The 126,440-nt window shown below is 45.2% G+C and overlaps 32 protein-coding genes, 2 non-coding genes and 1 pseudogene across 39 annotated transcripts; 22 read left to right on the top strand and 13 right to left on the bottom strand.

The window, feature by feature from the left end:
- Positions 1–11,304: 11,304 nt before the first annotated feature.
- Positions 11,305–15,262, bottom strand: LOC9654911 (squamosa promoter-binding-like protein 15). Of its 2 annotated transcripts, none has more exons than XM_002983246.2 (10): positions 14,281–15,262; positions 14,039–14,229; positions 13,379–13,986; positions 13,255–13,329; positions 13,100–13,207; positions 12,925–13,042; positions 12,740–12,872; positions 12,556–12,688; positions 11,876–12,502; positions 11,305–11,824 (listed from the first exon to the last, which is right to left on the bottom strand). In XM_002983246.2, exons 1-10 carry the CDS (start codon positions 14,937–14,939, stop codon positions 11,369–11,371), a joined length of 3,108 nt encoding a protein of 1,035 aa, XP_002983292.2. In that variant the 5' UTR covers positions 14,940–15,262; the 3' UTR covers positions 11,305–11,368. The 2 variants fall into 2 exon arrangements, with proteins under 2 accessions (XP_002983292.2, XP_024544081.1); XM_024688313.1 differs by having other exon boundaries at positions 13,379–13,983.
- A 110-nt stretch (positions 15,263–15,372) lies between these two features.
- LOC9654628 (DNA-directed RNA polymerases II, IV and V subunit 3) lies at positions 15,373–16,811 on the top strand. The gene is made up of 4 exons (XM_002983378.2): positions 15,373–15,706; positions 15,791–15,949; positions 16,012–16,249; positions 16,309–16,811. The coding sequence occupies exons 1-4, from the start codon at positions 15,417–15,419 to the stop codon at positions 16,582–16,584; spliced, it is 963 nt and encodes a 320-aa protein (XP_002983424.1). The 5' UTR covers positions 15,373–15,416; the 3' UTR covers positions 16,585–16,811.
- Positions 16,812–21,962: 5,151 nt separating this feature from the next.
- Positions 21,963–24,206, top strand: LOC9654909 (heptahelical transmembrane protein 4). The gene is made up of 2 exons (XM_002983377.2): positions 21,963–22,316; positions 22,409–24,206. The coding sequence occupies exons 1-2, from the start codon at positions 22,096–22,098 to the stop codon at positions 23,112–23,114; spliced, it is 927 nt and encodes a 308-aa protein (XP_002983423.2). The 5' UTR covers positions 21,963–22,095; the 3' UTR covers positions 23,115–24,206.
- Positions 24,207–24,254: 48 nt separating this feature from the next.
- On the top strand, positions 24,255–25,458 carry LOC9654908 (protein arv1 homolog). The gene is made up of 7 exons (XM_024688197.1): positions 24,255–24,369; positions 24,447–24,494; positions 24,561–24,641; positions 24,701–24,802; positions 24,859–25,020; positions 25,087–25,162; positions 25,227–25,458. Exons 1-7 carry the CDS (start codon positions 24,289–24,291, stop codon positions 25,346–25,348), a joined length of 672 nt encoding a protein of 223 aa, XP_024543965.1. The 5' UTR covers positions 24,255–24,288; the 3' UTR covers positions 25,349–25,458.
- LOC9654907 (2-C-methyl-D-erythritol 4-phosphate cytidylyltransferase, chloroplastic) lies at positions 25,279–27,197 on the top strand. The gene is made up of 12 exons (XM_002983375.2): positions 25,279–25,525; positions 25,582–25,652; positions 25,716–25,778; positions 25,841–25,896; positions 25,952–26,031; positions 26,084–26,166; positions 26,227–26,304; positions 26,361–26,429; positions 26,477–26,545; positions 26,593–26,639; positions 26,698–26,788; positions 26,846–27,197. The coding sequence occupies exons 1-12, from the start codon at positions 25,378–25,380 to the stop codon at positions 26,900–26,902; spliced, it is 912 nt and encodes a 303-aa protein (XP_002983421.2). The 5' UTR covers positions 25,279–25,377; the 3' UTR covers positions 26,903–27,197.
- On the bottom strand, positions 26,783–27,532 carry LOC112351060. Its single transcript, XM_024688198.1, has 2 exons — positions 27,237–27,532; positions 26,783–27,183 (listed from the first exon to the last, which is right to left on the bottom strand). The coding sequence occupies exons 1-2, from the start codon at positions 27,525–27,527 to the stop codon at positions 26,929–26,931; spliced, it is 546 nt and encodes a 181-aa protein (XP_024543966.1). The 5' UTR covers positions 27,528–27,532; the 3' UTR covers positions 26,783–26,928.
- LOC9654906 (18S rRNA (guanine-N(7))-methyltransferase RID2) lies at positions 27,520–29,042 on the top strand. Of its 2 annotated transcripts, XM_024688196.1 has the most exons (9): positions 27,520–27,677; positions 27,732–27,804; positions 27,858–27,941; positions 28,006–28,061; positions 28,109–28,165; positions 28,243–28,292; positions 28,340–28,492; positions 28,549–28,687; positions 28,738–29,042. In XM_024688196.1, exons 1-9 carry the CDS (start codon positions 27,582–27,584, stop codon positions 28,903–28,905), a joined length of 876 nt encoding a protein of 291 aa, XP_024543964.1. In that variant the 5' UTR covers positions 27,520–27,581; the 3' UTR covers positions 28,906–29,042. The 2 variants fall into 2 exon arrangements, with proteins under 2 accessions (XP_024543964.1, XP_024543963.1); XM_024688195.1 differs by having other exon boundaries at positions 27,520–27,804.
- An 81-nt stretch (positions 29,043–29,123) lies between these two features.
- On the top strand, positions 29,124–32,005 carry LOC9654905 (dynamin-related protein 1E). Its single transcript, XM_024688194.1, has 16 exons — positions 29,124–29,390; positions 29,449–29,512; positions 29,568–29,672; positions 29,737–29,838; positions 29,897–29,947; positions 30,004–30,065; positions 30,121–30,211; positions 30,266–30,330; positions 30,389–30,583; positions 30,631–30,750; positions 30,810–30,880; positions 30,936–31,161; positions 31,219–31,269; positions 31,322–31,547; positions 31,599–31,738; positions 31,806–32,005. Exons 1-16 carry the CDS (start codon positions 29,262–29,264, stop codon positions 31,932–31,934), a joined length of 1,827 nt encoding a protein of 608 aa, XP_024543962.1. The 5' UTR covers positions 29,124–29,261; the 3' UTR covers positions 31,935–32,005.
- A 6-nt stretch (positions 32,006–32,011) lies between these two features.
- LOC9654904 (poly [ADP-ribose] polymerase 3) lies at positions 32,012–35,731 on the top strand. 2 transcript variants are annotated; one of them, XM_024688193.1, is made up of 18 exons: positions 32,012–32,057; positions 32,117–32,580; positions 32,649–32,844; positions 32,895–33,020; positions 33,071–33,131; positions 33,184–33,253; positions 33,304–33,496; positions 33,553–33,686; positions 33,741–33,978; positions 34,022–34,149; positions 34,206–34,282; positions 34,332–34,489; positions 34,537–34,728; positions 34,807–34,909; positions 34,968–35,050; positions 35,106–35,249; positions 35,302–35,484; positions 35,539–35,731. In XM_024688193.1, exons 2-18 carry the CDS (start codon positions 32,339–32,341, stop codon positions 35,581–35,583), a joined length of 2,373 nt encoding a protein of 790 aa, XP_024543961.1. In that variant the 5' UTR covers positions 32,012–32,057; positions 32,117–32,338; the 3' UTR covers positions 35,584–35,731. The 2 variants fall into 2 exon arrangements, with proteins under 2 accessions (XP_024543961.1, XP_002983418.1); XM_002983372.2 differs by having other exon boundaries at positions 34,537–34,746.
- On the bottom strand, positions 35,728–35,799 carry TRNAW-CCA. Its single transcript has one exon. It is a non-coding gene; the product is annotated as a tRNA-Trp (tRNA).
- A 247-nt stretch (positions 35,800–36,046) lies between these two features.
- On the top strand, positions 36,047–37,153 carry LOC112351084 (beta-1,4-mannosyl-glycoprotein 4-beta-N-acetylglucosaminyltransferase-like). The gene has a single exon (XM_024688263.1). The coding sequence runs from the start codon at positions 36,047–36,049 to the stop codon at positions 37,151–37,153; it is 1,107 nt and encodes a 368-aa protein (XP_024544031.1).
- A 378-nt stretch (positions 37,154–37,531) lies between these two features.
- On the top strand, positions 37,532–39,596 carry LOC9654627 (triose phosphate/phosphate translocator TPT, chloroplastic). Its single transcript, XM_002983371.2, has 11 exons — positions 37,532–37,894; positions 37,995–38,078; positions 38,156–38,221; positions 38,279–38,357; positions 38,417–38,537; positions 38,599–38,694; positions 38,747–38,859; positions 38,912–38,989; positions 39,056–39,172; positions 39,224–39,323; positions 39,388–39,596. Exons 1-11 carry the CDS (start codon positions 37,641–37,643, stop codon positions 39,510–39,512), a joined length of 1,233 nt encoding a protein of 410 aa, XP_002983417.1. The 5' UTR covers positions 37,532–37,640; the 3' UTR covers positions 39,513–39,596.
- On the bottom strand, positions 39,593–40,476 carry LOC112351083. The gene is made up of 5 exons (XM_024688262.1): positions 40,346–40,476; positions 40,231–40,291; positions 39,975–40,183; positions 39,750–39,861; positions 39,593–39,658 (listed from the first exon to the last, which is right to left on the bottom strand). Exons 1-5 carry the CDS (start codon positions 40,474–40,476, stop codon positions 39,593–39,595), a joined length of 579 nt encoding a protein of 192 aa, XP_024544030.1.
- A 1,673-nt stretch (positions 40,477–42,149) lies between these two features.
- Positions 42,150–45,623, bottom strand: LOC9654903 (annotated as a pseudogene).
- A 122-nt stretch (positions 45,624–45,745) lies between these two features.
- On the top strand, positions 45,746–47,857 carry LOC9654626. Its single transcript, XM_024688261.1, has 7 exons — positions 45,746–45,774; positions 45,975–46,129; positions 46,177–46,782; positions 46,835–47,196; positions 47,262–47,344; positions 47,397–47,460; positions 47,522–47,857. Exons 1-7 carry the CDS (start codon positions 45,746–45,748, stop codon positions 47,855–47,857), a joined length of 1,635 nt encoding a protein of 544 aa, XP_024544029.1.
- A 3,088-nt stretch (positions 47,858–50,945) lies between these two features.
- On the bottom strand, positions 50,946–54,249 carry LOC9654902 (aldehyde dehydrogenase family 2 member B7, mitochondrial). The gene is made up of 11 exons (XM_024688212.1): positions 53,473–54,249; positions 53,174–53,404; positions 52,972–53,114; positions 52,759–52,912; positions 52,481–52,710; positions 52,328–52,417; positions 52,097–52,270; positions 51,887–52,024; positions 51,689–51,826; positions 51,542–51,603; positions 50,946–51,471 (listed from the first exon to the last, which is right to left on the bottom strand). Exons 2-11 carry the CDS (start codon positions 53,274–53,276, stop codon positions 51,201–51,203), a joined length of 1,503 nt encoding a protein of 500 aa, XP_024543980.1. The 5' UTR covers positions 53,277–53,404; positions 53,473–54,249; the 3' UTR covers positions 50,946–51,200.
- On the bottom strand, positions 53,993–54,079 carry LOC112351120. The gene has a single exon (XR_002994002.1). It is a non-coding gene; the product is annotated as a small nucleolar RNA SNOR75 (small nucleolar RNA).
- A 251-nt stretch (positions 54,250–54,500) lies between the features above and the next one.
- Positions 54,501–54,824, top strand: LOC112351082. Its single transcript, XM_024688260.1, has one exon. The coding sequence runs from the start codon at positions 54,501–54,503 to the stop codon at positions 54,822–54,824; it is 324 nt and encodes a 107-aa protein (XP_024544028.1).
- A 127-nt stretch (positions 54,825–54,951) lies between these two features.
- LOC9654901 (isoleucine--tRNA ligase, chloroplastic/mitochondrial) lies at positions 54,952–59,301 on the top strand. Its single transcript, XM_024688211.1, has 21 exons — positions 54,952–55,081; positions 55,133–55,284; positions 55,341–55,442; positions 55,498–55,567; positions 55,624–55,736; positions 55,800–55,868; positions 55,921–56,028; positions 56,077–56,227; positions 56,282–56,522; positions 56,571–56,857; positions 56,903–57,039; positions 57,093–57,240; positions 57,298–57,429; positions 57,490–57,609; positions 57,670–57,797; positions 57,847–58,011; positions 58,067–58,192; positions 58,249–58,322; positions 58,378–58,627; positions 58,685–58,876; positions 58,963–59,301. Exons 1-21 carry the CDS (start codon positions 55,024–55,026, stop codon positions 59,191–59,193), a joined length of 3,054 nt encoding a protein of 1,017 aa, XP_024543979.1. The 5' UTR covers positions 54,952–55,023; the 3' UTR covers positions 59,194–59,301.
- Positions 59,302–59,391: 90 nt separating this feature from the next.
- On the top strand, positions 59,392–61,899 carry LOC9654624. The gene has a single exon (XM_002983368.2). It carries the CDS (start codon positions 59,661–59,663, stop codon positions 61,146–61,148), a length of 1,488 nt encoding a protein of 495 aa, XP_002983414.1. The 5' UTR covers positions 59,392–59,660; the 3' UTR covers positions 61,149–61,899.
- A 309-nt stretch (positions 61,900–62,208) lies between these two features.
- LOC9654623 (cytochrome P450 716B1) lies at positions 62,209–63,720 on the bottom strand. Its single transcript, XM_024688259.1, has 3 exons — positions 63,031–63,720; positions 62,709–62,810; positions 62,209–62,652 (listed from the first exon to the last, which is right to left on the bottom strand). Exons 1-3 carry the CDS (start codon positions 63,514–63,516, stop codon positions 62,209–62,211), a joined length of 1,032 nt encoding a protein of 343 aa, XP_024544027.1. The 5' UTR covers positions 63,517–63,720.
- Positions 63,721–64,978: 1,258 nt separating this feature from the next.
- Positions 64,979–65,863, bottom strand: LOC112351113 (cytochrome P450 716B2-like). Its single transcript, XM_024688425.1, has 2 exons — positions 65,266–65,863; positions 64,979–65,208 (listed from the first exon to the last, which is right to left on the bottom strand). The coding sequence occupies exons 1-2, from the start codon at positions 65,771–65,773 to the stop codon at positions 65,018–65,020; spliced, it is 699 nt and encodes a 232-aa protein (XP_024544193.1). The 5' UTR covers positions 65,774–65,863; the 3' UTR covers positions 64,979–65,017.
- A 448-nt stretch (positions 65,864–66,311) lies between these two features.
- On the bottom strand, positions 66,312–67,953 carry LOC9654622 (cytochrome P450 716B1). The gene is made up of 3 exons (XM_002983240.2): positions 66,994–67,953; positions 66,753–66,940; positions 66,312–66,690 (listed from the first exon to the last, which is right to left on the bottom strand). The coding sequence occupies exons 1-3, from the start codon at positions 67,937–67,939 to the stop codon at positions 66,388–66,390; spliced, it is 1,437 nt and encodes a 478-aa protein (XP_002983286.2). The 5' UTR covers positions 67,940–67,953; the 3' UTR covers positions 66,312–66,387.
- Positions 67,954–72,160: 4,207 nt separating this feature from the next.
- On the bottom strand, positions 72,161–73,735 carry LOC9654621 (cytochrome P450 716B2). The gene is made up of 3 exons (XM_002983239.2): positions 72,799–73,735; positions 72,558–72,745; positions 72,161–72,463 (listed from the first exon to the last, which is right to left on the bottom strand). Exons 1-3 carry the CDS (start codon positions 73,733–73,735, stop codon positions 72,161–72,163), a joined length of 1,428 nt encoding a protein of 475 aa, XP_002983285.2.
- Positions 73,736–75,326: 1,591 nt separating this feature from the next.
- Positions 75,327–77,833, bottom strand: LOC9654900 (pentatricopeptide repeat-containing protein At4g02750). Its single transcript, XM_024688314.1, has one exon. The coding sequence runs from the start codon at positions 77,816–77,818 to the stop codon at positions 75,431–75,433; it is 2,388 nt and encodes a 795-aa protein (XP_024544082.1). The 5' UTR covers positions 77,819–77,833; the 3' UTR covers positions 75,327–75,430.
- Positions 77,834–77,852: 19 nt separating this feature from the next.
- Positions 77,853–80,112, top strand: LOC9654899. Of its 2 annotated transcripts, XM_002983367.2 has the most exons (9): positions 77,853–78,888; positions 78,945–79,000; positions 79,053–79,135; positions 79,191–79,269; positions 79,328–79,438; positions 79,496–79,605; positions 79,649–79,732; positions 79,788–79,825; positions 79,883–80,112. In XM_002983367.2, exons 1-9 carry the CDS (start codon positions 77,865–77,867, stop codon positions 80,059–80,061), a joined length of 1,764 nt encoding a protein of 587 aa, XP_002983413.2. In that variant the 5' UTR covers positions 77,853–77,864; the 3' UTR covers positions 80,062–80,112. The 2 variants fall into 2 exon arrangements, with proteins under 2 accessions (XP_002983413.2, XP_024544084.1); XM_024688316.1 differs by having other exon boundaries at positions 79,328–79,605.
- A 166-nt stretch (positions 80,113–80,278) lies between these two features.
- LOC9654898 (phosphoinositide phospholipase C 2) lies at positions 80,279–82,832 on the top strand. The gene is made up of 9 exons (XM_024688315.1): positions 80,279–80,307; positions 80,370–80,720; positions 80,778–80,977; positions 81,060–81,195; positions 81,248–81,478; positions 81,532–81,764; positions 81,818–81,935; positions 81,996–82,235; positions 82,292–82,832. The coding sequence occupies exons 1-9, from the start codon at positions 80,281–80,283 to the stop codon at positions 82,595–82,597; spliced, it is 1,842 nt and encodes a 613-aa protein (XP_024544083.1). The 5' UTR covers positions 80,279–80,280; the 3' UTR covers positions 82,598–82,832.
- A 591-nt stretch (positions 82,833–83,423) lies between these two features.
- LOC9654897 (4-diphosphocytidyl-2-C-methyl-D-erythritol kinase, chloroplastic/chromoplastic) lies at positions 83,424–85,479 on the top strand. The gene is made up of 11 exons (XM_024688210.1): positions 83,424–83,681; positions 83,740–83,838; positions 83,898–83,966; positions 84,023–84,127; positions 84,192–84,248; positions 84,302–84,502; positions 84,570–84,662; positions 84,720–84,819; positions 84,879–84,978; positions 85,040–85,125; positions 85,187–85,479. The coding sequence occupies exons 1-11, from the start codon at positions 83,547–83,549 to the stop codon at positions 85,312–85,314; spliced, it is 1,173 nt and encodes a 390-aa protein (XP_024543978.1). The 5' UTR covers positions 83,424–83,546; the 3' UTR covers positions 85,315–85,479.
- Positions 85,480–85,507: 28 nt separating this feature from the next.
- Positions 85,508–86,432, top strand: LOC9654896 (INO80 complex subunit C). The gene is made up of 3 exons (XM_002983364.2): positions 85,508–85,759; positions 85,812–85,879; positions 85,947–86,432. Exons 1-3 carry the CDS (start codon positions 85,531–85,533, stop codon positions 86,076–86,078), a joined length of 429 nt encoding a protein of 142 aa, XP_002983410.1. The 5' UTR covers positions 85,508–85,530; the 3' UTR covers positions 86,079–86,432.
- A 152-nt stretch (positions 86,433–86,584) lies between these two features.
- On the top strand, positions 86,585–89,041 carry LOC9654895. Of its 2 annotated transcripts, none has more exons than XM_024688209.1 (7): positions 86,585–86,637; positions 86,691–86,903; positions 86,965–87,167; positions 87,227–88,266; positions 88,316–88,468; positions 88,520–88,762; positions 88,825–89,041. In XM_024688209.1, the coding sequence occupies exons 4-7, from the start codon at positions 87,436–87,438 to the stop codon at positions 88,840–88,842; spliced, it is 1,245 nt and encodes a 414-aa protein (XP_024543977.1). In that variant the 5' UTR covers positions 86,585–86,637; positions 86,691–86,903; positions 86,965–87,167; positions 87,227–87,435; the 3' UTR covers positions 88,843–89,041. The 2 variants fall into 2 exon arrangements, with proteins under 2 accessions (XP_024543977.1, XP_024543976.1); XM_024688208.1 differs by having other exon boundaries at positions 87,220–88,266.
- Positions 89,042–106,707: 17,666 nt separating this feature from the next.
- LOC9654893 lies at positions 106,708–109,588 on the top strand. The gene is made up of 8 exons (XM_024688207.1): positions 106,708–106,913; positions 106,972–107,039; positions 107,131–107,382; positions 107,444–107,663; positions 107,716–108,762; positions 108,819–108,971; positions 109,024–109,266; positions 109,319–109,588. Exons 5-8 carry the CDS (start codon positions 107,941–107,943, stop codon positions 109,445–109,447), a joined length of 1,347 nt encoding a protein of 448 aa, XP_024543975.1. The 5' UTR covers positions 106,708–106,913; positions 106,972–107,039; positions 107,131–107,382; positions 107,444–107,663; positions 107,716–107,940; the 3' UTR covers positions 109,448–109,588.
- A 3,623-nt stretch (positions 109,589–113,211) lies between these two features.
- On the top strand, positions 113,212–114,987 carry LOC9654892. Its single transcript, XM_002983360.2, has 4 exons — positions 113,212–114,225; positions 114,282–114,434; positions 114,489–114,731; positions 114,784–114,987. Exons 1-4 carry the CDS (start codon positions 113,395–113,397, stop codon positions 114,913–114,915), a joined length of 1,359 nt encoding a protein of 452 aa, XP_002983406.1. The 5' UTR covers positions 113,212–113,394; the 3' UTR covers positions 114,916–114,987.
- A 1,379-nt stretch (positions 114,988–116,366) lies between these two features.
- LOC9654891 (putative transferase At4g12130, mitochondrial) lies at positions 116,367–117,840 on the top strand. Its single transcript, XM_002983359.2, has 5 exons — positions 116,367–116,881; positions 116,946–117,184; positions 117,245–117,343; positions 117,401–117,559; positions 117,616–117,840. Exons 1-5 carry the CDS (start codon positions 116,367–116,369, stop codon positions 117,822–117,824), a joined length of 1,221 nt encoding a protein of 406 aa, XP_002983405.1. The 3' UTR covers positions 117,825–117,840.
- An 88-nt stretch (positions 117,841–117,928) lies between these two features.
- Positions 117,929–119,595, top strand: LOC9654620. Its single transcript, XM_002983358.2, has 4 exons — positions 117,929–118,801; positions 118,859–119,011; positions 119,074–119,316; positions 119,383–119,595. Exons 1-4 carry the CDS (start codon positions 117,962–117,964, stop codon positions 119,509–119,511), a joined length of 1,365 nt encoding a protein of 454 aa, XP_002983404.2. The 5' UTR covers positions 117,929–117,961; the 3' UTR covers positions 119,512–119,595.
- Positions 119,596–119,801: 206 nt separating this feature from the next.
- On the bottom strand, positions 119,802–120,878 carry LOC9654890 (1,2-dihydroxy-3-keto-5-methylthiopentene dioxygenase 3). Its single transcript, XM_002983237.2, has 7 exons — positions 120,799–120,878; positions 120,679–120,748; positions 120,532–120,626; positions 120,361–120,475; positions 120,170–120,294; positions 120,046–120,116; positions 119,802–119,994 (listed from the first exon to the last, which is right to left on the bottom strand). Exons 1-7 carry the CDS (start codon positions 120,811–120,813, stop codon positions 119,940–119,942), a joined length of 546 nt encoding a protein of 181 aa, XP_002983283.1. The 5' UTR covers positions 120,814–120,878; the 3' UTR covers positions 119,802–119,939.
- Between the last annotated feature and the right edge of the window lie 5,562 nt (positions 120,879–126,440).

The raw sequence follows: 126,440 nt of genomic DNA, 5'->3' as shown, positions 1-126,440 counted from the left end.
TAGAGTATGATTTAGTCGAATTGGAAGGGATTATGTGATGTTTAATGCAAATGATACATTCTCTAAGTGTGAAAGTGAGCAAGATGGTGCTAAACAATTGAGAAGAAGGTTAATAATATTATCACTTATTTTGCATGAAAAACTAAAAACTAAACTATGCTTTGTGGTGGCAATGATGATGAGTTGGAAACATTGTTAAGGGATACTAGATATTGGATTTGCATTCACACTATATCCCAAAAAACTATTGTCCCTCAAATCTAGGATGCTCCAAAAGCAATCCCTTTGGACTCAAGAGACACAAGCAGTAGTTTGCAAAGAGGAGCTCTCCCGCCTTCTCCTGAGATGTAAGCATATTAGAGACAATAGTTTTTTAAGAGATCAATAATAGACTTTGAAAGGTGAAACAAGTAGCAGAAGAATAGAAGCTAAGGCACTAGCAATATTTTCAACTCTAGGTTCATTGCTTCTAGCTCAGGCTTAAACTTGCAATTCTCCAATAGCTCATGTAATTGCACAAGCTTCTTCACCAGCTCAAGTGACATCAAGTGACAAATTAGAGAAAAGTTGTAAATATCAATTTCAAGGCTATAGCAATAGTGTTGAAGAAACAAGTGTAAATTTATTCATCTCTTTTTTAATTTAGGCCTTTGAATTGTTAAAAATTCTAGGTTTCACTTTGTTTTCTAGCAAAGTGTTATAATAATAGAATGAAGTTGGTGTAATAACTTTTGTACTATAGCAATCATTGTTTGTTTATATTGTATAATATATATTCATGAACAGCTGATCAAACTTGCCTCTAGCAGGTTTTGGCTACCAAAAATTGCCAGTCTCAAAGTTAAGTATATATTATTAACGATAAAAATATTTCAGGTATTAAACAATATAAAAATTCCATTTACCCTTTGAAATTCGCCCTTAGCACACACCATGAAGAAAACTTGGTTGCATTTTACATTTCAAGTACAGAATTAATTGGCAACTAAGACATAATGAGGAGAAAATAACTATTCTTTGCCTAAAAAAGAAGAAAACCTAAGAAATATTTAAAATTCAAGTATAACATTTAGAATTTTGCAGTTGAACACACTCATCTTTGCTTCTAAAATCTCTCTAACAGCAATGCCATCACTACAATGTAGATCTCTCAAGAATTCCCTAAAACCCCAAGAAAATGAGACTAAAAAGTAAAGAACAAAGGGGAGGACTGCTTAGCAAGCAATCCTCCCAAAGGGAGTTGCCAAATGAGGGGAGCCTCTCAACATGGGGAGAATATATTGAAATCCATCATCACTCAAATCAAGCCCAATCTCTTCCATGAACTCTTTTAAATCCTAGCAATGGGGGAGAAGGGGGTCATCACTCATCAAAAGTGATGACTATACAGTCGAGATGCATTTGCTATAGCTTGAATTAACAAGGAAATAAAAAATATGTTGCTTAGTGAAGGTTATGGGCTTCGATGAGATAGAAAAATCTAAGACCAAACAAAAGGTACTAAAAATTAGGGAAAAACTTAAAGATGCATGGGAGTTGAACAGGCTTTTCTTTAGAGAAAAAATACATAGCTGGCTATAGAAAAATAGATCGTATCAGGTGTGTAAAAGTGGAAGCTAAGATGGCAAATACAATTACTATAACAAACTGAGGCTGGGCAAGGAACAAGATACCTAATCATCTTTCTGCTACCCTTGGCCATATGTTCAAGAGTTATAATTCCACTCTATGTTTTTTTTTTATGATAAATCACCATAGGGTAAAGGGTGAAAACTAACTACAGATTGTAATCATTTAGATAGAGAAAAGCACTCCTTAATCAAAATATATCCTAAGCTTCTTCTCAATCCCCCCATTTACTACTTCTCTATCTCCCCATTTGTTTGTGGCTTATGGCTAGAAACTCATGGCTACTTGGTGGTTCAGTGGTGAATCATTCTTTCTAGTGCATCACTTTCTACTAGTTTTTTTTTTTCCTTTTTTCCTTGAGCCTTTTTTCAATCTTGAGCCAATAACTCATGTCTTGCAATTACTTAATGCTAGAAAGATTGGTCAAGTAGTGAACTAATCTTTCCAGCACATCACTTTTTGGTATTTTTTTTGTTTTTATTTTTTGTTTGGTGCTAAAAAGATTGGTTTGGCAGCGAACCAATTTTTCCAGTGCATCACTGGTTTGGCAGCAAACTGATCTTTCCAACATATTACTTTCTACTCTTTTTTTTCATTTTCTTCTCTCTTTTTTCTCTTATATTGTTACTGGTGCTGGAAAGATTGATTCGTGGGTAAACCAATCTTTTATTTTTGGCTTCTTTAATGTTTTTTTCATTCTTCAACATTTTTTAAATATTTAGTCAAGAGTTCTTCTCTTTTTCATGTAGATACATATATCATGCCACAATAGAAGAAGCATGCCAATCAACCTTAATAGACCATTCTCTAGAAAAATAATTACATCGTTATGCTAAATTCCCTAGAGAGATTTCACAAGTTCAAGGAGTTGCTTCGGAGGACAACCATGGTGGGAGTAGTGGTATCTATATCTAGGCAATGCTTAATCTTGATCCAAGTGTAGGCACCCAAAAGCCAAATGTTCATATTAGCATTGAAGATCCATTTGCTAGCATTGGTTCTGGTGAGTGTGGAAATGAAGAATTTGTTTGTAGCATAAAAGAGCTAGTGATGAGGCATCTAGTGCTATAGGTAACAAAGAGGATGAGGAGGTAGGTCTTGATGGAGGAAATGATAGACATGCCATAAGTGCTAAAGGTAGTAGAAATGACATATGCTAAAGGCTAATATAATCTTGAATGAGTGAATACATAAGACTATTGTCCAAGTTTAAGAATGAACTATCAATAAGGTGTTAGGTAAAATGGCTTGGATCTTTAGATTCCACTTTGCTATCTTTGGGTGCACTTGGCCTATGACTTCAACATGGCTATTTATACCTTTTTCACAAGGTAAATTTAGACAGACCACTAGATAATTTATTATGGTATGATTTCTTGGAACCAATTGCATAGACATGGTTATTTGAGAGATCAAGCAGACTTGGGATCAAATATAACAAAGGAAATCTAAGGAGTTCAATACTTTGATGGCATGCCACAAGAAAACACAAGCCTTTATAGGTTGGATGTTTTGCATTATGGATGGAAACCACTAGTGACTAGTGTTTTGGAGATGTATCCAAGAAAAGTTTCAAGACAACAATGAACAACATATTTGTGTTCTAATGACATGTAAAATCAAAGGATTGAAACCAAGCTATGAGGCTCAACTTGGCATGTTACAAAATTAATATATAAGAATTCCTTACTAGTTGCTTTTGACCTCACTAACTATATTATAGGCTTAACCAATTTGCATTTCTAGCACATACCCTAGTCTATGATATCAAACATCTTCTATATGTTGACATGCTCTCTCTTGAGGAAATCTAGATGTGAGCTCCTCAACACTTGATATCATAATAATGATAAAAAGCTCGAGAACAAACTTGAGAATGTGATGAAGGAGAAGTTTTATATTGCATAGAGTATTGCAGCTGTTGAGGAGTTACTTTAAGCACAAGATATGTAATTCTTTACCAATGTATGCACTTTTGGAATACATTCAAGCTTCCCTTCAAGAGATTGGGGATGAATGACTTTCTAATGGCAACTTAAGCATTAAGAACCAACAAAGTTAACTATTTTTCTCACACCATATGGTGTATATGTATATTGTAAGGTTTTAACTTTTTAATTTAATCATAACTCCTTTATAGGTATTTAAATAATTGCTTAGGTGCTTTGGAGTACATAACAAGTGTTTTTCTCAAGCTCTTAACTGGTAAGAAGAAGCTTGGCATGTATAAACTAGAGTTCCATTGTCCCATTGTACAAGAGTGAGAGTTTATCCATGGTGTTTGGAGTTGTGGGGGAAAATGCCATTATCACCTTTTGAGCTAGATCTCTACCTCAAGTATCATCTAGGTTTGATAAGTGAAATTTTCTAACATTAATTATTTTTATTATCACCTATTGTGAATTGTCCTAAGAACACCTTGAAATGCACTCTCCTTCTCCAATGCAAAACCGCATAGCCAATCTCTTTAATTGCTAATACTATTGAATCAAAACCCTCTATAACATCAAGCACAATCCCTTAGAAGGATAAAACAATTGTAGGAGGATTTGCATGGCCTTTAGTAAATAGTGTTGATAGCCAAGGACTTTAGTGAAGGTCCTTATTAATGATATTTGGGATGATGTCTATCAAGCTATTATATCCCGGCATTGCTAAATTTGCACACTCATCAACTCATGTAATGCTATGATGGCAAGAGTAATGGTAAAGAATAAGTTCCATACTAAAACCTACAATGAAAACAAAGAAGTAATTAATTTAAGATATGAGAAATAAAGAAAAGTAATCCTTTTGGATTTAGCCACACTAGTCTCTAGAAAAGGGACACTAGAGGACCAACAGATAATACATGGAGAAGTCCAAAATGGACTTGAGATGGAGTCCGAGATGGACTGAGATGCACTTGAGATGGAGTCCAAGATGGAGTCCGAGATGGACCCGAGGTGGACCCAAGATGAAGTCTGAGATGGACCCAAGGTGGACCTAAGATGGAGTCCGAGATGGACTCGAGAAAGAGTTCGAGATGAAATCCAAGATGGAGTCCAAGATGGACCGAGATGAAGTCCGAGAGGGATCCAAGATGGAGTCCGAGATAAATCTAAGATGGACCTGAGATGGAGTTCGAGATGGATTTAAGATGGAATCCAAGACGAGACCAAGACTGAGACCGAGACCGAGACCGAGACCGAGACCGAGATCGAGACCGAGACCGAGACCGAGACCGAGTTCTAGTTTGAGACCAAGACTGAGATCGAGTCCTAGTTCGAGACTAAGACTGAGTTTGAGTTCGAGACTGAGTTTGAGTCCAAGTCCAAATCCAAGTCTGAGTCCGAGTCCAAATACTAATACAGACTGTTGGGTGAAAGCCCAAAGCGATCGTCCTTCGGGGGGGGGGTGTAGAGGGTTCCAAAAGTATAGTAGGGAGAGTGTGGGGATTGGACTCCAGTGGAACTAGTTTGGCTAGGAAATGCCAAGGTGGTGCAAGAAGGTTATACCCATGTATTGGGCGATGATATAACCACTAGGAAGTCTAAGGTTAGAGTGAATATAGATAGACAAGTAGGGTAGCTTGGTGAAGTGTTCAAGAGCCGGCTCTAGCTCCCCTAAGAGATCAAATGGTTAATGCTCCCAATCCAAGTATGGGTGGCACTACCTACTTGGATATCTAGCGTGGCTCATCAAAACCTCACTACAGCCATCCATCTAGCTAGGGCACCCAAAGACGGATGGTGGGGAGAGTACCCACAAGGCTCACTTAGGCCGTGGTGTTTCAAAATGTTGTTCTAGAGTCCCAGACTAAGGAAAGGAGGAGGAGTAGTCCTCTTGTGTGGGGACCAAAGATGCAGTCATGTGTCAAGGAAGTCCCAGAGGCTAGTGGGGCATAGTGGTTAGGCTTGTAGGCCTTGACCCAATGGCAATATTAATGAACACGGCCGTGGATGGAAAGGGATTTGGTGGGGACCAAAAAAAGGGACATTGGGGAAGGTTGTTCCCCATGTCTACGGGCATCTTGAGGATGCTAAGAAGTGGATTTAGGATGATCACTCATGGACGGATGGCTTGGTCTTTGACAAAAGTGAATAGGCATGGCCTTAGTGTAATAGGCTAATTTGTCAGTGGTACCTTTGGGTGTCAGTCATGAGATCAGACACATGGAGCATTTGGACCAAATGCAATGGTTGAGTGGTATGGATGCTATTCTTGGGGTTAATAAGTCCTCAAGTCCGGAATAAGACTTATGGAGGTTGTGAATGAGACTTCTCTAAGTGGTCAGAAGTGTGGTTAAGTGACTAAAGTAAAATGAAAAATTTAATTGCTTACACTAAAATGGAGTGTGTTATAGAGGTGGCAACCTATCAAATAAGTTTAAGAATATAAAGTCAATGTTAAAGGTAATGGTGAAGAACCTAATTCCTAACTTGCATCCATCTATGGAATATAAAAGACTTCTAACTTACATCATTGCAAAGCTAAAAGTAGTCCCCAATAACTATTTCCATATTGCCAACACTTGAGGGGATTAGTCACACAGCAGCGAGGAGAGGGCTTCCAGGAAGCAATAGCATCACCATTACCGAAGATTGCACATTCCTCCTCAATTCACTGCACTGTGGGATCTAGGACAGTACATTTCTAGGGGCTTTTTATATCTTTGGGAAACTGTAGGCACCATACAGATAGAGATCAAGCAAGGGCAATGTACCTCCATTGATCTCACGATCAACTCAAGTCCTTCATATTGGTAGATGCAATCATATGGGAGAGATCTAGGGACCATGGATAAGGCGCAAAGTTCACCACCGCTATGGATAGGGAGCATGTGTTTGTGGAGTGAGTGGCATGGATTTGGGCTGCACAAAACTGAAATCTAGTTCCTTGATCTGATCTACACAGAACCAAACTTTAGTTCCAGGGATCTCCCCTTCGTCACCACCCGCCCCATATGCTCTTTTCCGGCTTCGAGCATGTTGAAACTGAACCTCTATGGTTTTTAAGATGATAAATATGAAAAGCCCCATTAGACATTGCCAACACTTCCTATTGGCAAAAGAGGGCAAACTTGAAAACTGAAAAATATTTGATAATGCATGTTTCTTTTTTCATATCTATTTATGTGAAGTTGACAAAGACAGCTCTTGGAGTTCATCCTTTATAACAATGGGGAAGGATGGAAAGAATGCATTTATATATTAGTATATAGAGTGTTGGTTGGTTTCTCCAACTTCTACATTTGAATTACAATAAACAAGTTCATTGGAAATTAAGTTTTTACTCTCTTGGACACCCTCACTATAAAGTTGCCCTCGTACATTTTATGTAGTTAGGACTGGATAAGCAGCAATAATTGGATCCAGGCCAAGAGCAACTACAATAAGATAAGATGGGGCAAAGGGTTTTCAATTGGATTCTTAATTTATTTCTCTTCGATCTGCTCAATAGGACATTTGTAGCACATATGGTTTTCACCTTTTATCCTATGGTGATTTATCATAGGATAACCACAAAGCGGAACCTAAACCACTATGTGCCATATGTCATATGCCACATGCCACATGCCACATGCCATGTGTCCAAATTTTAGGGCCTTGGACCACTAAATGAAAGTATGAAGCCAAACTCCCAAACTTGCAGCCAAGGAGTGAAAGAACCAGAGCATGAAGTGACGCTTGAGCGTTTAACCTGAAGAGCAAAGGAATAGGAATATGAAGTGATGTAAGAATAGTCTTAAAGCATCTAATATCCGAATGCTAGGATTAGTATGTAAAATGGAGCCAAATAAAGTCTAGCGTTATTTCAACATACTAGTGGCCTACGCAAAGATATAGGTATTCCACCAGCTAGTATAGTATGGAATTTAGGATTAGACCAAGCCAGACGCAAAACAAGGATAGACACGCAAACAAAAGCTAGACTATGCCTCAAATTGGTTGGCTATGCCTAGCCTACCCACTATCCCTATTATATATTTGGAACCCCCCATATATTGTGTTCAAGAAAACCTTTACATTCCTTAGATATGCCAAATTAGCAAATCTGGACACTTTTCATAAATAATAATTAGGACTAAACAGAAATAACATAAAGGGTATGATAGCAAGGGTGTTTAGCAAACATAATAAGCTATCATCTAGCAAATATTGAAAGACCAATCTCAACATCCTAAAGGTTTTTATCAAGCTAGTGTAGGACAAAGCAAAAGAGAACTAATAAGTTAGGCCAAATATGTTTGGCTAAATAGACACTTAGGAATTCCTTCTTTATGCTTGTCTGGTTAAGTAGAGGTGTTAAGTCAAGTTTACTAACACTTGAACAAAAGGGACTAATAAAGGGTCTAACAATACCAACCTCCTACCGTCGTGGCAATAAGGAAAAAATATCTGAAAAGACTAACTGACAGATAACTTTCAATACTTATAGTCATATTTGCAACACACTTATTCAATATGAATCTCCTCCTTGTTTTAAGGCATCTATCCAAAAGTGCCTTTACAATAAAGGTAAAACATGTGTGTATATTAAGTGGATTGATGATATGCGCTATAACTTGCCATGCTATGTAGAAGCAATTGCACTCATATACAACAAGAGCCCACAGTGAGAGAGTATTATGTTATAAAAACTTTGTAAGTAATCAAAGAAAACGACATAAGAGATGATCTATGGGGTGGTTCAAATACAAAGGGAAAAAGCTTATGAACAAAAGTGCACCCTTTTCTCCAATCAATTGAGGGTTTTGGGATAGTTAGGGTTAAGTGTCCATAGGTTTAATAGTATTAAGCTAGGAAGTCTAAATTCAAGAGCTTACAAATTCCTCTTTATTTGGATGTGGATTATGAGGAAGATTAAATTTAGTTCTCTTTTCCTACTCAAATTTTATAGTGGTATTATACAATTTCTTCTTTGACTTATGATATTTAGTTTCTTATTGGATTTATATTATTTAATTTCTTCTTGGATTGAAGATATGTCTTAAATTTTGAATGGAACTGTTAGTTTATCCCAAACCAATCATTTGAACATCTAGTGAACTATAGTGACATCTATTATCTTGAGCTCAGCTTGTGAGCTAAGCTCAAAAAATACCCAGCCCCTCCAACAAACAACCATTGAAAGATCACCTACCCTTTGGTGCAGCTTGAACCCATGGCGTACAAGTTCGAAAAGAATGGCTAGATCTTGCATATAAATAATGGATGATGAAAATTGAGATGATAGAGAGAAATGGAAAATGGAAAGAGATATAAGAATGAAGTATAAAGTTTTAAAACATGCTGAAAAAACTAATAAGGGGAAAATTGTAGGGTTAAATCAAAATTTAGAACCAAGAAAATGAAGAACAAAAGAGATAAAAGAGTTAAAGAAAATAAGTATGCTAAGGAAGAGAGTCTTAAACCTAGATCCCAGCCTCAGAATTTGTATAATGGTAAATACTTTTATATCCCAAAATCAACTCAAAGTTCAAGTGGAAGAGAGGAGAGAAAGAGAGAATCTGTTGCTTGAGAATGTGAGTGGATGAATGGATGGTGGGAGAAAAACTATTATTTGGTCGATTGCTAGAACCTTTGAGGAGTCTCTAGAAATAGCCAACTACATATCTTGTATTGATGATAGAATTGGTCTAGCAACCCAAGTTTTGGTCATAACACACTTCAGAGGTGGTACAAAACTAAAACCAAAGACTGAAATCTATGCTAACACCATCACAAGTTATAGAACAACCAAGAGCTGATACCCCCTCTACCACAAGAAATGTGCCTCTAAGTAGTATGTAGAGCATATTGTCAACATATGTCCAGCCTACACTTCACTTGGTGAGTCTATGTATATTCCTGGATATATTCAGAGATTATTCCATATGTCTAGAGCAGATTAATTATTGAAATACACATTTTCCAATGTGTTTCCGATGGAATCTTGAATGTGCAACAAGGTTGCAAAATCCCTTACAATTGATCCAACCATGGTAGAATATCTCACTTTTCATGTGAGGCATTATATGGAGTATAGTACAAATCAAAAGATCCATGGTAATTTCAAGTTAAGTATTTCCTCTTTAATCTTTGATCTTGTATTTTTTAGATCTTTTTTTTTTTTTTAATTCCAACGATTATTAGATCAGGCTTTTTGGTTGCATGAATCCTAGATTTAATTAATTCTAGAACTTTTGACTATCTTTTACTTGTTTTTATGTGAGAGATGCAATTTAATCTTTTCTTATAATCCAGTTAAGAGTTGAGGCAAAGAAGTATAATGACTATTGACAACCTCTTATTTGCTTTAGATTTACCATCGAAATGATCATCTTTAACATATCAATGCCACCCTAACGTGCCACCATTTTTTACTCTGAGACCATTTTTCCACTCCAATCATCTTTCACAAAAAATTTCCATCTTAATGTATCCCATCCCATTCCCCTCTTACCACATTTATGTTTACCACCTTTTTCAATAATCCTTTTTCTAAGAACTCTTCAAATCACAATACTAGAAAATCCATTTTTTAAGGTTTTAGGTCTCAGTTGAAGCTAAGTATCATGGCAATCATCAACAATCTGACTGGACAAGGTTTTTGGAATACTCCTCCTATGTTGACTCAATTTTTCAAAACTTAGTGAAGGTCAACCAATCACAAGTTACAATTGAAATTCTATAAATGTTTGATGTCAAGGAGTTCATGTTTACTAGGCCAACCTTGTTTTCAATTCTTAGCAAAGACTTTTATATCAGGTTTGAGGAAGATTTTTAGCATCTAAATTGGCATATGGTGAGGTGGAAAAGTCTTTCTTTCAGCCAACTTTCTTTTAGAGGAGATGTATTCTCTTGTCTATTAACTTGTCATTTTCAGGAATCTTTTTCTTCTTTAGCATCAATAGTAATATTTTTGCCAATGGTTTTAGTACCAAACATTCATGGTGTCTTTTAGAAGACTCCTTTACACATTTTTCACCTACTAGCTAAGATATTAAATTGTAAGCGACCAACTTGAAAAACAAAACTTAATTTCCTATTGGGGTTTAAATATAAAGGAAAAAGACATATGAATAAAAGTGCACTCTTTTTCCAATTCATTAAGTATATTAAAATATTTGAGGTTAAGCATATCTAATCTTTGGCTACATGATTTTCATGGGAAGTCTAAATTCAAAATTTTACATTTGGTTTTAAAGAGATCTCAAGTCTGATTATTATGACACTATAGTTGGGTTAAACATTTTTTCAATATTCAATTTACTCATTTAGATGTTTCTTTAAAGTTTTAGCTAAAATTCATTATCATCTAGAAGTTATAGCTACAATTAAATTAGCACAATTAGTTTAGTAGCATCTAGTTGGCATCCAGGTCCTTTTTAAAGAGCTCTTAGCAAATAATAGCTTTTTGTGTTGATAATCTGCTGAATTTTATAATCTATCTACATTGCTTCATACACTACTTATCAACTTAAATGGTCTACAACAAGTATAAAATGGCTCACTGTGAATTTTGTTGCATCCTATTGAATTAAACTTCAGAACACCACAGTCATGCCTCTTACTTCCAGATACAATACAAATGGGACTTTAATTTATATTTATACTATAGATGGTACTAAGGACAAGAGTGAATGAGGTGAATCCCATGCTTCTTACAACAAACCTATATATCTCAAACTGCCCGGTTGGGTAAATTGTATAGGCTAAACTGTTGATTTATTTTAGATTGGATTTAGATGTTTATATTACAAACAACCACATTATTATTTGGGGCCAAACTGGACGGACTCCCATGTGAAAGGCGAGATGAAGCGCACTTCCACGGGGCTCTTGAGCAGCAGGCACACGCACACGCACACCGCCGCTATCGCCACCATGGACAGGATGAAGGGCCTGTACATGGGACCCCGAATGCCCGCAAAGTTTTGCCGGACAGGATGCTGCCCAGCTGCTGCTACGCATTCGCTCCCGCAAGAAGCTGGAAGCAGCATCTTGGATCCTCCTGGAGTTTGAGTCGACGACGACGGCCATGGCGGCAGCTCGATGCTCAACGCGTTTTGGATCCAGTTAGTGGCTTGAGATGGAATAGACTTGCCTCTGGACGCCGCGATCTTGCTCCATACCAGCTGAATGTACGTGAAGTTCCCGTGAGACAGTGCACAGTCGAATGGAGACTGGCCGTTAATGTCTCGAGCGGAGTTCCAAGCTTGCAAGCCAACCTAAGGAACGAAAAACACAAAGTCATGGAAAGAAAAAGAAGACCAAGTTACCTGTGAAGCGTCACTCGTCAAGGCGGAAACGACTCGATCCGCTCCTATCATGCACGCTGCGACGTGCAAAGCCGTCAGTCCCGCAGGCCCAGCCGTAGCGGCCGAGAATACGTAGCTCTCTTTTCTCTTAGCCACCGGGCTTTGATACGTCAAGAGGAACTCTACCATAGTGATGCTGTTCCGGCTTGTTGCCCTGTGGAGAAGGTTGACACTTTCTAATACGTCCGCAACGTCCTCCACCTTCCCGGTGCTCTTGAAGCTGTAGAGCGTGTCCAGGAGTGCCTTCACCACTGCACACCACTCGCGCTCCACCGCGAACATCAGCAGCCGCTTCATCGTTGAGCTGCGGAGATCGCAATGATCTTGTTTCTTCATCAACTGCCAGTGTTGCTTCTGGAACACCCATCCCAGTTCATGCAAGAACCTGGACGTCTCGTGTTCTACAGCCAGCTCCACCAGATCAACGAAAGCCACAGAGTACTCCTCTGGGAACGCACAACTGTCTGCCATGGCCGCTGCTCTTGACGAAGCAATCTCTATATCCTCTTCCAAGCTTCGCACTTCGTCACAAATTGCATTGTCTGCAACCAAAACGGGTGCAAAGCTGCTGCCGCCATTGCGCTCCACCTGGAAAGCCCATCATGTCAAACGATGGATTACCATTTGTCATACGTTTGTACCTCAATGAAGCACCGGCCGATAGACTCGCACGGAGTGTGTGTGAAACACAAACTGCCTTCAGCATCCTCTTCGTTTGCGTCAATTTCGCTCCATGATTGAAGATTATATTCATCATGGAACGCACAGTAAATTCTACAACAGAAAATACTCTGTTAACATCCCAAAAGACGTATGATCTTTTACCTCGTATCTGCACCAGCGAGGTCAACACCGTGCACCAAAAATCTTGTTTCCTCGTTTCTTACAGCTGCAAGAGGTCTAACAGCCAAAATTTCGGGAAAATCTCTTGATTTTAGGCTGACAGCTTGCACCTTCCCTACGTAAAATATAAAGAACAGGTTAAGAAGACACAAAAGCAGAACGCATACCATCGACTACATATGCAGATTGATCGCAAACTTGCACAAGTATCCGGCCTTTGTTCCAAAAGTCGGTAGGAGACGAATCAATTAGCCGCTTAAGATTCCCAAGTAGGTCATTGCAGAGCTGAGTTGAGCACAAAATGACAATAGAAATAAGATCCAAAAAACAAAGACAGCACACCTTTTGCCATGCAGAATTTGGCATAGATAAAAAGATAGCCAGTACAACGCAGCCAGGTCGAATGTAGCTTTCCATGTCGGAGGGAACATGTGAGAGCCATTCAAGAATCTAGCCAAAGCGAAAACTGGATTAGAATCAATAGCCTGTCTCCTTACCTGTGCTCGTAAGAGCTGCGGAAAATCACCAGGATTCCTGTCAAACAGCTTAAAAGATATCCTTCCCGTTCGCTCCTGTAAGAAGTCGCGTTAAAATCCTTCCAAGAAATAAACTCTTCGTTACCTGCCAATCAGCGTAGGAACTATCAGGCGATTGCTCGGAGCCCGATTGGGATTCACTTGACTGTTGAGAATGTCCAGCCTGAATAAACGATGTTGGAGGTACGGCAGGACTGGGAGGTCTATCGCGTGCTCCCAGAAGTCCAAGCAGTGATGGCCTGACTGCGTCTCTCGAGTCGGGAGCAACAGCAGCCTTATTGACAGCAGCAGCCACGGGCGATTGGAAAGGAAAAGGTTTATGTCCTGACGGACCATCGACCTCAATTACGGAATGTGCCGGCCTTGATGGTGGTGGCGGAGCATGACTTCCTCTTGGCAAGTAGTCGGTTCCGTTTTGCAGAGGTTGAGACACCACTGGCGCTGGTATTTCCTTTGCCTGAGCTTTCAAGTTGTTCTGGAGCAAGACGGAGAACGCATCCAGCAAAGGTACGCCCGGTAGGGCCGAGAGAACTTGAGCATCGTACGGTGACTTCACTTCAGGCTTTTGGCCGAAGCCATTGCCTTCCTTGCTACAGTCCCCCAGGGCAGTTGACACGGACACGGCTCTTCTGAGATACTCGAGGGCCAGATCACGCTCCTGGACAGCGTTTGCTTTTTCAAGAGCGCTAGCTGCTGCAGGCAACTAACAGATTAACATCAAGATTCCCATCAAAATCTTGTGTACCTTGTAGTTGTGATAGAACTTGCAGCAGCTTCAGCAGCCCGGCACTTTTGCCAGCTACATCGTCTTCTGACAGCAGGAAAGCTTGAGCTGCCGCGGTATCAGGTTGTGTCTTCCTCCTCCGCCTGTTGTGCCCGGCAAGTCTCCGTCGACAGCTCCTTTTCCCTTCATCAAACTCCTGAAGTGGATGGAATCTGAAAGGCAACACTTTCAATCCGAAAATCCATCAATAGAAACAAGTTTACCGGCTACATTGCTGGCAGAACCGCTGCATGTTTCGTGACACGAGAGCCTTCGCGGCCTTGGAATGCATCTCGCAGACTTTATGACGCCTGTGATAGTCCTTCGCATTGCTCAAGTCCGCCTTGCAATCGTCAACTTGACACATTGGATACTGCTGCTGCTGCGATTGTTGCTGTTGCTGCTGTGGCTGCTGGCAGCTAGAACCAGGAGACGTCGACCTCTGCCGTTTCCCATTCCTAGCGGACTCGTCCGTAGACGAGTACGTACGACCACCCAACTTGAGCGTCAGGCACTCGGCATCGTCCTCGTCAGTGGATGATGCATCCAATACGATTGTCTTGGTCGCATTCATTGGCGACGAGGCCAGCCATTCCTGATCGCGCTTTAAGCTGAGCCCAGTGGCAGGAGTAGCAGCATGGTGGTGGTGGTCAAGTTGCGTGTTGGAACCAGCTTTGTCCGCCGACGAGGGCTGTGCCAGGAAGAGCAGGCTGTCCCAATTCCAGGCCTTGACATCCCAGTCATTCCTCTCAGGCCCCCGAGTCTCCACATAGCGCCCCCATTTCACCTCGCCCGGGTCGGGCGAGAGGCTAAGATCCCCCCCTGGAAAGAACTGGTGCTGGTAGTAGCTCGTCCCCAAAGTCACGCCGGGCTCGCTCTCCATGGCCACGCCCAATTCGCCTCAATCCAAGCTCAAATTCTCGCCCCCAAGCTCATCGATCCCCCACCGACGACCGACAAGGACGGAAGAAACCCCAACTCCAAGCCTAGCGGGAGCTCGCCGCGGCAAAATTACGGGAGAATCCGCGGGCTATGGCAGTGCATTCTCGATCCCGGCCGCCGCGCCGGTGGAATCTGTCAAGAACACTACCTGTTGGCCGCGAGATCTGGCTGTAGCGCTTGGCGCCGCGCTCCGCCGCTCGTCGATCCAGCAAAGCAAGTGGAGGAATGGAGAGACCTAAACCTAGCGCGAAACAGCCATGGTGGTACGAGAGAGGCTGTCAAGTCTGCCAGAGGTAGCAGCAACAAAGCGGACTAACACGCTATTGGTGGGCCTCGTTGGTACTGCACGGTAAAAGAAAAAAAAAACGTTCTAACCTAAAACCCTGGAGACCATTTTTTAGGGTTCCTCCGGGCGCTGATGGAGGCTTCGTATCAGCGCTTCCCCACCGTCCGGATTCGCGACCTCAAGGATGATTTCCTCAAGTTCGAGCTGCGCGATACCGACGCCAGCATTGCTAATGCGCTGCGCCGTGTGATCATTGCCGAGGTTCCGACCCTGGCGATCGACCTGGTGGAGATTGAGGCGAACTCGTCGGTCCTCAATGACGAGTTCATCGCGCATCGTCTAGGTTTGATTCCTCTCACCAGCGACAAGGCCATGGAGATGCGCTACTCGCGGGACTGCGACGAATGCGACGGCGATGGAAGGTAATAAGAATGTAACTAAGTCTTTCTCTTCCTTTTTTTTTGCTAGCATCACACATGGCTCTAACCATTTTATTTTATTTGCAGGTGTGACTACTGCTCGATCGAGTTCACGCTGTCCGTGAAATGCACATCCGAGGAAACGCTGGATGTTACCAGCCATGATCTTCAAAGCTCGGATTCACAAGTTGTGCCAGTGGACTCGATTGGACACGACCCGGACATCGAAAACTTCAACCAGAAAAAGTTGGTTGCGATTCTCTTTCCTTTTCATGCTTTTTCACTGACTTTGCTGCTTTGCACCTCAGGGGCATTCTCATTGTAAAACTCCGGAAAGGACAGGAGCTCAAGCTTCGTGCCATTGCCAGGAAAGGCATTGCCAAAGATCATGCCAAATGGTCGCCAGCGGCAACCGTGACGTTTCAGTATGAGCCTGACATCCACATCAATGAGAATCTCATGGAGACGCTGAGCCTGGAGGAGAAAAGAGAATGGGTCGATAGCAGCCCAACCAAAGTCTTTGAGATCAATCCAGAGACACAGCAGGTCAGCCAGTCGAGCTTAGAGTTTGATAAGAAACTAAAGCTCAAAGCTTTGTTCCATAGGTGGAAGTGGTCGACCCAGAGGCATACACTTATGATGACGAAGTGATCAAGAAAGCGGAAGCCATGGGAAAGCCTGGCCTTGTGGAGATCTATGGCAAGGAGGACAGCTTCATCTTCACAGTGGAATCCACCGGAGCGATCAAGGCTGCTCAAATGTTCCTGAATGCCATTGAGATCCTCCGCAGCAAGCTCGATGCGGTCAAGCTCAACTTTGGAAGCGACGAGGCAGACGAGCAGTTTGGAGATCTTGGAGCACACATGCGTGGCGGCTTCTAAAGTTGAGCTCGATAGGTTTGTAAATTTTTTGAGGTAGAGATTTTCTAGTGGTTTACTGGTAGCTAGGAAGTATGGTCCTTTCCTCCAGCTGCTGAGAACGAGTCTGAAGCTTTTTCTCTAGTTCCGGAGCATGTTGCTCTAAGCTTTTTCTCCGAAGTCTCAGCACGAATCTTTTTCTCTAGATCATGTTGGTTGCTTAGCCGAGTAAGACATTACATTTGGTTTTAGACACTAGATTATCGCTACCTGCAACGACGTGGTGGGAGTGAGAATGAGAAAAAAAGAAGAAAAAAGAAGAGCGAAAGCGCTGTCGCTCGAGCTAGTTGTCACATTCACTTTTGCTGTCTGCTACTCGAGCTATACGTAGGAAGCACATTCGGCTGGCCAGTTTTTCCAAGAGTTCTGTTTTGCAGCGTTAATCCGTGCGTCAAGCAGCCTTTCTCCCTCCCACTCTGTAACCCCATTCACCAAAACGCACTCCATACCTCCCCTGTCAAATCCACGAACAAAGCGTCAGCTCTTAGAAGAGCAAATTGCTGCCGTTTTCGCCGCTCAAAGACCAGGAATGGTGTCTCTACTGATTCTCCACATCTCTACCTGGAATCTTGCCGTGGCAAGGACCTTCGATTGTGAGGAAATGCGGTACTTTCTGGTAGCCTTTCACAAGATGTACGATTGATTGAGATATTTTCCTTTAATTTCTTGCTGGAAGAGTCTTGCTTCAACTCAGACAAGATTGCATCCAGGGAGCCTGAGTTTACAGCAGGGAAGTCACGAGAAGTTGAAACTGACCACGCAAAGATCCACAAGCTCCTTTTGACGAGATCTGCCCGATTGTGATGATACTCTAATTATGGTGATGCTGAGGTTGCTGCAAAACTAGCTGCTTACCAAGTTCGCCACCTTGGAATGAAGAGAGAAGGAATTAGAGCAGGTCAATTCATTGAATTGATTTTTGATACAAAAATCTTGGATGCACAAGCAAAACAGAAATGCAATATGAGGGAGAGAGATCAAATATCAGTGGCAAGGCATAAATTTGAAAGGTATGGTAGTTTTCTAATCTATTACATTTGAAAGAGGCTAAATCTTTTTTTAGGCCATTCGATTTGAGTTTTTGGCCAAAAAATATATTGAAAGGTTAATTATATAAGTGTTTTTCTTTCTTTCTTTGCATTCTAAATCTGGAATGTTTTACATCAATCTATATTATCTTGATTTGGAGTATTTATGAATATCATCATCAACACCTTTAATATTTCCAAAATAAATTCACTTACTTATTTTCTCTCACATGGAATAGCATTAATTAGAATTGTTATTCAAACTTGCTATAGCCTCATAAGATTTGAGAATACAAAAGTTAACACTAAATTTAAACAATTTTATTTTTTACTAATAAGATCAACTATAACCAAATTATCATTAATATGAAAGTTATGCAAGAGCTAGATGATTTTACTAAAATACTAAAATCAGCTAAAGAAAAAACTTTGAATGATGTTTAGCATAGTTATAAAAATGAGAAGCTTTGGTGAAGTATATGTCTAGAAAAGTTATTCTAGTTGAAGTTAAATTTATTTTCTCCTCGCTATTAAATCATTTTAAATTGAACAAGGATGAAAAATCTTCAAACTATTGAAGAATGAGAAATTTTCAAAATGTCAATTAAGACTATTAACCACTTCCTAAATGTACTACTTTGCAATACTTTTGCAACCTTTAAGTGATCCTCTTCATATATCTAATATTATATTAAAATCCAAAACTCCAGCCTTACAAGGGATCTCTTTATAACTTAAAACATAAGAAATAATATATCTATTTACTTGGTACTCTAGCTTTCCAGATTTACCAGTAGATAGAGAATCAAATAATAATGTTCAATCTATCCAACAATTTGCCAAATACCCATTTAAAAAATTTTAGATTGTTAAATCTAAAAAACTGTTGATCACCAATAATGTCCTCTCATGTTAGAACATTAGATTGAATTTATTCAACTTTGTAAACACATTAGCTAGGAAATGAGTAAGAAACTATACCTATAATAAATATATAAAACAATTATAAAAAATAATTATAATTAAAAAAGGGTTACAAGTATATTTGAAAGATTCTCAAGGTGTCATACCACTCAGGTAATTTAGATTACCAAAGCTGAAGAATCACTAGCATAACTTCTACAAACTATTTGATAATTTACCCTTGTGATAACTTTTGCACCTTATGAATTTATAATAAACTTAATGACTTATGATTATAGCTTTCAAATAACTTCTTGAAATGTTGATGGTGATTTACACTCTTTTTTAGCTAAGAATATACTTTATTTGGGGTAGAGTCTTCATTCAATTTCAATCCATCCTTTGTTACTAATGTTTCTTTATGTATTATGCAATACACACTAATTAATCCTGGAATATTGTTTCTGAAATGCTAAACAACTCTTATAATAGACCTTTGTATAGTGTTACATTCGTCTATTGTCAAAGTGACAAGTTTGTTCAAGTCCAAATTTAAGCTCTCTACTACTTGAATTATGTCATTGTAGACTAATTTAGTTATACTATCTTCAAGAGGTAACAATTGAATAAACTTTGTGATTGGAACACCTTTTTCTTTGTCTCTGAGATAACTTATATAAAGAATTAGGTGTCGTTCAAATTGATTATTTGTACTCTTGGGCTAGTTCATGTGGTAATTAGTCTATATGACAGTTTATCAAGCTAAAAAAAAGATTTCTTTGCAGCTCTAAAAAAATTCCTCTTTAACAACATCTTTGATTGCAAGAACTTAAAACCTAAAGCTTTGATGTGATAGTGATCAAACTCCTTTGTTTGTCATTTTCAAGTCTTCATTTGTAATCTTTATCCTTCTTTATAGCTACATGATCACTAGAATTATCATGATCTTTCAAACATTCAAATGAATAATAGCAAATCCTACTCCAATAAAGACATTTGTTTTCCTAGCTTAGATACACTAAGCATAAAAAATTCTTAAACCCATTATGTACCCTTATATAAAAGAATTGAGAAAAGAAAAAGTTTAAATCTATTATACCTTTTTCATCAATTTTAGTAAAAGCCTAAGGATAATAAAAATTTCAATTAGTTGAGAATTTTCTAAGTGGTTGTTGCTTCTTTGATTTATGATCTTCTTCCCTTTGTGTTTCCTATATTAGAAGTTAAATGCATGGAAAGAAAAAAAATTGAATATATAATATGCATACCTTCTAGAATTAAATGATAACTCTTGTTGTCCTTCTATTTCTTCTTTGTAAAATTATACCTTAAACAAGACAACTATGGCATGCAATCTAAATTCCAGTCGATTGAGAGAAATATTATTAACACCCACTCATTTAATTTAAAATATTTATTGTTCATTATGACAGAAAAAGAATATTTTGTTCTATTGCTCTTGAAGAACAAGAGCTACCTTCTCATAAAATTTCTTTTGATAATTTCTACTTAGTATTTAAAGGGCATTTTGAAAAAACACCCATTTTTACAAGGTAAAATGGCTCAAAAAGGGCTAGAAGGGTGTCAAAGTTTTTGCCCTAATCAGTGGAGAGAAGAATTGTCAAATGGAAAAATATTATTTTTTTTGTTTTCATATCATTTTTCAATTTCAACTTTATTAGTTTTTAATTTAAAATAAAAATCCTAAATCTGAAAGGCTTCAGTTGCAAAATTGGCAAGTTTCATGACATGTGACCATTTGGGGCCTTAAAATGCATCTTGCAAACTATATGGTGCTTGTGATAGTCATTTGTATTGCTCAAGTCTGCCTTGCAATCGTCAACTTAGCACATTAGATATTGCTATTATTCATTAGCAACTAGAACCAATAAACAATGACATTTGCTACTTCTCATTTCTGGTGGAGTCCAGTGTATGTTTGCTCTAAATCTCTTGTCAATTGGCTTCAATATTTATACCAAGTTGATTGTATGTGGAGCACCCTTCACACTTCCCATACTCACTAAAATGCACTTACTTTTAATGCTTTTGATGTGAAAACGTGGTACTTTCTAGAAATGCCCCTTTTTTTAGAGCTCAAGCTAGAACAAAGACATTGTGTGCCAAAGTGATGAACTTTGGCATTCTTATCTGTGTGCGGCTTGATATGATTGAAAGCTTTTCCTCCAACTAATACCACATTCTAGGAAGTGCCATAGAATTTAGAGCATGTGCTGCTGATGATCATGATGACAAAATATTAAGTGACTACTCCAAAGAAGTACTAGTGAGGAAGAGGTTTCAATTTTGTAAAAGCTTAGCACAAAAAAGATTACCTTGTACTCCTTTTAGGTGGTTTTATTGTGTTTTGAGCACATTGCCACTTTCCATTTCATGACTGGTTCACTAAAATGCATTTTTATTCTTTTTATTTGAAATGTGTTCTTTCTTGAACATCCCTTTTTGTGAACAGTAAATGGATGGGATGGTAAATATATTTTCTGAGCATCTTAAGGACCTAGCAATTGACTCACACTTTTGCAGTTAATTTATTAAAAATAAAATTATATTTTTCACAATAAATAACCAGATGAAAAATTGACACTCAGATTAATAAATGTTTTTATATCAACAAAAGCAGCCTTCTATAAATTGTATCTCTAGAAAATTAATAAATTACTTAACTATTGCTATATTTTTTAAGTTCTACCCCATAATACATTAGTTCTTTTTTGCTTTCAATATTAAAGATAGGTAATCATATTATGTTTAAAATTAATAATTCCTAAAAAAATTCTAATATAGTTCTAAGTGAGTGTCTGCTTGCGGGAATTGAACCTGATTTTTTGTGTAGCTCTAATCCAAAATAAGCTACGCTTACAACATTTTGTTCTTGAAATTTAAAACGTTCCTGGAATTTAGAACGTTTTGTTCCTAAGGCTCGAGCTTGAGGACGAAGCCATTGCCTGCTTCTGCGCCAAAGGGACTAGCCTTCTTCTCTTGCGTGGAGAAGTCGCAGCGGCTTGGAGTTCCTGGGCTCGGTTCTTCATCCCTTCTGCCACAGGACTCTCCACAATCTCCCTCACAGCTCGTTCCACCTCTACCTCCCTTGGCACTATCGCTGGAGTTGCCAAAGACTCGGGATCAACATAAAAAATCTTGCCTCGCCTGTACCTGAATGGCGCGCTCGCCCAGTACTCCTTGACCTTCAACGGCGCGTTCTCCAAATTCTCGGCCACCTCCCAGGACGCCGTTTCCGCTGGCCAATCCCTCCAAAGCACCCTATACTCGCGCTTGTTGCAGGCATTGATCCTCGAGTCGATCACCTTGTCAACTTCCCATTCGGGGAGCCCATTCACGAGAACGCACGCCATTGCTCTACAAACCCTTACACCCTTTTTATAGTTTAGTTCGAATCAAAAGGCATATAAACCATTAAAGGACGCATATCCCCGTGCACATTCCTGGCATATGCCTAAAGGGGACTTCGCGTTTTAAAGAGGGGAAAGCGGTTCCCTTGGCAGTATAGGGTTTGGAAGGGACGATGTCCCCAATGGCTGCCAGTGATCGCGATGAATGCCCCGGGAGCCCATCCAAGGCGCGGCGATTGCTCCAGAAGGCCTACAGTCTGGTGGACTACCACGCGCTCCCCGATTATCTCCGCGACAACGAGTACATCCTCAAGCACTACAGGGTGAATTGGCCGCTCAAGCAGACGATCCTCAGCATGTTCTCCATCCACAACGAGACACTCAACTTCTGGACGTAAGTATCGCGATCCCTTTCCCCCTTTTTCCATCGCTCGATTCCATGATCTTTCGGCCCTTGGGACTGACGGCACCCTTTCCTTGCTCCAGGCACTGCGTGGGATTCCTCCTCTTCGTCTTCCTCACCATCAACGTGATCCTGACGGTGGAAATCCCCACCCTGGTGGCCGAGCTCCTCCACGCACCGACCGCGCGCTGGCCGATCTACACATTCCTGGGCGGTGCCATGTTTTGCCTCTTCTCCAGCAGCGTCGCCCATCTCCTGGGCTGCCACTCGGAGAGGGCCTCGTATTTGCTCCTCCGCCTCGACTACGCAGGGATCGCATCGCTCATCTCCACCTCCTTCTATCCGCCGGTCTACTACTCGTTCATGTGCTCGCCGCTGTGGAGAAACCTCTACCTGGCGGTGATAACGCTTTTGGGCGTTCTCGCCATACTGGTATCGCTGCTCCCGGTGTTCCAGACGGCCGCCTATCGCCCCGTTAGGGCGGCGCTGTTTGTGGCCATGGGCGTGTCGGGCGTGGCGCCGGTGGTCCACAAGATTTTCCTGCATGGCAACCAGCCGGTCATAGTGTTGACCACCGTCTATGAGCTTTTTATGGGGCTGTTCTACGGCATGGGCGCGCTCGTGTACGTGACTAGGGTTCCTGAGAGGTGGAAGCCCGGGAGGTTTGATATCGCCGGCCATAGCCACCAGCTTTTCCACGTGTTGGTGGTGGCCGGGGCGTACACTCACTACCGTGCGGGATTGCTCTATCTCCAGTGGAGGCATTCCAGTGGATGTGGGATGGTGTGATTGGTTGATCGCTCCCAATTCTTCTCTCAGCTCGAGAAGATTTTAGATCGATGGAAAGTTTAGAACAACCATGTTTTCTCATGCTGAGATGCTAGTTTTTAAAAACCATGTCTTCTGAGCATTGTAAGGGCATTTTTGCTAGTATCTAGCAACTTGGCTAGCTGCAAAATGTAGAGATGTTTTGATTATATGGAGAACATGAGCATTCTAAAAGTTGTAAGTACTGAGATGTTGTACTGTGATGAGAGGAAACATTGTTTTCCATGGTTCCAATTTGGACAAGCGAGCTGTGATAGCACGGACACGATTTCCAATATGCGACCCCTTTGACCTTTCCGTTTGATCATTTCCAGGGGGTCTCCTTGCAAATTGTCAAGGCGATCGTGGCCTCGCACGCCGTGCATGATCGTTCGTTACAAGTATGCCATGTTTTGTGGCCCCGGAAACCAGACGTCTCCGCGGGTGTGGTGTATATAAACTCCACACGCAATGCATCGAAACAGCAAAGGCTTTCTCGTTTCCTCGCAGGATCTACCAATTCTCTGGCAGGATCTATCGATTTTCTCGCAGGATCTATCAATCCGGAAGAAACAATGGCGGGATCGAGGCAAAGGCTGATGGGATTCCTCGCGATTCTCCTCCTCTCGTCCTTGATCTCGTCCTCTCTCGCCAGCACCACCACGTCTCCATCTCCGCCACCTAGCAAAGAGGAGGAATGGTCCCGTCCAAGCAAGGACGAGTGGTTCTGGGGTGGAAGACGTCCGGCGACTTGCGATAGGAAGCCCGCGATTTGCTTGGATGGGAGGTACAATCCCGCCGGGCCTACGTGTTGCAACAGGCAGTGCGTGGATATTCTCACCAATAGAAACTACTGTGGGAGCTGCTGGAATAGATGCCCCTGGGGATATTCCTGTTGCAGAGGTCGCTGCGTCAATCTCCTTCGCGACAGTCGCAACTGCGGCAAATGTGGCCGCGTGTGTAAGAACAAGCGCTGCGACTATGGCTTGTGTGGCTACTAGCGGGGAGAATTTACCGAGCTTCTTGGCAGCTAGTTTTACTATCTACTCGTGTTAATAGCAATTCTTTCTCTTACCCCGAGTCTCTGCAAATGCAATGGAAATAAATATTTTGTGCTCTTGTGCCGCGGGGTCTAGGGTTTTGATTCTCCGCGAGGATGCGCTGCGTGCACTGTGGATCGCCCGTGATCGGCACCTTTGTGCAGTACTCGCCGGGCAATCTGCGCCTCCGGAAATGCGTAAGTTCTTGATGATCTGCGGGAAATCGTTCTCGATCGCTTCGTGTTCTTTATCTTGTCTCTGTTTTGTTTTTCAGCCAAAATGTGGATGCGTCGCTGATGAATATGTGGAGTGCGAGCCGATTGTAAGCTTGTCATTCCGATCGATGATCTTCTACTTTCTGCGTTTGATGATGGATCGTGTTTTCCAGATTGTTTTCGTTGATATTGTCTTGCACAAGCCAGAGGCTTACCGGCACTTGTTCTTCAACAGCAACGCTCTAAGTTCGAAAGTAAGTGTTTCGCTCTTTCGATTCTCTCGAGGGGAGCTGATTTTGTCGTTTGAAAGCAGGTCGTAGTGATGGCAGTTCTTCTACTTGTTGTTTTGGAAGCATGTCTCTACGACTATTTTAGCACTGAGAGGGCCGCTGCCATCTCGTATCGATCGGCTAAGGTGATCTAGCAATTTGATCTAGAAGTTGTGCTTTACATTCCGTGACGATGATATAGATGTTGGCCAAAGCAGCAGTGACTTTCAGTAGCTATATCACAGGCATCTGGATCATGCACAGATTCTTCACAAAGAAACGTTCCAGCTCGACGAGTTTAATGGACATCCTTACCGCAATCACTTCTTCAAGCTACTTCAAGCTTTTCATTTTTGCGATGATGGTATGGTATCCTTCCTTTGCATTTGCACGACGAGTATGTCGATTATGTGTTCCTTGCTTCGTGCAGATATGGGACTTCTCCCCGCATATCGCGTTGGTGATTGAGGTGTTGGTACTGATCTCCAATGGAGTCGCTCTGCAAGGTAAGAAATGGAAGACGAAAACTTCTTGTTGGCTGTTGATGAAATGACTACGTTTGATTGTTAGTTGTTTTGAACACTAGCGCGAACATAAGTATGGTCTTAGTAGCAGCATCTGCAGCCCCGACATTTTTCTGGAAGTTGTTCTTATACTACAGTTTGTGGGCAAACCCTCAACCTCAACTTTGACCAATCGGGTTTTCATCACTGCTCTGGCTATGGCGGCTGTGGCTCCCGGAATCATAGTACCCCTTTCGAGCGGTGGGCAATCCAAGCTTCAATATCAGAGTGAATTCTCCTCTGCTGCTCCTTGTGGTGCTGCTGGTGCTTGTTCTCGGAAGCAAAGTGTGTTGCTGACACGCTCAGGTTCTCATGGAACATAAGTTTTGGATCAACCCCCAGTATTCTTGTCTTCCTTGCAGTTCCAAGATTGCTAGTAAAGGCCAATGCAGCAGCTCTATGTGCATCCAGCTTGGTGAAGGAAGACTCTGAGGTTGGTTTCTTGATTTCCAGCCCTTTAGAAGCTGATTTGTTTGATTCCTTGCAAATTCTTAAGGTGGTTCCGGAGCACTCGGTATCTGTGATCTTACTTGCTGGTGGCGTAGGGAAGCGGATGGGGGTATAGTCTGACTCTTTCTACCCTTTTGTGTGAGTTTCTAATCGCGATTGTTATTCTTGCAGGCTGATATGCCAAAACAATATTTGCCTCTTCTAGGACAGCCTATTGCGCTATACAGGTTAGTGCGGAATAACTTGGTCTTCGTTTTGTTGATGCTAGCGCGTTTGCCACAGTTTTTATACATTTGCTAACATGCCTGAAGTTAAGGAGGTTGTGGTGGTTTGTGACCCATCATTCAAGCATCTGTTTGAAGGTAACAAACATTATGCCAGTTTGATCATTTTTTCAAGACGTTTACTTCTCAGAAGCTAGCAAAAACATCAAGATAGTCGTAAAATTTGCTCTACCTGGCAGGGAGAGACAAGATTCTGTTTTCAGCGGGCTCCAGGTGAAATTTGCTTGGGTCTTATCATGTCTGATCGAACTAGTGTTGTCTCGGTTGTTTCAGGCTATCAGTGATGACTCGAAGCTAGCTTGTATCCATGATTCTGCGCGACCTCTTGTCCTTGGGCATGACATACAGAGGGTGTATGCGTTGCTTACTCGTCTTTCAAACACTCAAACTGTTCGCGTGGTTTTCAGGTTTTGAGAGATGCCTGGGTGCATGGAGCTGCCGTTCTTGGAGTACGTGTTAAAGCCACTATCAAAGAGGTACGCAGATCATACTCGTTCTGGATTGATAGTAAATTTGACCACAGGCAGGAAGCGATCACTTCGTCAAAAAGACATTGAACAGACAGAACTTGTGGGAAATGCAAACACCTCAGGTAAAACTCGATGAAACATTCCCTCACTTACTAGCTTTAACTTGCAGGCTATAGAACCATCACTACTTCGTCAGGGATTCGGACTTGTTGAGAGGTGAGCAAGAGCGTACAGTTCTTTTGTTGGCCGTGAAAAGAACTTGGTTTTGATGCAGGGATGGATTGGAGGTCACAGATGATGTTTCCATTGTGGAGTTTTTGAAGCGTCCAGTGTTCATCACAGAGGGCTCTTACTCCAACTTGAAAGTAAGTCACTCCTTTCTTCTCTTTGTGGTTCTTTCAGTAAATGTGATAGTTTTACAGGTAACTACACCAGACGACATGCTGGTCGCAGAGAGGATCCTCCAATCCGCCAACTAAGATGGATCAATCAGTCCATTCAGATTTTAGTTTTCTTCTCGCATCATCGTCACTGGCGTTTGAATCTTCGTGTCCAGCTCGGGCTCCTCGGTTTGTTGCTCCTGTTCTTGCTCTTGCTCGTCCTGCTGCTGCTCCTGCTCGATCTTGTCTTGAATTTGCGGACGTTTGCGTCTAAACTCGCTCCTGAGGTCCGGTCCTATGATCTCGATTCTACTGAGAATTGTGTTCTTGGCAGTCTCTTCGTCCATTCCACCCTCGACCAGCTTAATAAATTCTTCTCCCTGGAAGAAAGAAACTCTTGTCAGCACGATTTCTTCTCCTAGTTGATACTTACGTCCCGCAATGCTTCCATCCTGATTTGGCGCTGGAGTAGAAACGCTCCAAAGACCGCCATCGCTGCCATTCCAATCGGGAGGGCCACCGCCGCCGCGGCAATCGTCCGGAATTTCTCGTCCGAGACTGCGCCAATTTCTACCAATCTTCTCCTTCTCGAGGCCGCCGCTCGCTCCACTCGCGCTGCCGAGCAAGTAATGCCAGATGGAAATGCTGGTGATCGTGCGGAGGAGCGATGGTGTGGATTATAGAGAAGATACGAGAAAGAAGACGGCAATTGGAGTAGCCCCATCTTCATCCTGATATTTTAGGGTTCTTGGTTTGTGGACACTAAGAATTAGGGTTTATGGCGCGGCCAGAGCGCCAGGCGCCTCCGGAGCTCTTCTACAATGAATCCGAGTCGCGAAAATACACGACGTCGTCTCGGATCATCCATATCCAGGTAAATGCGTGGTATTGGGAGCATACACTTAAGCTATTCGTGAATTTTGTGAAGGCAAAGCTGACAGAGAGGGCTATGGAGCTTCTCGCTTTGCCTGATGACAAACCAAAGCTTCTTCTTGACATTGGTATTTTCTCTCCTTGCATTGTTTTCTTCGTATTGATTCTCTTCTTCGAGCAGGTTGTGGATCGGGCTTGAGTGGAGAAAGTTTGAGCGAGAAAGGTCATCACTGGATAGGAATGGACATTTCACAATCGATGCTAGGTGATCTAGGACAAAGAAGAAGGATTTCTTGGTTTTGACATTCTTTTCACTTTTTTTCTTCCAGAAGTTGCTCTAGAACGGGAAGCGGACGGTGATTTACTTCTAGGAGACATAGGACAGGTACTCTCATTTCTTACGATTCTTCTTGACTTTGCGAATGCTTGCAGGGATTAGGACTACGGCCAGGAGTGTTTGATGGAGCGATCAGCATTTCTGCTGTCCAGGTAGAGTCCTCTCTCTCTTTTTCCTTCTTTCTTTCTCTTTTATTCCATGTTGGACCTGATCTTCGCTAGGTGAGCAGTGGCTGTGCAACGCCGATAAGTCGTGCAATGATCCGCGGAAGAGGCTGAAGTAAGCGTTTCGTGTTTCAAACTTTCAAGTAATTCGCGTTGTTTTAGATGTTTCTTTACGGCGCTCTTCCATTGTCTAGCGAGAGGTGCCAGAGCAGTGCTCCAGATCTATCCCGAGAACACTGTGCAGCTTGAGTTGATCACATCCGCAGCTATGCGCTGTGGCTTCTCGGGCGGTCTTGTGGTGGATTATCCTCACAGGTAAGCTCTATAAGTTTCCTTTCAACTTTGAGAAACTTAACGTTCCATGCCTCCAGCTCTCGCGCGAAGAAGTATTTTCTCTGTCTGGTATCTGGGCCTCCCAGCGTACTTCCAAAACCCAAGGGCGAGGACGGAGGAAGCGAAAGTGAAGACAACGAGATTGACGAGGATGATGAAGAAGAAGATGCAAGAACGGTACGCGAAAATACCTTAGACACTAAACTTCAAGTTTCTGTGACACTCAGGTGAAATTCTCCGGGAGGGAAAGACCCGCAAAGAGAAGCAAGCTCGAGAAGAAGAACAAAAAAGGACGCGATTGGATTCTCCGCAAGAAAGAACAACGCCGAAAAGCCGGGCATGAAGTTCCCAGAGACACCAAATACACTGGAAGAAAGCGCAAAGCTCGGTTCTAGCAAAGAAGTTCTAGCAAAAAAAGAAGAAATCACAGTTTCTGGATGGAAGAGTTTTTTTTTTTCGTGCTTCTTCTTTGATGTGGATTCCTCGCCCACTTTGGTTGTGCTTGGAATAGACACAGCAACGTTCTTAAAAAGAGACTGGGAGATTCTTCCAACCGGTCATCTCCTCTTTAAACCAGGCGTATATGGCGATGGGAGAAAATAAGGGTTTTATTTTACTAGGCACGACGCGGAGAGAGCGTTGGAGCTGGGCGGCAATGCAGATTTCGATCCCGCGCTCTCAGATCTGATCTAGGCTAGGGATCTATCTCCGGCGTCTCGCATTCGTGGGAGGGATTTCTTCTTTCTCAGGGATGGAGAGCTTGATCGGGCTTATCAATCGGATCCAGCGAGCTTGCACGGTGCTGGGGGATTATGGGGGGAACAACGCGCTGCCGACGCTCTGGGAATCTTTGCCGTCCGTGGTTGTGGTGGGAGGCCAGGTGAGTGTCTCGCATTTTCTTTAGTGGAGAATGAAAGTTTATTCCGGGATTGTTCCAGAGCTCCGGGAAATCATCGGTGTTGGAGAGCATTGTTGGGCGCGATTTCTTGCCCAGAGGGTCTGGTAAGATTCTTTGGTCTTTTTCTTGGCGCCGGTGATAGCAGCATTTTGTTTGAAGGAATTGTGACCAGGAGGCCGCTAGTGCTACAGTTGCATAGGACAGAGGATGGGCCTGACTACGCGGAGTTTTTGCATCTACCTAAGAAGAAATTCACGGACTTCGGTAAGAAACTTTGGTAACTCCTACTTCTGGCGGACTTAGCTCTTACGCTTTCTATTTGTCTTAGCACTGGTGAGAAAGGAGATTCAAGACGAAACCGATCGGATCACTGGACGTAGCAAACAAATCTCGCCGGTTCCTATTCATCTGAGCATTTACTCTCGAAATGGTTTGTTTCATGGTTGATTGTTTCCACGACGAGTTTAACTTCTTGTGTTTTGTGGCAGTCGTGAATTTGACTATGATAGACCTTCCGGGCTTAACGAAAATTGCTGTTGGTAAGAATTTTCATGACGAATGTTTTAGCTTTTTTCTTTTTCCTTTTGCTTTGCAGACGGGCAGCCTGAAAGCATTGTCGGTGATATTGAAAACATGGTCAGGTCTTATGTTGAAAAGGTTGGTTTCTGGTTATTATTCAACCTTTGCAGTGCTTAACATCTTGTAACTTCAGGAAAATACGATCATTCTGGCCATCTCTCCTGCCAATCAAGATATAGCAACATCAGACGCAATGAAACTTGCACGCGAAGTCGATCCGACGGGTGAGATATATTATTTTCATGGCAATGTTCTAATGGATTAGAACATTGCGTTAGGTGACCGAACGTTTGGAGTTCTCACAAAGTTGGATCTGATGGATAAGGGAACCAATGCTATTGATGCAAGTATCTTTATGTTTACTAAATTCTTCAGTTTAGATTGACTCTGATTTTCTACAGGTGTTGGAGGGTCATTCCTATCGATTGCAACGTCCCTGGATCGGTGTTGTCAATCGATCACAAGCAGACATAAATAAAAGTGTCGACATGATCGTCGCCAGACGAAGGGAACGTGAGTATTTCTCTTCAAGTCCAGATTACAGGCATTTGGCAAGCCGCATGGGCTCTGAATATCTTGGAAGAGTTCTTTCGAAGGTGATTGTGAAACATTTTGTGGCCGCTCTGAAAAATCTCTTTTGCAGCATTTGGAAGCAGTGATAAAGGCACGTATTCCGAGTATTCAATCCCTTATAAACAAAACCATCACCGAACTAGAAGCAGAACTTGACCGACTTGGGAGACCTATTGCATCGGACGCAGGGGTAAGATAAAGGACTAGCTCGCTTCATTATATCTGGAGCTGAAGTACTTGCATTTTTAGGGGCAACTGTATACCGTGTTAGAGCTTTGCAGGGCGTTTGACCATGTTTTCAAGGCGTATTTAGATGGAGGGTAAGTTTTTTATGGGAATGCTTTTAGTTGGCTTTACATTTGATTATCGCGTCAGACGTCCTGGAGGAGATCGAATCTATAACGTGTTTGATCACCAACTACCTGCAGCTGTGAAGAAACTGCCGTTTGACAGACATCTTTCCATTCAAAACGTTCGGAAAGTTATCGCAGAGGCTGATGGCTATCAGCCTCATTTGATTGCTCCAGAGCAAGCGTATCGGCGACTTATTGAAGGTTCGCTTGGTTATTTGAGAGGACCAGCAGAGGCGGCTGTAGATGCTGTAAGTTTTTATTTGTTATAGTTATAAGTTGAGAGCATTTTGTGCATTGTTTTTCAGGTGCATTTTATACTGAAAGAGCTTGTGAGGAAAGCTATAAACGAGACCCAGGTAAAATGCTATGATGTTAATTTTATATGTGCTCACAAGTTTACGCCTTCAGGAACTTAAGCGCTTTCCAACTTTTCAAGCGGAGTTGTCTGCTGCAGCAGTGGAGGCTTTAGAGAGGTTTCGTGAAGACAGTAGGAAATTTTGTCAGTCGCTAGTGGATATGGAGGCCGGCTATCTGACTGTGGAGTACTTCCGTAAACTCCCCCAGGAAGTCGAGAAAGGACATCCGAACAATACAACAGCCGACCGTTATGGGGAAGCTCATTTGCGCCGAATAGGTTCGTAACCAAGCTGAAAACATAACAAATGCTCATCGCTTGCGTTTTCAGGATCCAACGTACTGCAATACGTTCACATGGTCTGCGAAATGCTCAAGAACGCTGTTCCCAAAGCCGTTGTTCACTGTCAAGTTCGCGAAGCCAAGCGCTCGCTGCTCCACAACTTTTACGCACAGATCGGCAAGCGAGAGGTAGATAGGAAACCTTCAGCCTCGAAACTTGTTTATCTCATACAAATTTCCTGTACAAACTCCGCAGGGGAAGCAGCTGGCACAGATGCTGGACGAGGATCCGGGGCTCATGGAACGTCGCTCGGCTTGCGGCAAGAGGCTCGACCTCTATAAAAGCGCGCGGGATGAAATAGACGCAGTCGTCTGGGATAAATGAGGTCATTCTTTAGTTTCTTACTTTCTTCTGTTAACGAATTTGACGTAATACACAATAGCTTTACGAGTAAACAGTGCTCTTCTTTCCAAGCTCGACTGTATTTTACTACAACGATGTTCCAGCGTGAGCGTAGTAGGTTGTATAGCTTTGTTTCGATTCTTACAATCTGCTCGATTTTCCAGGGATACGTATATGCATTACTACGCACTACTTAATATGTGCTGCGTAAAGCCGGAGCGTTTAAACGGGGTTTGCCAGCTGACGAAGATGGACTGGCCCACGTCCACGGGACACGTGACGCCGAGCCGAGTGTAGACACCATGCACACATAGCAGCGCCAAACCCCGGATTATTTCCCTTACTCGAGCTTTAGCTGACACAATTTTTCCAGGGAGGCAGAGAAAATGAGCAGGGTGGGGACGAGATCCGCCGAGGTGCGGGGCAAGCAGGCCATGGATGACGAGAAGCAGCTCAAGAAGCAAAAGACTGGCGGTGGTGGCGACGCCAAGAGCCGGGAGCAAGACGTCAAGAACTTCCACGAGTTTGTGGAGAAGCTCAAGAGCAATGTGTCCGAGGAGGAGGCGAGGGCGATCCTTTCCGAGAACGCCCAGGAGATGGATTCTTCCATCTCCGTTTACGAGCATTGGTATGACGAATGGCTTTCCTTCTTGTGGTTTTTCTTTCTTAACTTTTCTTTTATAAATTGCATTTTAGTGCTGATCAAATGATGTACGGGCCGCTGGAGCCTTGCCCAAGCTGCGGTGGTGCGCTGAAGTTCGCAGTTCACGAGTACACTTGCACTGGCTACATTTCCGAGTGGTCCAAATGTGGCTTTTCTACAAAGAATGTTCCACGCAAGAAAGAGCCGCTCAAGATTCCAAAACAGCTGAAGAATGACTACATAACCAAGGTTCGCTGAAGTTTAAACGTCTTGGGTTTCAAGTGCTAAACCTTGTACAGTGGGAGCAAGAACACGATACCGAAAAGAGGCCTGTGCGGCATACGGAAGATTCGGCAAAGCCTGCTCCCGGAAAACCGTTTTCTGGAATGCATATTTTACTCGCTGGCCGGACTAAACGTCCGCAGGTTTTGTCATTTCTTTTCGTTCAAGGGGCCTTAACGTTTTCTTATATCAGTACAAGTTGCGAGGGGACTTCGAAAAACACGGTGGCAAGGTTGCGCACGCTCTGAAAGAAGGTGACTTTTTGGGCAACAAGTAGACTTCTTTCTCACTTCATTCAATGTATAGGCATAACTTGCTTGGTAGTAGCTGAGAGCGACTTGTCAAGCGGTGTCTACGCGAAGATAGGCGACGCCAGGTTTTGCTATCGCTCTACTTTCAATCTGACTTTCCGGTCTGAGCCTCCAGGTCCAAAAACATTCCTGTCGTCAAGGAATCCTGGCTTCAGGATTGTTTATCAAAGAACGAAGTCTTAGATTTTGCGCCTTACCTCTTCGGCGCTCAAGCTGAGGGCGACAAACGCGCTGCGAAGAAACAACAGGTGGACCAAGGTGTGGCTGCAGATCAAAACGTGGACAGTAGCACCTACTTAACTGATGAAGTAAATCTCTGGTTGCCGTGGTTTACATTCACAAGCCTGTTGTACGCTTTTTGCAGATAAAACTGGCGGGCAAGAAGTATGTTCACAAGGACAGCGAGCTCGACAAAGAAGGAGGGCGTGTGTTTGAACACGAAGGGATTGTCTACAATTGCGCATTCTCTATCTGCGATCAGACAAGTGGCCTCAATCAGTAAGTGCATTTAAGCGGGTTTTGGGATAATGTATGGTGTGTGCTTTCTTTCAGTTGTGCCGCCCAGCAGCTTGTTCAAGTGCCGGATGGCACTCTCTATTTTTACCACAAGAGAGGTCGACTTGCGACTGGCGTGCCTGTGAACGAAAGGATGGACGAGCAGACTGATGTCAACAAAGCTATCCATAATTTTGCTGCATTGTTCAAAGAGATAACTGGAAACGAGTTTGAAGCATGGGAACGAGAGAAGAAGTTCACAAAGAAGCGTTCAAAGTTCTATCCTGTGGACATGGTATGTCGAGAACATTTTGTCGTAAATCATGCAATTCTTCTAGGATGATGTGTGCGACGCGAGGGCAGGAGGACTGCAAGACCAGCAGCTTGGTGTTGTTGCTGTGCATTGCAAACTCGATCCAAAAGTTGCCCGATTTTGCAAGTGCCTATTCAGTCAAGCCGTCTACAGGTTTGTTACGGGTTTAATGCTTCTCGCAGTTTGTTAACTTTCGGTGTTATGAACAGGCATGCAATGTTTGAGATGGGAATCAACTCGCCGGAGCTACCTCTAGGAAGTCTCTCGGAGTTTCACTTCAAGCGATGTAAGCTCGTGTTAACAGAAGGTTATGATTTAACAAATTGGACTGGCAGGCGAGGAGTGCCTCTTGGAGTTTGCAGACTTCTTGCGGAAGGAATCTGACAGCAAGAAACACGAACAAATGTGCCTGGACTTCAGTAACAAGTGGTTTTCGCTGGTTCCTTCAACTCACCCGACCGTCATCAGTGATATTGCTCACCTCACCGAACTGGTACTTCTGCAAATCGAAGATTGATGATGTCTAATATTGTTTCCCAGGGTGCAAGCGTACTGGAATCTCTGAAAGCGATATCAGTGGCATCACATATCATAGGTGATATGACTGGTGACACATTGGACGATCCTTTATCCGATCGCTACGCTAAGCTTAACAGCACCATGACTTGCGTGGACAAAGAAAGTGACGATTATAAGATGGTTCAGAAATACCTGGAGAAAACTTACGAGCCAGTTAAGTATGACGATGTGGTAAGTTGTCTCTTCCGTTAGCACAGCGCGTAACTAAACGTTTTTTTGTTACTTTCTCAGTCTGTCAGCATTGTCATGGAGGAGTTATTCATGGTTGAAAGCAGTGCGGGACCTTCGTTCGAAGAAGTCGACAAGCTGAAAAACAAAGTGCTTCTTTGGTGCGGTACGTGAAAGAGGTTTTTTTTCCCTGCTTTCGTACGTACTGACGGAGGTATTTCTAGGAACAAGGACTTGCAATCTTATCAGCACTTTGGCTCAGGGAATGCAGCCGGCAATCTACAACGCTCCTGTTCCTGGCTACATGGTATTGGAATTGTCCAATTTTGTGCGACTGCCATAACGTTTCATTTGCTTCTCAGTTTGGCAAGGGTCTCTACTGCACCGACGCGTCGTGCAAAGCAGCTAGCTACGCCTTCACTGGAGTGGACCGACCAGAAGGATTTTTGATGCTGGCCGTCGTTGGCCTGGGCGATAATGTGCTCGAGCTTCCAAAACCAGAAGAGGTTAGTAAAGACTCTCAAGCACCCTTCTCATTTTAATTCTATCCCTTCGCAGGACGTTGCCAAGTACGAGCGCGAGAAGGTTGCGATCAAGGCCCTGGGAAAGAAGCTTCCGGATTCATCAGAGTACTTCAAATGGAAAAACAACATCACGGTTCCTTGCGGTGCCTTGAAGTCATCTGGTCGTGACGATTGCACACTCGACTACAACGAGTATGTTGTCTATGATCCAAAGCAGGTAATCTATCCTTTTTCCCTGGTTTTCAAGCAAGACAATGTGGTTTGTTTCCAGGTGAAGTTGCAGTACATAGTCCAAGTTCGCTACGAAGAGAAGTGAAAGAGAGAGGTGCTGACTTTGCTAAGGAGAATCATTTTTCCTGTGGTTGATATTACGTAGATGTAAAGAACACTGATAAGTTATGGTTTCCTCCTCGTCAATGCCACGGCAACGCCAAAACGAGAAAAGGAAAAATTGAAATGTTGAACCCGGCGTGACTCGAACACGCAGCCTTCTGATCTGGAGTCAGACGCGCTACCATTGCGCCACGGATCCTTTCATGTCTCAAAGTCGACAGTTATTTCGAGTTGAAAGTAAAAAATAATCCCGCAAAAATCGTTTCCTGTTCCCGGGAACGCGAGTCAGTTAGGCTTGGGAAATCTCCAAACGACCTCTCTGTGAAAAGCCAAATAGAGAAGAAGGAAAAGCAAGACATCCTGAGGAGAGATGGATCGAGAGTAAGTGAGAGGAGGAGAGATTGATCGATCGAGAGAGAGTGGGAAAGAGGAAGAGGAAGGAGGAGATGGCGAGGCAGCACAGGTCGAGCATGACAAAGCTCTGGTTCTTCCGCGTCATGCTCGCCATCTTCGTGCTGTCCAGCGTCGCGCTCCTCGTCTTCGCAAACTGGCACACGGTCAAGTACATGCTGCGCCCCATCTGGGACACCCCGCCGCGGAGCTTCGCCTTCATCCCGCACTACTACGCCCACAACATGTCGATGCGCGAGCTGTGCGCGCTCCACGGCTGGAAGCTCCGCAAGCGCCCCCGCCGGGTCTTCGACGCCATCATCTTCAACAACGAGCTCGACCTCCTCGAGATCCGCTGGCGCGAGATCGACCCCTACGTGACCAAGTTCCTGCTGCTCGAATCCAATGGCACCTTCACCGGCATCTCCAAGCCGCTGTGGTTCGGCGTCAACCGCAAGCCCGGCGGCCGCTTCGACTTCGCGGAGCCCAAGCTCGTCTACTCCGCCATCCGGACCCCCAGGCTACCGTGCGGCGTGCGGCCCTACGTGAACGAGGCGTACCAGCGCGACCGGATGAACGAGCTCTTTCGCACCGCAGGGATCCGCGCGGGCGATCTCCTGCTCATGTCGGACGTGGACGAGATCCCCAGCAGCCACACCGTGGACCTCCTGCGCAGCTGCGACGGCATACCGCCCGTGACGCACCTCCAGCTCAGGAACTTCCTCTACTCGTTCGAGTTCCCCATGCACAAGGACCGTAGCGACACGGGAAGCTGGCGGTCCACCGCGCACGTCTTCGAGCCGCGCGTCACGCAGTACAGCCACTCGCGGGTCACGGACACGATGCTGGCGGACGCGGGCTGGCACTGCAGCTTCTGCTTCCGCACCGTGGCGGACATCGCGTTCAAGATGCGGGCGTACAGCCACGCCGACCGGGTGACGCGCCCCGACTTTTTGCGCGAGGAGAGGATCCAGGACTTGATTTGCAGCGGGCGGGACCTGTTTGACATGCTGCCCGAGGAGTTTAACTACCGGGACTTGATCGGGAAGATGGGCAGCATACCCAGCAGCTACTCGGCCGTGAATTTGCCGCTCCATTTGCTCCGGAATGTGGAGAGGTTCCGCTACTTGCTGCCGGGCAACTGCGTGAGGCCACGGGTGTGATCGTGAGCTTGGGAGAACTTGCAAGAACGTGCGAGAGTTTGGAGTGACTGCCTGGAAAGAGATTATACTAGAGGATGGAAGAACTTCTTAGAACCATGGCGATCAAAGATTGCTCATGTTCTACGTAAAACATTCATGTGCTGACTTGTATTGACTATTGCTGACTAGGTTTGATCGTTGATTCAAATATATTTTTAAAAGAATTGGTCTTTGGTCGTTGACTAATATCTGACTAGATCCACTTCCATCTCTTCAGCAATTGGGAAGATCAATGCCGACCAAGATCAATACGTATAGAGAGGTAGAAAGTAAAAATCAATGCTCCTTGGGCAATAGCCAGGGCCATAAGCGTCCATGCAAGGTCGCAACTCTTATTCAATTCCTTTGCTTCGTCGGTTTTTAGGCTTGTTTTGTTTTGGTCCAAGGGTTGGAAAGTGAGAGGGGAGAGAGAGGGGGACGATCTTAGGGACGCCATCGCCAAATCGCCATGGCAGCAGCGAGCTTGGCTCCGGCGGCGGCGGCAGCGGCGCTGCTCTCCTCCAAATCCGCCTCATTGCGCCTCTACAGCGCCAAGCCGTGCCTCTCCTTCTCCTCCTCCGGCGATCGGGCGTTTGGCGGATTATCGCTCCACCGGAGCCTCTACCTCCAGCAGCCGCTGCTCGCGAAGGATTCCAGCTCGACCTGGGAGAGCAAGCGTCCCCGCATCGTCGCTTCCGCTGCCGCTGCCTCGGATGCCTCCGAGTAAGTCGAATCGAGATTTTAGAGATTTTCCTTCCTTTTCTAGATGGGAGGAGCTTTGCTCGTTACTTTACCTTTACCTGGAATGCGGTGCTTTGGACAGCTCCGGCGATGCAAAGATTGTCGAGGCGTCTGGATTTGCGGAGAAATACCCGGCTCTCGTCACTGGATTCTTCTTCTTTATGTGGTAGGCATGCTTTTTCTTCCTTCCTTATTTTGCTTTTCCACTTTTCTCTCTTGCAAATGAGATCTTCCTTCTTGCAGGTATTTTCTCAATGTGATCTTCAACATCCTTAACAAGAAGATCTACAATTATTTTCCTTATCCATAGTAAGCTACCTCAGCTGACAAGGTTTTTATCATCTCCTGACATGAACTCGTTCTTAGTTTTGTGTCAGTGGTCCATCTTATCGTTGGTGTTGCTTATTGCTTGGTCTCCTGGGCCGTGGGAGCTCCAAAACGAGCGGTAAGTTTTTCTCTCTTCGTGTCTTTCGTGTGGCTCACTTGAACTTCTTTGTGGTGCAGCCGATTGATGGACAACTTCTGGGATTGCTGACTCCAGTTTCGTTTTGCCACGCGCTTGGACATGTCATGACGAATGTGTCTTTCGCTGCTGTCGCTGTTTCGTTCACGCACACCATTAAAGGTTGGCACGATATAGTTTTGTCGTGGATGTCCTAAGAACTCCTTGTTTCTTCTTTGTATAGCACTGGAGCCATTCTTTAGCGCAGCCGCTTCGCAGTTTATACTGGGGCAGCAAATTTCTCTGCCGCTTTGGCTCTCTCTCACGCCCGTTGTCCTTGGTAAGTGTTGATTCCAATGGTTACAGGAGTAATAAGCTGGGCCCGATTTCAGGTGTGTCAATGGCATCGCTTACTGAGCTCTCGTTCAACTGGACGGGATTCGTGAGTGCCATGATATCCAACATTGCATTTACGTACAGAAACATCTACTCGAAGAAAGCCATGGTAACTCATGTCAAAGTTGCATTGGATTCTAAACTTTCTCGTGTTGCTACAGACCGGAATGGACAGTACAAACGTTTATGCCTACATTTCAATCCTGTCTCTGCTCTTCTGCATTCCTCCAGCAGTGGTGGTAAGTCTTTCCCCTTGTTTATAAGCTAAACGTCGTGAACGATTTAAAAAATTGCCTCTCACACAGATGGAGGGTCCCAAGCTATTGCAACACGGGTTTGCAGATGCCATTGCCAAAGTTGGAATGGTGAAGTTCCTGAGCGATCTCTTCTGGGTTGGAATGTTTTATCATCTGTATAACCAGGTAAGACTTTAGTTCTTTTGCATCAAAGGCGGCTTGTCAATGTTTTCCCAGATTGCTAACAACACTTTGGAGCGAGTGGCCCCTCTAACGCATGCTGTCGGCAACGTTCTAAAGAGAGTGTTCGTCATTGGTTTCTCTATCGTTATTTTCGGTAAGCTCTTGGCTTCCTTCTCTTCTCTTAGTCCTCCTCGAGTCTAACTCGCGAGTTTTTCTAGGAAACAAAATCTCCACCCAAACGGGGATTGGAACCGGCGTTGCCATTGCTGGGGTGACTATATACTCACTGATCAAGGCCAAAATGGAAGAAGAGAAGAGAAAGGGAGCTGCACCCAAGGTATAAGCCAGCGGATTTTATCCACTTACCCAGTTTTGTATTTATGCAAAAATCAATTATAATAAAATAATAAAATGTGTTAAAAATCAAGGAGGGCGAGCGCGTTCTGGAGGGAACGAGCGAGCCCGTGCCCAGGGAACGGCCTTAACGGGCTATGGCGAGACCGTTAACGGCCACATAGAATAACGTTATTCGTGGATGAGAGGGTTCTTAGAACCTGGCAGCTGGTAGCCACGTTCTCACCGATCCGACGGCTGCCAACGATCGAGTTAATGGGCGAGCCACAGTCAAGTAGAGCTGTAAACTAACTGTAAAGCGACGATTATATATATATATTGTCGGATTACCTGACCAGCTGCAGCGAAGATTGTGTCATCACCAGCGACATGAATACGAAGAAGTTTGTCATGGATTCAAGAAAGAAAATTCAAGACACGTAAACGCTTTTGTACAAAAGCCTTTGCATGCCTTGAGTTTTCTTTCCTGCAATTTAAAACAATAAAAAGACATGTCATTTTTATTGTTTTAAACGTAAACACCCATTTGGCAATACAAATAGGAAACGGCGTGTTTGCCAGCACAAGCACACAAAGAGCCCTCCCAGCGCGTGGAGTTGTTCCCAGTCGTTCTCTTGCAAAAGCTACTAATGTCTTTTTGACGAAGTGATCGCTTCCTGCCTGTGGTCAAATTTACTATCAAACCAGAACGAGTATGATCTGCGTACCTCTTTGATAGTGGCCTTAACACGTACTCCAAGAACGGCAGCTCCATGTACCCAGGCGTCCCTGAAAACCACGCGAACAGTTTGAGTATTTGAAAGACGAGTAAGCAACGCATACACCCTCTGGTTGTCATGGCCGAGGACAAGAGGTCGCGCAGAATCATGGATACAAGCTAGCATCGAGTCATCACTGATAGCCTGAAACAACTGAGAAACCACTAGTTCGATCAGACATGCAAATTTCACCATGGCATAAAATGTTGTTACCTTCAAACAGATGCTTGTATGATGGGTCACAAACCACCAGGCATGTTAGCAAATGTATAAAAACTGAACGCGCTAGCATCAACAAAACGAAGATCAAGTTGTTCCGCACTAACCTGTCTAGCGCAATAGACTGTCCTAGAAGAGGCAAATATTGTTTTGGCATATCAGCCTGCAAGAATAGCAACGATTAGAAGCTCGAAACTAAGGGTAAGCACTTTAGGGGCTGATTTGCTTGATTCCTTGCAGACTTTTAAGGTGGTTCCAGAGCACTCGGTATCTGTGATCCTGCTTGCTGGTGGCGTAGGGAAGCGGATGGGGGTAGGAAACCATCCTTCACCAAGCTGGATGCACATAGAGCTGCTGCATTGGCCTTTACTAGAACTGCAAGGAAAAAAAGAATATGGGGAGGTTGATGCAACTCACTTGTCATTCTGTCAACAGCCAACAGCAAGTTTGTCCTTCCATTTCTTATCTTGGAAAGCGACTCCATTGGAGATTACCAAGACCTCAATCATCACCCATAAGGAACACACAATCGACGCAAATATAGAGGAAGGATACCATACCATCATCGCAAAGATGAAAAGCTTGAAGTAACTTGAAGTGATTGCGGAAAACTCTCGTTAAACTCCCGTTCGTCGAGCTGGAACGGTCAACATCTCTATCCTCATCATGGAATGTAAGCTCATGCTCAAATCACCTTAGCTGATCGATACGAGATGGCAGCGGCCCTCTCAGCACTAAAATAGTCGTATAGACATGCTTCCAAAACAACAAAGTAAAAGAGCTGCCGTCACAAACCTGCTTTCAAACGTCAAAATCAGCTCCGCTCTGAGAGAATCGAAAGAGCGAAACACTTACTTTCGAACTTAGAACTTTGTTGTTGAAGAACAAATGACGGTAAGTGCAAGACAATATCAACGAAAACAATCTGGAAAACACGATCCATCATCAAAAGAAGAAATATAGAAGATCATCGATCGGAATGACAGGCTTACAATCGGCTCGCACTCCACATATACATCAGCGACGATCCACTTTTTGGCTGACAGAGACAAGATAGATATAAGAACAAGAACACGAGAACGATTCACCGCAGATCATCAAGAACTTACGCATTTCCGGAGGCGGCAACAGGAATATCCCCAGTTTCTATTGGTGACAATATCCCCGCACTGCCTATTGTAAAACGTCGGCCCCGCGGGATTGTACCTCCGATCCAAGCAACCTATCGCAAGTCCCCGGCACCCCAAAACCATTCGTCCTTGCTTGGACGAGACCATTCCTCCTCTTTGCTAGGTGGCGGAGATGGAGCCTTGGTCTAGGAACAAATAAACCACTAGAAGCCACCACGCATGTTGCTCCAAGATCTCCAAACTGCTCGTCTGCCTCGTTGCTTTCAAAACTGAGCTTGACGCGAGCTTGCTCCGGAGGATCTCGATGGCATTCAGGAACATTTGAGCATTCCACTGTGAAGTTGAAATCCTCCTTGCCATATATATCCATGGCACGGATATCAAGGCCATCTTGATCGTCGGATCGACCACTTCCACCTATGGAACAAAGCTTTGAGGTTTAGTTTCTTATAAAACACTAAGCTCGACTGGCTGACCTGCGGTGTCCCTGGATTGATCTCAAAGACTTTGGTTGGGCTGCTATCGACCCATTCTCTTTCCTCCTCCAGGCTCAGCGTCTCCATGAGATATGTGGACATCACGCTTGCCGCGACCATTAATGCATTTCCTGGAATTGGCATGAAGCTTGAGCTCCTGTCCTTTCCGGAGTTTTACAATGAGAATACCCCTGAGGCGCAAAGCAGCAAATCAGTAAAAAAACGTACGAAAAAGAAAAAGAATAGCAACAAACTTTTTCTGACAAAAGTTTTCAATGTCCGGATCGTGTCCATGGCACAACTTGTGAATCCGGGGGCTCTAGTAACCAAGGGGCTCAACTCGGCCAACTGATTGACGTTGTCCTTGAGAGCCGGGACGGTGTGGATCAATTGCTACCACGTCTTCGACCCGGCACTTTCATTGGGATGTCTTCCAGTTGCGGCAAGAGCAACTCACGCTGTCCATGATCTTCAAAGCGTAGGCCGTGTCGTCTATTGTTCTGGATGGGGAGGAAAGTGTCAAGAAAGAAGTAGAATCCTCAAGAATCTAGCCAGTTTGATTTGTTACCATTCCCTGGCGAATCAATCAGTTAGAAAGAACACAAAACGAAAGAGATGAAAAACACTTTTTGCAAAGAGAGAATGGTGTTACCTAGACATCGGCAAAGATTGTTAAAACCCAACCAGAAAGGATCGCCGGGAGGCAATCCAGCCTGCAGCACAAATTCACGTTTTCCAGTTAGAGATCAACAGCAGAAACGAGAAAAACTACAGACCTCCTTCAGCAGGCTTGCACAAAAGAGAGCACTCAAGGGAGTTGCTCGCGGGGCCGATCTTCAAGAAAAACATGATGAGCGGGAAGTTCCATGGGATGATCTGGCCCACGACACCAATCGGCTCGAGAAAAGTGTACGCGTGGTAAGGCCCGTCAATTTTCATGGTCTTGCCACAGATTTGGTCAACGAAGCCTGTACAAGGTCCTCAGGCACTTCATCATTTGATCCTACCTGAACGAAGGAGCCGAAGGGACATCGGCAAGTCCAATGGCTTTCCATTGTCCAGAGTCTCGAGAGCTGCAAGCTCGTCAAGGTGATGCTCCAGAAAATCAGCAGACTTGAGAAGGATTCGTCCCCCTGGTCTGCGACAAACCAGTGATTACCGCAGTCAGAGCATATGAAAGCCGGAATTTCTTTTTCTTTTACGTACCGCACCAACGAAGCACTTTGTACAATGACAAGTCCTCTAACAGACTGAGCACGAAATAAACACGTTTAGTTCCACGCGCAATGCTAACGGAAAACAAAACTTACCACATCGTCATGCATGACTGGCTCGTAAGTTTTCTCCAGGTGTTTCTGAACCGTCTTATAATCGTCACTTTCCTTGTCCACGCAAGTCATAGTGCTCTTGAGCTTGGCGTAACGATCGGATAAAGGATCGTTCAATGTGTCCCCACTCATATCACCTAGGATATGCGGAGATTTCAGTACACTTGCGCCCTGGAGACAATATTAGATATCATCAATCTCGATTTGCAAAAGTACCAGTTGAGATGAAGGAACCAGCGCAAACCACTTATTACTAAAATCCAGGCACATTTGGTCGTGTTTCTTGCTGTCAGAGTCTGCGAACTCACTCCCGCCTGCCAATGCAGTTTGTTAACTCATAACCTCCTGAAAACACGAGCTTACATTGCTTGAAGTGAAAAAGGCAGCTCTGGCGAGTTGATTCCCATCTCAAACATTGCATCCCTGCTAATACCATATCCACTACCAACTGACAAAATTTCCTAACGAGGGCGACATGGAGAAGTCCATTGTCTTCACGAATCTTTCCGCTGCAGCAGAAACTCCGCCTGAAAAGTTGGAAAGCGCGTAAGTTCCTATGCGAGCCCATATAAAACAAACATAATAACATTTTACCGTCTCGTTTATCACAAGCTCTTTGAGTAAAAAATGCACCTGGCAAACAAAGTACAAAATGCTCTTCAACTCAGAAGTATAACAAACCAAATCTTACAGCACCTACAGCCACCTCTCAAATAGCCGAGCAAGACTTCAATAAGTCACCGATAAGCTTGCTCTGGAGCAATCAAATGGCGCTGATAGCCATCAGCTTCTGCAATAACTTTCCGACCGTTTGAATGGAAAGATGTCTGTCGAACGGCAGCTTCAGGAAGCAGGTGATCAAACACGTTATGGATTCGATCTCCTCCAGGACATATGACACGATACTCAAAAGTAAGTCAACTAAAAGCTTCCTCATACAAAAAAACTTACCCTCCATCAAAATACGCCTTGAAAACATGGTCAAACGCCCTGCAAAGCTCTATCACCGTATACAGTTGCCCCTAAAAATGCAAGTACTTCAGCTCCAGATATAATGAAGCGAGCTAGTCCTTTATCTTACCCCTGCGTCAGCATCAATAGGTCTCCCAAGTCGGTCAAGTTCTGCTTCTAGTTCGGTGATGGTTTTGTTTATAAGCGACTGAATACTCGGAATGCGTGCCTTTATCACTGCTTCCAAATGCTGCAAAAGAGATTTTTCAGAGCGGCCACAAAATGTATCACAATCACCTTCAAAAGAACTCTTCCAAGATATTCAGAGCCCATGCGGCTTGCCAAATGCCTGTAATCTGGACTTGAAGCAAAATACTCACGTTCCCTTCGTCTGGCGACGATCATGTCGACACTTTTATTTATGTCTGCTTGTGATCGGTTGACAACACCGATCCAGGGGCGTTGCAATCGATAGGAATGACCCTCCAACACCTGTAGAAATTCAGATTCAATCTAAACTGAAGAGTTTAGTAAACATAAAGATACTTGCATCAATAGCATTGGTTCCCTTATCCATCAACTGTGTGAGAACTCCAAACGTTCGGTCACCTAACGCAAACGTTCTAATTCATTAGAACATTGCCATGAAAACAATATAATCTCACCCGTCAGATCGACTTCGCGTGCAAGTTTCATTGCGTCTGATGTTGCTATATCTTGATTGGCAGGAGAGATGGCCAGAATGATCGTATTTTCCTGAAGTTACAAGATGTTAAGCACTGCAAAGGTTGAATAATAACCAGAAACCAACCTTTTCAACATAAGACCTGACCATGTTTTCAATCTCAGCTTTCAGGCTGCCCGTCTGCAAAGCAAAAGGAAAAGAAAAAGCTAAAACATTTGTCATGAAAATTCTTACCAACAGCAATTTTCGTTAAGCCCGGAAGGTCTATCATAGTCAAATTCACGACTGCCACAAAACACAAGAAGTTAAAACTCGTCGTGGAAACAATCAACCATGAAACAAACCATTTCAAGAGTAAACGCTGAGATGAATAGGAACCGGCGAGATTTGTTTGCTACGTCCAGTGATCCGATCGGTTTCGTCTTGAATCTCCTTTCTCACCAGTGCTAAGACAAATAGAAAGCGCAAGAGCTAAGTCCGCCAGAAGAAGTTTCTTACCAAAGTCCGTAAGTTTCTTCTTAGGTAGATGCAAAAACTCCGCCCTCTGTCCTGATCACAATTCCTTTAAACAGAAGCCGTTATCACCAGAAGCCAAGTAAAAAGAGAAGCAGCGACGATTTCCCGGAACAATCCCAACCAAGCCCGAGGAATAAATCTCATTCTCCACTAAAGAAAATGCGAGACACTCACCACACCCCAGCACCGTGCAAGCTCGCTGCATACTTATTTTAGTCGCGTTCGCAGAGAAAGAAGACATCTTTCTCACGAAAACCCTCGTCACCGCTTGGAAACCCTAGCGAAGTTGATGGGCTCCCTGGTAAGATTCTTTGCTCTTTTTCGTTGCCCCGGTGATAGCACCATTTTGTGTGAAGGGCGAGCATTGGCCGAATGCTGCGATACGCAGGGTCGATGCTTCGGCGATAGAGGAATACGCTCAGGCAAACAAGCATGGATTTCAGTTGGAGAAGCGGTCCATGAAGCCGATCAATCCAAGCCGGCAATGCTTCGCAGGAAAAATCTATGGCTTGAGGCTCATAGTGGCGCTCCATGCCCCAGCAGGTGAGCTCAGTTTTCATAGATGCTTTAGTGAGTTCCATGCCTCGCAGGTGATTTTTACAGCTTCATCGGATGCTTCAGCGAGTTCCACCATGTCTTCGTAGAGAACGCTCTTCCGGCGCACCTCGGTATCAAAGATTACGCCCGGATTCTCGGCGAGGAGCTTGCGACGTTCGCTGAGACGTATCACCATCTCCTGCCACCACCCCGCAAAATGGAATCCATGCATGATGCTCTCGAGGTTCTGGAGGAAATCCGGCAGGATGCACGCGATTGGGAGAACGACGTCGCCAAGCTCTATCCAGTTTTGGTTCTTCTCCCGGTGGACTTTTTGCCTGGGAACGATGGCACGTTTGGCAACTGCAGCGGCCTCACTGACGACACCGAGGAGCCCGATGGTGTTCCCATGGACGAGCTGTGTGCGGAGCTGATTGATCCAACTAAACTACCGATCTTCACTGTCACTTGGGACGTGAGCTCGCGCAGTGACAAGGAGAAGTTTGTGAGGCTGTCCGAGTATGAGAAGAGAGGCCATCTTGTGCTCACCGTGAGACCTCCAAGCTTTCATCTTCCAACCGCTTGTCCGAGGAGCCTTTCCACGTACCTCTACCTGTGCCTGGCCAAGAAGCCATTCCTTGTCGAGCACTCCAATGCCGGTGAGCTTTCCTTTCTTTCTTTTGTATCGCAGATGCTCACGGTTTTTTTCAGACCTCAACTTACCTTTGGTGGACTGGAACCTCCACACTGCGTTTGGCAGCGGCGTGGAGGACTTTTTGCGATCTACGGTGATGTGCGACTTGGATGCTGGGCTCAATGAGGGTGAAGCTGCGAAGGTTGAGTCCTTGAGGCCGCTGTTTATGGATCTGGACGATGCTCTCTACTTGGAGCTGTGGACGAAACGTCAGTGCAGGAAGAAAAGTGGCTGGTTTTCTCTCGATGCAGCTGGAGGGGACATCGAGACTTCACACTTGCCGTGGCCGATCAACAAGCTGGTGGCATGGACAAGGAGAGCCAGAGCAATGACCAGGCTTGGCATCAACTGGAAGAACTCAGAAGCCAGACAAAAAGAGGTAACAGTGAGAGCTTTCGAGGCTTTTATTTCTTTCTTTATGGCTTAAGATTGATTTCATTTCAGATCTATGGTCGAGCGTTGCGCGCTTACAAGGATCTCTCCTCTGTAAAGCAACTGAACAAAGATTCAAAGTACTTGTGTGGCATGTAAGTTATAGTGTAGCCTCTCATGTTTTTCTGAAATCTTCTTTTGTTCTAGGCGGCCCACGAGCCTCGATGCAATGCTCCTCGCTCACATTCTATTTGTGAAGCGCATCTCTCTTGTAAGTACCAAAAGCATATGATTTTTCTCTATGATTCATGTTGTTGTGTCATTGCTCTTAGGAGAACTCCATTCTTCGAGCTGCGCTTGAGTTAGAGCATCCGGAGCTCATCGAGTACTCAGACCTTGGAATTCTTCTTATCGCCTGGCAGTGTGTCTGTGGATTGGGGACGGGATCCGCCGAGGTGCAAGGCAAACAGACCATGGATGACGGGAAGCAACTCAAGAAGCAAAAGGCTGGCGGTGGTGGCGACGCCAAGAGCCGTGAGCAGGACGGTAAGAACTTCCACGAGTTTGTGGACAAGCTCAAGAGCAATGTGTCGGACGAGGAGGCGAGGCCGATTCTTTTCGAGAACGCTCAGGAGATGGATGCTTCCAGTTCCGTTCATGAGCATTGATGGCGAATGGTTTCCTTCTTTCGGTTGGTCTTTTCTAGCTTTCCTCTTGTCACTTGCATTTTTAGTGCTCATCAAATTATGTACGGTCCGCTGGAGCCCTGTGGCGGTGCGCTGAAGTTCTATCCTGTGGACATTTTGTGTTGCTCGTCGTAAATCATGCAATTCTTCTAGGATGTTGTGTGCGACGCGTGGGTGGAATCTTTCAAAGCAATATCACGTCCCATAGGTGAAGTGAGTGGGGACACATTGGACGATCCTTTATCGGATCGTTGCCCCAAGCTCGGCGATTATAAGATATACCTGGAGAAAACTTACGAGCCGGTATGTTTTCCGTTAGCACAGCGCGTGGAACTAAACTTTTGCTCAGTCTGTTAGTATCATTGCTGAAAGCCGTGCAGCATCCTTTCAAGAAATTGACAAGCTAAACAACGAAGTGGTGGGGTACGTAAAAGATTCTTTTTCCTGCTCTGACTGCGGTATTTTAGGAACAAGCGCCTGCAATCTTATCAAGGGAATGCAGCCAGCAATCTACAACGCTCCTGTTCCTGGCTACATGGTATTAAAGTTGTCCAAATTTGTGCGACGTAACCTCTCATTTGCTTTTCTAGTTTGGCAAGGGTCTCTACTGCACTGGCGCGTCGTGCAAAGCAGTTACCTACGCCTTCAGTGGAGTGGACGGACCAGTTATACTGGCCTTGGGCGATGACATGCTCGTGTTTCCAAAGGCAGGAGAGGTAAGACTCTCACCTCAAGAAAGCAGCGTTCTCATCTTAATGCCATCCATTCACAGGCAATCAAGGCGTTCGGAAAGAAGCTTCCGGATTCATCTGAGTAGAACAACACCACGGCACTGGTCGGGACGATTGCATACTCGACTACAACGAGTATGAGACAATGTGATTTGTTTTCTAGGTGAAGTTGCAGTTCATAGTCCAAGTAGAGAAGTGAGAGGACTTTGTTTGCTAGAAAGAATCGCAAAAAAAGAAAAGAACCTTGAGCGAGTTTTCCAGCTTGATCAAAAGCATATTCCCAAATTATATTCTTAGAAAAAGAATTTATGACGTAAATAGCTTTAGATAAAAGCACAAATCAAGAACAAGCTATGGTTTCTTCTTCCCTGTTTCCTTCAGAGTAGGAAACATATATTTAAGAGTTAGCCTGAGTTTCATATACCAGTATGTTAGCATTGACTATGTAAATTATTAATTACTACACAACTCGTAATTTGGATTGCAAGATGATCTTAGATTGCAATCCAAACACACACTGCCAGGTGATCAGAGTGATTCCGAGGTTTGCATAGTTGATGAGCTCCGGATGCGCCAAGTCAAGTGCAGCTCGTAAAATAGAGTTCTCCTGAGAGCATGAAACACAATAGGAATCATAGAGAAAAATCATAAGCTTTTAGTACTAGAGAAACGCGCTTCACAAATAGAATGTGAGTGATGAGCATTGCATCAAGGCTTGTCGGCCGCCTAGAAACCAAGGAAAGATCTTAGAAAAAGAATGAAAGCTTACATTGTAACTTACATGCCACATAGGTATTTTGAATCCTTGTTCACTTGTATTACCAAGGAAAGATCCTTGTAAGAACGCAATGCTCGACCATAGATCTGAAATGACACATGGTGATTTCAAATTTTCAATTATAAAGAACTCTTGTTGTTACCTCTGTTTGTCTGGCTTGAGAGTTCCCAAGTCTGCTCATTGTTTTGCCTTGTGCCATGCCTGTTGATCGCCCATGACAAGTGTGAAGTTTCGATTTCTCCTCCAACTACATCAGAAGAAAACCAAGAACTTTTTCTCTTGGATTGACATTTGGTCCATAGCTCCAAGTCAAGAGCATCATCAAGATCTATGAACAGTGGCCTCAAGGACTGGAACTTAGCAGCCTCAACCTCACTGAGCCCAACATCAAAGTCGCACATCACTGTTGATTGCAAAAACTTATCTACGTCATTGCCAAACGCAGTTAATAGGTTCCATTCGATTATAAGGAAGTTGAGGTTGTCTAGAAAAAAACCATTAAAGATAATCCTACAGAAAGAAAAGAAGGAAAGCTCACCAGCATTGGAGTGCTCGACGATGAATGGCTTCTTGGCGAGGCATAGATATAGGTATGTGGAAAGGCACCTTGGACAAGAAGTTGGAAGATGGAAGCTTGGAGGTCTCACGGTGAGCACAAGATGGCCTCTCTTTTCATACTCGGACAGCCTCACAAATTTCTCCTTGTCGCTGCGCGAGCTCACGTCCCAAGTGACAGTGAAGATCGGTAGTTTAGTTGGATCAATCAGCTCCGCACACAGCTCGTCCATGGGAACACCATCGGGCTCCTCGGTGTCGTCAGTTGCCAAGCGTGCCATCGTTCCCAGGCAAAAAGTCCACCGGGAGAAGAACCAAAACTGGATAGTGCTTGGCGACGTCGTTCTCCCAATCGCGTGCATTCCTCCAGAACCTCGAGAGCATCATGCATGGATTCCATTTTGCGGGGTGGTGGCAGGAGACGGTGATACGTCTCAGCGAACGAGCTCCTCGCCAAGAATCCGGGCGTAATCTTTGATACCGAGGTGCGCCGGAAGAGCTTTCTCTACGAAGACGAACTCGCTGAAGCATCCGATGAAGCTGTAGAAATCACCTGCGAGGCATGGAACTCACTAAAGCATCTGAACTGAGCTCACCTGCTGGGGCATGGAGCGCCACTATGAGCCTCAAGCCATAGATTTTCCTGCAAAGCATTGCCGGCATGGATTGATCGGCTCCATGGACTGCTTCTGCTCGTTTGCCTGAGCGTATTCCTCTATCGCCGTATCATCGACCCGGCGAGCATTGGGCAACTAAGGGAACCCATAAAAGCTATAGGAAACCCTAGCGAGCTCAGGGCAGTATGAGAGAACGCCAACTTTCCAACAATAGATATATCTTTACCATCTTTCCAACAATGATATTTTTGAGAATTTCATTCACATGGTCTATGATCATGCGTTGGCCGACGATTTTTCGTTTGGACATGACTAAGAGCTTCTCTTATCTATTGTTTTTATGCAAGACCCTCCACTTTCTCGCTTGATTCCGCTCAAACGACAATAGGTTTCCTACAAATTTTTTCCTCATTACTATATCTTTACATGGGCTTCACACTCCTCCCTTTTGGAGATACTTCTTTAAATGACCCCCATGCATTCCTGGCTTGCACGAATGCGGGCACGGTAGGTAGCGTGCGCTATCGCTCCCGCAACGCAATCTCTGGATCATACGATTAGAGCCTTCCCTCCCCCAAGGAAAAGAAAGAAAAAAAACTCAGGAACTAGTACCACTTTCATAGCGACGAAGAGGTGCCAAAGATCTACAGCCATGGCGACTCCACCGGAGTCACGACCGACTTAACCTGGGAGTATTGGTACAAGACCTGCTTGCCATTCTCTCGTCCAATCCCACTCATCTTGTAGCCACCGAATGGAAGTGCCGGGTCGAAGACGTGGTAGCAATTGATCCACACTGTCCCGGCTCTCAAGGACCGCGTCAATCGGTTGGCCGAGTTGAGGTCCTTGGTTACTATCCCTGCCGCGAGACCATAGGCCGTGTCGTTGGCTCGTTGGATCACCTCGTCTATTGTTCTGGAAGGCGAGAAAAGTGTAAAGAAAGAAGTAGAATTCTCGAGAAAATCTAGCCAGTTTGATTTGTTACCTGAATTTGAGTACCGACATCACCGGCCCGAAAATCTCTTCCCTGGCGATTCTCATGTAATCCTGCCGAAGCAATCAATCAGTTAGAAAGAACACCAAAAAAAAGAGATGATAAAAGATCTCTTTTGCAAAGAGAGAATTGTGTTACCTCGACATCGGCAAAGATTGTTGGCTCGATGTAAAAACCGCGAGAACCAATGCGGCACCCGCCAGTAACCAGCCTCGCTCCCTCGCGCTTTCCAATCTCCACGTAGCCAAGCACTCTGTCAAACTGTTGCTTGTCAACCTGTGCAATCCACTGTGCTTAGTTTTCTTGATATGAGCTCGCATTATAAATCTTTCGTACCACAGGCCCGTGATCGACGCCACTTTGGAAGGAGTCACCTGTCACCCGTCTCTTTGCACGGTCCACAACCTTTCTCAAAAACTCGTCGTAGATACCTTCCTGGACAAATACACGAGATCCCGCCACGCAGCACTGGCCCTGAAATTCCCGCTTGTAAATCCAAAGGCACCGACGAAAGGCCCGACGAAAGAACTGTTGACGATAACTTACCACATTAAAGAAGAGCGCTAAATGTGCTAGCTCGACAGCTACATCAACATCTGCATCGTCCAGTACTATCATGGGGGACTTCCCTCCCAGTTCCAGACTGACGGCCTTGAGGTTGCTCTTCGCAGCTGCCTCCATCACAAGCTTTCCCACGTCCGTCGAGCCGGTGAATGCAATCTGCAACACGATATCCTTGTGAGCGCCCGAGAGAAACCCGAAGTTTCCATTCGTTACCTTGTCCACATCGTTGTGACTAGAGATAGCAGCTCCCGCCGTTGGGCCGAAGCCAGAGAGGATGTTCAGGACGCCGGGAGGCAATCCAGCCTGCAGCACAGATTCACGAACTCCAGTAAGAGATCAACAGCACAAACGAGAAAATCTACAGACCTCCTTCAGCAGGCTTGCACAAAAGAGAGCACTCAAGGGAGTCTGCTCGGCAGTCTTCAAGACAATTGTGTTGCCAGCAGCAAGCGCGGGGCTGATCTTCAAGAAAAACATGATGAGCGGGAAGTTCCATGGGATGATCTGGCCCACGACACCAATCGGCTCGAGAAGAGTGTACGCGTGGTAAGGCCCATCGATTTTCACGGTCTTGCCACAGATTTTGTCAGCGAAACCTGTACAAGGAGCTCAGGCTCTTTACCGTTTAGAGTGTAGCATTCTACCTGCGAACGAACGAAGAAGCCGAAGGGCCATTGGCAAGTCCACATACTTCACCAGGTCCAATGGCTTTCCATTGTCCAGAGTCTCGAGTGCTGCGAGCTCGTCAAAATGATGCTCCAACAAATCCGCAAACTTGAGAAGGATTCGCCCCCTGGCCTGAGACAAAGCGAAGCGAAAATACCCATCAGACAACATTGACTAAACATTCTACTCACATATCCAGACAGTCTGGGCCAGGGCCCATGATCAAAAGCTTTTCGAGCGGCCTTCACGGCGACATCAACATCCTGCTTATCTGCCTCGGCTACTTTCGAGATCACTTCTCCATTCCGCGGATCCAAAGTTTCGAAAGTCCTTCCTGTAAAGCACAGAGCTCTTAGTCCCACAACATCATCTTACGAAAACGGTCGAATGTACCGGAGACAGCATCGACAAACTGGCCGTCGATGAAGAGCTTGGTATACTTGACAGACACGGGCGCTGGACCGATTGGCAAATCAGAGATAGTAGAGGGTGCCATGAACGACGACGGAGGACCCCCTCGGCCTTTTCTAACGCACACCAAACTTCGCAACTCTTTTCCGCAACACGCCTTTCGTTAAAAACCTCCTTGTCCTTTCTCCCACCGCTTTGTCCCGGCGCCTTGAACTGCACAAAAGAAGAGAAAGAGGGGCTTAAAACCTTCACCAAACAAACCAAAAGTATTTATACAGTACCAGCAACGACACAAGAGAAGCACCAATATCCTCTTCGCTCCATTTCTATCGCTCTTGTTTGTTAAATATACGCTTTTCTCGTTTCGTTTCTTAACAGTCCATTCAACGTGCCTCGGCCGCTGCCGTGTAGACCACATTTAAGAAGAAAGACACTCAAACTCAAACTCTTGTTCTTCAAACACATCACATGGATCCTTTCAATCTTAAACCTCATGTCAACGAGGTCGTGCTCAAAGATCAAAGCTAACCACGCATGCCGCGGCATGCAATCTGGGAAAAGTCAGAGAAACCCGTAATTCAAGGCTCAGTTATCTCACGCAAGAAAAAAACACATTTTCCCAGAGAAAAAAAGCGGGCAATCGGGTCAAAAACGCAAGAAAAAGGAAAGAAACCAACCCAAGCAATGCCCTCAGGATTTTCAAGTTATCCACTCAGGGCAGCCTCGAAAAGCCACCAAGTTTTCAGGTCTCAAAGATTTTCAAAGCATCATCGGGCGGCATGCATCACAAATCCGGCTCACTCCTCTCAGACAAATGCCTCGTTCGATGCTTCATTAGCAATGGCGCTAGCATCAGACTCGTCATCTAGATTCGAATCATCCCAGAGGAAGGAAGAAACTCTACACAAGAACAAAAAAATGTGACTGTACTTATATGATTGACGAGGCTGTCGATGCTGCCGCCTCGCATCATCTTCAGCAAGCCGTCGATGTCGCCCTCTTGCGGCAGACACTCCACCATTGAGCGGCGCGAGCGCTGCTTGACTGAAGAGGGCCCAAAAAGCGCCCAAAACCCTAGCCTCCATAAACCCTAAAACTCGAATGTAGACCTATTCTGCCACGTGGTAGAACTTTGCCACGTCGGAGACTCGGCTCATACTCACAGGTAGATCACGTCTTGGCTGTGATTGGCATTTTTCTCCTGCGCTGTACGCTGCGATTCTAGAAATCGCGAATCCAGTTTTAAAATGATGGCGATCGCGATCACGAGTAACTGGGTTTTTCGCTGAATTGTCTTTGAAATCACGCAATGCTAAGCAGAATCTTTGTGACTGGAGGGATCATGCTGCTCGCCATCGCGATCGCGACGGATGGAGCTGCCGTGGATTCTTCTCCTCCTCCTCCTTCGTCGTGCGATACCGCCAGGGCGATCGAGGCGCTCCAAGATTGCCGCGCAGCCGTGGATGCGAAGACCGGGACGGGCAAGCCCAGCGCTGCGTGTTGCGAGGAGCTCAAGAAGGTCGGCAAGATCTGCCTGTGCGCGATCATCAAGGAGCCACCCAGAGGAGTGGAAATCGAGAAAATGAGGAAGGTCCCGCCGCAATGCGGGCTTCCAGGCCCCGACTCTTGCTAAACACCCATGTTCTTCCCTTGTTCCCCCCCTCGCCCCATGTCATAATCCTCTTTTTGTCCACCGTGACACATTTCAATGTCATAGCGCTATTTTTCACGCCACGCAAGCGTAGGGTTTTGTGTTATCCGTGTCATGTGAAGCTCTAGGCGTTCCAGCGTTCTTCTTCTCTCGTGGATTGCGGGAGCGCTCTTCCGGGGCGATGCTCGGCTTACATTCTTTCCCACGATCGCCAGTGCTCGCGGCCGCGAAGAATGCAGGTAAGGGTGTAGTTTTCTCGGCGATGGCTCGATGTAGATTTGTGCTTCTAGGGAAGCAACCGGATTCACGCTACAAGGGGACTATCGAATTGCCTCAGACTAAATTCAGTCTCAAGGCAAATTCCGTGACGAGAGAGCCAGAGATTCAGAGATTTTGGGAGCAAAAGCAATTGCTCGAGACGATTACACAGAAAAATCAAGGGGTACACTCTATTTTCTTCTTTGTTTTTTGTCTTTTCTTATGGTTTTGTTGCTCCAGGAACCATTTACGCTTCACGATGGTCCTCCATACGCTAATGGCGATTTGCATATGGGACACGCCTTGAATAAAATTTTGAAGGACTTCATCAACCGCTACCAAGTATGTAAAATGCCTAGCTTGGTATCCAAATTTTGTGACTTCATGGTATTATCAGCTACTTCAAGGACGAAAGATTTTCTACGTTCCTGGCTGGGACTGTCATGGTCTGCCTATCGAACTCAAAGGTAAATCTCACTTTGTCGTGTCGAATATCACATTATTTGAATGGTTTCTCGACTAGTGCTGCAATCCATCGACGCCGAGGCGCGCATGAAACTCTCTCCCATTGAGCTAAGAAAAAAGGCGGCGGAGTTTGCCTTGAAAACAGTTGATCAGCAGCGCAGCTCTTTCCAGGTTTGTTTTCGTGTTTTGACAAATCCATCACCGAAGGTTCCTTACCTTTATTTTCGTTTGTAGAGATATGGAGTCTGGGGTTCATGGAACAGTCCCTATCTCACACTGCAACCCGCATACGAAGCTGCTCAGGTGAGTACGTTATTTTAGTCCCTCTAGTTCGCTTCTTATTTCGTGCTGGCAGATCGGTGTATTTTGTCAAATGGTTTTAAATGGATACATTTATAGGGGTCGTAAACCCGTTCATTGGAGTCCTTCGTCTGGTACAGCTCTTGCTGAAGCTGAGCTCGAGGTACATTTCTTCGCCTTGGGCTGAATTTCTTTCAATAACTCATTGCAGTATCCTGAAGGTCACACTTCTCGAAGCATGTACGCTGTGTTTAAGATGACATTTACATCAGACAAGTTTCCCAAAGAACTTGAATATCTTCTATCAAGCCTGGGTGTCGCTATTTGGACTACAACTCCTTGGACTGTTCCCGGGAATACGGGTATGGATAACTATTTCAAAACATGATTTATATTTCATCCTTTATTTCGTCTAGGTGTTGCTGTCAATGAGAAACTCACGTACTCAGTTGTGGAAGTTGTTTTAAACAACGACGACTCTTCACTTGGAGGTAAAAAATCGACTAAAGCTGGACGAAAATACGGGAATGGGCTTTTAAAGCCTGTCGTGAGCCATCTGATTGTTGCGGCTGACTTGGTGTCATCACTCGAAGACAAGTGGAATGTTCAACTTGTTGTCAAGGGCAGTTGTACGGGATCAGCCTTGGAGTTTTGCAGGTTTGCTAAAGGGTTAACTTTTCTCTGGATTGAAGCATCGTTTTGCAGGTACAAGCACCCTTTGGAAAATCGAGAAGGCGTGATTGTTATAGGTGGAGATTATATTACGACAGATTCAGGAACCGGTTTGGTGCACACAGCACCCGGACATGGTCAAGAGGATTTTGTGACTGGTCAAAAGTATGGTCTTCCTATGTTGTCACCAGTGGATGACAACGGGAACTTTACGGACGAAGCAAATGAGTTCGCTGGGATGAGCGTACTAAGCGACGGTAACGAGGCAGTCATAAAGGCACTGGATGCCAACTCGTCTCTGCTGATGGAAGAGGCTTATGGTAAGAACAATTTACAAATGTTTCCGAGGATTGACTCTCGTATAGTTCATAAGTACCCGTATGACTGGAGAACAAAGAAGCCGACAATTTTCAGAGCTACAGAACAATGGTTTGCTTCGGTTGAAGGCTTCATGCCACTTGCTCTGGCCGCAATAAAAAACGTTGATTGGATTCCCTCACAGGTACCTGTTTTACTGATGCTGTGCTTGTAACTCTAGTTTTTTCTAGCTTGCAGGGAGAAAATAGGATCACGTCAATGGTAAGCGGGAGAAAAGAATGGTGTATATCGAGACAAAGAGCCTGGGGTGTACCAATACCAGTTTTTTATCATGTAGACACTGGTGAACCGCTCCTCAACGAACAGACAATCTCTCATGTTCAAGGTAAGTAGAACAATTATAAGGTTTGAGATACCGTTGCTGAAAGTGCATTTATTGTAGCCATAATTGCTCAACAAGGAAGTGATGCATGGTGGTCAATGACCACGGAGGACCTCCTTCCAGACACTTATAAAGCAAAAGCAAGCAATTACAGGAAAGGGACCGACACAATGGATGTGTGGTTCGATTCAGGTTGAGTTTGCCGATTTTGCTGTTTGAAGATCATGCTGACACGTCCCTGTGCACGTCCAGGAACGTCTTGGGCATCCGTTCTAGGCACGAAGAGATGGCCCGCAGATGTTTATCTAGAAGGAAGTGATCAACACAGAGGATGGTTTCAGAGCTCCTTGCTCACGAGTGTTGCTACTAGAGGTGGGCCAGCAATAAAGTTTGAAACATGCTCGTAACGGCTTGGATTTTTCTTTTTGTCAGGAGTAGCTCCTTATCGTCAAGTGTTGACGCATGGATTTGTTTTGGATGAAAAAAACGTGAAAATGAGTAAATCACTCGGCAATGTAGTGGACCCGCGTAGCGTGATTGAAGGGGGAAAGAACCAAAAGGTAACTACAGAAAACGAAATCGCCATGAATCACTGATTGATTGTTACAGGAACAACCGGCTTATGGAGCGGATGTGTTGCGCCTCTGGGTTGCTAGCGTGGACTACACGGGGGACGTAGCAATCGGTCCACAGATTCTCAAACAGACGGCAGATGTTTATCGCAAACTGCGAGGAACGCTCAGATATTTGCTCTCGAACCTTCATGACTGGAAAGTATGTAAAAGCTCCGCAACTTTTCTGGTTTTTTACTGTTTCGTATTATCTTCAGCCAGAGCTTGAGATCGAGTACGATGACCTTCCTGGAATAGATAAGTACACTCTCTTCCAGCTCGCCAGCGTAATGGATAGCCTCAAGGACAGCCTAGACAAGTACCAGTTTGGAAAATTCTTCCAGGTTGCGATACAAGCTCCGCCAAAGTTATTAACTCTGTGTTTTCGACTTGAATGCAGTCGGTGCAACGGTATGCGGTGCTTGATCTGTCCAACTTCTATCTGGACATTTCGAAGGACAGATTATACGTGGGGTGAGCAAGCTTGTTTCGTTTGTATCTTCCATCATTTCTCATCGTTTTCCTGCAGGGGCACTGATAGCTTTACAAGAAGAAGCTGCCAAACGGTTCTAGCTTCCCTCTTGCTGTATCTGGCCCGTGGAATATCACCCGTTGTCCCACACTTGGCAGAGGACGCATGGCAACACCTCCCCTTCTCGTACATTCTACCAGACGGCTCCAAAGCCGAGAGCGTGTTTGAGGCGGGGTGGCCCGAAGTAGACCCGAGATGGCGAACGATTTCCGATCGTGACAAGAAGCTATGGTCACTTCTTCTAGAGGTGAGTGTCTTAAAACTCTCTTTGCAAATAAGCAGTGACGCTCGTTTGCATGCACAGCTTCGGGTGGAAGTTAACAAAGTCTTGGAATCAGCAAGGATGGGAAAGCTGATAGGAGCAAACCTCGACGCAAAGGTTTGCCTTCACTTGGGAGGGGAGGACGACGCACTCCTCCACTCCACACTCCAAGCCATGGCCGGCTCCGAGGATGGCACCGTCGATAAGCTACACGTTATATTCTTGACGTCACAGGTAAGATCTTCCTCGTTAGATGTTCTTTCGATTCGCACAGGACCAACCAGGAGAAAAAAATAACGCTTCTTTTCTTTCTCGATCAGGTGGAAGTTGTCGATTGCGAAGACGCAGACTGTGCATACACGGGGAGCTGCAAGCTGGAGGGAAGCGGCGGCCGTGCCTGGATTGGCGTGAAGCGAGCCGAAGGACAGAAATGTGAGAGGTGCTGGAAGTACTCGCCCGCCGTGGGAAGCTTCACGCTCCACTCCACGCTGTGCGAGAGATGCTACAAGATCGTGGAGGCCCTCCAATCGCCCGTGCTCGCCACTTCCTGAAAGCTCCAAGTTTCTAGGAAGAAGACGATGGCATATTCTGTCAAGGGGAACTTTCCGTTTGACTCCCGAATATTCTGTCTGGACGGATATTCCGTCCAGGTTAGGGCTCTTGGTTATTAAGCGTCTTCTTCCCATGTTATCGACAGCGACGGGGAAGGGGCGAAGAGGACGAGCAGCTTGGCGCCAAAGGGAATGAGGAACAGGGGAGGGGAGTGGAGAGCTCGATCGATGCGTGCGTGTGGACTTTCGTGGGATCTCCAAATCTCGAGTGGCATTGCCGCCGTGTTGATTGCGCTCCACATTTCACTGGCGATGGTACAGTAAATCTCTAGTTCTTAGCCGCGGGGGAAGAATGCTGGGGAATATTTAGGTGGCTGGAGAGCTCTGGGACACGATCGATTGATCGCTTGATTGATTGATTGAACGAAGGGAAAGGAAGAGGGGAAAGAATCGCAGCTAGCAGGGAAATGGGGAGGAGGAGGCTGCGATTCAAGTTCACCAATGTAATCTCTAGAGTGTTCCTTCTCCGAGCGCATCGCGTCAAGCCCGTGGCGCCATCGTCAGTGGTAGCGCCGGCAGCGAGCAAGAAATCTTCTTCTTCTTTCACCAGCGATTCCAATCGGGAAGAAGAGCCCGAGGAGGAGAGGAGTCTCATCGCTCCAGCTCCCGCGAAGGCTATGAAGAAGAACAGGAAGCCGGTGTTTGGATACAGCTGCTGCTCGCGAGAGGAAGCGATTGTCCGCGAGAATTGCCAGTACAAGCGCGTCAAGGGATTGAGCAAGAAGCCCGTTGGAGCAGCGAGCTCTCGAGCAGCGCCCATGGTAGTCGCGTCTCGCCAGGAGGAGGAAATGTGGGAGCGAGAGGGCTTGTGGAGCGTGATTGCCGCAGTGGACAGTGGCAAAGTGGTGAAGAAGAAGGTGGTTCTCAAGAAGAGAAAGAAGAGCCAATCCTCTCCAAGGCTGCTGAGAGCTCCCGCGAATGCGGAGATCTCCGCGATGGAGGAACAAGGATTGATCGTCGGCCAGGCCGCGCGGGTTACTAGCGATCCATCTTCGTCGGAGAGGGAGAGGAAAGTATCTTCCACGCATACATTCCGGCTGAGTACCTCGTCCGGGGATGCCAGCTTGGGGCCGGAGGCTCTGGCGTGGGACAAGGAGCACTCTTTGTTCGCAAGCGACGACAGCAGCGCGCCCGGCTCGAGCAAGCTCGTCCACCGTGCCACGACTCTGGAGGACGAGCAGCGGCACGAAGCGATCGAGGAGGTGGGATTAAAGAATCACGCGGGCCAGACTCCCAGGCCCAAGAAATCTTCTAGCAGCAGTAGCGCAAGCACTAGCGGCAGCAGCGGCGGCGGCAGGAGGGGCCACCACCATCGCCACCACCTCCACCACCATCACAATTCTTCTTTTCATCTCTCGAGAAATCACGCTAGCGGCAACAAGATGACGGGAGCATTGTCGGAGTTTGATGAGCTAGGCTTGCTTCTAAGTTCGTCGTCAAAGATGCCTCCTCCTCCTCCTCCTCGGTGCGATGGCAAGAGGATATCATCGGCAAGCTCGCTCGAATCCAGCGCAAAGTTTTGGGAGGATGGCCGTGAGGTGGCGAGCAAAGTTCTTCCAGAGTTTCCGAGGCACAAGGTTGGCGCGAGTGCTCCAGCTCTAGACGATCACGCGCGGACGAAGAAGAAGAAGAAGCCCAAGGATCTGGTGCGAGGGAAAGTCCGGGAGAGCGTCCCGGTGATGCTCGTCTCCAGCAATCCTTACGAGGATTTCCGGCAGTCAATGGTCCAGATGATCTTCGAGAAGCGGCTCAACAAGGCCGCGGACTTGGAGGAGCTGCTCGAGTGCTACCTCTACCTCAATCCGCCGGGGTTTCACGAGGTGATCGTGCAAGTTTTCACGGATTTGTGGCTCCAGGCGTTGAGCACAGAGAATCAGCAGCAGCAGAATATATGATGGGAAGCCCGAGAAGAAAAAGTTGGGAAAAAAGCAGCGTCGGCTCGAGGTGGTCAGTGATACGAACGGAGCAAAGCGCCGCCTTGTCAGGTGAAAAAGAGCTCTTTTCCTACTGTTCTTCGCGGCTAATCCAGCTTTAGAAGTGAAGTACGCTTTGGATGAGAAAAGAAAAACGAGATTTTTCTTAGACCACGTATACTTGGTTCTCGATCTCGTCCGTTTGGAAACTTTGGAACACTGGAAGCAAACGGGATGAGCAAAGAATGGATGGAGAACAAGCAAGAAAGCTTCGTCAGCTCGTTCTTAATTGCGGGTGATGTTCACGAAACGGAACAGTGACGACGGCGAGAGAGTGGTGTAAATTTCTCGCTTTCTTCTGGAAATGGAAGAAGATCATCAAGGCGAGAGAAGAGACGCGAGGAGGGCCTGGAGACAAATTGATTGAGGAGCATGGAGCCCCAGGATTGATGGTGTTCGATCAGGATTTGTCTTGCGGCTGGCCGCTGGTGGTGGTGGCATTGATTGATCGCCAACTAGAACACATACAACAAGCCAGCAATTGCAAGGCGCCAAATGGAAAGAACTATGGCAGAGGAGGAGGAAGAGGAAATCCAAAGAGGAGAATTAAAAGCCTGAGCTCTGTGTCACTGACTGGATACGTTACTGTCCATCGAATTTCTTCTCCCCAGATGAGAGAACGTCTCGCCCAAAACTCGCTGCCACGCGATAAAAGTTTTAGTTGTGAGCGATCTGGCGCTGTCGAACCTCTGCTGGAGCTCGCTGGCTATGGCGGCAGGAGAGAGAGAGAGAGAGAGAGAGAGAGAGAGAGAGAGAAGAAAGAAAAGATAGAGCCTTTCTTGAGAAGATCTTGAGCTCTTCGCCAGTCAACAGGAAAATGTGAAAACACAAGATCGTTAGGATAGGAGACGGCAATAAGTGGCGGCTGCCGTCAGTCAGATTTCGTATCCGTATGACCGTAGGCATACACGTATGTGTAAGGTGGCGGCGCGCGTGTGGATTAAGTTTTGAGGCATTCTTTTAAGGCGAGTGATTACTCTCTTCAAGATCCTGAAGCTTCCACAAGAAAGATACATGCAACATGCTTGATTCGTGGAAGGACGTTATAAAAATGGTGGTAAAGTGTGATGCTATGGTTCCAAGATCGAGTGATATAGTTTATGGTTTCCAAGATCCAGGGAACCTCGCGAGGGATTATATTGGATTTTTGGACAGTTTGACGTGGAGGCCGTTGGCCGGAAGTGCGAATGGAGTGCTCGTTTGGATCGAGGAGCGCCCACTGGAACTGGGTGAGGAGATGATGCAAGAACACGCGGAGGAGCATCTTGGCGAACTCGTTCCCGGGGCAAATGCGAGGGCCTCCACCAAATGGAACGTACGTGTATGGGATCAAGCCCGAGCTCCCATCGAATCGCTCCGGATCGAACTTGTCTGGGTCGGGGAAGAACGCGCTCCTCCTGTTGCTCCGGAAGACGCTCCACATGAACTGACCATCAATGATCATGAGAGAAGTTCTTGAGATGATCGAGTGAAGGAACTTACTCGCCAATCTTTTGGAACTGTGAAGCCCTCGATGGTCATTTGCGTGATCGCTATCCGCGTGTTTCCCAGCACTGGAGGGACCAGACGCAACTTTCCAGGTGTAGTTCATCTTTTGGAGGTCTTCTACACGGAGTGGCTTCGCAGCAGCTATGGCAAGATGCTCTGGTCATGAAACTTTGAGAGTTAGATCATAGAGGATGATCGTAAAAACCTTGTCGAAGTCGATCGTAGCACCAAGGATTCTCAGCGATGCATTTCATGGAGACCGCCAGAGTGCTAGCAGTGGTGTCGTGCCCGGCCATGACCATCATTAGGATGTTTTTCTCTCTCCATCCTCTCCCCTCGTTGTCAAGAGAACGCTGAGCAAATCTTGCTCAGCCGACGCCCTCCCTTCCTGAAGCTCCACCTTTCTCTTGCTTATGAACTTGTCCAGCTTCCCAAAGATCTTGCGCGTCGCAAGCTTTGCCCGCCGAAACTTGGTCCCTGGAAAGTTGATGGGCAGCTCGACTAAGCCGTGCAAAAACTCCTCAAATGGAACCAAGAGCTCTTTCTCCTCCTCCTCGTTTTGTATGCTCAAAAACAAGTTAAACACCACCGAGAACAAGGCCTTCTTAACGAGTAAATATGCTCGAACCTCCGATCCATCCAGCCAAAACTTCTCGATGTGTGCCTGGGCGATGGAGCTGGCCCTCGCAACATACCTTCGCATAGCCTCGGGACCAAGGAACGCCATAAGTATGTGACGGAAGCTCTTCGCTCTCTGGCCCTCCATGAAGAACAAGCTCTTGTCACCCATGATCATCTTCATTGGCGCCAAGACAGCGCCAATGAAGGATGCTTATGGGTGACAAGAGGAGGCGTCGGTGGGTCATAGGATTTCTGCGAGAAAGCCCTCCAGATCCATATTCCGGCCAGTACTAAACTCACCACTGCTACTATTGGAAATTCTAGCATTTTTTTCTCTTTCTTCTTGAAATTGAAGGTACTTGTGAAGGATCTAGAGAAGACAATGCCGCCCTACATGTCCTGACTCTTATCTAGCATATCGAATCTTTATTTGACGAGGCGGGTCATGGCCTCGTTTGGATCCAGCAGCCTCCAACACGGTGGTGTAGAAAAATGCGGTCTTGCATCTTGCGAGCTCGTATCCGGGACAAACGCGAGGGCCTCCGCTCAATGGAACGTAGGTGTTTGAAAGCAATGGGCGATCTAATCGATCTTCTCCGGCTCCTCAAAAAACTCTTCTTACTTGTAGCAGCGAAACAGTTAAGCTGCGAAGAGTGGAGTGCAGAACTTACTTGCCAGGCCTTGAACCATCCATGGTAAATTCAGATCCCCTTTGGAGTTTTCCAGCGGCGGGAGGAGCCATGCGCATATAGCTTCCTGGACGGTCAGTCCATCTTTTGCAAATATCCGTGTGTAGTGAGTGGCTCATTGGGAGATCAAGGCATAGCGATTCCCCAATGGAGAGCAAGAGTTGTAAGTACGGTCTGCAAACGTAAGAACAGTGCAGTTACCTTCTTTAACTCGATCGTAGCACCATGGATTTTTTCCAATGTGTTTCCATGGAACTCATCACTAGGAGCTCAGGTAGTATCGTGGGCTGACATGACCAACATAAGAATATTTTGTTTGCTCTCCTCCTCGGTCATGGGCTCTCCATCCTCTCCCTTGGTTATCAGGAGAACACTGAGAAAATTCTCTTGAGGCCAGTTTCTCTTCGCCCGTCCAACCTTTGCGCGACGAAACATCATCCCTGGCAAGTCGATCGGCAGCTCAACCAATCCCACTCCTCTGAGATGCTCAAAAACAAGCTAAAGACGAGCGAGAACAAGACGACGTATCCACTTTTCGATGTGATCTTCAATGATCACGCTCGTCCCAACGTACCGCCGTATAAAATTGGTGGTAAAGTATGATGCTATGTTTTCCATCCAGGGAACCGCGAGAGATTATATTGGATTTTTGGAGAGTTTGATGTGGAGGCCATTGGCCGGAGCTGCGATTGGAGCCATTTGGACGTGCTCCTTTGCATCGACGAGCGACCACTGGAACTGGGTGAGGAGATGATGCAAGAACACGCGGACGAGCATCTTGGCGAACTCGTTCCCGGGGCAAATGCGAGGGCCTCCGCCAAATGGAACGTACGTGTATGGGATCAAGCCCGAGCTAGCATCGAATCGCTCCGGATCGAACTTGTCTGGGTCGGGGAAGAACGCGCTCCTCCTGTTGCTCTGGAAGACGCTCCACATGAACTGGCCATCAATCAAAAAAGGATTTTACGTCTTGAGATGACCGAGTGGAGGAACTTACTCGCCAATCTTTGGAACTGTGAAGCCCTCGATGGTCATTTGCGTGATCGCTATCCGCGTGTTTCCCAGCGCTGGAGGGAGCAGACGCATGGCTTCCTGAACAACTTTCCAGGTGTAGTTCATTTTTTGGAGATCTTCTACTCGGAGTGGCTCGCTCGAATCCTTCGCAGCAGCTATGGCAAGATGCTCTGGTCATGAAACTTTGAGAGTTATATCATAGAAGACGTAAGAATGATCGTGAAAACCTTGTCTAAGTCGATCGTAGCACCAAGGATTCTCAGCGATGCATTTCATGGAGACCACCAGAGTGCTAGCAGTGGTGTCGTGCCCGGCCAATACCATCATGAGGATGTTTCGCTTTACCTCTTCCTCGCTCATGAGCTCTCCATCTTCTCCCCTCGTTGTCAAGAGAACGCTGAGCAAATCTTGCTCAGCCGACGCCTTCCCTTCCTGGATCTCCACCTTTCTCTTGCTTATATACTTGTCCAGCTTCTCAAAGATCTTGTGCCTCGCAAGCTTTGCCCGCCCTGGAAAGTTGATCGGCAACTCGAGCATACCGTGCAAAAACTCCTCAAATGGAACCAAGAGCTCTCTCTCCTCCTCCTCGTTTTGTATGCTCAAGAACAAGTTAAACACCGCCGAGAACATCGCCTTCTTTAGGAGAACGTACGCTCGAACTTTCGATTCATCCAGCCAAAACTTCTCGATGTGTGCCTGAGCGATGGAGCTGGACCTCCCGACATACCTCCGCATTGCCTCGGGACCAATGAACGCATGAGTATGTGACGGAAGCTCTTGGCTTTCTGGCCCTCCATGAAGAACAAGCTCTTGTCACCCATAAGCATCTTTACCGGAGCTGGCCAGGAGCTCTCGACGAGCTTGCCATGGTTGGAGAACAAGAACTTGAATCCAAGAGGAGGACTTACCACTACCGTGGGGTGGCCAAACAGATGTGTCTTGAAAACCTGGCCATACTTTCGCTCACGAGACTCGTAGAATCCCGATAGATCGTTTGCTTTCATGCTGTACAAGAGATGGAGAGTTTCTCCCAGGAACGGGAGCCCAAAACTTCCCGGAGGCGTAGTTGGGTCATAGGATTTCTGTGAGAAAGCCCTCCAGATCCATATCCCGGCCAGTACTAAGCTCACCACCGCTATTACTCCTGGAAACTCTAGCATTTTTTTCACTATTTCTCTAGACCTGGGAGCTTTTAAATCGAAATTACCCGTGAAGACAATGCCGCCCCCTTGCGTATCCGGTTTCTTCGGTAGCGTAGCTTCTTTATTTGACCTTTGTGCCAAAGACTTCACTGTTCTTATTTACTCTTACGAACTATGATCCATCCGTCGTTCAGAGCCTTCGAAAAGTCAGATTTTTACTGGATTGGATACGAGTTTTATGCCGAGGCCATTGACGGGAAGAGCGAGTGGGGTCATGTGGATGGCCTCGTTTGGATCCAGCAACGTCCACTTAAACCTTGTGACAAGGTAATGTAGAAAAATGCGGTCTTGCATCTTGGCGAGCTCGTATCCGGGACAAATGCGAGGGCCTCCACCAAATGGAACGTAAGTGTTTGGAAGCAATGGGCGATCAAATCGATCTGGATTAAACATCTCTGGCTCCTCAAAGAACTCTTTTTTCTTGTGGCTGCGAAACACAGTCCAGTTAAGCTGCGAAGAGCAGAGATACCACTTTAGAATGGAGTGCATAGAAACTTTGATCGTGAACTTACTTGCCAGTCCTTTGGAACCGTGAATCCATCCATGGTAAATTCAGTGGTCGCCCTTCGGAGGTTTCCAGCTGCGGGAGGAGCCAAGCGCATTGCTTCCTGGACGATCTTCCAAGTGTAGTCCATCTTTTGCAAATCGCTGTGAGTGAGTGGCTCCTTTTGAGATTTGGCAAGCGCAATGGAGACGTGTTCTACAATCGAGCAAGAGTTAGATCTGGAAAGCTCTCAAGAACAACGCCATTACCTTCTCTAAGTCGATCGTAGCACCATGGATTCTCTCCAATGTATTTCATGGAACTTACCAAGGAGCTTACGGTGGTATCGTGAGCTGACATGACCAACATGAGAATGTTTTGTTTGATCTCTTCCTTGGTCATGGGCTCTCCATCCTCTCCCTTGGTAGTCAAGAGAACACTGAGAAAATCCTGTTGAGGCCATGCTTTGCCAGTTTCTAGCTCGATCTTTCTCTTGGCTATGTACTCGTCCAGCTTCTTAAAGATCTTCGCCCGTCCAACCTTTGCGCGACGAAACATTGTCCCTGGCAAGTCGATCGGCAGCTCAAGCAACCCTTGCAAGAAACCCTGGAAAGGAGCCAGGAGCTCCCTCTCCTCCTCCTCGTCCGAGATGCTCAAGAACAAGCTAAAGACGAGCGAGAACAAGGCCTTCTTCACGAGGGGGTAAGCCTTCACCTCGGATCCAGCCATCCAAAACTTGTCAATGTGTTCTTGGATGATCACGCTCGCCCTCTCCACATACCGCCGTATGGCATCCGGGCCGAGGAACGCCAGGAGAATGTGACGAAAGCTCTTGGCTTTCTGGCCCTCCATGAAGAACAAACACTTGTCGCCCAAGAGCGTCTTCATGGGCTGCGGCCAGGAGCTCTCGACGAGCTTGCCATGGTTGGAGAACAAAAGCTTGAATCCCAGAGGAGGGCTCACGACGATCGTGGGGCGGCCGAAGATGTGTGTCTTGTAAATAGGGCCATACTTCTTCTCCCGAGCCCCGTAAAACTCCCATAGCGTGCTCGTTTTCATGGCGTACAAAATGTGGAGCGTCTCGCCCACAAGTGGGAGTCCCATGCTTCCGGGAGGCAGCGGTGGATCATAGCGTTCCCGTGAGAAATACCTCCAGATCCACAGAGTTCCCAGCACTGGGATCAAGAACGATGCTACAACAGTGATCCAAGGCATGTTTTGCAAGAATTATATATGCTTCTTTCTTTGCTACCTTTGATCAAAACTCCATGGCTGCTTGTGCTTTCTTTCTTCTATCTAAAGTCTGATACGATTACCCTGGCAAAGATCATGAGTCACGGCCTGTGGTCTATATAGTCAAAGATTTTATATAATCACGTATACATGAGGTTCGTGCCTTCAAAATTTCAGACCAAACTTTTACTTCTTCCACCTTTTTTCAGCAGCTTCATTATCACTTTTGACATTTTTGCATCTTTTGAAGATATCTGTAGTTCTTATTCATATACTTTTCAGATGGTCTGGTGACCCACGGATTCAAGTACACGTCCTCTTAATCAATGTTTCTTGCTTGTCCATGGGCAAGCCTGCCAAAACAAAAACAGGAGATAGATAAGTGGTGGTTAGCAATGAGATGATCAACTCCCTGGTAATTACCTTCCCCTGTTTGCCTACATCCTCCGTGTTGCCTGCCAATATCTTCTGCATGGTCCTTCTTGTGGTTCTTTCTTTTGCATTTGTGGTTAGTTCCTTGTCCATTCTGTCTTTTCCTATTTGCCTCTTGCGATGCCCGCTGTCACAGCAGAAGTGTGCTTGTCCTCGAGTTCCCCACCCTTGGACTCGATCCTCCATGACCTGATCCGTGATGCCGTCAATGATTGCGATGGTTTGGGATCGCTCGAGGAACACACTCTTCTTTGGGCTAACTTTCTTCAGTAATCACGCACTTGAAAACTCTGTGCCATTTTTCTCCCTGCAACATTGATTGTCAATGATGCAATCAAGAGCACAATCGCCAGCTTCTCGCTGTGGTAGCACAGCATCTCCTCCTTTTCCCTGTGGCCCGATCAATCTGCTTGACCCCACACTCCTCTACCACACTGGCAGCCCTGGAAGCTGCCCTGCCTAGATATTGCTCTGGCTTCTCCCACCGGCTCGCTGCGTGCCATGTCGCGGTGGACCAGCAAGGGTCGTCCACGCCAGGCCACGCCATAGTCGGGGCAGCTGGCGTGCAAGCTGAGAGCAAGACAGCTTTCATAAGCATGTTGGAGATATTAGGCAATACATTTAGCAGCCTGCTAGTGTGTTGTGGTCAGATGTGTTGAACTGACTTAAAGCAATGGTTGCATAGGTGATGACAATTCAAGAGAGCCAAGTATGTGAGGCAAACAATGAAGTTGTGATAGGGAGTCCTAGTTGCCAAGGGCATGCCAAACTAGTCAGCAGTGAAGTTGATGGCACCAACAAGCATCAGGGTCTTCACAAGGTGCCAATCTCACATACCAAATCGGTCAAGCAAGCCCTTGACCTTTTGTCACTGTGAGATCATGTGGCATTAAGGATAAAAAGGGTTTAGGGTCTATAATGAGCCAGAAGTTTTGAAGTTCAGGAATGGTTACTTTCAAAGCAACAATGGTAATTGGATCATAGTGATGAGTAGATCATCAATATAGAGGGGAACAATAAGCATACTCCTTACATGATGTTTAGTATGCATGTTGTGATCAGTATGGCATTGACAAAATCCTCAAGTATGTAAGGCAGCATTAAATTTCTGATACCAAACACCAGAGCTTATATTTGCAAAGCTTTTTGTAATTGCCATACAACACTAGCAAGGGCAATGTCGTCCTCAAACACAACAGGAATATGCGTGTAGATATCCTCCTTTAAATCCCCATTGAGAAATGTTAATTTGACATCCATATGGTGGATTTGCCACTTTTGCATACCACTTGGCCATCTTTGTCATACTTTTTAGAAAAGATCCACTTTGGATTCAAGACACAATGTCCTGTTGGAGCTGAGTCAACTTGGACATAAGTGCCATTAGCTTGAATAGAAGCAACTTCCTTTGCAGTAACTTCCATCCAAAAATACCTCTAGGCCAATCACCACTGTATCATATGCAAGTGGAATGCCAGCATTGACAAGACTGCAAAAGTAATCAAGCTCAGAACTTTCTCAGACCTTCAAAGAGGGCTAATGGTCACAAGGGTGGTCTTGTATTAGCATGGGATCAAGTATGCCACAACACTGATGAGGTGGCAGAGGCAGTAGAAGCACAACATCAAACATTAGCCATAGGGACACTTGGACCAGCCATGTTTGAAATGAAGAGATCCCCTTAGAAGGGTTAGGTAGTAGGGCATAACTTAGATTTGCTAGTATATGCACAAGTAGTGGGATCATTGGGACACATTCATGAATGAGGGAGGGATCTTGTGGATTAGTTGAATAAGTAGGGAAATCATCCTCATTGAACACTATGTCTATACTTAGAAGTTTCAAGATCCCATAACTTAGTAACCTTCCCTTCCAATGGGGTCATCTTGAAAATGAATTTTTTGTTTTTGTTATTTAGATTTTTTGGAAGCTGATCTTGGATATGTGTATAAGCAACACATCTAAAGACCCTGAAGTGGGAAACATTAAAAATTGAGCCTATCCAAAATTCCTCAAAGGTCTTGCCATTCAATGCAATAGTGGCAAAACAATTTTGGACATGCATTATTATGGCTTTTTGACAAATGTTTGTATTAACAAACAAAGCATAAGCAACATTTACAAGTGTGTGGTTTTTCCTCTCAACAACACTATTATGTTATTCAATTATAAATAACACATTATTAAGGAGTGAATCATGACCTCCTAGACTCAACACAATCTAACACCACAAACTAAACACAATTAAACAATATTGAAAGAGGTGGAATTGATATGCTAACATGAAAAAAAAAATTAATTCTAACAATAAAATCCTTTGAAATACCATCTAATAAGTAAACCCATTATTGTTAAAATCAAGCATAATCCTCAAACAATCCCTAATCACAAAGCAATTAACAATCACTCTTCTAACTCATTTTCTTAAGAACTAAACACTACCTTAGTAAGAGCTTGGAGCCAATGACAACTTTATCCCATCTATAAACAATGAAATAAAAGATGGGATTCAAAATGGATCTTGAACCTTCTCTATCAAACTTGCAGATGAATATCTTTCCTTCTATAGTGCTATCTTACCTTTGATACTATGAGACAATTTAAGATCTAAGCCTCTATTACTCATTTATACATTAGCCACGAGCTATATGAAGAAGCCCTAAAGCTTAGCAATGCACAACTCTTATTGACCACAAATGCCATTATCACCTAGTGCATCAATTAAGGGTGACAATTGTATTTATTGTGTGTGGTGTCTCAAGTTGCACATTACCAAAACCATCATGTTAGATCCTAAGGACAAACTCTAAGACATTGTATGCATTAGCCTAAAAAACTTTGATCAATTATAGTTTGAATATCTTGTTTACTAAAAACTTCTTTTTCCCCCACTCTATATTTACTCCATATAGAGCCATATATTGGAAGGCATAGGGAGAGACAACACTTGGTTGCACTGAGAGAAAGGTGTAAGAGTTCTTCTTGATGTTGTAGCCATTGTTGTTAGCATTGGGCTAAGTAACAGCAAGAAAATAGACCTTTGCAAACTTTGGGATCAATAACTATGAAGAAAAGGGATAATAGATATACTTGTATTGTTGCCACTATTAATGTTGCTATTATACAAGGGAGAGAAAGAGTAAAAGCTCTCTCCCATCTTATCTATACTTGCTAATTGCCACAGACATAACCATAGTTGAATGCTGCCATACTCCCTCCAATCCTACTTTCTTTAGTTGCACCTCAACTTGAAAGTGAAGCAACCTGGCAAAACCATGTTGGCTCCCTAAATGATGAGTGAGAGATATGAAAAGACAAAATAGTAAGAGTATAAGAGAAAAAATCTCAACCCTAATTTGTTGATTTGTTGTTGGCCATCAAGATATTCTTCTCCATAAGGTATATTTATGTTGTAACATGAAAACCAATACCATTGTATGGCTCAAAAATGACTTTGGTGTGAATAAGCAATGATAGAAACTACACTTTGATACCATCTAGAGAAATGAAGAGAGAACAAAGCTACATCTCATCAAATACAGCAGGAAAACATTAATCTCATGAGTAAATGCCCAAAACAAAATGTCCAAAAACCTACTCTATAAATACTAAGATATACTCATTGCCCTCCATAGCACACTTACATCTTTGATTGATGATCCAAGAGCTCACATGCTCATCCACACTTGCCATACATGTTGATTGCCTTGATTGGGTGTTTATATGCAAATTATTTTTGTTATTCACCATTGCTCGAAATTGGAACTAAAATCAGATTTTAACAGGATTGGCTATGAGTTTTATGTCAAGGCCATTGACGGGAAGAGCAAGTGGGGTCATGTGGATGGCCTCGTTTGGATCCAACAGCATCCACTTAAACCTTGTGACAAGGTGATGTAGAAAAATGCGGTCTTGCATCTTGGCGAGCTCGTATCCGGGACAAATGCGAGGGCCTCCACCAAATGGGACATAAGTGTTTGGAAGAAATGGGCGATCGAAACGATCTGGCTTAAACCTTTCTGGCTCCTCAAAGAATTTTTCCTTCTTGTGGCTGCGAAAGACAGTCCAGTTGAGCTGTGGAAGCGAAGAACAACAGAGATGTGGAAGCGAAAAACAACAGAGACATAGTTTAGAATGGAGTGCATAGAAACGTTGATTGTGAACTTACTTGCCAGTCCTTTGGAACCGTGAATCCATCCATGGTAAATTCAGTGGTCGCCCTTCGGAGGTTTCCAGCTGCGGGAGGAGCCAAGCGCATGGCTTCCTGGACGATCTTCCAAGTGTAGTCCATCTTTTGCAAATCGTTGTGAGTGAGTGGCTCGTTTGGAGATTTGGCAAGTGCAATGGAGACGTGTTCTACAATCGAGCAAGAGTTAGATCTGGAAAGCTCTCAAGAACAACGCCATTACCTTCTCTAAGTCGATCGTAGCACCATGGATTCTCTCCAATGCATTTCATGGAACTTACCAAGGAGCTTACGGTGGTATCGTGGGCTGACATGACCAACATGAGAATGTTTTGTTTGATCTCTTCCTTGGTCATGGGCTGTCCATCCTCTCCCTTGGTTGTCAAGAGAACACTGAGAAAATCCTGTTGAGGCCATGCGTTGCCAGTTTCTAGCTCGATCTCTCTCTTGGCTATGTACTCGTCCAGCTTCTTAAAGATCTTCGCCCGTCCAACCTTTGCGCGACGAAACATTGTCCCTGGCAAGTCGATCGGCAGCTCAAGCAATCCTTGCAGGAAATCCTGGAAAGGAGCCAGGAGCTCCCTCTCCTCCTCCTCGTTCGAGATGCTCAAGAACAAGCTAAAGACGAGCGAGAACAAGGCCTTCTTCAGGAGGGAGTAAGCCTTCACCTCGGATCCAGCCATCCAAAGCTTGTCAATGTGTTCTTGGATGATCACGCTCGCCCTCTCCACATACCGCCGTATGGCATCCGGGCCGAGGAACGCCAGGAGAATGTGGCGAAAGCTCTTGGCTTTCTGGCCCTCCATGAAGAACAAGCATTTGTCGCCCAAGAGCGTCCTCATGGGCTGCGGCCAGGAGCTCTCGACGAGCTTGCCATGGTTGGAAAACAAAAGCTTGAAACCCAGAGGAGGGTTCACGACGATCGTGGGGCGGCCAAAGATGTGTGTCTTGTAAATCGGGCCATATTTCTTCTCTCGAGCTCCGTAAAACTCCCACAGCGTGCTCGTTTTCATGGCGTACAGGATGTGGAGCGTCTCGCCCACGAGTGGGAGTCCCATGCTTCCGGGAGGCAGCGGTGGATCATAGCGTTCCCGTGAGAAATACCTCCAGATCCACAGCGCTGGGATAAACAACGATGCTACCACTGTGATCCAAGGCATGTTTGCCAAGACTTGAGATTTGTATGCTACCTTCCTGAATATCTATCTAAATATACGATCAGCGGAAGGTCCGTGGATTTTATAATCACAGAAATTTTCTGAATTAAATGAATCATTTCCTCTATTTACGGAATTGTTGGCCTAGCGACCAATGTTCTATGCCTAGCGGCCGTCCCTAGCAGTTGGTATTTACGTCCATGACAAAGCTCGGGTCGTCAAGAGGACCCAGAGATAGACATCCACTTGATTGGCCCAGTGGTTTAGTGGCTGATATATATTGTCCTCTTCCGTTGTTCTTTTGAGCTTGTGGATTCTGGCACTTCATCTTTCTTTATTTGCCTCCTATAGCGGCAAGAACAACAGTTATTTCGTGCGGAGTTGTGGACATTATGGCGTGTTATTCGTAAACCGGTGCTGCGTGAAAAAGTGTGTGAAAATAGGACACGTTGGTTCAGAAAGAATATTCTACGTGTGAACTCGGATATTCTCCGGTGGAATAGAATATTCTTCGGGTGAAAACGCATATTCTACACGTGAAATCGAATATTCCCCATAAATACTTGAAAGATATTCCCTAGAATCTAATGGGCATTATGGCCACCTCTGTGACTGAGATTTGGACTTCTGACCATGATCAAGAAAAGGCCAAAATTTTAACTTGCTTGTTATTTCTCATGACCTTTACATGTCTGCAATTGATTTTTTTTCACAAATCTTAGAAAACAAGAGTCCACTACATAGGAGGAGGATTACATTACAAGTAACTTTTTAGTTGATCATCTAGTAGTTCTTTGGCTCCTAGTCTTGACTTCAATGAGGAGGCTCATCTTCACCATGGCATCAGGAAATTATTGGAGTTTTGTTCAAGGAGAGTGTTCCACATACGAGAGCTCAGGAATTATCCACCTGTTGCAAAACTATAATAGAAGCCTTAGAGCATTTCTAAATTTAGGAGACAGATGCTGCTGAGAAGGAGCTTGAGATGCTCTCCTCTCTAGTTTCTATATAATTTTCTCAATGATCTTTTGCTTCCCTTGCCTTGCCGGCTATGGTGGCCAATTCCAATCCCTCCTCTCTTTCTAGCAATTACCAAAATGGTGGAATGAGTTTTCAGCTTATAGATTATCACAAGCACAAGCAAAATGTGCCATGGATTCTCAACCAGGCTGATCACCCGGGCGCTCATGATTGACGAGGCTGAGCACGAGCCTTGGAGATCTGCAGGTGAGGATGACAAGCTAGGAAATCTGGACATGGAGCAGCAGCTGTCGATCAACTACAGATTCATGCAAATGCAATTGATCTTTGGAATAGAGGGCAAAAGTGATGACCTAACCAAGATGCCGCTTCTGGGTAACTGCTGGAGCATGGAAGATCTATCCCCCTGGAACCATTCGGCTGCTTTTTCTGAGGATCACCACAAGCAAGGAAACGGTTTCTACTCCCATGATCACAGTGATACATTCGTAAGCCGATCCAAATAAGAATTGAGAGCCACATTGAGCATGGTGGAGCCATGGGTTAATAAGAACATAACAATCTTTCTACCTCACATCGTCATGACAAGACGAAGTGAAGCTAGAGAATCCTGTGAGGAATGCTTTCGAGTTGGCCTCAATCAAAAGCTGGATTCGACAAGTTTTCTCGAGCAAATGGGGACTGTGCGATTGGACTATGATTCATGGTGTTCCAATTCTACCAGTAATCACCGCAAGAACACGCGCCACCCTCAAAGTGATGAAACCTCACCGTGTCTCTCACCACGATTCTTCTCCCCGCAACCTTGGAGATGAACTTGGTAGCCGTGTGACAATCCTGGCACACCCTCAAGTTCTTCACCACATTGATTGTCGACAAAGGTGGCGACGCGATCAACCCAAGCGCGATCGCCAGCTTCTCGCTGTGGTAGCACAGCATCTCCTCTTTCTCCTCTTCTTCCACGTCGTGGAGGATGGATTTCCGGTCGGGCTGGTACCCGGCCTCCCGGATCGCCACCCCAATCCTCCGGAGCTCCGCGTAGATCTCCTCTCTTCTCGGGTGGTCCGTGTCGCCCACCGTGAATTCGTGCACTGTGTCGTGGATCTGGATGGAGCTCCGCCCGGGGAGCCGCTTGATCCCGCGCTCCTCCATCGCCCTCTTGATCCTGGCAGCCCTGGATCGCATCCCCGCTGCCTCGTAGAGATTGAGCAGCTGGACGAAAGCTCCTGCGTTCCCGGGCTCCAGCTCCAGGATCTTCTCCGCCGCCGCCTCGCCGCGAGCCACGTCGCGGTGGATCCGGCAAGCGCCGAGGAGGATCGTCCACGCCACGCAGTCGGCCTGGAAGGGCATCGATCGGACGAGGTCGTCGGCGAGCTCGATCTGGCCGCCGCGGCCGAGGAGATCGACCATGCACACGAAGTGGTCCACGAATGGCGCGACGCCATAGTCGGGGATCATCGAGAGGAAGTAGCGCCGCGCGTCGTGGAGGCGGCCGGCGTGGATGCAAGCTGACAGCACAGCCAGGAGAGCGATCGCGTCCGAGGCACAGCTCCCCTCGAGCTCCAGCGATGGGAAGAGATTGATCACGGCTATGGCGTCGCCCGAGTGAGCGTATGCTCCAAACATCGCTGTCCAGAGCACCACGTCCTTGCGATTGATCCGATCGAAGAGCTCCCGGGCCTGGATCGATCGCCCACACTTGCCATACATGTTGATCAGCGCGGTGGCAACGAGGAGCTCATCTTCCAGCCCCGCCGCCACCGCCTCGGCGTGGAGGAGCCGCCCCTCGCGCAGCGCCGCGCCGCTCGAGCATGAGTCCAGCGCCGCCGAGAAGCACAGCCGATCGGGGCGCGCGCCATCGAGATCCATCTCCGCGAAGAGGGCGATGGATCTCTTCCACAGTCCGTTGTGCGCGAGCGCGTTGATCATCGTGGTCCACGACACCGGGCTTCGATCGGGCATGGCGGTGAAGACCTCCCTGGCGCGATCGATCTGGCCGGACTGGGAGAAGGCCGCGAGCAGCGTCGTCCAGGATACCACGTTGTGCGCTGGCATTCGCGAGAAGATCCGCGAGGCTTGTCCGGGCGAGCTCCAGGACGCCTGAATCATCAGGTTGTGGGTCGCGATGTCTCGCTCGGGGATCTGATCGAGCAGAGCCATCGTGAGCGCGCGGTCCTCCGATTGGACCGCGCCCTGGATCAGCGAGTTCCACGCCACGATGCCGTGATGGGGCATTCGATCGAGCACCGCGCGGCCCCGCGCAACATCCCCATCCGCGGCAAATGCTGTCAAGAAAACCGTCCACGCAATGTAGTCACGCTCGGGCATCGCACTGAAGAGTGCGATCACGCAAGTGAAATTTTTGATCTTGGCGTAAGCTACCATGATCGAAGTCCAGGCCACCACATTCCTCTCCGGCATTCGATCGAACAAGCTCTTCGCTCGACCAAAATGCCCACACTGGGCAAATGCTTGGATCATCGCGTTCCAGCTTAGAACATCGTTTTGTGGAACGCGATCAAACATCGCCTTGGCTTCATCGATCCGGCCGATCTGTGCGTGCGCAACGAGCATTGTATGGCAGCTGATCGAGTCCGGCTCCTCGATCGCCGCGAAGATCTCGCTCGCCTTGTCGATCCGGCTCTCCTGGATGTACCCGTGCATCACGAGATTGCAAGAGACCACGTCCTGCTGTGGCAATCGATCAAACATCTCCCTGGCCTCGAGCAGCTGCCCAGTCCGGGCATACGCCGCGATCATCGAGTTCCACGACACGAGATTCCTCCGCGGCGCAGCATTGAAGATCTCCCTCGCCTCTGGTGTTCTTCCGCCGTGGACGAGCGCTGCGATCATGATGTTGCCGGTGTAGAGATTGGGATGCTTGATCCTCGCGAAGGCCGATCGCGCGTCCTCCACACTGCCACATTTGCCATACATCTGGACGAGCAAATTGCCAAGGAACGTGCCAGTGTCGAGACCGGTGTCGATCAGCTGCGCGTGCAATCGCCTGCCCTCCTCCAGCGCCCGGACGATCCCACATTGCCGGAGCCGCGGGGCGAATTCGTGGAGCGCAATCGCGTCGCCGGGGCATTTGCTCATACGCATCCATAAACCCCAAACTTAGGGTTCTTGGAAGGCGGTGAGAGCTGCCATGGCGACGAGCGCGCCATCGTCGGCGAGGCTCACCGTCTCGTCGTGCACATTCTTCGATCGATCGGCCAGGAGCTCCGCAATGCGGGTAAGAGCTTCGATCGCAGCAGCAACGCCTTCTTCTTCAAGAGCAATGCATGAGGGCGGTAGAAATCCTTTGGCGCTGTTCGAGAACATCATGCGAGAGGTGAGGCCACTGCCGACGATCTTGGAGGAAATGTGGAAGATGCTAGCTCCAGAAAAGCAGCTCCTTCGATGGAGAAGGAATGCGGGGGTTTTCAGCGACTTGCCAGGGTCCAGGACGGGATTTCTAGGCGCAGGGATTATAGATGGATCAGGGAGAAGAATTCCCGGTGGTGGTTTGTTGCTGAGAGGAACCAGACGTATCAATCGTCCCTTCGACTATCTCCGGGTTCCAAACATGACTTTTCCCAAGCGAGAAAGGAAGAGGAGGTATTTTTCCAAGAAGCTCGAAGAGAAGGAGTCGGACAAAGGGTGGCATCCCGAGCTATGCACGTATGAGAGTGAGTTTGCCAAGCAGCATGCGCTCTACTTCTACAACCTCTTGGCATTTCCGTGGGAGAAGGGAGCGTTTGAGCGCTTCGTGGATAAGTTGGAAAGGAAGTATTTCCCAGAGGATCACATCGATGCTTTGGTTCCACCGCTCGACAAGGAGCCCAAAGCGAAAGCTGGGAAATCCAACAAGGACAAGAAACTTTCCGCAAGGCCATCTTCTGCTCAAAGCTCGTCTTTCGAAGCTTATGCGGCTGATGCGTCTGTTGAGAACGTCGAAGAGACTTCTCCAACTCGTCCAGCTTCCGGTTCCATTGAGATTTCTCCAGATGATTGGGAGCCCGAGGCGAGTTCTCCTGACACTTACGCCGAGGCTGTTTCTGATGAGACGCCAAAGAGGAAAGCAGCCGATACTTTAACTCCAAGACCACCTGTGATAACTCGAACCGTGAAGTTGCCGGAAGAATGGGACGGGCCTCTTGGAACTGTAGTGTTGATAGACAAGCCTCATGGTATGCGCTTTTCTACCTGGATCAATCACTCTGCCGTGTTTCTTTGTGTTTTTCAGGCTGGACATCATTTTCCGTGTGTGCCAAGCTCCGTAAGCTTCTCAAAATTAAAAAGGTCCACGGAGTCAATCTTTTTCTTCTTCCGTGTAACACTTCGTTTTTTACAGGTTGGTCATGCTGGGACACTTGATCCTATGGCGACTGGCCTGCTTATAGTTTGCGTTGGGAAAGCAACTAAATTCACAGATAGGTGTGCATCTCTTCGTGTTTTCAAAGCCCTTCTTACTAGCCAGTTGTTTTCTCAGCTACCAGGCGATGAAAAAGTTTTATTCCGGAACGCTGCGTCTTGGAGAGGCAACACCATCTTATGATGCAGACACATTGGTCATTTTTTCTTTTTCTCTTGCGTTTTCTTCTCGTTGTACTTAGCTCGGTCCGGCAGGTTTCTGAGAGGATGCCATGGGAGCACGTAACTGACGAGGACATGCAGATAGTTAAAGAAGAGTTCGTGGGCACAATAAGGCAAGTCCCACCTCTGTATTCCGCTCTTAAGGTAAACGGACGCACCCACCACTCCACTTATCTAAAGCATACCGCTTTGTATATTCAGGTTGAAGGAGAAAGGCTCTACGAGAAAGCACGTCGAGGAGAGACATTTCAAATTCCTCCCAGACTAATCAGCATTGAAGAGCTACAAGTCGAACGCGATTCTATTGACAGGTAGGCTTGGCTGATGATTGAGCAGTGTAAATTCGTGTTGCAGGCAAAATTTCCATTTCAAAGTCGCCTGCTCCAAAGGAACGTATGTCCGCAGTTTATGTTATGATCTTGGCCGTGCTCTCAACACGTAAGTTTCTACTTCATGTCACAAGGTTCACGTGTTGAGATTTCTCTTGCTTCAGTTGTGCACATCTCGTCGCGTTGCGCCGGGACAAGATTGGTAATGGTTGTTTTTTCTCTTCCCTGGTTCTTGAAATAGAAATGTTCTTTGTCGCAGGGGAATTCTCAGTTGACGACGCCTGGACATTTTCCGAGCTGGGGAGTAACTTTGCAGACGATTTTTTGGGAAGAGCGTGCTCGAAGACTTCCCCCACCACTGTGACGAACATGTCGCTTGAGGACGCTTGGGAGTTCCCGGAGCTCCAAGAAAGCCGAGTCGACGATGACGACTTCTAGGTTCGTTTTTTGGTTGTCGTGCAGTAAAACAGACTCACACATTCGCTGGACCGACCGCGTCACTATACTGTTTAGTTTGCGTCCCGTGTCGCCACGCGTGAGACGTCAATATCGGATAGGAATATCCTTCTCCTTGAGCTTACTTTTACGATAACGCGCATCTATCGGAGTCACAGAGCGAAGCCGGCGGCCTGTTCCTCCTCTCAAATTGTAAGTAAGATGTGCAAGTTTTTGTGCTCCAAATCGGTACCTTTGCGCTTGCTGAGAGCCGAGATCTTAACTCTTCCTCTTGGTTTTTCTTTGTGCAGAATGAGAAGGGGAAGATGAGTGCCACCGAGAAGCCGGAGAAGCACAAATACAAGCTATGCGGATGCATCGGTAGGAGCTTCAGGATGACATCCCTGTCAGCCCCAAAGGATGTCGAGGATATTTTTGTCAAGTACGCGCAGAATGGCATCATTGGGGCTGCACAGTTGCAACAGTTCTTGGTAGAAGTCCAGGGCGAGAAAGACGCGACTCTCAAACAGGCCGAGGAAATTATAGCTGCCCAGCATCGTGAAAGTCATGTCATCCATGTCTTGCATCGGCAAGGCTTCAACCTCAACACGTTTCTACAATATCTTCTCAATCCTCAACTCAATCCTCCGATCAACCTCAGCGTAAGTGTCCATTTCAACTATTTGCCTCTGATGTTACCAAGTCTTTCTGCTTTGCAGGTCCACCATGACATGACCAAGCCAATGTCACATTACTACATTTGTACTGGACACAATTCTTACCTGACTGGGAACCAGCTGAGCAGTGCTTGTAGCGAGGTGCCAATTATCAAGGCACTTCAGAAAGGAGTACGTGTCATTGAGTTGGATCTTTGGCCGAATGAAGATGCGGAGGACAAGGTCAATGTTCTTCATGGGCGGTACGTTCTTCGTTCTTTGTTCGTGGTTGTCATTGTTTGTTTCTTGGTTTCTTTTTGCCGAGCTAAACTTTGGTGAAAACAGGACACTTACGACACCAGTGGATTTCGAGAAATGCATAGTCGCAATTAAAGAGCACGCGTTTGAAGCATCAGAATTCCCCTTGGTTATAACTTTGGAAGATCATTTAACTCCTGCACTCCAAGCCAAAGTTGCAGAGGTAAGATCCTAGAACATACTTTTTGTGCTGGCCGTAAACTGATTGCCTTCAGATAATCACGCGAAACTTAGGAGACCTGCTTTATCTTCCCGATGCACAGACGACTTGCATTGAATTTCCATCGCCTGCGTCGCTCAAAAAGCGCATTTTAATTTCCACCAAACCTCCCAAAGAGTATCTGGCAGCGGTAGAGCCACCAAAAGATGTTATTCATCCGAAGGATGGGGCCTGGGGAGAGGACATCCCAGATTACAATGAACAAGTCGAGGAAGGTGCTGAAAAGGTTAGTTTTTTATCTAGTAAAGTTTAAGTTCCATAAGTAAAAGCTTGAAGCAGGCTTCTCCACCCGCGGCACCCGATGCAGATACAAACGATTCAGACGACGATGACTCTATAGGCAAGAAAACGGCCCCCGAGTACAAACGGATCATCACAATCCGTGCCGGAAAGCCAAAAGGAGTACCAATGAAAGAAGCTATGGCGGCAAAGGAAGACATAGTGAAACGCTTTAGCGTGAGCGAGCCTCAACTGGAAAAAATTTGCAAGAACCACCCCCTCACTGTGATCAAGTAAGCGTTTTATCGTTCAAGACTAGATCTTATATTCCGAATGTGGTGTGCAGCTTTACCAGCCGGAACTTCTTACGAGTGTATCCGTATGGCCTTCGCTTTAACTCTTCAAACTATAATCCTTTCGTCGCGTGGTCGCACGGAGCTCAAATGGTGGCATTCAACATGCAGGTAGGCTCCTAGTCCTTCTTAAGGTGTTCTTCTTTAATTCCTTCCATTTTTTATGGCCAGGGGTATGGTAGACCTCTGTGGATCGTGCATGGATTCTTTAAAGCAAATGGTCGCTGTGGATACGTGAAAAAGCCAGATATGTTTCTTCCAAATGAATCAGGAGGCCCGGTTTACGATCCTGCCAAAGCGGCAAGCGTCAGAACGAGGCTCAAGATCAAGATCTTCATGGGGCTTGGCTGGCTTGAAAAATTCGGCAAGCGACACTTCGACAACTTCTCCCCTCCGGATTTCTATGCAAGAGTAAGTCCCCCGTGCGAGAATCAAAGCTTTCAGCAACCATTTGTTTGTTTTCTCAGGTTGGAATCGCTGGCGTCCCTGCAGACCAGAAGATGCGACGAACCAAAGCGATCGAAGACGACTGGCATCCAAAGTGGGACGAAGAATTCGAGTTCAAGCTCACATTCCCGGAGCTGGCTGTGCTGCGTCTCGAAGTCCACGAGTATGACATGTCCGACAAGGACGATTTCGGGGGCCAGCTTTGTCTCCCGGTTTCGGAGCTCAAGACCGGCCTGAGGCACGTCACCCTGTGCGACAAGCGGGGCGACGAGCTCTCTGGAGTGAAGCTGCTGCTACAAATCACACGGAACGATTCTCCAGTGTGAGAATGAGAAGAGAATCGTGAGAAGGTCACTGGAGTGATGAGAAGGCAAGCATGGAGAAGAGAAACAAGAAAAGTGTGAATAAAACCTGGGTTTTGGTTGGTTTTTACAAAAAAATTTGGAGAAAATGATCTAAGTGACAAGAATTCTACATAGCATTTATTAGATAATCAGAGAAATGACAGGCTAAACTTTTGTATTTTGTTTGTCAATCATAAGGTTTAATAATTGATTAGTATACACTATTTAAGCTGATGAATACCATTATTCATTCATTCAACCATGTTTCTAATAATAATGATAATATTTTTCTCCATTGTTCATTTTGCAAATGCTCAGGTAACCTAGTGACTATTGTTTACAAATGCTAATGCAAAAATTTACAACTTTAGTGTACCTATACAATAACAATACAAACAGGCTGTGAACCAATGGCTGGGACTGATGCCAATGTAAATATTGCTATCACAACGTTTTCAGGCTTGACTCTACATTTTTACAATGTTGATGACCCGCATGTGGATAATTTTGAGAGGTGCAAGCTAGATTTATTTACTGTGCTTGGAGTATGTATACCAAAGGAGGATGCAATATGTAGGCTTTACATTGCCCATGATAATACCGGAAAAAACCCAGAGTGGTATGTAGAATGGGTTGAGTTTGCTTCGATGAATGGTGGCTTTGGTAAAATCCATTTCAAAGTTAATTCGTGGTTGAAATATGAAAATACAGCTGCAGTTGTTGAACGATGTAACTTTTGATCAGGTTAATAAAGTTAATAAAGTTTAGCGTTTCACGTTAACAACCAATCGCAAGGGAATCTTTGGTCAATTGGGTGCTGCTAAGACGAAGAATGGGGAGGTATCTTTTTTCTCCTTCGTCTTATTTCTTCCTCATCGTGCCCATCGCGGCTCCTAGATAAAAATCGAGCTGGAAATTGGAGAGAGAATCCATGGCGAGTCCATCGCTCCATTTCGCCGATCCAGCGAGCAATTTGATGGGCAGTTTTGCTTCGTTTCGAGGACCTAAATGCAGGAGAAAAAGCTGCTTGAGAGCTATGGCGTCGTCGAGCTCCAAAAACCTCGAGGTAAAGTTCTTGAGATAGAGATAGAGTTCTCTGAGATGTAGAGTTTTGGGAGTTTTAGATTGTCTATGATCCGGTCGGGAGGTATGAAGAGCTCACCAGGGAGCTGCAAACCTCGGGTGGTTTTGCTCGAAATCTTACATTGTTTTCGCCATCCAAGGTATGTATAGTTTTCCCCAAGTTTTCCTCCTGGATAGAGCTAAAGAATTTTATAACCAGATCAATGTTTTCTTGAGAATCACGAGCAAGAGACCTGATGGCTACCACGATTTAGCATCACTCTTTCATGTAAGCTTCTGGTCTTTTTTCTCTTGTTCTAGTTTCTCAAGAAACTCTTCACTCAGGTGATTAGCCTGGGAGATACTTTAAAGTTTTCAGTTTCTCCTTCTAAAAAGAAAGACTCGCTTACAACAAATGTGTTTGGAATCCCACTCGACGACTCAAACTTGGTAAAACTATCCCTTCATTTGCTTCCGAGGATTTACTAAATGTTTTGTGTGATTCTCTTGCAAGGTGATCAAAGCTCTAAATCTTTATAGAAAGAAGACCGGGAGCGACACATACTTCTGGGTAAGCTCTCAATAAACTTTCCTCGATCAAAGCATTTAGTTTTTCTTCTTAAGGTTCACTTGGACAAAAGAGTTCCAAGCGGTGCTGGCCTTGGAGGTGGCAGTGGTAATGCCGCCACTGCTCTCTGGGCCGCAAACCAGATAAATGGAAACCTTGCTAGCGAAGCGGATCTACAAGAATGGTCTGCGGAGATCGGCTCTGATATTCCTTTCTTTTTCTCGCATGGAGCAGCCTTTTGCACTGGCCGTGGAGAGGTAAAATCACAAAGTTTCATAGAAGTTTGATGAGATTTTTGCTGAAAAGTTTTAGCGTTTTCCTTAGATTGTTCGAGACATTCCAGCTCCGTTGCCTTTGGACACTCCACTCGTGCTCATCAAGCCCAAGGAAGCGTGTCCTACTGCGGAAGTCTACAAGGTGCGATCAAGGATTTCTCTCTTGAGATGGTGTTTACAAACTTTTTCGCTTTGCCAGCACTTTCGAATTGCCGACGCGAGCTCTGAGGATCCGGAGGAGCTACTGAGAAAGATCATTGAGAATGGAGTCTCGCAAGACGTTTGCATCAACGACCTTGGTATGGAAAATTCGGAAGCTAGCTGAGCTCGCTCACATCTTTTGTTTCTCTTTGAGTAGAAGCTCCAGCATTTCAAGTGCTACCATCTCTGAAGGCTCTCAAGCAGCGGATAATGGCAGCCAGCAGGGGCAAATACAAGTCCTTGTTCATGTCAGGAAGGTAAGGAAAAAAAATCATATTTTTCTTGCCTTTCAACGAACAACACACTTTGTTTTTTCAGTGGTAGCACTCTGGTTGGCGTGGGAGACCCCGAGCCGCCAGAATTTATATACGATGATGAGCAACATAGTGATACGTTTGTTTCAGGCAAGTGTGCTGAGTTCTCGAGGTGTGGATCGTCACTTTTGCTTTGATCTTTGATCCACAGAAGCATATTTTGTGACAAGGAGAGATAACGAATGGTACCAGCAGCCACTCTCGCAACCCGAGGCAGTCATAGACAAGCATGACATCAATGAAGTTTACAATCAGCTCTTCACAGGATCTGATAAGTGAGGATCGAATTGATCCATTCCATCGTCGAAAGAAATCTATCATAGCATATCACTCAAGAGTGGACCCGCTAGAAATCACGCAACATTGGACGCGTTAGAACGCTGAGATCAGCATAAGCTAGGAGCGAGCAAAAGAACTGATGGAAAGAGAGTTATAAACTAGGAAGAAAGAGATATCCCCGCCTCTGTTTGAATAGATGCTATTAGGGTTTGCGAGATGAAGCGCAAGGCTTCCTTCAGTGACGCGGCGCAGGCGTCTTCGTCGTGCGGCGGCGAGGAGGCGATCGATGCGGCGGAATGCGTGTTGCCAGCGCTGCTCCCATTCAAGCGATCGCAGCTCCTGGAGCGCTACCCCAAGGGCAACACGCGAGGTAGGCACTGGAAGCACCTCAAGCAGATAATCCAGGCCGAGAATTTCCATCTGCTTCCGGCTGATGAGCCCAACTGTGAGTTCCCTGATTCCATGCCAGTGATCCTGTTTCTTTCTTTCGCTTGCAGATGTTAACATCGAATCGCCTCCTTCCATGTACCCCTCCAAGAAATACTGCGACATCTCTGGATTTGAGGTAAGGTGCTGTCTCGCTATTTCTCCACTGAGTGATCTCCCCTCTTTCGTTATTTTCTCCTTCAAAGGCACCTTACACGGATCCACGAACAAAGCTCAGATATGCAAATGCCGATGTCTTCAAGCGCATCAGATGTCTTCCCGACGATTACGTTCAAGGCTACTTGGGTCTCAGGAATGCCACTGTAGTTCTCAAGTAAGCTCTCCTCGACTTAAGCACAAGCCTGGATATAGCACAGTTCTTGGGGATAGTATAAGCAACGAGAAAGGAAGGCTAGAACGAGCAGGAGTCTGGTTATCGAGAACTATTGGTTAGTATAGAATGGAAGAAACTCAAGGATAGAGTGTAGGACCGGAGTTAGCAACGAGGAAGAGCCATTATCAAGCCAGCCCCATGAAGCCCGAGTTTCACGCACTTGGTGGAGTTCTTGAGGGCATGAGCAAGAAGAAAAATTCCAACGATGGTGGCTGCTACAATCTGGCGCTTGCTGGGTGGTGGAGGATACAGGGGCCGTGGCTATGCTAAAAATGTGAGAAGCTTTTGCTTTCACTCGTCGCCGTCGTTTCCTAGTTATGTTCTACGGTCCCCGAAAAAGGTCCTTTTGCGTGTAAGCTGCAGCCCGAGAGGATGTTATCAAGTTCCTTCAGGGCCTGACGACGAACAACATGAACAAAATTGAGCAGGATTCTCCGGCGAGGCTGGAGAAGCTGGACAGATCGGGAACAGGCCCCGGGAGCGAGAAGTCGCCTTCAAAGCTGGTAGTGGTGTTTGGACTCCTGGCGTTCGTATGACGGACTTTCACTTGTTTCAGGCACAAACTGCGTGCATGTCAAAAGAGCTCGCAGTCTCGCAGTCGCAGATCTACGTGGTTTGGAAGTGCTCTGGAGTGTGAACGTGACAACGAGGGCTCTGTAGGGTGTGGGGCTGGACGTGATGCTGCTGGGAATTCTTCAATGTCCAAGGCTGGCGTTGGCATAAAGATCCCAGGACAGGATGTCTCGGCTTTCGAGGTGTCTTTTCGGACGTAAGTTTCATAGTGACGCTGATCTATAACAACAGTTACACGTTGTTTTTTTCTTTTCCAGCTCCACTGATTGAAGAGGTTGCCGAGGAGCAGTATTATCTTTTGTCGAGGTTGGAACAAGGAATTCCAGAAGGAGACCGGCTGTGGAGGTTTTCTCTACTGTGTTGAGTTTTTCTTAATCTAGTGATTGACAGGGGAGGCGATTCCTCTCGAATACAATCCAAGCGATCGACTTCGACAATGGAGCGATAATTTTCTTGACAGGTGGCAAAGGTACGCTGAGCCGTGGACATTTTCTTACTTGTGCTCATTGCAGAGATCAGTGAGGCTGGTGCTGAAATCGTCGACGCAGAATCGTCCAAGAAGATGGATACTGTGACCATTGCACAGGGATTTGCTCTTGTCAGACTGAAAGCGGTGTCCAAACCACTAAGCATAGGTGGCGGCATGCAACGAAGGTCCTACCACACAAGTGGTTTTTGTCCGCGGTGATTTTCTAGTGAGCACGGCGGGGGGTGAATAGCGGCTAAAAATGGACGGGAAGCCTTTCGTTCTAGTCGTGGCCATCGTTTTGCTATGGTCTTCATCTCCAGCAGAATCGAAGGACTGCTCCAGAATTCAAAGGAAGACTTACAAATCTCCAGCTTTTTCTCTGGAGCCGGGAGATGTCCAAGACCGATACTACGAGCTCGAGTTTCCCAAAGGTCATATCGGCGTCAAGAACTTCCAGGGAGAGGTTGTAGACGAGCTTGGGAATTCCGTGCCTCTGAGCGAAGTCTATCTGCATCACTGGGCGGTATATGGCCACTACATGAAGAGTTCCGAGAGAAAAGAGCTGGTAAGAGGCGGCTTCCATCATGGACGGGATCATCTAGGCTCGTCATCAGCTAAGACCGCTGGAAACGCTGGAATTTGTCAGGAGGACATCCTGTCGCAGTTCTGGGGTCTTGGTTCCGAGACGAGGCAGACGAGCTATTATATTCCAGGCTCCTATGCTATCGGCGTTGGCAATCCTCCGGAAGGCTACGAGGAGCTCTGGGTGCTCAACGTCCATGCCATTGACACCAGAGGAACGTATGATCCCCAAGGATGCCTCGAGTGCCGCTGCAGCTTATACAACGTAACAACAAAAATCTCGGGACAGCCTTTGAAGGAAGGCTACAAAGGCGGTTTCAGCTGCTGCTACGACGGGACTAAATGCGCAGTGAGGCCGGGATTTCAAGCATCAAAGAGGACTCTCTACATGCAGTACACCATTGAATGGGTGGAGTGGGACGAGTGTGTCCTGCCTGTTCGTGTTTACATATTCGACATCACAGACAGCAGGAAGCGTGATCCAGTCGACCGTGATGTTGGCTGCAACGTTCGTTTTTCCTGATTTTTCTTTTTGGCTTCTTACTATCGTCCTGCAGATCGAGTATGACGTTCCTGCTTGTGACCCGTCCTCGAATCCCGATTGCATTCATCAGCTGGAGAATCACCTGGTGATTCCCAAAGGAGGCAGCTTTATCTACGGAGTAGCGCATCAGCACGGTGGAGCCATGGGCATAACCATGCACGGAGAGGTACAGTAGACAAAACTCTCGTCTTTCTAACGATTTCACTGGCTTTTCCAGGATGGACGGCACTTGTGCTCCTCGATTCCTATATACGGGAATGGATCAGCTCCTGGCAACGAAGCTGGCTACGTTGTTGGGATGTCTACGTGCACTCCTGAGCCAGGGACTGTGACGATCGCGAGCGGCGAGAAGCTCCGCTTGTCTTCGTCTTATAGCTCCGCCCAGGAGCACACGGGTGTCATGGGGTACTTCTACCTCGTCGTGGGCGACGATGACACCGTGTCTCTGGGAGAATTCAAGGTATGTGTGGTGTTTACCTCAAGTTCTTTCAAGTTCTTAGATTGAGCGATTCGAAACTCCAGGACATGGAGTTAATGTGATGGCGGATCGTTGCTGTGGTGGGAGTTGGCGCCTGGAAGAAGAAACGAGTGTCTCGTGGAGGATATAGTGCATTGCCATGATAAGATTATTTGTGGCTCATATCTGTCTATACATTTGGGGAAAAAAGGATGATCAAACTTCTGCACAGTTTGCGAGTATGTGTTCGAATATGAAAGATCAAAAATTTCATGAGAACTATAAACTTCGTGGTTGTGCAGATCAACTTTTTTAGTGTTTTTTTAGAGTTTTTTTAGAAGGAAGAAGAACCGGAGAAGTTTTGAGAGAGGTGCAATAAAACTCCACTGCAGTCCCCCGCGGAGTCCAGTTTCATCTGATCTATAACAACAGTTCTACATTTTTTCTGGTTTTTTTCTTTCAAGCGAGGTTGGAACAAGAACTGTGTTCGATTTTTCTTAATCTAGAGGCGATTCCGCTAATACAATCTGGAAGGTCTCGATTGTCTTCGACAAGATCGATCTTCTGGGACGCGAGATCTCGGATATATCCCCACAAACCGCATGTGGGCCAAGAGCTGGTCTATGGAAGCCGTGTGGTCTATTGCTCATAGGAAGCACATTGAAGACAGCGACTCATGGTACGGAAATTGTCGCTGAATCGTCCAAGCACTTGTAAGACTAAAAGTGATGTCCAAACCACTAAGCATAGGTGACGGCATACAGGTGAAGTCCTACGACCCATGTGGTGAGTTGAGCACGGCGGGGGTGGATAGCAGCTAAAAAATGGACGGGAAGTTTTTGGTTCTGGTCGTGGCCATCGTTTTCCTATGGCCTTCATTTCCAGCAGAATCGAAGGACTGCTCCAGAATTCAAAGGAGCACTTACAAATCTCCAGCTTTTTCTCTGGAGCAGGAAGAGGTCCAAGACCGATACTACAAGATCGAGTTTCCCAAAGGTCAAAGAACTTTCAGGGAGAGATTGTAGATGAGCTTGGGAATCCCATGCCTCTGACCGAAGTCTATCTGCATGACTGTCAATTTATGCGGCTCTTCCAGGATGGTTGGCACTTCTGCTCCTAGATTCCTTTATACGTGGTGGAGGTGAGGGGCAATTTTGATTGTCTCAAAGGAGTGCTTGGATTTGGGATTCTACTTTAAATTCAACTTTTGCATTGTCTAAATCTCCTTTTCTTTATAATTTTTTCAATTTCTTTTCTTTTGCTTTTTTCCTTTTTATTCATTTCATGGTAGAGTAGCACCCTCCTCCCCTTTTTGACTCTAATGCAATAATTGGTGTAATTACTCAATGTTATGTGGTTGCAATTGAATAATCAGTCTTAGTTGATAATGATATTCATGGCATATGGTACAACTTTTCTTGCTCTTGTTGCCAATCTTCACGTATTGCCAAAGATCTTCTATAAGAATCCTGGGTACTATTGGTTTGATCACTTTATGGTGATTGCCACATATTATTCTTGGAAAGATGTTTAGCGTTTGCGTGAGTTTCCAAGTGTCTATAAAGGATGGCATTACAATGGTACAATGGTTTGAGCACAACCACTCATAAGGATTGGAGCATTCTTTCAGATATCTTTAAATGCACATTTAGACATGTTGATAATTGTGATTATGCCTTCTAACAATTACATTGTCTTCATCAAGGTCAATTTGAGTCAGTGATGTAATTTAGTATTTGTTTTCAAAGCCTTTTACTTTGTGCAGAACCAAATATATTAAAGTGGATCAAATTGGGAATGTTGTAGCTAACATTTTGTTAAGATTTTGTAAGACTTATGCATACACTTACTTTAACCATTCTTTACAATGCTTTTCACTTGGCACAATATTATAAAATGTTGCCTCTTCCACTTTTTGTTACACATCCTTCAACTTTACTTCCTATAGAAGATAGTCATGTTCTTATGGAGGTTCATGCTGCTGCTGCTTGAATTCAAGGACAAGAGCGAGGATGTGGTCGTGGCTATGATGTCCCTTGCTAGGTGTATGATGAAGTTAATCACATTTATTAACGTTATCGGCATTTTCCAGATTGGCAACCTCCATTTCCTAGGTGGAGACTTTGGCATCAACAATTTCTTATTAGTGCTGCTACAGTGGAAAGTCTGAACACTGAGAAATGGGAAATGAGGAGTTGCATGAGTAACAGAGGGTCCTTGCGTGAATAAGTTAGTAACCTTTCCATTTTTCTTTCAAAAGTATCATTAAGGGGTTCATTCGATCTGGTATTTACTTTCTAAGCTTGTTGTTATCACAAAAGTTCTTCTATTATTCTCTTTGTATTGGTTGATACAGACTTGAGTTTATCTTCTATTGCTTAGCCTATTACTACATGTTATCGTCTACATTTGCGTTATACATCAGAGCTAGTTTTCATTCTTTATGGCAACGGCTACACACGTATGTACATAGGATGAGGTGGATCTAGTTATGTGTGTGGGAGATCTCAAACTTGAGTTGCAATCATTGCGGGTGGTGCCAAATCAAGTTTTTGACCTCATTCTTGGTATAGATTTGTTGTGGCACAATAATGCCAAATGTGATTTTGAGGCTTCTCACTTTTGTTTTATACTTTTTTATATTTCTTTTATTCCTCTCACTTTTATATCTTTTCATCTTATTTCTACTTTTGTTTCCATCACTTTTATCTCTCCATTACTTTTTCTTATATTTTCATTTTGTTCTTTTGTTCCTTTTTTGGATCCCACTGACAATCTTTGTGTTGTAGCAATTGACCAGTTCATGAAGGAGTATATTGATCTTTTTGAATTTGATCTGTTATCTAGGGCCAAAATTGTAACACGTCATCCTATTCCAATTGGGGATGCTTGTCCAATCAAAGTTTTCGTTTGTTGTCGGTCACCAAAAAAGATCATAATTTTACATATCAACGTTAAGGAGATGTTGGAAAAAGGTGTTATTCAAAAGTCACAGAATCTTTAGACGTGTGAACCTCATTTTGTGATGAAGCATAATGAGAGTATTTGTTTTTGCATCGACTATCATCCGTTAAACAAAGTGATGATTTTGGATATGTACCTTCTTCTTCACACTAGTCATCTTTTAGATCATCTAGGGAGAAGTCATTGATTTACCAAGCTAGATTTTGCTTTTAGGTACTGGCAAGTGTTGATGGCTGAGGAAGATATTCCTTTGATTGCTTTTTGTATATCATTTGGTTTGTACGAATGTTTAGAGATGCTATTTGATTTGAACAGTGCTAAATTGTTACTAAACATAAACACTCCTTCTCTATTGTGGAGTAGTTCAACTCTGATGATTGTAATGTCTAGCTGATATATGCAATGGGATGGCACTGATTAGGCATACTCAAGCTCTCTTGCATTGACACACCTTCAAAATTGATATTAGAAACATCCATATGCAAAATGAAAAGTCAAGTATAGTTAGGATATGCCAAAACTAAAGGAGTTATCAATAACTTTTTGAGAGCCCGTTTACAGTCCACATACCAGATGAAAGATGATATTGATGACTTTAACAATACTCACAATAGTGTAGTATGACTAGAAAGATGATCAACAAAACAATTGAGATATTGCACCTTGCCTAGGAAGTATTGCATATCATTCGCACACGTCGGCATAAAGGACTTTGAAACAGCCACAAGTTTGTTAAAACCAACTTACAAACTATTACGAAAAATATAATATTCAAGAGAAGTTGTGTCCTTGGAACCAAACACACACTTCAACCACTTTAATCACTTCAACTTTAAACCAACTTCCCGTAGCCAATCTAACACTTTATGAACATTACATATGTGTTCCTCCTACGTCCCTTCTAAGTGGATCAAGACATCATCGATGAAGTTAGCAGTGACTTTTGGCATATCACAAAGAACCTTGTCCATTATCCACTAGAAAGTTGTTGGGGGGTTTCGAGAAACTTTATGTATATTTACATGGTTCTCAAACATTACTAAAAGGTGATTATACTATAGTTACTTTATTATTTAAGCAGAAGAACTTGGTTAATCGTACGGCTTGATGAGCTTTGAAGCTTTATATATATAATTTTGATGTTGTTCATTGTCTAAGGAATTTTATAGCTAATGATGATGCCCTTTCTTGAACTCCTTTTCCTTCTTTGTTCTTTTCTCATGTTTTTGATAAGTCTATTATTCCAATATTTATGGATTTTTTGGATAAGGATTCTGTGCCATCGGCAATTGTTGTACTTGATATTTAATGTCCATAAGGTGTAGAGTAAAATTTACCTTTTCTTGATAAGATTTGTGAGGCTTAAAAGATGAGCCATGGATTCGAAAGCTTTGCAATAGGTTTGAGAATCTTACATCACTTGCTAATAACTTGCTATTTCAGCATTTATAGGGGATAGATCCTAATAATCATTTACAGCTGGTGATGCCTTTTATCTTTATTCCACGCTTTTTTCATGCTTACCATGATTCTCCTATTCTAGATGAGCATGTGGGATATTATCATGTGATCGAGAAGTTGCATAGGTCTTTTTATTGGCCAGAGATGCAATATAATATTATCTGGCATATGTGTAGCTGCATTTAGTGCTAAGCTCATAATACTCCCTCTTGTGCTACGAAAGGATAGTTGGAGTCAATTGCAACTTCTTGTCCATTTTAGTTAGTGGCATTTGATTTGATGGGGCCTTTTCCACAGTCAATTACTAGCAATGAGTATGTCATTATTGCTTTTGACTATGACTCACTAGGTGAAAGTCAGTGCTCTTACTAGTGTGTTTGCAACTGTTGTTAGATACTTCCTCCTTAATCGAGTAGTGTTCTAGCATTCTTGTCCGGAGTGAATTCTTTCAGATAATAATCCTACATTTATAGCTAAGGATTTTCACATTTTGATATCTTAGTTGAGGATACACCACACTTTTACAAATGTTTATTATCTACAGTCATATGGTTTAGTGGAATGGCTCATTTGGACCTTCAAAGGGATGATTGCAAAGTATGTGAACTTTCAATATTTAGATTGGGATAGTTATTTGCCATCTCTTTGATATGCATATGTCACAAAGATGCAAAGTTCTATTGGTGCTTCACCATATAAACTCTTATATGGTCATGATCCAATACTACTAACGAAGTTGAGTTTCCCTTCATGATTGCCACGAGCTGTCGATGCTAGGTTTTGGGATTAATATTTGAAAAGCATTTTTCCACTTGTCTGAGCAAAGTTTTCCGAACACCTGGGCCGCATACAAGTGGGACAACAATGACACTACAACTCCCATCATTGTCTACTTGCAAAGTACAAAGTGGATGACTTTGTGTTAGTTCATTTTCCCAATCTTATGGTATGTGGTTTGTCTAAGAGGCTCCTTGCTCAATGGAAGGGATCATATCAAGTGTTGCGGCAAATTAGATTGCAAGTTTATGAGGTTCAACATAATGTCCAACAAGTCAATCTTTCAAAAATTGTTCATATGCAACGGCTGAAATGCTTCATACAAAGAGATTATGAACAACTAGCATCACCTATAGATCTACCAATGCTTCCTCTTGATATTCCTCTAGATCCCAACCCATCCATTACATAACCCTAACTATCTTCCATCATTCCGAAAGGAAGGGATGATGTGAGTTCCAAATGTATAGCTACAATACCATATATTAATATTAGTATAGAAGGATTTTAATAGCTATTGAATTGGTTTCAATCTGAACCACTTGCTTTTGTATATAAGTTATGGTTTTTGGGCTAATTGATATGGATATTTTTATATTCTATTTCTACATTCCATGTACTCACACATTCTTGTATATAACAAAGGAATCCCAATTAAGATATTTATTTTGATATTTTGAATGCTTATATTAGTGGAATTGCAATCTGTATTTAAGAGTGCAAAGTTTTTTTGTTGGAGAGGAAAGTTTTTGATAGTGATTTACTCAATGTTATGGACTGTTTGTAATTATGTTTTTATTTTTGTTCTTTTATTCTCTTTTAGATTTAGATTTATGTTAACTTTTTGCCAAATCTAAGATTATAGTTATAAAATTTATTCTTCCTTCTCAATCTTCACATTCTTTTTTTTTCACCATACCATACTATCATTACTTGAGGATATTGGTGTTGCTTCGTTGGATTGAGTTTTTGGTGCTGTGGGATGTGATTATATTAATGTTTCTTATCTTTAATGTATTGTTATTATAGCACATATGATCATGGGATGAGATTCAAATATACTATCACTGTGGATCTTTTAAACCTTACGTGATAAATAGAGATAAAATAACCACTAAGAACTCTTTTATCAAGCAATTACCCTTTTTTCCAATTGGCTTAAGAGGAGAGAAATAGAGTGTGCTACATGTGGTATTGGAGCAAATGACATAAGTTCAATTCCCATTGATTAGTGGCTATTTAAAATATGATAAATCTCAAATCTCACATTAATGAGGATAAAAATGTTTCTTTTCTTAGTAAATTAGCAAACTAGGACATGGTTTATAAATTTATTTGTGTATTTTGGTAATAGGAAATGTATGAACGGACAATTTTTGTGAGTTAATTATGACAATTGAAAAGTAATGTGATAATTTAAACAAGTTGAACCTGAATTTTCCAAATATGAGACTACATTGAACTTTGGGTGTTAAAGATTCTACTAATAAAATAAAAGTAAGATTCTTAACTTCACACATATACTTAGCATTTAGATTAATATGAGGAGGACAAAAAACACTTAACTCAACATCAAATTAAAAATAAAAATCATATTTATATATCAAAAACAGAAAATATTGCAAATGAGAAGATGGCTTAGGCTAAGAAATAAGAAAAAAGTTAAGAAAGATTAAAAGGCCATAAAAAGGATCAAATGGCAAATTAAATGATTAATATCTATCTTATCAAATCTCCAACTCATCTTTAAAGTTATCCTTATAGTAATCAAATTCTTTATTAAGAGGAATCTACTTCACATTTTCATATAAACTCAATCTTTTAACATTGTCTAATAACTAAATTGCATCATTTATAACTCTTCAATTGATGTCATAATTACACTCTATATCAGTTACAGATGGTAGAACACCAATAAAAAAAGATATATATCCTATAAAAATTGGTGGTAGCCCTTAAAGTCAATTGGAAAAGGGGTAATTACTTAATTAAAGAACCTTTAGTGGCTATTTTATCTCTATTTATCCTATGATCACATGAGATATAAATGTTCTTATTGTCCTTTCACCCTATTGAGCCACAGTCCCATAATAGATACTCACACCCACTTCAGAGATGTAAATGTCCTCATTGTCCTTTCACCCCTACTAAGCTATGGTCCCACAATAAATACTTCTGTTTGTAGATACTCCACTTTAGATATGTAAATGTCCTTATTGTCCTTTCACCTCTACTGAGCTATGTGTAAGGAACCAACTCACCGAGGTGTCGTAGGCTAAAGGAACCCCGAAAGCATGACCAAAATGACAAAGAGTTCATCGGATGGGACCAAGTCGAAGATCGAGTCCAAGACCGACTCTAGGACCGAGTTCGGGATGGAGTCCGGAATCGAGTCCGAGACCGGCTCGGGGGCCGAGTTCGAGTCCGAGTTCGAGACCGAGTTCGAGATGGAGTCCGAGATCCGAAATCGGGTCCAAGACCGAGTCCGAGGTCGAGTCCGAGGTCGGGTCCGAGATCGGGTCCGAGATCGAGTCCGGAATCGAGTCCGAACCCGAATCCGAAGTCGGATCCGAAATCGGGTCCGAGATCGAGCCAGAGACTAAGTCCAAATACTAATACGGGTCAAGGGGTGAAAGCCCAAAGCGTGCGTCTCCCAGGGGGGGGGGGGCTGCAGGGGGTTCCAAAAGTATAGTAGGGATAGTGAGGTCCAGGAACCAGTTTTGAAGGGACTCTCCAGTTGGGCTTCCAAACTGACTTGAGGTTGGGACTGGGACCGAGGGGCCTTGGGTGGGAGTGAGCATGGACTTGGCTGGTGCCGGAGGGGCCATCCAAGGAAGTGCTCAAGAGCAGCTCCCACTCCCGAAAGGGAAACCAATTGCGGTGCTCCCGGCTCATGTGGAGTGGTGCCCCACTTGAATACCATGCGGCTCATTGGTCCTCGCCCTTCCTAGGGGCTTGGGCCTTCCTTCGGGATGGAAGTGGGGGGCGAGAGGTACCCATACCGGGCCGCTAGGCCACGGTGTTTCGCCCCGGCGTCCCGAAGCAAGTGTTGCACTCAAGACTTGGGATTTAGAGGGTCCCATGATCAAGTCTTGTGGTACCGAGGGAAGTTAGGAACCTGGAAGCTTGGTGTGCTTGGCTGCTTGTGCTTGCGGGGAGTGTAGCCGAACCTTAAGTCCAGTCTAACCCGGGGAGGGGGATTGGGAGTGATTTGGGAATCCGTAGATGGATGGCTAACACTCCGTTGCTCGTGCAGTAAGTAGCTGAGATCAAGTAGGAGCTGGTACCATAGGCGAGAACCTTGGCAAGGGAACTTAGCAAAGGCCAAGGCGGTGTTGGACGGATAGACGAGGTAAGCTGGCAAATTGGAAAGGAAAAATTTGTGGCTTACAATTTGGTATCGGAGCCTTTATCTCAGTTCTAGCGAAGGATAGAGGCGGATTGCTGGGAGATGGCAAGGGCAGGGCGTAAGCGAACCCAGGCGGAGACGGAACCTCCGCCGGAGCTGGAGCCTCCGGTCGAACAAGAGGCTATGGATGAGGAATCCTTGCATGAGGAGGACTCTAGTGAGGAAACTTCCAAACAAGAGTCCGGTGGCGAGGTTCGGTCGTCCAAGGCTCGATTGGACGTGCTAGAAGGACAATTGGCACAGACCAATGCCCTGCTGGAAACTCTCGTACGCAAGCTAAAGCGTGACGAGAGGCAGAAGAAAAAGAAAAAGACTGCGGATGCTGGCAGCGCAGAAGGTGCGGATCTTTCGGCCGGGACTGAGGCAAAACCAGACAAGGTCGAACAGACCGAAGTAGAATCAGTCCCTCAGGCAGTTCCCAAGTACAAACCGAAGCCCCCACCGGTCTTCAAGGGAGTGAATGACTATAAGGTGGTGGAGGATTGGTTTTACGATATGGAGGACTACTTCCGAGCGTTGCGGTTACCGAGCTCGGAGAAGGTCCCATGTGCAAAACCATACTTGGCAGATAATGCCAAGTCTTGGTGGAGAACGACGGAGGCCAACGAAGGACTAGTGGCCACTTGGGACATGATGAAGGCGAGGATCCGCGCAACATACGTTCCTCCGAATGCCACTCTACATCTGAGAGATGAGCTGAGTAGGCTGAAGCAGACTGGAACCATCCAGGAATATGTGAATGGGTTCATGGCAAAGAGGATACTTGTCACGGACATGGGGGATATGGATGCGTTCCATGCCTTCATATCAGGTTTGCAAACCTGGGCTCGCGGTGAGGTGATGCGGTGGAACCCGATCAACTACAAAGAAGCGTTGGATGCGGCCATCAAGGTGCATTTCAACGATAACCTGCGAAAGGGGAACACGACGGGGTCGGGATCCACATTTAGCAAAGGGGCCAAACCAAGGGGAACGTATAGCAAGGGGAAATTCAAAAAGAGTTTCTCTAAGAATGAGTCCTCGGGGTTCCGGAAAGGCAAATCCGGTGGCCAGCGAGCGAGTACGTGGGGGAGTCAAGCGAAAAAAGACAAACCCATGGATAAGAAGGTCAAGTCGTATAGCAGCGTGGGAAACAACATATGCTACAACTGCGGCGAAGCGGGACACTTCTCGAGGGAATGTCCCTACCCGAAGAAGGCCAGAGCCAATATGGCCATCAAGTCGGGTGAAGTCCAAACTGAGGTATGTGATCCAGTCCCTAACTCAAAGTTACTCATTACACGAGCAACTTTGGTAGAGAGTCGTTCGCGACATCTACTAGCCCTCCGAGGGAAGCTCGGAGGTAGCTTTGTTAAGATCCTTATTGACACGGGTGCTTCGGATAATTTTGTGGCTGCAGACATAGTCCGGCAAGCCGGACTAACGGTGCAGCGGCTAGGCGAACCAAGGACTATAGAGTTTGTTCAAGGTAGCCAAAGCACCGATGAGGTACTTCGACAAGCGAGAGTCGAAGTGGGGACATGGAAAGTGGACATGGATTTCACCGTCTTGGACATGGCGAGATTTGACGTGATCTTCGGAATGGATTTGTTTAATCGGTTCGTGGTAGCCCTGCATGGACAAGGTAGGAACCTTGTGGTATTGGCGAATGCCCAAGGAAGAAGATCTAGGGTGGAGGCCCAAGATCTAAAGGTAGGGCAAAGCAAGGCCAAAGAGTCATGCTTAAACCTGGTGTCCACGAGAGGACAACTCACTAAAGGAACTAAGGCAGCCTTTTTGTGCTTACTCTCGGTGAAGAGTGACAAAAAGACAAGAACGGAAGAAGTACCTTTAGTGATCCAGCAGGTGCTGGACCAATTCCAGGATACGATGCCGGAGGAGCTACCGGCGGGGTTGCCCCCCGCACGACCGATAAAACATAAGATTGAGCTGGTCGAGGGTGTTGAGGCGGTGGTTCGCCCACTCTACCGATTGAACGAAAAAGAACTCAAGGAGCTCAAGAGCCAACTAGAGGAGTTGGTGGACAAAGGGTATGTTAGGTTGAGTAAGTCGCCGTATGGGGCGCCGGTGCTATTTGTGAAAAAGAAAGATGGATCTATGCGCATGTGCATAGACTACCGGTTGCTCAACAAGTATACCAAGAAGAACAAGTACCCTTTGCCAAGGATCGAGGACCTGTTCGATAGGTTGGGAAAGGCAAAATACTTCTCGAGGATTGACCTAAGGTCAGGATACTACTAGATCAGGGTAGCTGAGGAAGATGTCGAGAAGACAACCTGTCGAACGAGGTATGGGAGCTTTGAGTTTCTGGTGATGCCCTTTGGGCTGTGCAATGCGCCGGCAACGTTTTCGGCGTTGATGAACCACATCTTTGTACCCTATCTGGATCGCTTCGTGGTCGTCTATATTGACGACATCCTGATCTATAGCGAGACGCTAGAGGAGCATGCCGAACACTTGGCGAAAGTGTTTGAGAAACTAAGGGAACACAAACTGTATGCTAAAGAGAGCAAATGTGACTTTGCTCAACAAGAGGTAAAGTTTCTCGGGCATGTGGTGGGCCAGGACGGGCTCAAGGTGGACCCGAAGAAGGTCCAAGCGATCCAGGAATGGGAACGACCATCGAATGTACATGAGTTGAGGGCGTTCCTGGGGCTATGCAACTACTATCGAAAGTTTATCAGACACTATTCGAGAGTAGCCCTGCCCTTAACGGACCAAACAGGAAAAGGGAAGATGGTATGGACAGCGGAATGCGAGGCGGCATTCGTCCACCTCAAGGGGAAGTTGAGGAAGGCTCCGGTGTTGGCATTACCAGACTTTGGTAAGGACTTTGAGGTAGACACGGATGCTTCGGACTTTGCGTTGGGCGCAGTTTTGAAGCAAGACAACCATCCAGTAGCGTTCTTCTCGAAGAAGCTGGACAAGGCTCAACGGAAGTGGCCTGCCCACGAGAAGGAATTGTTTGCGGTGGTCAAGGCGCTCAAGGAGTGGCGACACTACCTTGGGAGACACTTCAAGGTTTACACGGACAATGTGGCAACGAAACACTTCTTGTCACAGCCCGACCTAAGGGGAAAACAAGGTCGGTGGGCCAATGCTTTGGCCGAGTTTGATTGCGAGATCCTGTACAAGCCTGGGAAGAGCAACATCGTGGCAGATGCGCTAAGTCGAAAAGCGAGCTTGAAGTTGGCGATATCTAGCGCGACAGCAACCTTTTGGGACGATGTGCGGACCGCATACGAGAGTGATGGTCTAGCACAAGAAGTGTTGCTGAGGAATCTGGAGGCGCGGGAAGCTCACCAGAGAGGTGAGCTGCCAACGGAAGAGAAAACGGGCTATGCGGAACGCAACGGACTCATATATTACAAGCAAACGAGGGTGTATGTTCCAGAAGGGGAACTAAGGAAGGTAGCCTTGGAAGAGTGTCATGACGGACCTCTCGCGGGACACGGCGGAGTGCCCAAGACGATGGGCTTACTCAAAAGGAAGTATCACTGGCCAGATATGGCTAAGGACGTCCAAGACTATGTAAAGACATGTCCAACATGTCAGCAGGTCAAAGCCGTGACGAAGGCTAGTGGGGGCTTGTTGCAAAGCATCCCCATTCCAGATCGTCCGTGGAAATGTCTCACGATGGACTTCATCACGGGACTACCCCCAAGCGAGGGGTTCGATGCTATATTCGTGGTGGTGGACCGATTTTCAAAGATGGCACATTTCATACCCACCACAACGGATGTGGATGCGGAAGGTGTGGCGAAGCTGTTCTTCGAACAAGTGGTTCGAGTGCGGGGAAGGCCAGAAGAGATTATCTCAGATCGAGATAAGATCTTCACCAGTAGGTTCTGGAGGACACTCCTAGAACAGTATCGCACCAAGTTGAAATTCAGCACGGCCTATCACCCACAAACAGGTAATGGGTATTGAGTCAAGATTGATGGCACTAACACTTCTTGACAGACGGACAAACGGAAAGGGTGAATAGGCAGCTGGAGGATTATTTGCGATGCTATGTCTCGGGAGACCAGACCGACTGGGTAAGTCATTTGGGACTTGCGGAAATGTGTTATAACAACTCACCACATTCGAGTATCGGGGTGAGTCCATGGGAAGTCATCAATGGGCGAGCTATTGAAGGTCCTGTGGAACTCGGCGTGGCCGAGTATCATGGAGAGCTACCCGCAGTGGAGGCATTTACGGCGGAAAGACTCAACATTTGGAATCTAGTGAGGGATTCCTTGGAACGGGCTCAACAAAGGCAAACCAAGTATGCGAACCTAAAGCGCCGAGATGTGGAGTTCCAAGCTGGGGAGAAGGTGTGGCTGAACACCAAGAACCTCAGGCTACCAAGTGGGATCAGCCGAAAGTTGACCCAAAGGTAAAAATGCATGTATTCCTGTAAATGAATTGATCTTGAGTTCCTTAAGCAGGTTCGCGGGGCCTTACGAGATTGAGGCACGAATCGGTAAAGTGGCTTACCGACTCCGACTTCCTCGAGAGATGGGGAAGATGCACCCAGTGTTCCACGTGAACTTACTCAAGCCGTACTTTGAGGATCCGCTTCGCAAGGACCAAGTAATACCTTTACCTGAGGTTATCCAAGGGGAAGAGGAATACGAAGTCGAGGCCATCCTCAATGCGCGCAAGAGCAAGCGACAAGGACACGAGGTGAGAGAGTTCCATGTGAAGTGGAAAGGATTTCCACACTGCGAAGCAACATGGGAACCAGAGGAGAACCTAGTGAACGCGCGAGATCTAGTGGAGGAATTTCTGCATGGCAGAACTCTATGTACTTATGCAAAGTTCAATTAAAAGTATCAATTTGAGAAGTTGAGCAATGGCATATATTGGGACCCGAAGGCGCGCCGAAGGTAAGCTAATTAGCATGGGTTAGCTAGGTCGACCAGGCGTAGGGAGCTACGCCCGACTCCCTGCGGGGATGTCGAAACCGTAGACGTATTCTACGGAGGTTGGGTTCAAGTCCCAACCCCCTAGTAAAGCAAGGCTGGGTTCAAGTCCCGACCCTATACTAGGACGTGGTGAGGGGAGGAGTATAGGGACATCTATATTCCGTTGTCATGGGCTCTTGGCCGGGGAGGCTAACTTAGGCACACCGCTAAGTGGGGGGATGCCCCCGGAGACATGGTCAACAAGTCGTAGGATAAAACGAGACGTTCGATGTGGGCATCGAACTTCTTCTATGGGTGGTGGAGTTGTAAGGAACCAACTCGCCGAGGTGTCGTAGGCTAAAGGAACCCCGAAAGCATGACCAAAATGACAAAGAGTTCATCGGATGGGACCAAGTCGAAGATCGAGTCCAAGACCGACTCTAGGACCGAGTTCAGGATGGAGTCCGAAATCGAGTCCGAGACCGGCTCGGGGGCCGAGTTCGAGTCCGAGTTCGAGACCGAGTTCGAGACGGAGTCCGAGATCCGAAATCGGGTCCAAGACCGAGTCCGAGGTCGAGTCCGAGGTCGGGTCCAAGATCGGGTCCGAGATCGAGTCCGGAATCGAGTCCAAACCCGAATCCGAAGTCGGATCCGAAATCGGGTCCGAGATCGAGCCAGAGACTAAGTCCAAATACTAATACGGGTCAAGGGGTGAAAGCCCAAAGCGTGCGTCTCCCAGGGGGGGGGGGGGGCTGCAGGGGGTTCCAAAAGTATAGTAGGGATAGTGAGGTCCAGGAACCAGTTTTGAAGGGACTCTCCAGTTGGGCTTCCAAACTGACTTGAGGTTGGGACTGGGACCGAGGGGCCTTGGGTGGGAGTGAGCATGGACTTGGCTGGTGCCGGAGGGGCCATCCAAGGAAGTGCTCAAGAGCAGCTCCCACTCCCGAAAGGGAAACCAATTGCGGTGCTCCCAGCTCATGTGGAGTGGTGCCCCACTTGAGTACCATGCGGCTCATTGGTCCTCGCCCTTCCTAGGGGCTTGGGCCTTCCTTCGGGATGGAAGTGGGGGGCGAGAGGTACCCATACCGGGCCGCTAGGCCACGGTGTTTCGCCCCGGCGTCCCGAAGCAAGTGTTGCACTCAAGACTTGGGATTTAGAGGGTCCCATGATCAAGTCTTGTGGTACCGAGGGAAGTTAGGAACCTGGAAGCTTGGTGTGCTTGGCTGCTTGTGCTTGCGGGGAGTGTAGCCGAACCTTAAGTCCAGTCTAACCCGGGGAGGGGGATTGGGAGTGATTTGGGAATCCGTAGATGGATGGCTAACACTCCGTTGCTCGTGCAGTAAGTAGCTGAGACCAAGTAGGAGCTAGTACCATAGGCGAGAACCTTGGCAAGGGAACTTAGCAAAGGCCAAGGCGGTGTTGGACGGATAGACGAGGTAAGCTGGCAAATTGGAAAAGAAAAATTTGTGGCTTACACTATGGTCCCACAATAGATACTTTTGTTTGTAGATACTCCACTTCAGAGATATAAATGTCTTTATTATCCTTTCACCCCTACTAAGCTATGGTCCCACAGTAAATACTTTTGTTTGTAGATATTCCACTTCAAAGATGTAAATATCTTTATTATCCTTTCACCCCTACTAAGCTACAGTCCCATCCTTATTGTCCTTTCAGCTTTATTGAGCCATGGTCCTATAGTAGATATTTTTGTCTATAGATACTCTACTTTAGAGATGTAAATGTCTTTATTATCCTTTCACCCCTACTAAGTTATGGTTTCACAGTAGATACTTTTGTTTGTAGATACTCCATTGCAAAAATGTGAATGTCCTTATTGTCCTTTTACCCCTATTGAGCCACAGTCCCACCATAGATACTTTTGTCTGTATATTTTAAATAGCTACTAATCAATGGGAATCAAACCTATATTATTTGCTTTGGTCCCATAGTAAATACTTTTGTTTATAGATACTCCACAAGACGCATGAATGCCTAATACATACAATTTCCAATTTAGGGTAGAAATATACTTCGGTCAAGAGTATATTATATTGACATAATTCAATCTTGTCAATTGAAATAGAAAGAGTGATCAACAAAAAAATTACCTTTTCCAGGTTTTACTATGCTTTGAAAGTAGTGGAGAGATGCATACATGAGGAGGAAGAAAATATTTGAACTTTATATAAATGGGTACATATATATAGAAGCTACTACCACATAGGCATAATTACATATGATATCATCTTTAGCGCAAACACTTTCGCTCATAATCAAGTGGTTGATTCAAGGTTGAATCAAAGTTTAAACCATGCCTAGTTAGTATGAGATAATAAGTATGGGGAACACATTTAAAAAACTCATCAATCAACTACTTTTAGCTTTATTTACACACCCACTCTTGCTCATTATTATGGTTTCAATCTTAGTATATGGTTTACTATTAGGCTCTCACTTCTATTGCTATTAAGCACTTGAATCTTCATAAGAATCTTTCCAAATTGCTGAAGATTCATGTAAAGAACTAGTTCTTGAATCTTGACCCAATTCTTGATGTGGGTTGTTAAAATATCTTAATCACCTATTATGTAGTGTATATGGTTTTCACTCTATACCTTATAGTAATTTACTATAGGGCAAAACTTAACCCTTGGACATATGTGGTAAATGCAACAAAATAAAACTTGAGTTTTATTATAAGTGTACAACTAAAGAGTGAAGGAATAAAAATGCATAAAGTAACATTGAAATAATTTTAGAGCATTCAATATCCCAATGCCAAGACTAATATGCAAAATAAAGCCAAATAAAGTTTAATATTATTTTAGTATAACAGGAGTTATTTTTGCATAACAGAAGGATATGAAGTACTCTACAAACGAACATGGTATGGAGTTTGGGGTTAAACCCAAGTTATACATAAAACTATATAATATCTCAAGTCATAATATCTGTTAGAAGCTATATAATATCTCAAGTTAGTCATCCATACCCAATTTACCCATCTTTATTATATATTTAAATTTTTTTATGCATGCTTTAGGCTTTCACCCAAATCCTAGGATTTATTCTTTAGGATAATCTAAAAAAATTATTAAATATAAAATGATGATAAATTATGAATTTGGGAATAACACTCTTTACATTTCCTAGATATGTTTAAGTAGCAGATTTATATACTTTCCATAATTATTATATAGAACCAAAATGGGATTAACACATGAACAAGAGTATTTTTAATAAACACAGTAAGTTATTATTTAGCGAATATTGAGGGACCAAACTCAATATCACAAACCCAATAGTAATAAGTGCAAACTAATAATTAAAATTTTCTTCTTTAGTGCCCTTTTGGTTTATGTTAATTTGGCAAAGGGTCTAACAATATTGACTTTTTAGCAGTAGAAAGACATAATTTTTAATACCTATAATCAAGTTTGTGATACTTCAAACCTCTAACACATCCAACACCTCATCAAACATCCCAAGAGGGATTGTAATAAAAAACTCATCCTCTTTGTCATTGGCCTCTTGATTAACAAATCCCATGCCCAAGATCAAGGAGCTAATTGTTCTGATAAGATAAAAGTAGTGGAGAGATCAGCATACAAGGAGTGTATGTCTCAACTCTAGGTACATATACATAAAAACTATTGCCATGTCCGCATAACAACACCAATGAGATTTACAAGCTTGCTTACAAACTTGTGCTCCTAGATGATCGCAAGCCAAGAAGTGACTAAGGAGAAGAAAAAACCAAAAAAAAAAAGAAAGAGTATAAGGTCATAAGACTGTCCTCAAACAACAGAATTGGAAGAAAAATGGGGACCTTCAAGAATTGGGGAGCACTGAAATTCTTCTTTCAATCATTATTCAGTGCTATTGTTCCAATAGCTTGTGTCAATCTGTAGATCTGCACAACTGGAAGAAACCCTCTTCTAGAAGTTGTGACATTGTGACCAGGATGCAAGCAAGAGGAAACCTTATGGCACAATGTCATTTTGGCACCTACCAGCCAACACAAATTCCAACTTGATACAGACACCCTCCTTTGCAGCAATCCTTATTCTGCGTGCAAGGATCTCCTGTGTCTTGGCACTTCAAACTTGGATTGCTACCACCTTGAACTAGTTGAATAAAGTCCCCTCCAAAGACACGCGCAGACTCAATGCTAGCAACAAATGTGAACATGAGAACTGCCGCAACCACAAGAAGCTTGAAGACGCCCACGCCCGCAGCCATGATAAGAAGACTAACAGAGAGTGAATGAGAAGGGCGTTATCGAACATAGGCTATGTGTGCGAGCAAGGATAGCGATGAAGCCCGTTGTTAGAACATCGCCCTCAGTTGATTATAAAATTTCAGTACAGGTCAGCTGCAGTATGGAGAGAGAGATATGGGGTAGATAATGAGATCCGTTTGAATAGATGCTATTAGGGTTCGTGAGATGATTCCTTCAGTGATGCAGCGCAGGCGTCTTCGTCGTGCGGCGACGATCGAGGCAGCGGAATGCGTGCTCCCGGCGCTTCTTCCATTCATGCGATCGCAGCTCCTGGAGCGCTATCCCAAGGGCAACACGCGAGGTAGGCACTGGAAGCATCTCAAGCAGATCGTCCAGGCCGAGAATTTCCATCTCCTTCCCGCAACTGTGAGTTCCTGATTCCATACCAGTACCTCGTACATTGTTTAGCCTCGTACATTTGCAGATGTTAACATCGAATCGCCTCCTTCCATTTATCCTTCCAAGAAATACTGCGACGTCTCTGGATTTGAGGTAAGGTGCTGTCTCGCCATTTCTCCACCGTGTAATCTCCTCTCGTTATTTTCTCCTTGTAAACGCACCTTACACGGATCCTCGAACAAAGCTCAGGTATGCAAATGCCGATGTCTTGAAGCGCATCAGGTGTCTTCCCGACGATTACGTTCAAGGCTACTTGGGTCTCTGTAGTTCTCAAGTAAACTCTCCTCCTCGACTTATAGCACAGTTATAGAATGCTACTCGCGGGGAATTCAGCAACTCGAGTAACAGCAGAGTAAGGGCCGGGAAACTGGAAGGCTGGCGTTGGCATAAAGATCCCAGGACAGGATGTCTCGGCTTTCGAGGTGTCTTTTCGGACGTAAGTTTCATAGTGACGCTGATCTATAACAACAGTTACACGTTGTTTTTTTCTTTTCCAGCGCCATTGAATGATGCCGCTCAAGAGGTTGCCGAGGAGCAGTATTATCTTTTGTCGAGGTTGGAGCAAGGAATTCCAGAAGGACCGGCTGTGGAGGTTTTCTCTACTGTGTTGAGTTTTTCTTAATCTAGTGATTGACAGGGAGGCGATTCCTCTCGAATACAATCCGGAAGATCTGAACGCGATCGACTTCGACAATGGAGCGATCATTTTCTTGACAGGTGGCAAAGGTACGCTGAGCCGTGGACATTTTCTTACTTGTGCTCATTGCAGAAATCAGTGAGGCAGTGAGTCCTGGTGCTGAAATCGTCGGCGCAGAATCGTCCAAGAAGATGGATACTGTGACCATTGTACAGGGATGTGCTCTTGTCAGACTGAAAGCGGTGTCCAAACCACTAAGCATAGGTGGCGGCATGCAACGAAGGTCCTACCACACAAGTGGTTTTCGTCCGCGGTGATTTTCTAGTGAGCACGGCGGGGGTGAATAGCGGCTAAAAAATGGACGGGAAGCCTTTCGTTCTGGTCGTGGCCATCGTTTTGCTATGGTCTTCATCTCCAGCAGAATCGAAGGATTGCTCCAGAATTCAAAGGAAGACTTACAAATCTCCAGCTTTTTCTCTGGAGCCGGGAGAGGTCCAAGACCGATACTACAAGATCGAGTTTCCCAAAGGTCATATTGGCGTCAAGAACTTTCAGGGAGAGATTGTAGATGAGCTTGGGAATCCCGTGCCTCTGACCGAACTCTATCTGCATCACTGGGTGGTATTTGGCCTCTACCTGAAGAGCTCCGAGAGAAAAGAGCTGGTCAGAGGCGGTTTCCATGATCGTCTAGGCTCGCCATCCGCTATAATCACTGGAAACGATGGAATTTGTCAGCACAACGTCCATTCACAGTTCTGGGGTCTTGGTGCCGAGACAAGGCACACGAGCTACTTTGTTCCAGGATCCTATGCTATCGGCATTGGCAACCCTCCGGAAGGCTACGAGGAGCTCTTTGTGCTCAATCTCCATGCCATCGACGGCAGAGGAACATATGATCCCCAACTATGCCATGAGTGCCGCTGCAGCTTGTACAACGTAACAACAGAAATCTCGGGACAACCTTTGAAGGAAGGCTACAAAGGCGGTCTGCGTTGCTGCTACGAAGGGACCAAATGCGCAGTGAAGCCGGGATTTCAAGCACCAAAGAGGGTTTTCTACATGCAATATACCGTTGAATGGGTGGAGTGGGACGAGTGTGTCCTACCTGTTCGTGTTTATTTGTTCGACATCACAGACAGCAGGAAGCGGGATCCAGTCGACCCTCAAGTTGGCTGCCAAGTTCGTTTTTCCTCATTCTAAAAGTTTCTCTTATGTTTCTTACGATTGTCTTGCAGACCGAGTATGACGTTCCTGCTTGTGACCCGTCCTCAAATCCCGATTGTATTTATCAGCTGGAGAATCACCTGGTGATTCCAAAAGGGGGTAGCATTATCTACGGAGTAGCACATCAGCACGCTGCAGGCATGGGCATGAGCATGCACGGAGAGGTAAGAAGTAAAAAAAAACTCTCATGACTGTCGATTTGTGTGGCTTTTCCAGGACGGTCGGCACTTGTGCTCCTCGATTCCTCTATACGGGAATGGATCAGCTCCTGGCAACGAAGATGGCTACGTTGTTGGAATGTCTACATGCATTCCCGAGCCAGGGACTCTAATGGTCGCGAGCGGTGAGAAGCTCCACTTCTCCTCATCTTATAGTTCTGCCCAGGAGCACACGGGTGTCATGGCGATCTTCTATCTCATGGTGAGCGACAATGACACTGTGTCTCTAGGAGAAATCAAGGTACGTTTCTTACTTGTTTGTTAGATTGAGCAATTGCTTTTTTCTCCTCCAGGATGTGAAAACTAGAGTTAATGTGATGGCGGTCACGCTTGGGATCGTTGCAATGGTGGCATTGGTGGTCAGATTTAGCATTTGGAACAAGAAACGAGAGTCCCATAAAGGATACAATGCATTGCTTTAGGATTATTTGGGGATGGCCTGCTATGAAATATAATAAATATATATAAAGTTGGGAAAAAAAAATGCATATATAGAGGTAAGACATTAATTATTGTAATATAGCATATACTTGAGATTAAATTCCATTCTTGTTTATAATAAAGGAATCGCAAGTAAGATATTTATTTTGATATTCCAAATGCTCATATTAGTGGAAGTGAAGAGCATTGCATTGTATCCAAGAGTGCAAACTTTTGGTTGAAGGGTAGTGCTTTACTCAGTGTTTAGGATTGTTCATAATTATGTTTTTGTTTTTGTTCCTTTGTTCTTTTTTAGATTTAGATTTGTGTTAACTTTTTGCCAGATCTAAGATTATAGTTATCAAATTTATTATTACCTTTTCAGTTTTCATACATTCTCTTTTTCTGCTATGCCATGCTATCATTACTTAAAGCTATTGGTGTTGCTTTATTGGATTGAGCTTTTGGTGTTGTGGGATATAATCATATTACCATCTTTAACTAATATGGAGTGTAATTGTGATATCAATTAGAGAGTTATAATTTATACAATCTAGTTTTTTGTAAAAAGATTGAGTTTATAGGAAGTTGTGAAGTGGATTCCTTTTAATAAGGAATTTGATTACTTTAAAGATAATTTTAAAGATGAGTTAGAGAATTCATAGGGTCTTTTAATTTGCCATTTGATCCTTTATTTTGCCTTATTTTCTTAGCTTAAGCCACCTTCTCATTTGCAATTTTTTTTTGTTTTTTACATATCAATATGATTTTCATTCTCAGTTTGATGTTGAGTTAAGTGTTTTTATTTTCCACATACTAATTTATATGTTAACTATGTGTTTGAAGTTGAAAATCTTACTTTTGTGTTATTAGTAGAATAGGTTCAAGGTAGTCTCACCTTAGGTTTGACATGTCCAAATCATCACATCACTTTGCAATTGTCATAATTAGCTCACAAACATTGTCCATTTATGAGTTTCCTACTACTAAAATACATAAATAAATTTATAAACTATGTCCTTGTTTGCTAATCTACTAAGAAAAGAAACCTCTTTATCGTCACTAACTTGAGGCTGAAAATGTTATTCAAAACAAGTGATATAGTTGCATTCTTTACCTTTAATTCAATCTTGTCAACTAAAATAAAAAGAATGATTGACAAGGAAATTACCTTTTCCAGGTTTTACTATGCTTTGAAAGTAGTGATACACGAGGAGGAAGAAATGTATTTCAATTGTATATAAATGGCTATATATATATATAGAAACTACTACCACATGGGCATAACTATATACCATATCATCTTTAGTTGAAACACTTTTGCTCATGATCAAGTGGTTGATTCAAAGCTGAATCTAAATTTAAATCGTGTCTAGTACACACACTCTTGCTCACTATTATGGTTTCAATCTTGCCACTAGTATATGGTTTTGATAGTGAACTGTTAGGCTCCCATTTCTATTGCTACTAAGCACTTGAATCTTCATAAGCATCTTTCCAAATTGCTAGAAATTCCTGTAAAGAACTAGTTTTTAAATCTACCCAATTCTTGATGTAGATTGTTAAAATCTCATTATATAATATATATGGTTTTCACTTTATACCCTATAGTAGTTTACTGTAGAGCAAAATTTAACCCTTGGATATATGTGTGAAATGCAACAAAGTAAAACTTGAGTTTTAAAGCCTTGAGCCATTTAATGAAGGGATAGAGCTAAATTCCCAATCATATAGCCAATGAATGAAAGAATATGAGCATTGAATAACTCCCAAGCTAAATAATAAAGGAGCAAAAATACATAAAATAGAATTAAAATAATTCTAGAGTATTTAATATCGAAATGCCAAGACTAATATGCAAAATAGAGCTAAATGAAGTCTAGTGATATTTTAGCATAACCCGAGGGATATATGTACTCCACGAATTATTAGTTTTGGGTTTGGGATTAGATCCAAGCTAGACATAAAACAATGACAAACACATCTAATGTCTTAAATTGGTCATCCATACCCAATCTACCCAATCATACTATACATTTTAAAACTTTTTATAAACCCCTGTCCAAATGAAAGCATGCTTTAGACTTTCTCCCAAGTGTAAATTATATATTTCCCTTGCCAATTTATCAACTTACTTCATCTATCCAACCACCTTTATTTTGACTTTTACTAGATTCCTTTACCAAGGTTCCCACATATTGTGCTAACTCTGACTTTGTCCTACTTAAATTCAACTACTTATTACACAAATAATTGAGTGTTAACCAACTTTTCAGAATTTCTCAAACTTTTTACTATACCCCTTTCTAAATAAGACTATATTTAAGGTTCAGTTACACTCCCTTTAGGCACAAACATCCAAACACATTAAATCTCCAAGTTTCTAACATTTTATGATATAAGACTCTTTAAATCTTCAGCCTTAAATGTATCACCTAGCCCGAGACACTAAAGGGAAACACCATGGATTAATGGCCTAATATGGATATCTTAACTCCCCACCTTCATCCTGAAGGGAAGGCCTAAACCCCTAACATAGGGTGAAGATCAATAAGCTATATGATATTCAAATGGGGCACCATTCCACTTGAGTTAAGAGCATTACAATTAATTTCCTTTCTGGAAATAAGAATTGCTCTTGAGCACTTTTTTGAGGAGCTTCTTTAGCACTCTTTAAGTCTGTGCTCACTCCCACCTAAGACTACTCACTTTTAATTCTAACCTCAATTTAATTTGGAAGCATCATTAAAAAGTTCTTTCAAAACTAAAGTCTTAACATTGCTATCTTTACTATACTTTTGGAACCCCCTACAACCCATTATCTTTACTATAATTTTGGAACCCCCTACAATCCCCCCCTCAAAGTGCTTTTGCAAATTCCTCAAACACATGATCTAAAGTGGGCAACTAATCTAGAGAGACAATAAAACTTCTCCACTACACTCAAGTTTCATTGATCTATAACAATAGTTATACATTTTTCTGGTTTCGAGCTTGGTGATCAAGAGGAATAAGGAATTCCAGAAGGACCAATAGAAATTTATAGAGGTTTCCTCTCTCTCTTGCTTGCTGTGTTCAGTTTTTCTTAATCTAGAGGCAATTCCTCTAATACAAGGTCTCAATTTATACAATGATATAGAGTGTGTACAACTTAAGGGTTATTTATCCAGTTGCAGGTGCTATCCCACAGTGTATATTGTTAACATGAGGGTTCAAGTGCTTAAATCTAACCTGCTATACTAAAATTGGCCCCACCCTAATTTTAATCAATGATTGAATTGGTTTTTTCAAAACATTATATGCCCTAAATACCACCAAAGCCCTTTAAAACTGGTACTGAATGATATTTTTTGGTTATAATTGGCTATTTAAAAGCATCATTAGGAGAAGATATTTTAGCATAAGTTAGAGAAGGGCTCAAAGCCACATTTAGTGTTAATTTGCTATTTTTTATCACGTGTGATTACATTGTTTATGCTTGTGATGATTTCCATATTTTTGTGGAGGAGAGACTTTGAATACTTTAATGAAATTGCATAAATTAATAATGTACATCTTTAAACTCTTTATAATATATGTTTATCAAATTGCCTTAAAACCAAATCAGTGATACGCAGTTTTCATTTTTATCTCAACTTTCATAATTAGTCACTAGCCGTCCATGTATGGAAAATGCCGGGCGAACGTGCTCGATGCCATTATCCGATTGATCTTCTGGGACCCGAGATCTTGGATTTGTCCCCGCAAACCGCATGTGGGCCAAGAGCTCGTAGCTAGCACACGTCACCGTGTGCCCTATTGCTCATTGGAAGCACATTGGCTGAATCGTCCAAGCACTGCACGGGGATGCGCTCTTGTAAGACTGAAAGCGGTGTCCAAACCGTACAGGTGAAGGTCCTACGGCCCATCTGGTGAGTTGAGCACGGCGGGGGTGAATAGCAGCAAAAAAATGGACGGGAAGTTTTTGGTTCTGGTCGTGGCCATCGTTTTGCTATGGCCTTCATCTCCAGCAGAATCTAAGGACTGCTCCAGATCTTCCAGAATTCAGAAGAAGACTTACAAATCTCCAGCTTTTTCTATGGGGCCGGGAGAGGTCCAAAACCGAAACTACACGATCGAGTTTCCCAAAGGTCATATCGGCGTCAAGAACTTCCAGGGAGAGATTGTAGACGAGCTTGGGAATCCCGTGCCTCTCAGCGAAGTCTATTTGCATCACTGGGTGGTATTTGGCTTCTACCTGAAGAGCTCCGAGAGAAAAGAGCTGGTCAGAGGCGGCTTCCATGATCGTCTAGGGTCGTCAGCGGCTATAATCCCTGGAAACGATGGAATTTGTCAGCAAAACGTCCATCCACAGTTCTGGGGTCTTGGTGCCGAGACGAGACACACGAGCTACTTTGTTCCAGGCTCCTATGCTATCGGCGTTGGCAACCCTCCAGAAGGCTACAAGGAGCTTTGGCTGCTCAACGTCCATGCCATCGACACCAGAGGAACATATGATCCCCAAGGATGTCTCGAGTGCCGCTGCAGCTTGTACAACGTAACAATAGATGCCTCTGGACAGCCTTTGAAGCAAGGTTACAAAGGCGGTTTGCATTGCTGCTATGAAGGGACCAAATGTGCAATGAAACTGGGATTTCAAGCACCAAAGAAGACTCTTTACATGCAATACACCATCGAATGGGTGGAGTGGGACGAATGTGTCCGGCCTGTTCGTGCTTATATATTCGACATCACAGACAGCAGGAAGCGGGATCCAGTCGACCCTCAAGTTGGCTGCCAAGTTCGTTTTTCCTCATTCTAAAAGTTTCTCTTATGTTTCTTACGATTGTCTTGCAGGCCGAGTATGACGTTCCCGCTTGTGACCCGTCCTCAAATTCCGATTGTATTTATCAGCTGGAGAATCACCTGGTGATTCCAAAAGGGGGTAGCATTATCTATGGAGTAGGACATCAGCACGCTGCAGGCATGGGCATAAGCATGCATGGAGAGGTAAGAAGAAGTAAAAAAAACTCTCATGACTGTCAATTTGTGCGGCTTTTCCAGGATGGTCGGCACTTGTGCTCCTCGACTCCTCTATACGGGAATGGATCATCTCCTGGCAACGAAGATGGCTACGTTGTTGGAATGTCTACATGCATTCCTAAGCCAGGGACTCTGATGGTCGCGAGCGGTGAGAAGCTCCACTTCTCCTCATCTTATAGTTCTGCCCAGGAGCACACGGGTGTCATGGGAATCTTCTATCTCATGGTGAGCGACAATGACACTGTGTCTCTAGGAGAAATCAAGGTACGTTTTTTACTTGTTTGTTAGATTGAGTGATTGCTTTTCTCCGCTGCAGGACGTGAAAAATAGAGTTAATGTGATGGTGGTCACGCTTGGAATCGTTGTGGTGCTTGCACTAGCGGTCGGATTTACCATCTGGAACAAGAAACCAGAGTCCCATGAAAGATACAGTGCATTGCTCGTTTGAGCTGGCCCGCTATGAAATATCTAATGAATATACTTTTTATATAAAAAGTGGGAGGCATATTTTTGCAGGACATTGTGCTTCTGACAGCCTGCTTTACTTACCACAAAGATCATCCAAAGCACCAAAGTGCACAAATAAATTTATAAACCTACACTAACCTGAGACTCGATATTCATCAAAACAAGTGACACAGTTGTTATTTTTTGCCTCCAATCCAATCTCGTCAACTGGAATGGAAAGCGCAATCAAAGAAGAAAGTACCTTCTCCAGGTTCTGCCACTCACTTTTTTCCTATAAGATTTACAAGCTCGCCTACAAACTTGTGCTCCTAGAAGATCACAGGCCAAAAAGCAACTAAGCAGAAGAAAAACTAACAAAAATAGTACTGTCCTCAGTGTAGATTTGCACAACTGGAAGAAATCCTTTTCTAGAAATTGCGACATTGTGACCAGGATGCAAGCGAGAGGAAACCTTATGGCACAATGTCATGTTGGCACCTACCAGCCAACACAAATTCCAATTTGATACAGACACCCTCCTTTGCATCAATCCCCATTTCGCGCGTAAGGAGCTCCTGTGTTTTCGCACTTCAAAACTTGGATTGCTACCACCTTGAAGTAGTTGAATAAAGTGGTTGTATAACAACACCCCCCGTGCGCAAACTCAATGCTAGCCAGAAATGTGAACATGAGAATTGCCGCAACCACAAGAAGTTTGGAGACGCTAGCACCCGCAGCCATGGATAAGAAAGTAGCAGGGAACAACACACCAGATGGAGAACATGTTAGAAGTTAGATGTATAAATCCAGGAGTTCCCCCTTCTCATTCTCATCATCCGCAAAATTGTCATCTGTCGTTGCGATACATGGAAGGAGGTGATTCGATGTTAACATCTGCAAATGTACAATCAGAAACTCACAGTTAGGCTCATCAGCGAGAATCCTTCCAAGAAATTCTCTGGATTTGAGGTAAGGTGCTGTTTCGCCATTTCTCCACCGAGTAATCCCCTCTTTCGGTATTTTCTCCTTGTAAAGGCACCTTACACGGATCCTCGAACAAAGCTCAGGTATCCAAATGCCGATGTCTTGAAGCGCATCAGGTGTCTTCCCGACGATTACGTTCAAGGCTCTGTAGTTCTCAAGTAAACTCTATAGCACATTTATAGAATGCTACTCGCGGGGAATTCAGCAACTCGAGTAACAGCAGAGTCAAGGGCCGGGAAACTGGAAGGCTAGAACGAGCAGAAGTCCGGATATGAAGAGCTATAGAATGCCACGCGCAAGAAACTCAAGGATAGAACAGTAGCGTGTAGGAAATGGAGAAGAGAAAGTTAGCAACGAGGAAGAAAGCCACTATCGAGCCAGCCCATGCATGAAGCCCGAGTGTCACGCACTTGGCGGAGTTCTTGAAGAAAAGAACCTAGGGTATAAGCAGAAAGAAAATTTCCAACGATGGCGGCTGCTACAGTCTGGCGCTTGCTGGGAGGTGGAGGATACAGGGGCCGTGGCTGTGCTAAAAATGTGAGAAGCTTTTCCTTCCACTCGTCGCCGTCGTTTCCTTCTCGAGCGTCCGAGTTATCTTCCGGGGGTCCGACGCTGCTAGCCGAGAAAGGTCCTTTTGCGTGCAAGCTGAGCAGCCGAGCGGTCATTGGATTTGAAGGAGAGGATGTTATCAAGTTCCTCCAGGGCTTGACGACGAACAACATGAACAAGCTCGAGCAGGATTCTCCGACGAGGCTACCGCATCCCACTCTCAACCAGCCAGCGGTGGTGCAGCCTCCTCTCTACACGGCCATCTTGAATCCACAGGGAAGGTTTCTGTTTGACATGGTGGTTTTTAAGCCGGTGCAATCCACGGAGAAGTTGGACAGATCGGGAACGGGCCCCGGAAGCGAGAAGTCGGCTCCAAAGCTGGTAGCAGACGTTGATGCGGAGAGTGTCAGCGATTTGTTTGCACACCTGACGAGGTTTGTACTTTGTACTTTGTTCTTTTTTCTCCTTGTCTTTTTGACGAACTTTCACTTGTTTCAGGCACAAACTGCGTGCAAAAATTTCTTTCTCGGACATGTCAAAAGAGCTTGCAGTCTGGCAGAGGTTTGGAGGTGCTCTGGAGTGCGAAGGTGACAACGAGGGCTCTGTAGGGTGGGGTGCTGGGCGTGATGTTGCTGGGAATACTTCTGCCTCTAGCAATGTCCAAGGCTGGCGTTGGCATAAAGATCCCCGGACAGGATGTCTCGGCTTCCGAGGTATCTTTCCGGTGGAATCCACTCGTAAGTTTCATAGTGACGCTGATCTATAACAACAGTTACACGTTTTTTTTCCTTTGGCAGCTCCATTGATTGATGCCGATCAAGAGGTTGACGAGCAGTATTATCTGTTGTGGAGGTTGGAACAAGGAATTCCAGAGGGACCGGCAGAAATTCGTGGAGGTTTTCTCTCTTTTTCGCTTGCTGTGTTCAGTTTTTCTTAAATCTAGTGATTGACAGGGGAGGCCATTCCTCTCGAGTACAATCTTGAAGGTCTGAACGCGATCGACTTCGACAAAGGTTGCTATGTGGGCCAGGAGCTTGTTGCTCGCACACACCACCGAGGAGTGATAAGAAAGCGCGTAATGCCGGTGATTTTTCTTGACAAGGATGGCGAAGGTGAGATGAGCCGTGTGGTCTAGAGTTTCTTATTTGTGATTTACGTGTCATTGCAGAAATCAGTGAGGCAGTGAGTCATGGTGCTGAAATCGTCGACGCAGAATCGTCCAAGAAGATGGGCACTGTAACAACGGCACTTGGCTCCCGGGGATTCGCTCTTGTGAGGCTGGAAGCGGTTTCCAAACGGCTAAGCATAGGTGGCGGGATGGCAAGCATACAGGTGAAGGTCTTACGACCCAAGTGGTGGCTGCATCAATGGGACTGATCGGGATAAGTTTCTGGGAAACAAACAAAAAGGCTACGAACAGAAGTGAACAGAAGTCTCGCGGAGGAAGCTTCCAAGCTTTGTCCTGATTTCCTATTTAGCAGATGGAGCGGGGTGGGGGTGAATAGCAACTAAAGATGGACGGGAAGCTTTTGGTTCTCGTCGTGCTCATCGCTTTGCTACTATCTTCATCTCCAGCAGAATCGAAGGACTGCTCCAGATCTTCCAGAATTCAGAAGAAGACTTACAAGTCTCCAGCCTTTGCTCTGGGGCCGGGAGAGGTCCAAGACCGACACTACGAGCTCGAGTTTCCCAAAGGTCACATCGGTGTCAAGAACTTCCAGGGAGAGGTTGTAGACGAGCTTGGGAATCCCGTGCCTCTGAGCGACGTCTATCTGCATCACTGGGTAGTATTTAGCCTCTATGTGAAGAGCTCCGAGAGAAAAGAGCTGGTAAGAGGCGGCTTCCATCATGGACAGGATCGTCTAGGCTCGCCATCGGCTATAATCGCTGGAAACGATGGAATTTGTCAGCACAACGTCCTGTCGCAGTTCTGGGGTCTTGGATCCGAGACGAGGCACACGAGCTACTTTGTTCCAGGCTCCTATGCTATCGGCGTTGGCAATCCTCCAGAAGGCTACGAGGAGCTCTGGGTGCTCAACGTCCATGCCATCGACACCAGAGGAACATACGATCCCCAAGGATGCCTCGAGTGCCGGTGCAGCTTGTACAACGTCACAACAGACGCCTCTGGACAGCCTTTGAAGCAGGGCTACAAAGGCGGTCTGCACTGCTGCTACGAGGGGACTAAATGCGCAGTGAAGCCGGGATTTCAAGCACCAAAGAAGACTCTTTACATGCAATACACCATCGAATGGGTGGAGTGGGACGAGTGTGTCCTGCCTGTTCGTGCTTATATATTCGACATCACAGACAGCAGGAAGCGGGATCCAATCGACCGTCACGTTGGCTGCAAGGTTCGTTTGTCCTGATTGTAAACTTTTTTCTTTTGTTTTCTTACGATCGTTCTGCAGGTTGAGTATGACGTTCCTGCTTGCGACCCGTCCTCGAATCCCGATTGTATTTATCAGCTGGAGAATCACCTGGTGATTCCGAAAGGGGGTAGCATTATCTACGGAGTAGCGCATCAGCACGGTGGAGCTATGGGCATGACCATGCATGGAGAGGTAAGAAAAAAAGTAGAAAAAACTCTCGTGAAACTTGCTAACGATTTTTGTGGCTTTTCCAGGATGGTCGGCACTTGTGCTCCTCGATTCCTCTATACGGGAATGGATCAACTCCTGGAAACGAAGCTGGCTACGTTGTTGGGATGTCTACGTGCTTCCCCGAGCCAGGGACTGTGACGGTCGCGAGCGGTGAGAAGCTCCACTTGTCCTCGTCTTATAGCTCCGCCCAGGAGCACACGGGTGTGATGGCGCTCTTCTATCTCATCGTGAGCGACGATGACACCGTGTCTCTGAGGCAATTCAAGGTACGTGTGGTAAACTTCTACTTGTTTCAAGTTCTTAGATTGAGCGATTGTTTTTCTCCGCTCTAGGACGTCAAAAACAGAGTTAATGTGATGGCGGTCACGCTTGCGATCGTTGGGGGGGTGGCGCTGGTGGTCGGATTTAGCATCTGGAAGAAGAAACGAGAGCCCCATGGAGGATACAGTGCATTGCTCTAGGATTATAATGATCGTATCTCTCTCCTGCTTGGATTCATTTGAGAGAAAAATATTGATGGTCTATGAAAAAATCTTTTCATGCCACACTTGTGCTCTTCTTTCTAGCACGGGATGATAAGATCCAGAAAATCACGCATTCTTGGGGAGTCAAAGTTAGAAAAACTTGGCGGTAGAACATTTCAATCTGAGCCCATCTGCCCTTCTCCCTTCGTTTCCCCTAGGAAGGAGAAACAAACTGAGCCAAAAAAAAACAGAGCAGCCCAGCCACTGAAGGTGGACTGAATACCATCTAGATCGAAACAATCTTTTGTTTTTTTTTTATAGATATGTAAACCTAGAGGATGTTTGAAGCTATGGAAATATGTATCATAGTGATTTTCTTATCTCTCTCCTGCCTGGATGCATTTGAGAAAAAAAATATTCTATGATCAACTTTGTGCGCACTTTTTGATCTTCGCGAGGAAATTGTTTACGTACTCCACTCTGGCAAAACCAAGAAGAGATAACTTTCACAAGAATATGTAATTTGCAGACCTTGCACGATTGTCTTCTTGGGGCCGATTAAACGCTGTCCAGATTGGATGTCCACTAAAGAGGCGCATCACCTGCATAGATTTCTAAGCTTCATGTTTGATCAAAGAGAATCTCAGGTACAGACCGTGATGAAATTGTTGGAATCCGGTGTGAATCGATGATACATCCCAGCCGGGAGAATGATCATGTCGCCCTTCTTGGTCCACACACGAATCCACCGATCGCTGCCATCTCTCACGTCAAAGTATCCTGAGATGGATCGAAAGAATCGTTAACAAAAACTGGATTATTTCCTCGAAAGAAGATACTACAGACCACTTCCTTCGAGACAGTATCTAATCTCCTCGTCCGTGTGGATGTGCTCCTCGTAGAAACTTTTGATCCGCTCCTCGTAGTTGGGAAGCTTTCCAGGCGCGATTGTGATGATATCCTGAGCACGAGCACAATTCGGATAAGAGCCAAACAAGGTTCTGGATGGATACATACATAGTAATCGTAGCCTCGCTCGTCTCGAATAGCCTTGAGCTCCGGGTCTGTCTCGTACAAATCCGCATTTAAGTGCCACTGCAGCACACCAAGATCTGGGCAAAACCAAACCAAATCCATCAAACAATTCCAGAAATTCACACTCACCATCGAGAATTTTTTTGGATACACGCTGCTGCTCTTGCGATTCATCGAGATACCACGCTTCAATTCCAGGCTAACCAAAAGACTACGATCAGGAGCTCAGCTCTAAAACCATCGCCATACCTCGTCGGCTCCCATTCTCTCCTCGTAAGAACAAACCCTCAGCACGATGTACACGTGGGCAGCCTATAGCCTACCACGTGTGCAGTCCTCATTGAATATACCTAGCATATGCTAAGGTATGCTAGATATTCTTTTGCATTCTAGGGTTTTTGCTGTAGTGTAGGTCTCGCGGTCAACCCCTGAGCGTGACAGAGCGATTTAGAAATGCTACCAAACTGTGGTTTCACTTTTTGGCATTAGATAGTCATCAGCTCGTTGCAATGTGCCTTTAGCGACATGGTGTCTGAAATAGTCTGCAAGGTTCTGGGCTGGTTCTACAATCGAAGGGACTCTTTCCAGCAAGCGGTATACTCTTTCTGGCTCTTCCTCCTTGGTTTATGATGTGACTCAAATAAGCAAGCTAATGGTAACATAGTTAATAGTATTTGTTATGATTGTTGGCTATCAACAGGTTCCTGACTGTTTTCTCTTTACAACGGATTACCATATGGAGTTCAGGGAGGATAGTGAAGACCGTGAACAGGTTGTACCGCACGGGCTGAAGCAGAAGTTATATTTGAACAACTCTGCCACAGACAACCTGGGAGGTACAGAACAAGGTATGTTTTTACACACGTATGTTTTTACATATCTCATGAGAGAATACGGTCGACCATGCACGCGAAACCGTTTGACAACGTGTACTATTTCACTCCAGGCAGGCGACCTCATCACGAGAAACATCCAAGCTTTTTGGATCTTACTTCAGTGATTCCGGACTGTAAAATTTATTTAGAGGTTCGTAATATTTTTTTGCTGTTTATTTGTCTAATACTCCCTCTTTTAGTATGGGCGAAAATATTTCAAGGCAACTAAAATAAAAAGAGTCGATTCGTTATGCGACTTTATTTCAAATGAAATAATCGACTATGTGACACTGGAGGAGTTAGTTTATGGACTTTCAAGTGTCAACGAGGAAAGTACTGATGGGTGACTACCACTTGGAGAAGCTTGTCACTGTGGTAACAGCCAAGTTGTTGAACTCTTATTGCGAGAAGGGCAAACAAAAACCTTGGAGGTGTATGACATTGTTGCACATCGTTTTTATTTTTATAGATGTTTTACACAATTTGCTTTTACAGATCGTAAGGGTATGATTCCATACATAGAGAATGCCTGCAGCGGGAAACTGCGTCCAGAGATAATGCCACAACTTATGCCAAATGATGCCAAGAACTTAACGTGGAGTATTACGATGAACCCACAGGCCATAACTCATTTCGCTCGGCAGGAGAACTAAAGTGGAAAAGGTTTGCAACGACAATTACAACGCTGAAACTGCAGTCTGTCACGGTCACTTACTACAAGGCGTGACTATGATTTTCCAAGCGAATCGTCTACAAAAGAGTCCAAAAAGGGAAATTTTTCTCTTTTCAGGCGACACAAGTAGCAGGTATTTTATCAAATGTCCAGTAGTCCAATTCCAAGTTTATGAATTTCGAGTATTTTCGAGTTTCTTAGAGTTTTGTGTAAGCACTAGACGATCTTTCAAGAATGCGTTGCATCTTATGTCCATTACGAGCTGAGATGAGCAAACATGCAACGGCGCTGCCACTTTGGGGGAGCTCGTGGGAGACAGCCACGCCATTTAGGTCTCGGGAATTGATTTCAGCATCAAAAATTTTGTTGGATACACGCTGCTGTAGTTCCAAGCTAACCAAAAGATACGATCAGTAGCTCAGCTCTTAAACCATCGCCATGCCTTGTCGGCTCCGGGCAGCATGTGAATGTTATTCTTTTGCATTCTATTTTGCTATGGAGAACACTTGGCTACAAGGTATGGGATTCATTCGCGTCGGAGCTCCAACTCTTTCTTTCCATGCTCTACTGGCCCAATAACATCCCAGTCTTCAGCTGCATGTAGTTGCTGGAGCCACAAGCCGCGAAGAGGCATCTGCAAGATTGTATGCATCTCTTGTGAATTCGGTACAACACCTCTCTGATGAGCATCGAAAGATATTCCAAGTTGGTTTTCTAGTTCATCTTAGCCATTGCCAAGGTGCAGTCGTTATGTATGAAGATGTGGATGGCACTGATAATCAACGAAGGCAGGCAAATGCCGGAAAAGGGTATCTTTTCGTAGAGTCCGATCGGGTGCTCCAGGTGGGGATTGATGGTGTCAGCAATGTTGTGCGCAAAGTGTTCGATCGGGCAGCTGGTTATATCTATCATGGAAGAACTATGTGTCACCAGCCTCGAGCGATCATTCTTTTGCAAGCTGACCCATGACGACGTTCCTCTGATTTCTGATGCGTTCTTTACACGTGGTGGACACCCAACATTTCTCGACGCTCTCTTCTTCTTGATGCACCTCTTGTTCGAGCGTCCTCCCAGCATGAAGAAGAACCATGGGATCCGAGTACAAGGAATAAAAAACATTTTGTAGAGCTGCGGATGCAGATGATAAAGCTCTGCCATTGAATTTCAAGTTCGAAGACATCGAGGACTTTGTCCTGCCCCAACTTCCGGAGCTGGACTTTTTGCGTGACATAAGGCACCTCAGCCATAGCGGAGGGAAGGTCTCAGTGTTTCGGGGGGATTTGGGATCAGGGAGGAAGGCTATTGTCGAAGTTTGCAACTCTTCCGACCAGCTACAAAACGCTGTGCGTGAAGTGTGGATGATGGTAAAGCTCAAAGACCTTCAAGGTGATGGGATTCCACGCCTCCATGCTGCTCGTTTCATGGATGCAGGACTAGGCTGGGTTACCGTAATGCAAGACAAAGACCGTGAAAACTTGAGGCCTTATCTCTCGGTAGCAAAGACTCTCTTGAGTGCGATGCACAAGGCAAATGTGATTCGTGGCCGAGTGGAGGAGCCAACATTATTGTTTCCACAGAAGGTGGCAAAGTCATGTGGATAGACCTTGGAGCGGCATGCTTGTTTGCGATGAGTTCTTGCAGTTTGCTAAGCGGGATCAAAGGCACATGGAAAAGCTTTTCAGATTTTGAAAGATTTCTACTAAGCAGCGTGGTTCTTTTAATGCGGATGATCTTTTGCATTTCGTTCGTATCTCACTGTTTGTGGATCAAACTAACGTTCTAATAGATCTAAAAGCGTGACGAGCGTATTGAGCTCTCTTTCGTGTTCCTCTGTCCACGAGCGGAAAGACTGGTGGAGATCGATTCAAAGAACTTGCGCTTTGCCTCCCTGCAACTGGTAACACATGTTTGCAAGCCGGATTCGCCGTGGCTCATGTCGAGGGAGTGGATGGATTTGAGAGATTGCATAGCACTCTGCTTGATCTCGGGGCCTAGCCCCCTTCCATTCTGGCTCGCAAGAACCTCCAGGTTATCCCCCTGCATCCAAAAAGGCCATGAAAAAGAGCTCCCCTGACAAGAAACCATACTCGAGGAGCTTTGGAACGCACACTCCTTCAACCGCAACGAGCCTGTGATACGCATCAACACGAAATCCAGCATCAGGTGTGGCCTCTGCGTCACGTCCAAGACCTTGAGAACAACAGCCTTCTCGTCCAGTCTCGCCCTGTACACGCTCGACGATCCAAAACCCCAAGCAAGAGTGGAACTCGACGTAAGACCCAATATGTCAAATCCGCGGCCACGCACGCCCTCTTGACAATGGAGTCAAAAACAAGCTTGGTGGCAGCTAGATCATGACTGGGTGACGAAACAATGCTCTTCGGATCGTCGAGTACCACTAGATGCGAGACAGGTCGACACTCGCTAGCCTTGATGGGCTCCGAGACCAAGAGACGATCGCCATCAAGCTTGCAGAACCAAGAACTCTCAAAGTTGGTCAGGATTCCATACACACTGCCAAAGCCATAGAACATCTGCTGCAAGGCAAGCTTCAATACCAATCCACCCAAGTCACTCAGCTCCAGACGTGTCTTGGCCAGGATGATAGCTTTGCAGCGGCCATTGACATGGAGGACGTGATCCGGCAGCAAGTCCCACTCCTGTCGTCACAAGTTCTCGGCCCATCTCGCTGATTGCCGTCCCTCAGTGAGCAAGCAGCGAATTCCAGACGTGATGCTGCAGGGTCTGACAGTTTCGGGTGATGCCCACAAGATATTTTCTCGAGTGGCTGGTTATTTATACTACAAACGTGGACATGGAAGCACCCCATCGGGGTATGCTTGTGTTACAAGCATGAAGCGCGTATTGTTTTGCAGGATGAGCCGCGAGGAGGACGTTTTCCAGGTGTCTGATCACGTCGTCTTTGATATGAATTCACCACCACAAGACGCAGGATCTCCCACTTTTTTCGAAGCTCTCTTCTTGATGCACCTCATGTTTCAGGAGTCAAGTCTGCCTCTCCCACAGCAGAATTTGGACCAGCCTTTTCCACGCAGAAAACGAATCAAGTACAGCTCAGCTGGACCCAACACTGTCAATGCTCGCTCCAGGATCCACAAGGAACAGGCTGTGGATCTGCGCACGTAGCTGACAGAACTTTGCAGATCTATGAACTTTAGCTTCAGAGATATCGAGGACATTGTAACGCTACAGCTCTCGGATTTGAAGCTCTCGAGCTGGTGTCGGATTCAGTCTGGTGAACAAGTCTCGGTCTTTCGGGGGAGATTCAAAGGCGAAAAGGCTGTCTATAAATCAGTGGATGTGTGCAAGGCTCCCGACAAGCTGTGAAAGATGGTATGTGAAGTGTGGGTGATGGCAAGATTGAAAAGCCTGCAGGATGCGTTTGGTTTCCTCGATGGCAGGATCTGGCTTACCATCATGCAAGACATTGGAGGAACGAGCATCGACAAAAATTATGAGGAGCTCTACAAGGATAGTTATCCCACCGCAGCAAAGTCTGCCTTGAGCGTAATACACAGGGCAAATGCGACTCACGGTCGAGTTGAGTCCTCCAACATCATCGTTGGAGAAGGTGGCAAAGTTATGTGGATCGACCTTGAAGCAGCGTGTTTCTTTGGCAGCGATGGTGATGCGGATGGTCTGTTGCATTTCGTTTGTGCAGATCTAAAAGAAATCCCAGTTTGTAGATCAAACTAATTGTATGTAAGATCTAGAAATTGATCTAAACGTGTAGCATATTGAGCTCTCTTTAACCAAGGGGAAAGTGCCTCTCTGCACAGCCGTGGCTCATGTTGAGGGTGTTCAGAGATTGTATGACGCGCTTGATTTCGGAATTCTGAATCCTCTTATCGAAAAAGCCAGAAAGCGTAATAAAATCAATAAATTTGGAAAAAAAACGTTACAAGCCAGTTTTGCCTAATAGAAGAGTAATCTACTTCGCCTCTCCCAATCTTGCATTTCAGGCTTTAGTTGTGATAAAGTATATACTGAATTGGGATTTATATTTTGCTAAAAGAACATATACATATGTACATAATTTGACAATTTTGTAATATATCCCACCCTTAACAAGGTCCTATTGGCAATGGAGTTTCTAGACAAGGAAGCTCACGTGATGCTATGGGCTTACTAGGAGCAAGCTTTGGAGGGTCCAGCGGAGGAGCTCTTGCAGGAACAGGGGATGAGCAGCTGCCAACTCAGAGGCGAGGAGAAAATTGGTGGGGTTGCTGTCGAGTGTGGTTCCTGAGTGGCGAGAGTGGTGTAGAGAGCATGGCGAGAGGATCCGGGAGAAAGCAAGGAGTGGCAGCGAGGCACAAAAGCTG

The sequence above is a fragment of the Selaginella moellendorffii genome, unplaced genomic scaffold, assembly GCF_000143415.4.
Source record: "Selaginella moellendorffii unplaced genomic scaffold, v1.0 SELMOscaffold_57, whole genome shotgun sequence".
NCBI lineage: Eukaryota > Viridiplantae > Streptophyta > Lycopodiopsida > Selaginellales > Selaginellaceae > Selaginella > Selaginella moellendorffii.
This window is presented reverse-complemented; position numbering and strand designations above follow the sequence as displayed.

Bases quoted from the DNA above. Each gene is read 5' to 3' on its own strand.
- LOC9654909 (XM_002983377.2), top strand. From the start codon at position 22,096: ATGTCCCCAATGGCTGCCAGTGATCGCGATGAATGCCCCGGGAGCCCA. The intron at 22,317-22,408 runs GTAAGTATCGCG...TCCTTGCTCCAG, and splicing joins GAGACACTCAACTTCTGGAC to GCACTGCGTGGGATTCCTCC.
- LOC9654906 (XM_024688195.1), top strand. From the start codon at position 27,582: ATGGCGCGGCCAGAGCGCCAGGCGCCTCCGGAGCTCTTCTACAATGAA. The intron at 27,805-27,857 runs GTATTTTCTCTC...TTCTTCGAGCAG, and splicing joins AAAGCTTCTTCTTGACATTG to GTTGTGGATCGGGCTTGAGT. The intron at 28,166-28,242 runs GTAGAGTCCTCT...CTAGGTGAGCAG, and splicing joins TCAGCATTTCTGCTGTCCAG to TGGCTGTGCAACGCCGATAA.
- LOC9654893 (XM_024688207.1), top strand. From the start codon at position 107,941: ATGGACGGGAAGCCTTTCGTTCTGGTCGTGGCCATCGTTTTGCTATGG. The intron at 108,763-108,818 runs GTTCGTTTTTCC...ATTGTCTTGCAG, and splicing joins ACCCTCAAGTTGGCTGCCAA to ACCGAGTATGACGTTCCTGC. The intron at 108,972-109,023 runs GTAAGAAGTAAA...TGGCTTTTCCAG, and splicing joins GCATGAGCATGCACGGAGAG to GACGGTCGGCACTTGTGCTC.
- LOC9654621 (XM_002983239.2), bottom strand. From the start codon at position 73,735: ATGCCTTGGATCACAGTGGTAGCATCGTTGTTTATCCCAGCGCTGTGG. The intron at 72,746-72,798 runs GTAATGGCGTTG...GCTCGATTGTAG, and splicing joins CTACGATCGACTTAGAGAAG to AACACGTCTCCATTGCACTT. The intron at 72,464-72,557 runs GTAAGTTCACAA...TCGCTTCCACAG, and splicing joins CGGTTCCAAAGGACTGGCAA to CTCAACTGGACTGTCTTTCG.
- LOC9654897 (XM_024688210.1), top strand. From the start codon at position 83,547: ATGGCGAGTCCATCGCTCCATTTCGCCGATCCAGCGAGCAATTTGATG. The intron at 84,128-84,191 runs GTAAAACTATCC...TTCTCTTGCAAG, and splicing joins CACTCGACGACTCAAACTTG to GTGATCAAAGCTCTAAATCT. The intron at 84,503-84,569 runs GTAAAATCACAA...CGTTTTCCTTAG, and splicing joins TTTGCACTGGCCGTGGAGAG to ATTGTTCGAGACATTCCAGC.
- LOC112351083 (XM_024688262.1), bottom strand. From the start codon at position 40,476: ATGGTGAAATTTGCATGTCTGATCGAACTAGTGGTTTCTCAGTTGTTT. The intron at 40,292-40,345 runs GTATGCGTTGCT...CGTGGTTTTCAG, and splicing joins GGCCATGACAACCAGAGGGT to GGACGCCTGGGTACATGGAG. The intron at 40,184-40,230 runs GTACGCAGATCA...ATTTGACCACAG, and splicing joins TTAAGGCCACTATCAAAGAG to GCAGGAAGCGATCACTTCGT.
- LOC9654904 (XM_002983372.2), top strand. From the start codon at position 32,339: ATGAGCAGGGTGGGGACGAGATCCGCCGAGGTGCGGGGCAAGCAGGCC. The intron at 33,979-34,021 runs GTATGTCGAGAA...CAATTCTTCTAG, and splicing joins AGTTCTATCCTGTGGACATG to GATGATGTGTGCGACGCGAG. The intron at 35,250-35,301 runs GTTAGTAAAGAC...ATCCCTTCGCAG, and splicing joins AGCTTCCAAAACCAGAAGAG to GACGTTGCCAAGTACGAGCG.
- LOC9654623 (XM_024688259.1), bottom strand. From the start codon at position 63,516: ATGAAGATGATCATGGGTGACAAGAGCTTGTTCTTCATGGAGGGCCAG. The intron at 62,811-63,030 runs AAAACATCCTAA...AAAAGATGAACT, and splicing joins GGGGAGAGGATGGAGAGAGA to ACACCTGGAAAGTTGCGTCT. The intron at 62,653-62,708 runs GTAAGTTCCTTC...ATTGATGGTCAG, and splicing joins CAGTTCCAAAAGATTGGCGA to TTCATGTGGAGCGTCTTCCG.
- LOC112351113 (XM_024688425.1), bottom strand. From the start codon at position 65,773: ATGCGGAGGTATGTCGGGAGGTCCAGCTCCATCGCTCAGGCACACATC. The intron at 65,209-65,265 runs GTTTTCACGATC...TTTCATGACCAG, and splicing joins CTACGATCGACTTAGACAAG to AGCATCTTGCCATAGCTGCT.
- LOC9654620 (XM_002983358.2), top strand. From the start codon at position 117,962: ATGGACGGGAAGCTTTTGGTTCTCGTCGTGCTCATCGCTTTGCTACTA. The intron at 118,802-118,858 runs GTTCGTTTGTCC...ATCGTTCTGCAG, and splicing joins ACCGTCACGTTGGCTGCAAG to GTTGAGTATGACGTTCCTGC. The intron at 119,012-119,073 runs GTAAGAAAAAAA...TGGCTTTTCCAG, and splicing joins GCATGACCATGCATGGAGAG to GATGGTCGGCACTTGTGCTC.
- LOC9654902 (XM_024688212.1), bottom strand. From the start codon at position 53,276: ATGGCACCCTCTACTATCTCTGATTTGCCAATCGGTCCAGCGCCCGTG. The intron at 52,418-52,480 runs GTCTGTAGATTT...TCTGTGCTGCAG, and splicing joins GTGCAAGCCTGCTGAAGGAG to GCTGGATTGCCTCCCGGCGT. The intron at 51,827-51,886 runs GTACGAAAGATT...TGGATTGCACAG, and splicing joins GCGTCGATCACGGGCCTGTG to GTTGACAAGCAACAGTTTGA.
- LOC9654627 (XM_002983371.2), top strand. From the start codon at position 37,641: ATGGCAGCAGCGAGCTTGGCTCCGGCGGCGGCGGCAGCGGCGCTGCTC. The intron at 38,358-38,416 runs GTAAGTTTTTCT...TTTGTGGTGCAG, and splicing joins TGGGAGCTCCAAAACGAGCG to CCGATTGATGGACAACTTCT. The intron at 38,695-38,746 runs GTAAGTGTTGAT...GCCCGATTTCAG, and splicing joins TCTCACGCCCGTTGTCCTTG to GTGTGTCAATGGCATCGCTT.
- LOC9654899 (XM_024688316.1), top strand. From the start codon at position 77,865: ATGGCGACGAGCGCGCCATCGTCGGCGAGGCTCACCGTCTCGTCGTGC. The intron at 79,136-79,190 runs GTGTGCATCTCT...TTGTTTTCTCAG, and splicing joins GCAACTAAATTCACAGATAG to CTACCAGGCGATGAAAAAGT. The intron at 79,270-79,327 runs GTCATTTTTTCT...TCGGTCCGGCAG, and splicing joins CTTATGATGCAGACACATTG to GTTTCTGAGAGGATGCCATG.
- LOC9654626 (XM_024688261.1), top strand. From the start codon at position 45,746: ATGCGAGACACTCACCACACCCCAGCACC. The intron at 47,197-47,261 runs GTAACAGTGAGA...ATTTCATTTCAG, and splicing joins CAGAAGCCAGACAAAAAGAG to ATCTATGGTCGAGCGTTGCG. The intron at 47,461-47,521 runs GTAAGTACCAAA...CATTGCTCTTAG, and splicing joins TTGTGAAGCGCATCTCTCTT to GAGAACTCCATTCTTCGAGC.
- LOC112351082 (XM_024688260.1), top strand. From the start codon at position 54,501: ATGCTAAGCAGAATCTTTGTGACTGGAGGGATCATGCTGCTCGCCATC.
- LOC9654905 (XM_024688194.1), top strand. From the start codon at position 29,262: ATGGAGAGCTTGATCGGGCTTATCAATCGGATCCAGCGAGCTTGCACG. The intron at 29,391-29,448 runs GTGAGTGTCTCG...GGATTGTTCCAG, and splicing joins TGGTTGTGGTGGGAGGCCAG to AGCTCCGGGAAATCATCGGT. The intron at 31,270-31,321 runs GTAAAATGCTAT...TTACGCCTTCAG, and splicing joins AAGCTATAAACGAGACCCAG to GAACTTAAGCGCTTTCCAAC.
- LOC9654895 (XM_024688209.1), top strand. From the start codon at position 87,436: ATGGACGGGAAGCCTTTCGTTCTAGTCGTGGCCATCGTTTTGCTATGG. The intron at 88,267-88,315 runs GTTCGTTTTTCC...ATCGTCCTGCAG, and splicing joins ACCGTGATGTTGGCTGCAAC to ATCGAGTATGACGTTCCTGC. The intron at 88,469-88,519 runs GTACAGTAGACA...TGGCTTTTCCAG, and splicing joins GCATAACCATGCACGGAGAG to GATGGACGGCACTTGTGCTC.
- LOC9654892 (XM_002983360.2), top strand. From the start codon at position 113,395: ATGGACGGGAAGTTTTTGGTTCTGGTCGTGGCCATCGTTTTGCTATGG. The intron at 114,435-114,488 runs GTAAGAAGAAGT...CGGCTTTTCCAG, and splicing joins GCATAAGCATGCATGGAGAG to GATGGTCGGCACTTGTGCTC. The intron at 114,732-114,783 runs GTACGTTTTTTA...TCTCCGCTGCAG, and splicing joins TGTCTCTAGGAGAAATCAAG to GACGTGAAAAATAGAGTTAA.
- LOC9654908 (XM_024688197.1), top strand. From the start codon at position 24,289: ATGCGCTGCGTGCACTGTGGATCGCCCGTGATCGGCACCTTTGTGCAG. The intron at 24,803-24,858 runs GTGATCTAGCAA...ACGATGATATAG, and splicing joins TCTCGTATCGATCGGCTAAG to ATGTTGGCCAAAGCAGCAGT. The intron at 25,163-25,226 runs GTAAGAAATGGA...TTTGATTGTTAG, and splicing joins CAATGGAGTCGCTCTGCAAG to TTGTTTTGAACACTAGCGCG.
- LOC9654624 (XM_002983368.2), top strand. From the start codon at position 59,661: ATGGGGAGGAGGAGGCTGCGATTCAAGTTCACCAATGTAATCTCTAGA.
- LOC9654907 (XM_002983375.2), top strand. From the start codon at position 25,378: ATGGCGGCTGTGGCTCCCGGAATCATAGTACCCCTTTCGAGCGGTGGG. The intron at 26,546-26,592 runs GTAAAACTCGAT...TTTAACTTGCAG, and splicing joins GGGAAATGCAAACACCTCAG to GCTATAGAACCATCACTACT. The intron at 26,789-26,845 runs GTAAGTCACTCC...ATAGTTTTACAG, and splicing joins GCTCTTACTCCAACTTGAAA to GTAACTACACCAGACGACAT.
- LOC9654911 (XM_002983246.2), bottom strand. From the start codon at position 14,939: ATGGAGAGCGAGCCCGGCGTGACTTTGGGGACGAGCTACTACCAGCAC. The intron at 13,987-14,038 runs GTACACAAGATT...AGTTGCCTGCAG, and splicing joins AGTTCTATCACAACTACAAG to CAGCTAGCGCTCTTGAAAAA. The intron at 13,043-13,099 runs GTGTGCTGTCTT...TGCTCAACTCAG, and splicing joins CAAATTCTGCATGGCAAAAG to CTCTGCAATGACCTACTTGG.
- LOC9654628 (XM_002983378.2), top strand. From the start codon at position 15,417: ATGGAGGCTTCGTATCAGCGCTTCCCCACCGTCCGGATTCGCGACCTC. The intron at 15,707-15,790 runs GTAATAAGAATG...TTTTATTTGCAG, and splicing joins GAATGCGACGGCGATGGAAG to GTGTGACTACTGCTCGATCG. The intron at 15,950-16,011 runs GTTGGTTGCGAT...TTTGCACCTCAG, and splicing joins GAAAACTTCAACCAGAAAAA to GGGCATTCTCATTGTAAAAC.
- LOC9654900 (XM_024688314.1), bottom strand. From the start codon at position 77,818: ATGCGTATGAGCAAATGCCCCGGCGACGCGATTGCGCTCCACGAATTC.
- LOC112351060 (XM_024688198.1), bottom strand. From the start codon at position 27,527: ATGGGGCTACTCCAATTGCCGTCTTCTTTCTCGTATCTTCTCTATAAT. The intron at 27,184-27,236 runs GTAAGTATCAAC...TCTTTCTTCCAG, and splicing joins GGATGGAAGCATTGCGGGAC to GGAGAAGAATTTATTAAGCT.
- LOC9654891 (XM_002983359.2), top strand. From the start codon at position 116,367: ATGGCGGCTGCTACAGTCTGGCGCTTGCTGGGAGGTGGAGGATACAGG. The intron at 117,185-117,244 runs GTAAGTTTCATA...TTCCTTTGGCAG, and splicing joins CTTTCCGGTGGAATCCACTC to CTCCATTGATTGATGCCGAT. The intron at 117,344-117,400 runs GTTTTCTCTCTT...AGTGATTGACAG, and splicing joins ACCGGCAGAAATTCGTGGAG to GGGAGGCCATTCCTCTCGAG.
- LOC112351084 (XM_024688263.1), top strand. From the start codon at position 36,047: ATGGCGAGGCAGCACAGGTCGAGCATGACAAAGCTCTGGTTCTTCCGC.
- LOC9654896 (XM_002983364.2), top strand. From the start codon at position 85,531: ATGAAGCGCAAGGCTTCCTTCAGTGACGCGGCGCAGGCGTCTTCGTCG. The intron at 85,760-85,811 runs GTGAGTTCCCTG...TTTCGCTTGCAG, and splicing joins TCCGGCTGATGAGCCCAACT to ATGTTAACATCGAATCGCCT. The intron at 85,880-85,946 runs GTAAGGTGCTGT...TCTCCTTCAAAG, and splicing joins GCGACATCTCTGGATTTGAG to GCACCTTACACGGATCCACG.
- LOC9654890 (XM_002983237.2), bottom strand. The intron at 120,476-120,531 runs GTATGTATCCAT...GCTCGTGCTCAG, and splicing joins AGCGAGGCTACGATTACTAT to GATATCATCACAATCGCGCC. The intron at 120,117-120,169 runs GTCTGTACCTGA...AAATCTATGCAG, and splicing joins ATTCCAACAATTTCATCACG to GTGATGCGCCTCTTTAGTGG.
- LOC9654622 (XM_002983240.2), bottom strand. From the start codon at position 67,939: ATGCCTTGGATCACTGTTGTAGCATCGTTCTTGATCCCAGTGCTGGGA. The intron at 66,941-66,993 runs GTAATGGCGTTG...GCTCGATTGTAG, and splicing joins CTACGATCGACTTAGAGAAG to AACACGTCTCCATTGCGCTT. The intron at 66,691-66,752 runs GTAAGTTCACGA...TGCTCTTCGCAG, and splicing joins CGGTTCCAAAGGACTGGCAA to CTTAACTGGACTGTGTTTCG.
- LOC9654901 (XM_024688211.1), top strand. From the start codon at position 55,024: ATGCTCGGCTTACATTCTTTCCCACGATCGCCAGTGCTCGCGGCCGCG. The intron at 55,443-55,497 runs GTATGTAAAATG...TGGTATTATCAG, and splicing joins ACTTCATCAACCGCTACCAA to CTACTTCAAGGACGAAAGAT. The intron at 58,193-58,248 runs GTTGCGATACAA...ACTTGAATGCAG, and splicing joins AGTTTGGAAAATTCTTCCAG to TCGGTGCAACGGTATGCGGT.
- LOC9654898 (XM_024688315.1), top strand. From the start codon at position 80,281: ATGTGCAAGTTTTTGTGCTCCAAATCG. The intron at 81,196-81,247 runs GTAAGATCCTAG...GATTGCCTTCAG, and splicing joins TCCAAGCCAAAGTTGCAGAG to ATAATCACGCGAAACTTAGG. The intron at 81,765-81,817 runs GTAAGCGTTTTA...TGTGGTGTGCAG, and splicing joins CACCCCCTCACTGTGATCAA to CTTTACCAGCCGGAACTTCT.